At 45.1% G+C, this 144,179-nt stretch overlaps 6 protein-coding genes and 2 long non-coding RNA genes across 14 annotated transcripts in view; 4 read left to right on the forward strand and 4 right to left on the reverse strand.

Moving 5' to 3' along the window:
• TRAPPC14 (trafficking protein particle complex subunit 14) overlaps positions 1-15,704 on the forward strand; it is a 16,332-nt gene extending 628 nt beyond the window's left edge. Inside the window, exons 1-11 of the mRNA XM_085853091.1 lie at positions 1-138; positions 1,748-1,840; positions 1,989-2,118; positions 2,368-2,454; positions 2,702-2,822; positions 2,987-3,152; positions 6,206-6,288; positions 6,378-6,544; positions 14,004-14,149; positions 14,260-14,432; positions 14,585-15,704. The exon at positions 1-138 is cut by the window's left edge and continues 628 nt beyond it. Coding sequence (XP_085709217.1) covers positions 1-138; positions 1,748-1,840; positions 1,989-2,118; positions 2,368-2,454; positions 2,702-2,822; positions 2,987-3,152; positions 6,206-6,288; positions 6,378-6,544; positions 14,004-14,149; positions 14,260-14,432; positions 14,585-14,723 — 1,443 coding nt within the window. The 3' untranslated portion in view covers positions 14,724-15,704. The remainder of the gene's footprint in view (positions 139-1,747; positions 1,841-1,988; positions 2,119-2,367; positions 2,455-2,701; positions 2,823-2,986; positions 3,153-6,205; positions 6,289-6,377; positions 6,545-14,003; positions 14,150-14,259; positions 14,433-14,584) is intronic.
• LAMTOR4 (late endosomal/lysosomal adaptor, MAPK and MTOR activator 4) lies at positions 15,683-22,094 on the reverse strand. 2 transcript variants are annotated; one of them, XM_085853437.1, is made up of 4 exons: positions 21,975-22,094; positions 16,661-16,738; positions 16,402-16,534; positions 15,683-16,278 (listed from the first exon to the last, which is right to left on the reverse strand). In XM_085853437.1, exons 2-4 carry the CDS (start codon positions 16,733-16,735, stop codon positions 16,181-16,183), a joined length of 306 nt encoding a protein of 101 aa, XP_085709563.1. In that variant the 5' UTR covers positions 16,736-16,738; positions 21,975-22,094; the 3' UTR covers positions 15,683-16,180. The 2 variants fall into 2 exon arrangements, with proteins under 2 accessions (XP_085709563.1, XP_085709562.1); XM_085853436.1 differs by having other exon boundaries at positions 21,844-22,080.
• An 8,554-nt stretch (positions 22,095-30,648) lies between these two features.
• Positions 30,649-42,050, forward strand: LOC147031854 (uncharacterized). Its single transcript, XR_015050950.1, has 2 exons — positions 30,649-30,789; positions 38,397-42,050. It is a non-coding gene; the product is annotated as an uncharacterized LOC147031854 (long non-coding RNA).
• PIGX (phosphatidylinositol glycan anchor biosynthesis class X) lies at positions 31,163-52,473 on the reverse strand. Of its 3 annotated transcripts, XM_085853403.1 has the most exons (6): positions 47,851-47,871; positions 47,249-47,291; positions 47,047-47,156; positions 39,643-39,883; positions 38,403-38,503; positions 31,163-31,645 (listed from the first exon to the last, which is right to left on the reverse strand). In XM_085853403.1, the coding sequence occupies exons 1-6, from the start codon at positions 47,854-47,856 to the stop codon at positions 31,514-31,516; spliced, it is 633 nt and encodes a 210-aa protein (XP_085709529.1). In that variant the 5' UTR covers positions 47,857-47,871; the 3' UTR covers positions 31,163-31,513. The 3 variants fall into 3 exon arrangements, with proteins under 3 accessions (XP_085709529.1, XP_085709519.1, XP_085709511.1); XM_085853393.1 differs by lacking the exons at positions 47,047-47,156; positions 47,249-47,291; positions 47,851-47,871 and adding exons at positions 48,383-48,521; positions 52,297-52,473; XM_085853385.1 differs by having other exon boundaries at positions 47,249-47,950.
• A 15,533-nt stretch (positions 52,474-68,006) lies between these two features.
• Positions 68,007-74,943, forward strand: LOC147031856 (uncharacterized). Its single transcript, XR_015050966.1, has 4 exons — positions 68,007-68,033; positions 72,802-72,912; positions 74,379-74,462; positions 74,583-74,943. It is a non-coding gene; the product is annotated as an uncharacterized LOC147031856 (long non-coding RNA).
• Positions 69,439-107,094, reverse strand: LOC147031857 (cilia- and flagella-associated protein 57-like). Of its 4 annotated transcripts, none has more exons than XM_085853069.1 (20): positions 106,918-107,094; positions 100,133-100,310; positions 96,604-96,793; positions 96,102-96,379; positions 95,751-95,895; positions 95,437-95,577; positions 95,026-95,165; positions 94,739-94,904; positions 94,078-94,191; positions 92,585-92,866; positions 88,432-88,668; positions 88,146-88,313; positions 79,045-79,200; positions 78,336-78,429; positions 75,290-75,480; positions 75,114-75,207; positions 74,953-75,032; positions 74,552-74,654; positions 70,174-70,296; positions 69,439-69,464 (listed from the first exon to the last, which is right to left on the reverse strand). In XM_085853069.1, the coding sequence occupies exons 1-19, from the start codon at positions 107,069-107,071 to the stop codon at positions 70,289-70,291; spliced, it is 2,919 nt and encodes a 972-aa protein (XP_085709195.1). In that variant the 5' UTR covers positions 107,072-107,094; the 3' UTR covers positions 69,439-69,464; positions 70,174-70,288. The 4 variants fall into 4 exon arrangements, with proteins under 4 accessions (XP_085709195.1, XP_085709184.1, XP_085709175.1 ...); XM_085853058.1 differs by lacking the exon at positions 69,439-69,464 and adding an exon at positions 72,484-72,600 and having other exon boundaries at positions 74,600-74,654; XM_085853049.1 differs by lacking the exon at positions 69,439-69,464 and adding an exon at positions 72,484-72,600.
• A 27,520-nt stretch (positions 107,095-134,614) lies between these two features.
• On the forward strand, positions 134,615-136,375 carry LOC147031858 (uncharacterized). Its single transcript, XM_085850134.1, has 2 exons — positions 134,615-134,623; positions 134,783-136,375. The coding sequence occupies exons 1-2, from the start codon at positions 134,615-134,617 to the stop codon at positions 136,019-136,021; spliced, it is 1,248 nt and encodes a 415-aa protein (XP_085706260.1). The 3' UTR covers positions 136,022-136,375.
• A 163-nt stretch (positions 136,376-136,538) lies between these two features.
• ARGLU1 (arginine and glutamate rich 1) overlaps positions 136,539-144,179 on the reverse strand; it is a 36,469-nt gene continuing 28,828 nt past the window's right edge. Inside the window, exon 4 of the mRNA XM_085853371.1 lies at positions 136,539-138,144. Coding sequence (XP_085709497.1) covers positions 137,983-138,144 — 162 coding nt within the window. The 3' untranslated portion in view covers positions 136,539-137,982. The remainder of the gene's footprint in view (positions 138,145-144,179) is intronic.

The following is a 144,179-nucleotide window of genomic DNA, read 5'->3' on the forward strand; positions in this document are numbered from 1 at the left end:
TTGCCTTGTGCCGGGTGCGAGTTCGGTGCCGCCGCGGCGACCGAAGACCCCGACGGGCAGGGGCAGCCCCTCCGGCCCGAGTTCCTGGAGTGTGGACCACTGCAGGTTCGATGTGCCTCTCGTGGAGTTAATGGGCAGGTGAGCGAAATGGACCATGGAGTCGTTCACTAATCACTCACCTGCTTGGAACATCACCTGAAAAAGCCACAACAGACACCTGTTAAATGGACGGCTGGTCTTCTCAAACGGCTCACTTGTGGTCGGAGGTCTCGCTGTGCGGAGCAGCCAACACCAGACATCTGGTGGATCTGCTCCTGAAATCATGATCTGTCATCTATTATTATTATTATTATTACTATTATTCTTTATATGATTCTGCATTTTGGTGGTTGTCCTCCTCCATGACATAGAAGGGGCTTGTGTTTGAGAGACTATTATGGGAACAACATGATCTCTCGAACGCAACACCATGTGGTGGCTCGACCTGGAACAGAATCAAAATCTTCTTCGTTGTTCCACTCTGTGGTCAACTGATTAAATAATTATTTCATCCATTGCTTGCTCTTGGTGTGCACCCTCTCCGCCAGGTCGTGCTCGATAATAAACATTGATCATTGCTATCCATGTTCCGAATGCACCTTTGGTTGGGGTTCCGTTACAAATTTCATCTGCTGATGGAGATCGGAGCAGGTGCACCATGAATTGGTTCACTCATGTTTACATATACCATCAAGCGTGGATGGAGGTTATGTTTTCTCTCTTGTCTGTCTGTCTGTCTGTCTGTCTGTCTGTCTGTGAGCAGGATATTTCGAGTTCTGGAGGGATTCGGACGACATTTGGTGGACAGGTTGGGTGCGTGACGAAGGACGAAATGATGACATTTTGGTGAAGATCCGAATCCGGATCCGGGTGATAGAATTTTTAAAAGTCATTTTTTACAATTGAGAGATTGGGCCAAAAACAATACATAGCTTGTCGTCGATGGATTCGGACAAACTTGGTGGATGAGTTGGTTCGGTGACAAGACCAAGCCAATTTAATTTTGGTTCAGGTCCGAATCCATATCCGGCCTATCAGTGGCACACAAAACGTAAACTCTTCAGCCTGGTGGAGAGGTATGTGTTCTATCGAGTGCCGTTCTAGTTTCAGAGGAACAATGAGATGTTTAACATCCACAAGCAAATGTCAGCAAACAGGACAACCATGTTAACGTTCCCGCTGAAGGACAGCCATTGATGCGATGCACGACCTGCAAAGCACCAGGAGGAGAGGAGATTGGGTCCATACTCTGTGCAGAGCGTTGGTGCTGCCCAAGCAGTCTCCTTGGCTATTGGACACAATTCTGGACGGGTCGCCACTCCGACGCAGGATACCAGCATGCTGGCACTCATTTTGCCGACCTCGGAAAGATGACAGGCCGAGTTAACCCCACCTGGTATTAATTCAACAGCCGAGCGGGATTCAAACTCAGGACCCAAGGATCCAAAGCCCGCCACCTTAACCATTAAGCCAACACCAAGTGTAAACCACCAGGAGTCTGTAGTCCTGTTGGGAAGTGAACTCGGACTCCATGGCTAATCTCAACCCAGCAATATCATGAACCATATGGTACTACGTACTTGGATACATCATGTAAAAGTTACATTTTGATTTGATTTATTTTTCCCCTTTTGCCCCATGTACGGTATTTCATGTTCTTCATTTCCCTCCCCCCCACCCAGAAATCCTTTCTTCCTTATCTCTGCAGGAAGATGTCTCCCCGACAATGGTTGGAGATTCTGCAGTGTTCCCTCTTTCGGTCACCCTCGATAGCCTGCCTTACCCAACCACCCGAGTCCAGGTTTGCACAAGGCAACATTTCCCAAGACGACTGCAATTGGCTATCTTCAAAACCTCACGAGTAATAAAAGTGAAAAACGATTGTTTCATGGTCCCAAACCAAAGTTATTGTGTATTAATAACCATTTGTCATGGTGGATGTGTTCAAGGTGACCGTCAATGTGTGGGGAGATAGACACGGAGCAGGAGAACCGCGCGGCGCAGACTACATTAACTTGCTTCAGAGCAAGAAACCCAGCCAGCTCTTTAAAGATGACCCTCCACCTCTCCATACCCAGGGTAATGTGGGAATGGAACCGTAGTTTGGCATTGTCCTATTCGACAACAACTAAAGCTACAATTTTATCCAACAGATAAAATGATAGCTTTTTGGTTGTTATCGACTGCGTCGTTTGGATTCACCATTATCTGCAGAACACTGCTTGGAAACCGTAAATCCTTTGTGTTTACAAAGATGTTAATACACAACTTTAATCATTGTCTTACACTCACAATCATTCTCCTCATCTCCCCCACCATCTCCCATAGCCTCCACCTCCTTAGTGCTACGTCCTCCTCCCACACTCTGGTGTCGCCACGTAAATGTGTCTGGCCGTCATATCGTCGTATTGAAAGGTCAGCTCTTACACGGTGCGGCTGGTTGCTCTGATTTCCCTTTTATTTCCATGGAATAATTTATAATCTGGATGTTTGTTCAGGAATTTTGATCCTTGCTTATTGGATCACCTGAACAGACTTTGGCATAAGACCAGGTGACGACCAAATCGAGTTCCTCGTCTCCAAGACAACATTAAACAGAACTATTGACATTTTCTTGAACTCTCACCGATTTCACGTGCGTGCCTACCTCACCTCTATTTAGTGCAGAACCGTGCGGCTGGCTCGTCGGTATCCTTACTCGATCTCGCAGTACTGCCGAATCTGAACACTGGGTACTTGCCTCTCATGCCCGACGGTTCCATGATGCTGGCAGATACCACATGGTGAGTGGAACTTATTGGGGAAATTGACTAAGGTGGGGCATGACTGGTATTTGATGCTGGTGCTGGAAAAAGTAGATGATAAAATATGCTCACTTGTTCAACATTTTTCTTGTTTTGTTGCACCTAGCCTTGTGAAATAACCAAGGTTGTTGTCAATTTTTCAGTCATGAATGTGGGGAGATAACAATGGCATCTCTGCTACGGCTTGAGAGCCGAGCCGCCTCTCTGCCAACAAGGCTGCGAGGCCTAGAAGAGCACACTGTCATGTTCCAGTTAAGGCTCAGTGATCTGCAACAACAACAACAACAACAACAACAACGTATTCAAGAGGTTACTCACCATCAGCAACCTTCCCTTATAAATCAACCTTTTTATTTACCTTGGTGATCGTCTCTTATGTAGGCGTGGGGAGTTGAGGGCTTGGATTCTCACTGGTATCTTGAGCAGTGGGATGGGGAGGGGAGAGGTTGAGCGGGGATCATGCGTACAAATCCAAATCTTGCATTCTCTTGATAATATTTTCCCAAACTTTCATTTGTTTAATTAAATGTCATCTATGGTATCTGGGAAGCTATCATGAGGGTGGAACAAGCACCCTGCCAACATCCCCCTCCCCTCACCCAAACCCCCCCCCCATTTCCACAATCAACTCGCACGCCCACTTATTTGAACCGCACTCACTCCAACAGCTCTTGAAATTTCCATAACGCACTCTGAGAAAATATTTTTCAAATCTGGATACTTTATCAAATGGTTTAACATATTGTAAATGTCGATGGTGATTACACAAAGTGCACGGATATACACCCAGTAGGAAAGGTATGTAGTTAACCACTAACTGACTAATTAGTGCGTGTTAAATGAGATGTGATGCGTGATTCACACAAAGCAGAGGTTTGTGGGTCATCAAAGGTTCCTCATTTTTACTTACGAAATCTAAAGATTTCGTAAGTATATTGATGACTTCCGTCATCTGTTTGTGTGTTTGTTTGTTTGTTTGTTTGTAGGCACGATAACTTGAGAACGGAAGAAGCTACCAATGTCAAATTACACCACGTGATTCAGGAGGGTGGTGGCTAGCGCTGATTAGATTTTGGTCACAATCAGTCAAAGGTCAAGGTCACAGTGAGGTCAAACATTCGATTTCTGATGGTTTGGTACAGAATCATCGTAGAAACTTCTGGTTTGCGTCGCTACCTTCTCGACGCAAACCAGAAGTTTCTATTTTATTATTTCTATAACCAGAAGACAGCTTTTATTAGACAAGGTCAGAGGTCAAGTTGACGATTTCGTAAGTACCAGTCTATGACTGCTTGTTTTTTGTTCGTCCTGTCGACAGATATATAAACCTTTCACATTGTTGTGGTTGGTACTGTAGCTTGGTGCGAGCATGTTACTCTACATGCCTGGGAGGTTTGTAATTACACCAAATACACTGCTCAGCAGTTTGATTCGATCAATTGCTACTTTTTATTTTATTTTACGAGAGCAAGTCGATAAATAAAGTGAATTTTCTTGTCACAGTAGTGCATGTGTTTAATACAATTTCATGGGCAAGTGGGTTTTATTTGTTGACCAATTGGTACCGGACTTCCTGAAGCGTGGTGCTCGTTACCTCTGCCACTAAAGTATTCACCCCTGTTTGTTTGTCTGTGAGCAGGATATCTCGAAAGGTCATGGACAGGTTGGGTGTGTGACACGGACAGATTGATTCGATTTTGGTGAAGATCCGGATATGGGTATTATTTTTATTTTTTCATTTTTCAAGTGATTTATTTATTTATTTCACCGTTCAGCGATGGGGTCAAAACAAGATGTAGCACAATATCTCAAAAAGTTGTGGATGGATTCGGACGAAACTGAGTGGATGAGTTGGGTAGGTGACGAGAACAAGTCGATAGGATTTTGATTATGGTCCTTTTTCAGATTTGCCTTTCCAGTGGGATACAAAATGTAAACTGTTGAGCCTGGTGGAGGGTTGTGCTCCATCGAGTGCCATTCTAGTTATCGTGCTATAAAGATGGATGCCCCACCACACAAGCGTACCATTACGGAGCGGCGAAGAGTCGTCAGGTTTTTCTTTGTGAAAGTGTCAAACCATGTGACTGCACAACATGGTATGAAGTGTAGGTCGCAGAATGGTGCGACAGTATTGAAAAGGACGGACAAACGTGTACGCTGAATAATGGCCTACGAGACCATATTATCTGCTGCCACAGAGGACGATGCAACCAGGATTGAAGCACTGATTTGCGAAGATACGTGCGTCTCAATGAATGTATCCATCTCGTGGCACAGCACACGTACTGTAGTCTACCCACGAGGTGGGTGCAAATTTTTTTTTTTACTGATGAACACAGACATATTCACAAACATACCAGAGTCTTCTCCAATGATGAGAAGCAGAAGACGATGCATTTTTGTCGCATATCATTCACTACAAATGAAACATTTGTTCAGTATTGTGAACCTGAAAGTAAATGGGAATCCATGCATTGGAAACACCCATCGTCTCCAAAACCAAAAAGTTCAAGTCATGTCGAAGTGTCAGTCATTCTGCTCCTCACTGCCGTCATTCTGCAACATATGACGATTCTCTCGCACACACTGTGAGGGTGATAGTTCAGTGCGTCGGTGAGCTTGGTTTTGAACTGTTACTCCCATCCAGTTCACAGTGAAAATCTCACACCATCAGGTTTTCATGTGTTGGGCCTGAAAATGGAAAGTCTCCAAGTTTGGAACTTTACTGATGATGACGAGGTCCAAGTGGCAGTGCAGGATTGGATAAGAGACCAACAAACGTCATTTTATTATGAGTGTGTCCTTAACCTTGTGAAGTGGTGAAAGAAGTGTGTGAATGTGCAATGGGACTATGTTGAAAAATAAAATGGTCGTTGCACTGTTGAAGCATATTTTATCGATAATTCACTTTACTTCTTGACTTCCCGTCAAATTAAAACTTTACTTTTTTTTGTTTTTTCAAATCAACTTTGGTCATCGTTTCACTCCTTCAATTGGGAGAAATTACTTTCTGTTTTGCGTTGAATTTACCAACTGCAGGGGGATCCTCTCGCAGTGTGGTAGTACACTGATACTAGACTCTAGGAAGAGCTCATACATGACAAGAACATAATGAGACATTGTATTTACATGAATTAGAACGAGAGCAGATGACCACATAAAATGTGATTTGAGCCAAAAACAACCAAACGGGTTCATAATCTAATATAATCATAACATAATCGATGAATTCCAACAGATCTGCAATAAGTAAGAATGACAAACAATTTTCCAGCAAAGTTGTACCTGAAGTCAGCAGTAACGCACCTCCCATTATAATCACTTTGACCAAACTTGTCTAAGTCACGAGTGTCTGTGTTTAGGGACTCGATGTGCCCATGCTGGCTGTGCTTCAATGGACATCGCCAGACTTTCTGCAAAAGCACCATGTGTTCACTCATTACAGGTGTGCGAAATTTCGTGCCATTTCATGTGCAGAGTTAGTTAGGATTCGAGCATTGCTGTTTCAATACCAATCTTTGCCGTCCTATCCAGGTTGCCAAGCATCCGACTAGAAAGGCCTCAGTTTGTCATGCTGGCTGACTGTCCACCCTCAGTTCCCCTCTCCCGAACTTTCCATGCCCGTTTCACCCTTCTCAACCAGTTGCACGACTTCCTTTCCGTCCGTCTTGTTTGGGCACCTGCCACTCACACGCAGCCTGGTAAGCTTCCATTACAGCACTGTTTTCCTATTTCCACACAGCTTTTTGATCTGGCTTCTGTAAGAACAGAGGCCAGCATTCAACTGATGTGATTGTAAGGAATGGTTTCATGGGCAATAACCACGAAGAGTGGACAATTGATAAATAATATCCCATCACTTCAAGAACGCTTTAGGATGGGTGCACAAGCAGCGTACTTACCGTTTGGGCCGTCTGGTCTGGGTTTGATTCTCGGTGCAATTAAGCACTGTCAGATTGGAGTTTGGCAGGTAGACAGATGCACTTTAAACTGGGTGTCTCGTCTGCCAATATCAGTGGCCGTTAAAGATCCCACGGTTTCTTTTGCCAAGAATAGACGAGTTATCTCTGAACAAATTACAAATTCCTGCCCAAGTCACTTATTTTCAGTTGAAAGTCTGGCATCGCCAAAAACTAAAAATATTTAAAAACAACAAAAAAAAACTTTTCAAAATCGAAAACTGCCTAGAATGTGGAAATAAAGCATTCCGTGTTTATTATAATGCACGGTGTCGGCTTAATGGTTCGGGTGGTGGGCTTAGGATCCGAGGATCCTGAGTTCAAATCCCACTCGGCTGTTGAATTAATACCAGGTGGGGTTGACTCTGCCTGTCATCCTTCCGAGGTCGGCAAAATGAGTGCCAGCATGCTGGTATCCTGTGTCGGAGTGGCGACCCATCCAGAATTGTACCCAATAGCCAAGGAGACTGCTGAGGCAGCACCAACGCTCTGCACAGAGTATGGTCCCAGTGGATGGATGTTTATGATTACAAAATATAATTGGGTGAGGCAGTGGCCTTCCTTAACCTTATCTAATTGCATGACGTAGCAAAATTTTGGATTCAACTCTGAAACAAAGACTATAATGATAAGGGAGTGAGATGACATGTCTTCACCCTACACCATATCTCATTTTGAGTGTCGGGTCAACAATCAGATAACATATTTGCTCCTGATTTACTTACTTTATCCTTGTATGTTTGAAGCTTTTTGTTGTAAAACAAGAAAAACAAAACTATATAAATATTGTTACGAATTTCGCCCGCCCGGCGTGCGATCGGCCACGTAACTGAAATCGTGACGCGTCGCCCACCGGAACGGACAATTCAGTCGTGACCCTCTTGGAACTACCGCCAAGGAGCTAGCCACGTGTGGGGGTTTAACCTCACCACAACCCAGTCCGCATTCTACCCGCACGAAATAGGGTGAATCGCCGAATGTCGATATACCTAAGTACCCGCGCAGGTAGCATACCGAGGAGTTTTACCACGCCGCAGGTCGACTCCGGACACGAACTGCTTAAGCAGCTCGTTCCGTGCTGCAGGGATAACCGAGCGGAGTTATAGTCGACCTCGACGGTTCAGATTATTTATTGGGCGTCTACACCCACTATCAATCCCTTACGTGATGCAAGATGGCACTTTCAATGGGGAAAGAGATGACGAACGGGATACATTTCACACAAGCACATTTATTACAAAGCACATATTGCACACACAACACAAGCAAGGACATTTATTATACAACACGTAAGCAGGCAAATAGGAACAAAAGCAGGCAAACAAAAGCAAGGGAAAGCACTACGACCGAATATAATTAATAAATGTACATTCACTTAAGCAGTTTCTACTTTACCAGACACGGCGCCACAAGATCCATACAAAACCCCGAAAAGAAAATGGTGACTTCCCTTTGGGCCGTCGAGTCCTCCTCCCACGACCGTCGGCATGGTCGCGCCTGGCCCCGACTCCTCTCGCGGTCTGCGAGCTCTCTCCGGCACTCCTCACCCAAACGCGCAGGTCCGCCACACCACCGGTGCTGCCGTGTCTCCCGTCCGTGCCTCCGTGGACAGGCCGCCCGCCAAACCGCGAGCACAGGACCAGAACGAGCCAAGACCCAGCTTCCACAACTGCCAGAGCAGACGAGCGCAGAGGCAGAGGAAGAGCCAGCGAGGAAGAAGAAACGCGAAGCCAGGACCAGGACGAGAGAAGAGGGAGTGAGATCCACGAGGAAGGAGAAGAAGAAAAAGAAGCACCCCACGCGCGTCCGCCCTTTATGGAGCGGGGCTCTGCCCTTTGCTCCGCCCCGTTCTCGGCTCCACCTCTCTTCGAGGCGTTTCCAGAAAGCTCTCGAAGGGGGGGGCGTGCCCCCACTCTGACCGCCTCACGCCGTGCATCCACCAATCGGGAGCGAGCTGCCCCACCCCTCCCCTTCACACCAAGCGTGGTGGGGGGGGGGATTCAGGCGGAAACATCAGGCGGGGAAATTAGGCGGGAAAACCCCACAGGCGTTGTTGGTTTTCTTCTCCACGCGCCGTACGCCCGTGTTCTCGGACCCTTTCCAACGTGGAAAGGGTCGTAGCGTGGTCCGTGGAGAACAGCGTTTGGAGTGCGGGAAGTGGCGAAGGTGGTGCTATTGTAGGTTTGATCCAAAATAACGATAGAACAGAAAAAATGGCTAACTCAAAGCGTCGCAGCCGGGATGAATCACACATATTCCCTCTAAACAACGGGTGTGGACTAACTACACATGAACTTATCGATATATCTAACCTGAAGACCTTTCTGGTGTATTGCAAATTTCCACAGCCGTAACTATATGTATATGTATATATATATATATATATATATATATATATATATATATATATATATATATATATATATATATATATATATATATATATATATATATATATATATATATATATAGTTGCAGTTCTCGGAACCGCATGCATACAACAGATAGGTGTCCCAAGACAGGTATTCCATTATTATATGTGTAGATAGTCCCCTTCCTTTTGTTTAGCGGGACAACAAAGGAGTGTGTTGCGATGATCCAATAGCTAGGGTTGCTCAAATCATTTTCTTCATTTCGTCCCCACTCTTTTTCGTCTGATTATTCCTGAGGTAAATCAGCGCGTGCAACACCATGGTGAGAAAACTGCTGCACAGAGATCCTCGTTCCCGGGCGAGCCCTAAACGCGGCAAGTCATGTGCGCTTGGCAGTGCGGTGTTGTCGACTCGAGCTTCCGATGGTCTGGGGAGGATTGCCGGTTGCATTAAAAAGGCATGCGAATGGGTATCTCTTTAGAGGCTGCACAAATGGTGTTTTTCACAACACAGGAAACACAGCCAGCACGACGCCCACGCTGCACGAAACGCGTACGGAGGCCGATAAAGACGACTCTACGCCAATGTTGGGCGGGATACGAGTGTGCGGGGTAGAAGCAGTTTGTTCCTTTTCAACCTCAATATCCGACACATATTGGTGTTCGCCCCGCGCACACGCGAGCGGAGTCGTGTGAACGCGAGCGCTGGCCACGTTCATAATGGCCAAACCGTGCGCACTGTATGGAATATGCTCAAAAGCAGACACGTACGCCGCTCGTGAAACGTGCATGGATTTATCCATGGCGATGTACCTTCGGTCCTCGCTGGCAGCAACGGATTCTCCACGGATGGTGAATGCCTTCTCGTCTCTAAGGCCAGCGAAGCTGCGATCGAGCCGAGGAATGTCTCACGTGGAGCGAGCGCGTTGATCGACGCTGGTCGAACGCCCGAGTGGGCATGCGGGACCCTCGACCCGTCACCCGGGCACGGCCCGGAGGTTTTTGCGGGACGGTTCGCATACCAATTTCAGTGTGGGCGATTCGTGTCATGTCGTGGGGTCGGAGCGGAATATGTTCACTGTCTGGGATGGCCTTGCGGGAAACGAAGTGAGGCGGTTTCCAGCCCAAGTTGGCGGGCCACGTGACGGGTCTGGGCCAATCGGAGCGCCCGATTCAGGTGATGACGTTTCGATTCGGCATGGCCCCTCCCCCAGAGCTGCCAGTGCTATAAAGGTCGGAGCAGTCTCTCTTGCCTTTTCTCTTTCTCCGCCTCTCTCTCCCGCTCTCACCTCGCCCTCGTCGACACCGCCACGACCCGCCTCCTGCTGTCAGGACTCCGCCTCCTCATCTCCGCCCACACGTCGTCGACCCCACTCGCCTACCACTCCACCCTCGCACTCTGGGCTCCGCCCCTTCTCCACTCAAGCTCCTCCTTCACGAACACAGACTACACACGTGCGGCTGAAACCAGAGACAACGCGCCCACTGTCGGGTACCGCACCACGGAGCATCCCCCCTGAAACTTATTGGTGGCGCGTCGTGCTATCGGGCGCAAAGGTACCGAGATCATAGCCTCAACTCCCCTCCCTTCCTGGTTGCAAAACTTTCTCTTCATCGGGTTTTCTGTGTCTGTACGTGAGCGTATGTGTGTGTACTGGTGCCTGTTTGCTTAAGTAAGACTGCAGAAGATCGTTATTGTTATTATTTTCGCGTTAAGTCTGCTCTGTGTCCCCTTTTGTAAGTTGACTGTTAATAAATTATCATTAGGAATGTTCCTTGCTCGTTTTTGTCTTTTCTTCCATTGATCCAGCATGGTCCGAATCCTACTTTAGCCGGGACTTTATTTCCAACGATCCTTTTCTTTTAGCCGGTACGTCCTTGGCAGTCGCTCGGCTGCATCCGATCCGGAAAAGTGATCCGATCCGGTAGAGTGATCCGGTTCGGACAAGGTGGACCGAGGGTGTGTTCCCCGGTAATTAAGTCGCGTGATTAATAAGGTAACCCGATTAACCCAGAGACGGGAGGACCCGAGGTCACGAGGTTGTGTTATTGGCGTCCACGGTCAGTTAAGCGACCCGCCGCGTCACGGAATTATCCGTGTGCGATGGCCTACAATTCTGGGGAATCTGGTGGGAACCGACATAGCTTCCCCCACCTCGTGGTCTTCTCACCCGACCCCCGGCCCACAACAATATATATATGTTTAAATTCTTTATTTAAAGCCTGACGTTTCAAGAACAAACTAGTTCTCTTCCTCAGAGGCGTTGAGAGTGCTGTGGTGGAAACACCGTAGGGGACAGTTCGTATCATGGATTGGTCCAAGTCCGAGCCAATCGCAAGGCTAACTTGCAATTGAATGACTGCTGTTTGCGTTGACCTTGGTAACGATTGTGTTGTGCTTTGTATGTCGGATGCAAGTCGATGTGTCAGTTGATGGGGTTTTCACAAGAGTACCAGGCCTCGAATGTCACGGTTCATCCTTGATGATTCTGTGCCAAGGAGTGTGTGCGTGCGCGCGCACGTTGCAACCAAGGACAACTTGTCTTGTCGCTTGATAACACGTTGGTGTTCGGTTACTCGTGTCGATAAGCATTTGGATGTTTGGCCAACGTATTTGGTTTCACAATATTCACACGGGATGCTATAGATGTCATTTCTGTCGAACTTGTTCACGTGGTCCTTCGGTTTTGACAGCTGTTTACACTTCGGTGTAAACAACCCTACAACCCTACACTTTGGTGCTCGTAAGGATGATTGTGGTTTGTGAGTGATATTGACATTGCACTCATGTAGTATGAGGCTTGTGGTTTCAGAAGCGTGTTGTATGTAAGGAAGTGCCACTGTGTGTGTATGTGTGGTCAGATGGTTGCTGTTGTAGTTGGGTTTCTAGTGACAGGATTTGATGAATGAATTAGGGTAGTGGTTTTCTTGCAGTACTTGGGTGACATGCAGTATCTCCATCTGGCGTTGTTCACGGTCAGCTAAGCTGCGAACACAGCTTCTCTTGTGGCAGGTGGGATGGCCACTTCGGTAGTCCAAAACTTTGTCCATGTGGGTAGGTTTGCGGTACACCCGTGAGTGTAACTTGCCGTCTCTGTCCCTGGAGAGATGTACATCCAGGAATGGTAGAGATCTAACTTGTTCTACCTCACACATGAATTGTATTGCTGGCCATGTTGAATTATTCTGGAAAGGAAATGGTCAACGTCTGTTCTTTCGATCACGAATGTGTCATCAATGTTGTACAGCCACAACCATGGAGAAGGTTCACGGTGTAGTGCAAGTTCTTCAAAGCGTTGCATTACCAGTTCGGCGGTGAGCCCCGAGATGGGTGAGCCCATCGGGGTTCTTTCGTGTTGATGGTATTTGGTGCCGTCAAATACAAAGTACGTTGATTTGAGGCAAAGTTCAATGAGTGAGCTGAGGCGGCTGTTGCTGGCGAGCTCTTGGTCGTCGTTGATTTACAGCTCTAAGGTCTGTGAAGCCAATTTGACGGGTATGGATGTGAATAATGAAACGACGTCGAATGAGATCATAGTGTCGTCACTCTCGAGGCGGACATTTCTGATCCGGTCAATAAAGTCTTTGGCGTTCTTTACATTGTGTATTGAATGGGTTGTTAAGTGTTTAAGTCGGCAGAACAGACACTTAGCGACATTGTAAGTGGGTGCTCCTCGGAGGGCCACGATGGGTTGGAGTGGGACATCAACTTTGTGGATCTTCGGTAACCTGTAGAAGCGTGGTATGACTGAGTCGATTGGTCTCATTCCTGTTTAGTGAGGTTAACATCTCACATTTTCTGTAAAGTGGTGGTTACCTGCTTGTTTATGGTCCTTGTAGGGTCACAAGGCTTTGTATGGTAGGTGTTGTCTAATAAAGCCGAGGCCTTGTGGTTAGAGTGGGTGCGGTTTATCACAACCGTGGAACGGCCTTTGTTGGTGGGAACTATGACTATGGATTTGTCTTGGCAGAGACTTCATAGCACCTTCGACTCGGTTGTTCTGACCAGCTTAGGTTTCTGGTTGCCGAGTATTGTGGTGAGTTGTGCCCATAGTCGTTCTTTGTCTCATTCGGTGGAAAGGTTGTAAATGATGGGCTCGAGAGCAGCAATAAAATCAACAACAGTAGCATCGCTTGTGTTCAAGTTGAGGCCACGTTCGAGTAAATGGACCTCTGTTGCGGTTAGACGTCTGTCAGAAAGGTTGTGCAGCCATCGTTTTGCTGTTGTTGTTGATCTTGTGTATAACCGATTTTGTTTCACCGAGAGTCGTGTTCTTATCTTTTCATGGTGTAGAGACGTCTTTTGAATGGGTTTCTCGATTTGCATGACGAGGTCATTATCAAGGATGGTCTCCGACTCGTAACAGGACCGTCCGGTATGTGCGTCTTGAATCAGAGCGTGAAGCATCTGTCTGCCAAAGCGTGTAGCGACGTCCTTGGCGAAGTCGGAATTGACTTGTGGTTTGTAATGGAGGTTTGCAGGGCATAGGCCACGCTGCCGGCATTTGTGGAAAAAGGTGAGTTGTTGGATGGTGGCTGCAGCAATAAACAGTTGAGAGTTTATGTAAAATAGTTTGTAGCAGGTGTTGGATTAAGTACTTTGAGGTTAGAGAAGGAAGTTGTGCGAAGAGACAACTGCAAAGCTCTGCTGATGCCTCAATGTGCGCTTGTCTCTGCTGCTGAGGTCATTTTCCTTCAATCCATAAAATAAGTATATGCTGTACTCTTCCTGAACATAATGGTCTTTGAGCACAAGGATGGAGTTGTTGCATAAATGGAGGTTCAAAGTATTCATATTTGCTATAATAAAAAAAATCGTGTTCTTTGCAGAAGGAAAGACAGAAGGTCAAACAGGAGGCTCCGCTGTCATGCCCATCATTTGTCATACACCCACCAATCACCTGGGTTGTTTTCGGAAAGGCTCTGCACTCTCTTTCACTGTTGGATTTCAGGCCCTGCGGGCTGGGCTCTTCGAGGTCAGTGCTGTCCTCTCATCCTTTGCTTCCAAAGCTGTCCTGGTTTCCCACCCTCACATTTTCTCTGATTGTTTTTTTCTTTCTCCCTGCAATTATTCAATTCCCTTAAGCTGAGCCAGCAGATGCGCCTGAAGTTGCAGTTCACAGCAGCTCCTGGACCTATGGCCCCTACAGCTCGAAAAGCCAGCCCATCTTCTCCTATGGTGCGAGAGCTACACTCGGGCCTCGGTCGCTCTCAGTCCTTTTCTCACCAGCAGCTCCCTCGAAATGGCCAATTCACCAGGTCTAACCTCAATGCATGCATCAAATACCTATTTATTAACCACTCGCTGTTAGCTCAAACCATAATCAACACATCCACAACCCCGACCAACAATCGATGGTCTAGAAGTGACAAATTGGTTTATTAAGCTGTCATACCAATGGTGTTTTCAGGACCGGTAGTGCCATGGAGCGGAGGGCTATCACCCCACCAGTCTCATCGCCACGACCGATGCCTGCAGCCCCCGAGAGGCATGCACTTTGCCTTGACAAGATTGCCAAACGTTCCTGCAAGGTCCTAGCCATTGACTAGACACACACACAACCACATGCACTCCCACCTACCTGCATACTCATTTCTTCCTACTCCCCCACCCCTTGTCCAATTTTGTCTGCACTATGTGTGATTGCAGTATGATGCAAGTACTACTGACCTAATTTATTTATTACATTTTTTTATTTGCATTTATACTGCAAGCAGGCACAAGCCCAAATGATGTTACTCTTAAGAGCACGGTGATACCTTTTTATTTTAATACCGAGTTGATGAATGTCTTTAAGGGGTACCGCGAGCAACAAACGTTTTAGCTTCAGCACAAAGTGTAGATTTAATAAACGTTTTTATTTGCACAGTTATAATCAGACAGCCTTCGCTTGCTACACACTTCAAGCTCACGTGAACGTCCGTGCACTGGAAGTTCAGATTTTGGACGTGACGGGGATTTGTGCAGTTCTGTCCCTTCTTGCAGATACTGAACCGGACGGGTCGAAACGACAAATATGGTGCTGAGACAATGTAATTATCCGTGTGTGATCAAACAGGAAAACGCCATGTATTGTAGTACCAGAAGAGTTTTAATTTTATGTTGCTCACTTTAACATGCCAAAATGTTCGTGAATTATTATTGTTTTGGAGCCCAAGACTTGACTTAACATTCAAATGCGAGCTTTTTATGGTTGTTGTTTGTTTTTACATTTTACTATGCTTCAGAAGCAGGTACTTTTATTTATTTTACTTATTACGTGACCTTCAAAAGTGAGGGAGTTGCTGAAAGTTCCCTAGTCCAACCGCTTTGGTTCTTTGTAATAAAATTTAATGTCGTACAACAAAAATGAGGCCCTCCAGTCGAGAGACTAGATTAAAAAAAAAACCATCTTGATACCCCCTATGCGATCTTTATTTTGAAATCCCTCTTTTACCCTGTTGCTGGCCGTACAAAAAGGCAAAACTATTTTATGTAATGTCAGTTCTTACACACAAGATTGACTTAGTTAAAGTTTTTTTTTTTTTTTTTTAAAGTAAACAATTGGCAGTATTTTAACATCTACGACATTTTGTAATTTATAATATGGATTGTGCATGTTTTCGGTCGAAGAAAAATAAGCTGTTACAGGAAACTACATATTACAATAACCCCCTCTCCCCCTCTTCCATGACCTATCAACTTATCTAGGTTCGGTGCTTGAACAATCCCGCGTCATTAGTTCTGCACTCATAGTGCCATTTTGCTGATGATGTGTTTTAACGTGTTCAAATAAACTGAGCATTTTTGTTTACAATGATGGATTGAACATTTCATGTCACAGGAATTAAACAGAAGGCTGACAGCGAAGCCTGTTGACAACGTGACTGGTGTGACACTATTTGGGGGTGTTTGTAGAGCGTAAACGTTTCACCCAACATTTAGCGTTATTTGGAATTGTACAATGAAAGAAGAGGAGAGGGTACATGTTTCTGTGTATACGATATGAGCTGCACGCAGCTGGTGATCACATAGTCGGGGACTCTTGCAGCTGGTTATTCTTCTTCACCACAAACACCTTCTGAGCACAGACGGTTAAAATGAAAGTGCTTTCTCCAAACACCACTACGGAGAGGAAAAAGGAAATACATAAACGGTATGTCAACATGGATCATATGTGGTGGGGTGAGGGTAAGAATAGATAACTAAAAAAAAATAATAATAATTTTGAAAAAGCAGAATTCTCACCCGATATGCGATTGAATGGAGATGTCTTGTCAGAAAAGCTGTTCGATGCAGGATGAGGCAGCCTTGCTGCAGTCTGCACAAGTTCCAGGAGAAGCGTTGCTGTCCGCTCATCATTTTCTAACTCCCCAGAAGACTGTGGGTGAACGTGAAAGCCACCGAAAGAAAAATGAGAGCCACAGTTTCATCAGTTAATCAAATAGCTACGGTTTGTAAGCAAAGCACCAACGTTACGATCTCTTGGAATTCAGGATCATCTCACCGCCAATACCCCATCCTCGCTCATCACCAAACAGCCGGTCTGCTCTGGGATGTTCTCAAGTCCATGAACCACCATTGCCTAAAACAGAAAAGGGTAAAAGTTATAAATCACTTTTGGCTTGCAATAAATATTACACTATTTTTATTTTTGCCATGTCCTCTTTTCAACCTATCCCCCCCCAATGGATATCAAAGATAAATAAAGCGTTCATATTATCAAAGAGCCATCTTTAAACATGACAAGCTCATGTAACGTGATAAATCCTCAATAATTCCAAACGATGCTGGAGGGAAGTGCAACTAATGTTTGTCATCATCAGACAGAACCAAAGGACAAATTAAAGTTTACTCGTAAAGAGCACGTCCTTACGGATGGTTTAATTCCCTCAGAATTGGTGCATTTTATGACGACCCCTCCCTCTGGAAGTAGCACTGTGCCATATACATTCACATCAAGAGAAATGCGGTCCCCCCCAACCCCCGCCCCAAACCTCTGAGACTAAATTTTATTTTTAACCACCGGAGACCTCGAGCACCCCAAGAGCGCAACCCATTGGCGAACAATATGGATGCAGGAAGAAACTCGAATGAAAGACCAGAAAGTTGGAAAGATGGGGACTTAGTGGGAGGGATTAATGATTGTAGAAAAGATCATCGTTTTGAATTGGGGGTATGATTTGAGATGGTGATGATCAGCTGTCGTGAAGACCTGGAGGGAAGAATGAGATTGAAGAGAATGTGGAAGTTGGTTTACAGGCAGGAAAGGAGAGGAACAAATGAGTGAAGTTGAGCAGTGATTCTGGATCTTGCACCAGAAGGGGGTTGATGGTGGACCATGTGGGCCCTCTATAAACCTGAGGGGGGGCAGAGGGGGTCAGTGCATAAAGAAAGCAGAGGGTGCAAGGCCAGAAAGGAAGCAGAAGAAGACAGCAAGACCACCAACCTGTCTGTGATGTGAAAGTGATAGGCTCATAGACTCAGCTTCATCACAGGAGATCCGATCTTGAAAGCCTTTCTTTTTATGGCATCAAGCTGTGGATGAAGGCCTTGTAAGTCGACAAAGGTTCAGGAGTGCCAAGAAGTGACTTTGATGGAGAATACCCAAATCGGTGAGGCTTTGGAGGCCAACTTTGAAATGTGGTTTTCCCAAGAAAGATCATAAATGATAGTGAGTCCTAGGAATTTGAGTAACTGAACTTCAAGAGGATTGTTAAATAAGTAAATGGCAGGGGGGCGCGGGGGGGGGGGGGGGATTGCCAAACGGTCCTTTCGGAAAGGCAGAGTGAGAGTGTGATTTGTAAGGATTGAAAGACATATTCCAAGTGTTCAACCAGCTTGTGATTTTTTTTTTCTTTCCCCAAGGTCTGAAGAGAGGCAAAAGGCTGCAGCCTGTCTGTCTGAAGGATGAGGGATGTCACAGCAGAGGGTGAAGTCATCAGCAAATAGATAAAGAGGATTTTCCAGAGTCAGAGAGACAGTTGCTGATTAACAATAGGACTGGGTCCAGAACACTGCCTTGGGGCACTCCAGCCTTGACAGGGAGAAGAGATGAAAGGATTGAGAGCTGAGTGATGCCGTTGAGAGCCACAGGTTGGTTATGAGAGTGGAGGAAGTCATGAACCCAAGAGTGGAGGTGCCTTTGGATGCCATATGCAGAGAGTTTGGAGAGCAAGATGGGACGCCAGACCACATTGAAAGCAGGAGATATGTCCAGAGATACGGCCCTGAACTCATGTTTGAGATCAAGTGCCTCCATTCATTGTTTGGAGAGCAGATGCAGCATGTCCAAGGTAGAGCGACCTCGTCTGCTTCTAAATTGGCGATCTGAGATGAGGTTGTTGGAGAAAAGGAAGGATTTGATGTCAACTGCGATGATGGATTCCATGACCTTGCCGATTTGGAAACAAGCCGATAGGTCTGCAGTTAAGGGTTTGACAGTTCACCCTTGAGATTGGTCAGATGTTGTTTTCTGTCTCCCCCGAGAGTAGACAAACACTTGTTGGGGGCGGGGGGGGGGCTTCCTGGAATGATTTGAGGTTGTCTTTGTTCTAATTTTCCTGGAAGAGAGGGCAAGTTGTTCCAGAGCAACTGCCTCACCACGGGATTCAGTGTACCATGGGTGGGAAGAAGGCGAGCAGAAGTGAAGACGAGATGGGATGAATCTGTGCAGAAGTTGGTCGTTCTTTGGGGGGTTTTTTTCAACTCACTTACCGCAGGCTGAAGTTTATTATTTTCCATCGTAAAAACCTGTTGCGGCAAAATACGGAGGCCTGAACCTCAACCACGGGTCCTTGCCCCGTGGTCGGCGTCACTCGGGTCCTTGCCCCGTGGTCGGCGTCACTCGGGTCCTTGTCCCCTGGTCGGCGTCACTCGGGTCCTTGCCCCGTGGTCGGCGTCACTCGGGTCCTTGTCCCGTGGTCGGCGTCACTCGGGTCCTTGTCCCGTGGTCGGCGTCACTCGGGTCCTTGTCCCGTGGTCGGCGTCTCGGGTCCTTGTCCCGTGGTCGGCGTCTCGGGTCCTTGTCCCGTGGTCGGCGTCTCGGGTCCTTGTCCCGTGGTCGGCGTCACTCGGGTCCTTGTCCCGTGGTCGGCGTCACTCGGGTCCTTGTCCCGTGGTCGGCGTCACTCGGGTCCTTGTCCCGTGGTCGGCGTCACTCGGGTCCTTGCCCCGTGGTCGGCGTCACTCGGGTCCTTGCCCCGTGGTCGGCGTCACTCGGGTCCTTGCCCCGTGGTCGGCGTCACTCGGGTCCTTGCCCCGTGGTCGGCGTCACTCGGGTCCTTGTCCCCTGGTCGGCGTCACTCGGGTCCTTGTCCCGTGGTCGGCGTCACTCGGGTCCTTGTCCCGTGGTCGGCGTCACTCGGGTCCTTGTCCCGTGGTCGGCGTCACTCGGGTCCTTGTCCCGTGGTCGGCGTCACTCGGGTCCTTGTCCCGTGGTCGGCGTCACTCGGGTCCTTGTCCCGTGGTCGGCGTCACTCGGGTCCTTGCCCCGTGGTCGGCGTCACTCGGGTCCTTGCCCCGTGGTCGGCGTCACTCGGGTCCTTGCCCCGTGGTCGGCGTCTCGGGTCCTTGTCCCGTGGTCGGCGTCTCGGGTCCTTGTCGCGTGGTCGGCGTCTCGGGTCCTTGTCCCGTGGTCGGCGTCTCGGGTCCTTGTCCCGTGGTCGGCGTCACTCGGGTCCTTGCCCCGTGGTCGGCGTCACTCGGGTCCTTGCCCCGTGGTCGGCGTCACTCGGGTCCTTGCCCCGTGGTCGGCGTCACTCGGGTCCTTGCCCCGTGGTCGGCGTCACTCGGGTCCTTGCCCCGTGGTCGGCGTCACTCGGGTCCTTGCCCCGTGGTCGGCGTCACTCGGGTCCTTGCCCCGTGGTCGGCGTCACTCGGGTCCTTGCCCCGTGGTCGGCGTCACTCGGGTCCTTGCCCCGTGGTCGGCGTCACTCGGGTCCTTGCCCCGTGGTCGGCGTCACTCGGGTCCTTGCCCCGTGGTCGGCGTCACTCGGGTCCTTGCCCCGTGGTCGGCGTCACTCGGGTCCTTGCCCCGTGGTCGGCGTCACTCGGGTCCTTGCCCCGTGGTCGGCGTCACTCGGGTCCTTGCCCCGTGGTCGGCGTCACTCGGGTCCTTGCCCCGTGGTCGGCGTCACTCGGGTCCTTGCCCCGTGGTCGGCGTCACTCGGGTCCTTGCCCCGTGGTCGGCGTCACTCGGGTCCTTGCCCCGTGGTCGGCGTCACTCGGGTCCTTGCCCCGTGGTCGGCGTCACTCGGGTCCTTGCCCCGTGGTCGGCGTCACTCGGGTCCTTGCCCCGTGGTCGGCGTCACTCGGGTCCTTGCCCCGTGGTCGGCGTCACTCGGGTCCTTGCCCCGTGGTCGGCGTCACTCGGGTCCTTGCCCCGTGGTCGGCGTCACTCGGGTCCTTGCCCCGTGGTCGGCGTCACTCGGGTCCTTGCCCCGTGGTCGGCGTCACTCGGGTCCTTGCCCCGTGGTCGGCGTCACTCGGGTCCTTGCCCCGTGGTCGGCGTCACTCGGGTCCTTGTCCCGTGGTCGGCGTCACTCGGGTCCTTGTCCCGTGGTCGGCGTCACTCGGGTCCTTGTCCCGTGGTCGGCGTCACTCGGGTCCTTGTCCCGTGGTCGGCGTCACTCGGGTCCTTGTCCCGTGGTCGGCGTCACTCGGGTCCTTGTCCCGTGGTCGGCGTCACTCGGGTCCTTGTCCCGTGGTCGGCGTCACTCGGGTCCTTGTCCCGTGGTCGGCGTCACTCGGGTCCTTGCCCCGTGGTCGGCGTCACTCGGGTCCTTGTCCCCTGGTCGGCGTCACTCGGGTCCTTGTCCCCTGGTCCGCGTCACTCGGGTCGGCGTCACTCGGGTCCTTGTCCCGTGGTCGGCGTCACTCGGGTCCTTGCCCCGTGGTCGGCGTCACTCGGGTCCTTGTCCCCTGGTCCGCGTCACTCGGGTCCTTGTCCCCTGGTCCGCGTCACTCGGGTCCGCGTCACTCGGGTCCTTGTCCCGTGGTCGGCGTCACTCGGGTCCTTGTCCCCTGGTCCGCGTCACTCGGGTCCGCGTCACTCGGGTCCTTGTCCCGTGGTCGGCGTCACTCGGGTCCTTGTCCCCTGGTCGGCGTCACTCGGGTCCTTGTCCCGTGGTCGGCGTCACTCGGGTCCTTGTCCCCTGGTCCGCGTCACTCGGGTCCTTGTCCCCTGGTCCGCGTCACTCGGGTCCTTGTCCCGTGGTCGGCATCACTCGGGTCCTTGTCCCCTGGTCGGCGTCACTCGGGTCCTTGTCCCCTGGTCGGCGTCACTCGGGTCCTTGTCCCGTGGTCGGCGTCACTCGGGTCCTTGTCCCGTGGTCGGCGTCACTCGGGTCCTTGTCCCGTGGTCGGCGTCACTCGGGTCCTTGTCCCCTGGTCGGCGTCACTCGGGTCCTTATCCCGTGGTCGGCGTCACTCGGGTCCTTGTCCCCTGGTCGGCGTCACTCGGTTACCTCAAGTAATCGACGTTGTTCCATATGTAACGTGAACTAACACGAGCAGACGAGACATCCACGTTAATGTGTTACCAATTCCGAAAATCGAGAAACCTTCACTCCGAGTGCAAATAAAGGAGTGGATCGACTGCTCGGTCCATTCACATGAACATTTCAATCTGCACGGATAATAAAAACAATAACAATGTGAAATAACTAACAAACCAAACCGCAAACCTACCATCGCCGTTGCGTCTTTTTTTCAAAGCAAACCTCACGATGAACAGTTGTATTTTTACAACAGTAATGGATAAAACTTTCGAAAAGAACCGAAAGTAAAAACGAGAGTTACAACACTGCACAATAACTCACGTCAACAATTAACGGAACAGGAAGAATTTCACTTCCTGCTCAGAAAATCAACTTCCGGCGTCACACAGAAAACGATTCAGCACAAAAAACGTCGGTCTTCCGCATTAACCCCGCCCACAATCCACCAGGCAAGCTCCGCCCACAATCCACCAGGCAATCTCCGCCCACAATTCACCAGGCAATCTCCGCCCACAATTCACCAGGCAATCTCCGCCCACAATTCACCGGCAATCTCCGCCCACAATTCACCAGGCAATCTCCGCCCACAATTCACCGGCAATCTCCGCCCACAATTCACCAGGCAATCTCCGCCCACAATTCACCAGGCAATCTCCGCCCACAATTCACCCGGGAATCTCCGCCCACAATTCACCGGCAATCTCCGCCCACAATTCACCAGGCAATCTCCGCCCACAATTCACCCGGGAATCTCCGCCCACAATTCACCGGCAATCTCCGCCCACAATCCACCAGGCAATCTCCGCCCACAATTCACCAGGCAATCTCCGCCCACAATTCACCAGGCAATCTCCGCCCACAATTCACCGGCAATCTCCGCCCACAATCCACCAGGCAATCTCCGCCCACAATTCACCGGCAATCTCCGCCCACAATTCACCAGGCAATCTCCGCCCACAATTCACCAGGCAATCTCCGCCCACAATTCACCCGGGAATCTCCGCCCACAATTCACCGGCAATCTCCGCCCACAATCCACCAGGCAATCTCCGCCCACAATTCACCAGGCAATCTCCGCCCACAATTCACCAGGCAATCTCCGCCCACAATTCACCCGGGAATCTCCGCCCACAATTCACCGGCAATCTCCGCCCACAATTCACCAGGCAATCTCCGCCCACAATTCACCGGCAATCTCCGCCCACAATCCACCAGGCAATCTCCGCCCACAATTCACCAGGCAATCTCCGCCCACAATTCACCAGGCAATCTCCGCCCACAATTCACCCGGCAATCTCCGCCCACAATTCACCCGGTAATCTCCGCCCACAATCCACCAGGCAATCTCCGCCCACAATTCACCAGGCAATCTCCGCCCACAATCCACCAGGCAATCTCCGCCCACAATTCACTCGGCAATCTCCGCCCACAATCCACCAGGCAATCTCCGCCCACAATTCACCCGGTAATCTCCGCCCACAATTCACTCGGCAATCTCCGCCCACATCATACCCAACAAAAACACGTTGATCCTTGAATAATTATTCAGACCGCGGCCGTAAACGAAGCACGTGAGTATTATTGTGATGACCCTGTCTGTGTTTGTTCCTTGGGAGAAAATGAAGATTCGCAAGTACATTGGTTGGTCTGGTCTGTTATTATCTGTCGTCTGGATGTAAATCTCGACAGGGAGCAACATTCTATTCTGAACTTCACGAAACACCCACCCGACAGGGATAGTATAAAGCTGGAAGCCGATTGTTTTGAGATCAAAAGGTCAAAGGTGACGCTCGCATAAAATCGTCAATTTTTCATCGGATTGACTCGACGGTTAATTGAACTTAATTTGCATATTAGGTCACTGAATTGGTTCACCAATCAAAATCTAGACGTATGTTGTTTTTGAGGTCAAAAGGTCAAAGGTCAGGGCCACATAAAATGGTCAATTTTCATGCGATCGACTTGAAAATCGAACAGAATTTTCATCTTGGGTTCATGAATTGGTTCACCAATCGAAAGCTTGAAGTCTTCTTGATGAGGTCCAAGGGCGAGGTTGCAGCGACCGATTTTTGCAAGTACCAGTCGCTGACCACTTGTTTGTCTGTTTGTTAGCAGGACAACTGGACAACGATGGTAGCCAGAAATCAGAGCTTCAGATTGTGAACGTCTCGGACGAGTTTGACTTTGATCACACAAGGGAAAAATGAAAATTAGTTACACCACGGAAATGACCGGGTATCAAGACATCCCCCCTTTGATCCGACACCAGACCCTGACCCGTGACGTTTATTATTATTGGATTGAATTCAGAATGAGATGAAAATAAATTCAATTCAAATCAAATGAAAAACCAAATAGGAACAGTCCTGCATTGGAGGAATCAGAAGGAACCCAAACAAGCAAAAAACAAAGATGAAGTCAACAGGAAGAACCTGGATAGGATTCGTGTTTCAGCTGCTACTCCTCTACCCTCAAACCCATACAGGAAAATAAAGCCAAGTCAACCTTATTAAAAAAAAACAAAAAAATCCAAAAGAACCCAGATCAAAATAATTTAATAATTCTGGCTGCCAAACCATGTGACCAATCAATTATTCCTTCACAAACTTGTACACCCAAGGCTCGGGGAATATTTGTGTGAAGTTTCCCCTCGATCTGTCCAGCCGTCTGGAGATATTTTTTTTATCAGTTTTAGGGTAAATCCAAAATGGCTGCCAAATCATGTGACCTATGATGTCATATGTGAACCTTTTGTTCCTCATGGGCAGGCGGTCATACGTGTAAAGTTTCGCCTCGATCTGTTCAGCCACTTCAGAGAAGATTTTTGAAGGTTTAAAAAAAACAAAAAACAATATGGCTGCCGAATCACATCAAATTTTTTTTTCTGTGGAACATTTAATCCCTCGATGACCCTCAAAAATTTTCACACTGATCAGATGCAGCGTTCTACATATGTAATTATGACGTCATAATGAAGGCACCTTTGATGTCATTAAAAAAAAATCACACTTATTCCCCATCAGCAGTACTTGATCTGTGCCAAGTTTCAATTTTTTTCCTTGGTGCGGTTTCAGATAGAGGTCCAAATTTTTTTTCCCCATTTTTCCAACATGGCTGCTACACCACGTGACCTATGACATAATTATCATTAAATCATTCTCCACGAGTAGTCGCTCCTATGGTGAAAATTTTGTCTCAATCCGACAAGCGGTTTTGGAGAAAAACACGAAAGTTCTGTGCGGACAAACAGACAAACCCAAATGCAATACCCTCTCCTGCGGCGAGGGTAATAATCAATCAGTGATCAACGAAGCTACGGATAATGGTAATGTATGTATCTGACATAACGTGGTGCGTGGATGACACGGGTATACGGGCCATAATAGCAGTGGGCTGGAGAATTTTTGTTCAGAATGAGAGCGTGAGGCGAGACTTCGTTCTACCGAGTACTGTTCTCGTTTGAAAAGTGGCGAGACCTTTCTTTCGACACAGATATCATAACCGTTAAATCAATGAATCAAAACAGGGCGAGCTGTTGCATTAAGGTTTGCAACTTCATTGGATGAAAAAGGAGTATGCATTGCGTACATAATAGAGGAAAGCTTCTTCTTCTTCTTTCGGCTGCTCCCTTTCGGGGTCGCCACAGCGAATCACCCGCATGATCCGCATAGTGATTTGGCACATGTTTTACGCTGGATGCCCTTCCTGACGCAACCCTGGTCGCCTCTTACAATACAGGGATATGGTACACCTATTTTAACCGGGGTATACACCGGCGCAGTACACTGGTACTCATTTTGCCGACCTCGGAAGGATGACAGGCTGAGTGAACCCCCTGGTGTATTAATTCAGTGGCTCAACGGGGCTTGAACTCAGGACCTTTTGGATCCCAAGCCGCTGTCCTAACTACTACGCCAACACCAGGCTTGCATAATAGAGATAATAGAGAGAAACATAACATAATAGAGAAAAGCCCCCCTCCTTAACCCCATTGGCTACACATACACCTCAGAACTTGGTCTTTACATTGTAATGACAAACATCTCTCCCAAAAGTTAAACCTGAGATCAAATAACAAGTGCATAACGACCCTCATGTCAGCAAGTTCCATCTTCATACCCCTGTCCTTCAGGTGGGGATGTAACTGATCCATCTGCTTTTGTTTGTGGATGTTAAATATTGCACAAAAGAGTAGGCCATGGAGATGCAGTACTCTGTCCAAGTTTCCTGCCTGTGAATGTTAACATTATTAAATCTTAAATTATTGGCAAGAATGGGGTGAATCAGAAGTAGTTTGATGGAGTAACGGGGTTGATACAACAATCATTTTGGGCCAAACGCCTCCGACGTCCAAGTCATAAACCTTTTCCAAGCTGAGAATGTATCCTGAACAGATCACTGCTCCATCACAAATTGTCAAAGCATCCTCAGTCTGGGCAGGAATTTGGTCAGTGGCACACAATGGCCTACTCTTTTTGTAAGATGCCCTGGGATAAAATTGCAAGAGAATGAGAAACACCAGAAAGGCCGCTTATAGTCAAGTCTGGATTTTTTTTTTTTTGTATACCTTGGTCGAGGCTCGTATGAGAGCGAACACACAACTCACAGCAAGGGGGCATGAGACAAGAGGGGGGGGGAGTGGAAGGGACAAAACAGTGGGGAACAGACACATTAGGTGAACTGTGGAAGGGATAGGGATGGGGATGGGACGGGGAACATGGTGAAGAGAAGATGGACATTACAGGGACTTTCAGGAAGGAAAGCAGGGGAATTGAAGGAAGTGAGCTTGGGTGGATTATCGGGAGAAGAAAACATCGAGGATTTGGATGGGGGAAGATAAGAGGTGGTGGTGAACAGCTGTTTTGCAAGCCTGGAGGGAAGAATGGGAAAGAATAGAGTGAGGAAGTTTATTCCAAAGGCGGGAAAAAAGAGGAATGAAAGAGTGAAGGTGAGCAGCGATTCGTGATTTTGGTAGTTTTACCAGAAGGGGGTTGTTGGCAGACCTTTAGCCCTGTGGAAATGTGGTTGGGACAAATCGCAGAGAGAGCAGGGGGGGCAAGGCTGGAGAGGAGTCGGTAGAAGACAGAAAGACCACCGACCAACCTGCGGTGATTGAGTGAGAGGCCCAAAGACTCAGCTTCATTGCGGGAGATGCCGATGATCTTAAATGCCCTGGTTTCGACAGCGAGAAGCCGAGAAAGGTGGGAGGTAGGAGCACCAGCCCAGAGGGGAGAGCAGTACTCCATCAGGCTACGGACAAAAGCTTTGTAAGTGGTCAGGAGCTCAAGAGGGCCGAGGAAGGACTTAGCACGACGGAGGATTCCCAGTCGGCGACTGGCTTTTGAGGCGAGGTTGGAAATGTGACTTTCCCAGGAAATGTCATGGCAGATAGTGAGACCCAGAAGCTTGAAAGAAAAGACTTCTTCCAGAGGATTGTTGAGAAAGTGGATGGGGGGTTTTCTAAATGGTCCTTTCGAAGAGACATAGTGAGAGTGTGAGATTTGTCTGGATTGAAAGACATGTTCCACGTGTTGGACCAGTTTGTGATTTTATCCAGATCTGCAGTGAGCGAAGAAGCTGCTGCTTGCCGGTCTGAGGGATGACAGATGGTACGGCAGAGGGTGGAGTCGTCGGCAAAGAGAAATAGAGGATTTTCCAGAGAGTCCGAGAGATCATTGATGAAAACCAGAAAAAGAACAGGGCCCAGAACGCTACCTTGAGGAACTCCAGCCTGCACAGGAAGAGGGGATGAAAGAACTCCATTTAGGGCCACACGTTGACTGCGACAGGAGAGGAAGTCTGCGAGCCATGAGTGGAGATGGCCTTGAATACCATGGGAAGAGCGTTTGATGAGTAGTGCTGGGTGCCAGACTGTCAAAAGCACGTGATATGTCCAGGGATACGGCTCGGATTTCCTGTCTGGCATTGAGGACCTCCATCCATTGATGGGAGAGCAGAAGCAGCATATCCAGGGTAGAGTGACCTGGTCTGAAACCAAATTGATGATTGGAAATCAAGCCATTGGAGAAGAGGAAGCATTTCATGTCTGAAGCGATGATGGATTCCACAACCTTGCTGATGATTGGCAGAAGGCTGATTGGTCTGTAGTTACAGGGATCTGTTTTTGCACCTTTTTTTATGCAGGGCAGTGATGTTTGCTGATTTCCAAGCAGATGGCAGATGACCTTGGGAAAATGAGAGGGTGAATAGAACAGAGAGAGGGTGAGCAAGAGCAGAAGAGCAGGCTTTGAGGGCACGTGGGCTGATGCCGTCTGGACCGGTTGCAGAATCTGACTCGAGGTTTGAAAGCAAGCTCTCCACCTTGTCAGGAGAAAAGGATACAGAGTCCAGGGACAGTTGGGTGCGACTGGGTAAAGTGGGTAGAGAAAGTGATGGGTTTAGGACACAAGATTTAGCTGCAAACACCGAGTTTAGACATTCAGCTTTTTCACGTGCGTTATCAGCAGTGCGGCCATTTGAGGTAAGGGAGGGGATGGAGGGGGAACATACACCAGAAACAGGTTTGATTAAACGCCACCAGGATTTTGAGGAGGGAGAGAGGTTTGAGAGTTCAGACTTGAGATTAGAAAGATGTTTTCTGGCTCTCATGAGGGTAGCTCTGTGTGTTTTCTGGCTCTGTGTCTGTTTGTGGTGAGGATGTTGAGGTCGTGGAGAGATTCACTTACCTTGGCAGTGATATTCATGTCTCTGCTGGCTGCGAGTCAGAGGTCAATAGATGTCTGGGTCGGGCCTGGGGAGTCATGGATTCACTGGATCATGGGGTGTGGCGCTGCTGGTACCTGTGCGGGAGGACGAAAGTCCGAGTCTTCAGGTCCTTGGTACTTCCAGTCTTGCTCTATGGGTGCGAGACTTGGACTCTGACCAAGGATCTGAGACGGAGACTTAATTCCTTTGGTACCAGGTCTCTTCGGAGAATCCTTGGCTATCGCTGTTCGGATTTTGTGTCCAACGAGCGGTTGCTGAGAGAGACTCGGATGAGATTTGTTACCTGCATAGTCCGTGAGCGTCAGTTGCGGCTGTATGGACATGTGGCTCGTTTTCCTGACTCTGATCCTGCTCACCAGCTTCTCTCAGCGAGGGAGTCTCATGAGTGGAGGAGGCCAGTGGGTCGACTACGTGCCTCATGGTTGCAACAGGTTGACCATCATCTCAAGGAGATGGGGATGGGCCTGGCATCTGCCTGGGGGATGGCCAGACGGAGGCCCCTGGAGTACTGGCGGAAAGTGGACGCAGCGACGTGCTGTTCTGGCACATGCTCCCATACCTGACCTGACCTGATGAGGGTAGATACACACCTGTTCCGAGCTTTGTGGAAGGAACTGAGATTGCCCTCGGTTGGGTTTGCTTTCCATGAGGCAAAGGCAAGTTGTTTCAGGACAACTGCCCTGCCACAAGCTTCAGTAAACCAAGGGCGGGAGGAAGGGTAGGACAACTGAACACGAGAGGGGATAAATCTGTGCATGAAGGAGAGCAAGTTTCTTTGAAAGAATTCCCAGGATGAGTTGATGTTTGAGAAAGTAGTGATAGGAGACCAGTCTGTAAGTTTGATGGCTGCTCGGAGACCCTGCCAGTCGGCTTGAGTGAAATGCCAGACTCGACGGCGGTGAGGTGGTTCTCTGATAACAGCCAGAGAGATGTCCACTTTGACAAGGACGTGGTCAGAAGAACCGATTGGAGCGAAGGAAGAGCAGCAGATATTGTCAGGGAAATGTCAAAATCAGATCTAGAAGTGATGGAGCACCATTGGTTGAGATCCGGGTCGGGAAGTTGACCGATTGAGTCAGTCCTAATGAGTCGCAGAAAGCTTTTGCTGAGGTGCCATGACAGGTGAGAGAGGTACCCACACCTCGCCAACTGGTGTGATGACAATTGAAGTCACCACATAAGAGGAAGAGAGAGTTTGGATGGGAAGATAGAAGATGGTCCATGTTTTCGGATAGTGAGGTGTAGATGGAGTCATCACTGTTCGGTGGATGGTACAGTACACATATAAACATGAGGTGGGAATGGAGGGGAAGCCGAAGCCAGAGTTCTTCCTGGGGGTGTGGGGGAGTGAGGATTTGAAGGCACGTGAGACCCGATCAACTCACACAAAGGTTGCACAACACGAAAACAAGTGGTATACAAAATATGTTTATTAAAAACCCCATTTTGAACAGAAATCAGTCATTGTGATTGCTGTTACACAAATTTAAAATGCAATCACAATTGAAACGATTTCCAACCACTACAGACAATGCAAAATTCCACCTGAGACAAAGTTAATAATTAAAGGAAGGCTAAATAAATAAATAAGAACATTCAACAATAATGGCTTCTTTTCTTTTTTACCTCAGGATGCAGTCAATGCAATGCATCAAATGCAGAGACATTTGGCAAATAAAATATTATGTGGAAAGGTTGGGACGGCCAGTGTGTTTTGTGTAGCGTTGACTTACTCGTGTAAACGGGAAATGTCAGAGCAAGTTGGCTTATTAAACATGATGCTGTGAGGCGGCGTATGTAATTTATGGACAGGATAGTTAGGGATAAGATTGTATGTATTTTTTTTAAAAACCTCCTGTTAGTAGGCAGGACCAGGTAAAGACTTGGGGACAAAAGGCAACAAGGAAGCACTACACACTGGAAAAGGACACCATCATGAACTGCTTGCCCCTTTCCCCATGAACCACAAGCCGTGGTGACGAAGTCGGCTGTAGAGCCCTCGAGATCGACAATAGACCTTCCTTTTTGGGGGGGGGGTCGCCCTGTGATGTAGGACAGCCCGGAAGATGGCACCTCCCACAAGCAGCGAGCAGCCAATCATGGGATCCACCACAGGTGAAGGCGGTCCCAGAGGCCATGAGGGTCGTGTCTGTGCATGCGCGTGGAGTTGGACCTTTGTGGGAATAAAATTGCTCTTCGTTTCTCGCTTTGTCGTTGAAACAGGAAGGATGGCTCGCTGAAGGCGTGAACACCGCTTCATCATCCCTCACCTTCACCGTATTACTCCTGGCGTCCTTCTGCTCCCCGAGCCGCACTTCACCTGCATGCCAGAGACCTGCAGCCACCACCAGCTTCGTGCCAGTTAAAGTCTTCACCTGCTTTCCCTTTGTCAGCAGTGGTGCCACAGTGGGTGAGGATTGTTTATTCCTTTATCTTCGTATACAAGTTTGCATATACCCCTCTCCATATTCGTGTTGTGTTGACCACTCGGTTTGTTCCTTCCTATTTCTTGCGTCTTGTCGATTACCCTTATCCACATATTATTTTTGAAATGAACCATTTAAATTGTAAGAAATGTTTCCCCACCTTTCGCCTCTCGTGCACGTTTTCCACCACCCTGATTTGGCTTAATTGGGAATAATCTTGGGAATTAAAAGGTAAATATGAGCGCAAGGTAATTCGCATTTGAACGCAGTTTACGATTACCACCTTTCAGCTGTTCGCGGGATCAAATATCACGGCAGTGAAGCACATCACATTTGTGAGCCTCTGACTCGACAAGATTTAATCCAAAAATTTCATTTTTATTTAAAACTTGTCCATGTTACTGGATTCAGAAAGGGAAACCAGCCCAAAACAAATGCATACAGTGCACACGATACATCACCACCAGGCTTGGGTTGCTTCTCACCTTCCCGTCCTCCCTCTCTTTTTCCTTCTTGCTCATCTGTCTTATCCCTCTTCACCCCTCACCATTCCCCTCTTGATCCTATCCCTACCCTCCACAAGTTCCCATGAATCGACCCCTTTGTAATGAAGCCTTTAAATGAAATTGGAATTACATGTCGTGGCACAAGCTGTAGTAAAAATGTAGTTGAGACTTGGGCACCTTCACATCGCAATAATAGCTGTGTTTACAGGTGTTTAGCAATTCCCCACAACAGCAGCAAAGTGCAGCCCGTCACTGTAGCAAATGTCATCGTAGCAACCATGTAGAGGTGGCTCTCGGAGCCAACCGGAACAGAGAACAGGAGTGGATGTTGCTCCTAGAAAACAAAACAAAACAAAACAAAAACAGTACATCATTGGAGCCCCACAATACTACATGTTGTTACATGCGTGGGGTACAGGGTTGTTCGTAAAGTGCAAGGCCTTAACAAGGATAACAAGGTGTGTTCACAGAGGATAGATATTTTTTTCCTCAAACAAGGCTTTCACGTTTAGGTTAAGTCGTCCTGTTTTTATGCGCCGTTGAAAGGCGGTGTTAGTTGCTGTAGAGATGAGTGAGAATAAGGGTGTCGCATGATCTGTCCTTCCTATCTGAACTGTTGAGGGCCAGGGAAGGTTAGGTGAAGGGATCTATGAGAAGGCAATTCATGAGGTCACCCCAACACACGGCAATATAAAATACGCTCCATCCTCTCCCCTACCGCCGGTGCCGTCGCTGTTGTCACCTGTGGTGGGGCCTCAGAGAGGACCTTCCCACTGTTGCAACAATGTGGCGTGCTATTGAGCGGACCGCCTGGCTCGGAGAAGCGCCGTAATTGACTGGAGTCACGGCCTGTTTCTTACGGTGGGAAGATCTCATCTGAGTGGGCATGCAGGTTAGGGAGAAGAGTTGGGAGGGGGAAGGAGGTACTATTCAAGCACCTGAAGACTTTCTTTCTCTTTTACCAGGGACATCCGTGGAGCAGGGCGCTCGTCTTTTGTCAGGGACTCTTCACTGTGATACTTGCCATCTCCGCTGATATTGCCCTGCTCTCCATATTGTTCCCTGAGGTTGAATGTTGGCCACATTTATGCATCATTCAAACACATTGTTTGTCAGAGATGCAGCATTACTGTAGGCCATTTGAGCTCTTTAAACAATCCCTGCTTAGTTAATGTGTGTATGTGTGAGATGACCGGGCCCACACAAGTTTAAGTTTTTATTTATTCATTAATAATCATCATTCATCGTCTGTCTTTGTCCGTTGCATCAGCCTGTGAACAGGTATCATGCCAGTGTCCTTTTAGTTAATAAATCCTTATTTCTCGAGATTGTGTGTGCCCGCTCGGCATTCCGTCTCCCACGTGTCACTCATTTCAGCGACATCAGTGAATCCCTGAGGGTGTAAATTTGGGTAAAATCCTGATAACCGGCGTGGAGTTAGCCAACAATGGAATAACATCGCTCACCTCCGCTCAGGCATGCCATCGCTGCTAAATTGGCATTAAGCCAGCTATCCACGAAGCGACCGCTTCAGCGTTTTGCAGCTCCTCACTTGACTCGTTATTCACAGTCACGACAGTGGCGAAAAACACGACAATATTTCACGGAAGCTATGGGATTAGGGGGCTATCAAGAACAGAGAATGTTGGATTGGGGTTTGGACAGGTTCAAGTTAAGCAAGACAGACAGAACGGACACATGTACCAATCACTTACTTGAAAAGGCATGAACAAAGGCACATTATGGCAATTGTAACAATTAATGGCTGTGTGCAGGGTTGAATCCTGGCCGCATTTAAGCATCATTCAGACATATTGTTTGTCAGAGATGCAACATTACTGTATTGCAGTTACATCCACATGCTGCATATCCTTTGGTCCATATGCCAAATAGATGTTGGAAAGTGTCACCATCACATTGTTCAATGTATCCTTAAGGCCCGGTCACACCTTGACGTTTTAGCCAGTGATGGCAACGTGTTAAAATTTATGTAAAACGCTGGCTTACGTTGAACTTTTGATGTTTTTTTTTAAAGATTCGGACGTATTCATAGCAACTTGGTCTTATGTATAACGCATTGGTAACTACACAGAACGTTTCGTTGTGTTATAGATAACTTATACCAACGAATGCTGAACCTGTTGTCGGCCGACACAACCGATGCCCAACGATAGTCTAACTCAGGCATAGCGCGTTGCACGCATCGCCGACGATGTCGTGGCGTAGCCTATTAAAAGGCTGACGCACGATTCGAATCATAACTGCCGTAGAAATGGAAGGGTCAAAATCGCGGTCACACCTTGGCGATCTTGCCAGCGTATGCCGACGTAACAAAAAGTGTGTCTAAAACGTTGGGGCACGTCGAATACGGTATGGGTAAGTTTGGTATGCGCGAGTAGAACGCTAAATACGCTATCATAAGTCGTAGTAAGTAGAGTACGTCAAGAAATTTAGAACATGTTCAAAATTTTATGACGTACTCGGCGTATGACGCACGTTCCGCATGCGATGGGGATAAGTTTTACACACAATATGTGAACGCTTACACACGTCCACAAACGCTACTTATAAGCTACTCATAAGTCGAAACACGTCGCGGTAATGTCTTTTTTACGCGAAACTTATTTCTAACTTATGTTTGACGTGCTTTGAACCAATTCTTTACGTAGTCCCAACACACATCGACGTATGTAGACGTATTCCAATGACGTCTTCCGGTCGACAAAAAAAATAAATGAATGTGTTTCTAGGTTACAACTGCCATATAAAGACGTGTTCCCAGCGGTTTTGGGAATTGGTATATAAAAATGGTGTTCATAAAAGGGGAACCCAACAGTGTTTTCGAGTCCTTTTTGAGTCGATGTCCATGTCAGCAGTAACAGTATCAGTATCAGTATTACTATTAGTATTAGTATTAGTAGTAGTTTGTTCATGTTGGCAGTAGTAGGTGGGTGTGAGGGGGAGGGTGTGGGTTATGATGGATCGTCCTTGCGTCCGCGTGTCCACGGGTAGGTTCATAGGCTGCCACTCAACGATTTAAATGGCTGCATCTCCACTATTGAAAGTAGACGCTTGCGCTCAACAATTGGATTTTTTTTACACTCAACGACTTTTAAACGGTACCACTCAGCTAGTTTCATTGTTTACAATGAACGATTTAAATTGCTGTCACTCGCCTTTGTTTTTGTTTTTTTGTTTTTTTTTGACGCTGGGGTTTGGAAATTTGAAACGTTTCTTCTGAACGTGTTAAAACGCTCAAACTCGACTATTTTAAATAGACGCTGCCGATGGACAATTGGAATCATAGCCAAGCTAGACATCGAAGTGTGAACATCCTCATCATGCCGAAGAAAAGTTTGAAGAATGCTGCAAATAAGTGTCCTGGCCGTGGCCGTGGACGCTGACGCAAGGACGATCCATTATACCGACGTCTTTCAGCCTATAAGTAACTTAAAAGTAACGTCTGTCGACGTGTGGCAACGATCGCGTAACGTGCCAACAACACGTTAATCATAGGTAGGAAATAAGTTTCGGGTACTCTAAACACTACCTCGGCGTGTCTCAACTTATGATTAACTTACAAGTAGCATGTGTTGACGTCTGTCAACGATCGCAGACCGTGCATACAACTTGTGGCCAGCGTAGCGGAACGTGTGAGTCATACGCCGGCATACGTCGTGAAATTTCAAGCATGAAAAAATTTGAGGACAACCGAAAAGTACAATGTTTAAAGCCAACGTACAACGACGTATGGCAACGTACTACGACGTATGCCAGTGTGCTCTCAATGTTATCAAAACTTACCCATAACGTATTCAACGTGTGCCAGCGTTTTAGAAAAAAAATTCAAAAATCGGCATACGTTGGCTAAAACGTCAAGGTGTGACCGGGCCTTTACTCGCTGCACATTCAAAAAGCTATGAAGAATGTAAAATAAGTTCACAGTTCTATTTGCCATAAATGCTCATGCATTAAAGCCATGCAATTTTGTTGTGCTTCTGGGGGGAGGGAGGGAGATAGGGGTGAATATGCAGGAAACCATATACAGTATACCATGAGAGTAGCTCCACTTGCCAATTCTTAAAAAGATCATTTCATTGATACCCATTTGGTGTTTCTAGCATGAACAAACAATTCGGCTACATGAAGTTGACACGGCTAAGGTTTCAAATTTAATTTTCATCGTCAGTCGGGAAGGTTCAAGCGGGACCTGCGGATGTTGTTTTTTTTCTGATGGGACTGCAAGTGAGGTCCATTTGAAGTGCGGAGTATATCAAGATAATGATGTGGCAAAAATTATGGAAGAGAAAAAGGAAAAAAAAAATTAGGAATTCCTTTGATTTGTATATCACATCGGCAACTGCCAGCATGTGGCAGTTTTCCTAAAGTTAAAGATGCAGTTTTGACAATATGGTTGTTCAGTTATCGATTTTAAGGAGCCAAACTCAAAATGCATGTTCCTTGCACATATATATATATATATATATATATATATATATATATATATATATATATATATATATATATATATATATATATATATATATATATTGTTGTGGTTGACCAAATTCGCAAACCACCATTCAGGTCCCTTAGGTGAGATATCTCGGTAAGTATATGTGTAGTTAGGCCCAAACCCGTTGTCTAGAGGGAATAAATGTCATTCATGAGGGCTGCGACTCTTCAGGATAGCCGTTTTTCTTTTACTATCTTTATTTTGGACCAACCGCCATTATTACCACCACCAACCACATCTCAACAGCCATCACAACAACAACCACCAACCACAACGCCGCTTCACCACAACCGCCACGACCTTTACCGTCACAACTCGCCACCATCGCATCACCGTCATCTCGCGCCACTCGTGGGCACCGATGCTGGACTCGTGTAGAGCGCGCACCGAGCAGTGTGTTCAAAAGCATCACGGACTTTCCGCAGAAAAACGGATCAAAAACGACTCATGCCCACTTTTGTTCCGTCCAATCGGTGAGCGAGGGGCGATTTGGCCCCGCCTCCAGGGCGTTGGAGGGCGGTCGCTATATGCAAATTCATGGATCAAAAAGCATTCACGCCCACTTTTCCTCGGGCCAATGGGGAGCCAGCAAGAGAGGTGAAAGGTCGGAGGCAGAGGGTCAAAGATGAAGGAGCGAGGCCACGGGGGATATAAGGGGCCGCGTTCGTCAGTCGAGGCAGTTCAGTTCGCGGAGGAAGAGTTGAGTTGAAGTGGCAGTTCGCAGTTGGGAGTTTGCGGAGTCGGAGTGAAGAGGACGGAGCTGTGGAGAGGCGGCGGCGGCGAAGGCGGTTGAGGGGGTGCTCGCGTCGGATTCGAGGAACTGAGGAGAGAGAGGCCGGCGGCGCGACCGAGGTCGTGGTGGAGACGCTCGTCACGGGACCCGAGATTTTATGAAATCCTCCTTTCCCCGAGCATCAGCAACCCCCTCCTGTTTCCCCCCGCGCTGAGATAGTGCGACAAAGGGGGTCCCCTTCCCACCCCCTACCAGACACTGTCCGCGAGGCCCGCGGAGTTGAGGCACCACCGCCGCTCCGCGTTTCATCATCAGACGGGTAGGCCCGACACGGTCTCGGCCCCAGGCCCGCCTACCCCCTCATCCTGGAGGGTGGTTCTCTTTTCTTTTGCTTTGGGAATATGTGTTGTCGGCGCCGTCTGTGAAGTAAAATTGTATAAGTGTTGCCGAGTGCCCGGTAGTCGGATAGATCTGCATTGTCGCATTTGCTTTTTGTCTTCTTCTTTTCCATGTGCTTTTGGAGGAATTGTATATGTGTGCTTTCCGTTCATCGCGAAATAAATGTGCTTATTATTGAACTGTTTTCCCGCTTCGCTTCGTCATTTCTTTCATTGAATCCCCATCTTGCTTCACGTAAAGGGTTGGTCGTGGGCAAAGACGCCCGATAATTAATCGAACCGTCGAGGCCGACGAATAACACCGCTCGGTTATCCCGATAGTACGGAACGGGTCGCTTAAGTGGCCCGTGTCCGAAGTCGACCTGTGGCGAGGTGCGATCGCCCGGTCTACCCTCCGTGTGGGTACTTAGGTAGGTCGAATTTGGCGAGCAACCCTATCCCACACGGGTGGCGATTGGCTCGATCGCGGTGAGACCGAAAGGTCCACCCGTGACTGGTTCCCGGCGTTAGTCCGAGAGGGTCACGACTGGATTGTCCGTCCGGTGGGCGACGTGCCGCGATTCGAGTTACGTGGCCGTTCGCACGCCGGCGGGCGCGAATCCGCGACAATATATATATATATATATATATATATATGTATATATATATATATATATATATATATATATATACATATATATATATATATACATACATATATATACATACATATATATATATATATATACATACATATATATACATATATATATATATATATATATATACATACATATATATATATATATATATATATATATATATATATATACATACATATATATATATACATACATATATATATATATATATATATATATATATACATACATATATATATATATATACATATATACATACATATATATATACATATATATATATATATATATATACATATATATATATATATATATACATATATATATATATATATATATATACATATATATATATATATATATACATATATATATATATATATATATACATATATATATATATATATATACATATATATATATATATATGTGTATATATATATATATATATATATATATATATATATATATATACATATATATATATATATATATATATATATCAGGCTAATTTGTGTATAATAATGTTGGAGTGTTGTATTCATGGAAGCGATATAAAATTGGTCTCAAAGGCACGTGTGTGTGTGTGTGTGTGTGTGTGTGTGTGTGTGTGTGTGTGTGTGTGTGTGTGTGTGTGTGTGTGTGTGTGTGTGTGTGTGTGTGTGTGTGTGTGTGTGTGTGTGTGTGTGTGTGTGTGTGTGTGTGTGTGTGTGTGTGTGATGTACGAGAGAATGAGAGAGTGAAAGACAGTGAGAGGAAGCAGGATGTTACATTTTCATGCATGTGTGGCTACGCAGACTCACCGAGTGATATGCTTGTCGGCACCAAAGGCAGAGGCTCTCGTTAGCCATTGAACAGGGTGCCTCAACCTGGGCCGTCCTGACACATGTCTGCTGCTTGGCATCTACAATCCAATGTGTAAAAGGGGCGGTAAGGGGTGGGGGAATCATCTTGCTGTTGAAAAGTTTATGCTCAGTGTTGTAGTCAAAATCATTGCAACAGAATGAGCACACCTGTTTTGGGTTGGGTTGGGTTCATGGTAAAACAATGACTTACAAAGGAGAGTTGTATTCTTTTAAATAGGTTGGGTCAGTTGTTGAACTGAAATGCAAGACCAAAAACTTATTTATGCCTGTTTCGGAAAAGAGAAACAATGAATAAACAAACAAATTGCGTGAAAATACAGCTATCCGCATGGACATTACATAAATCGTGTTGTTCTCCACTCTGTCAAAAACCTGAAAATGTTTTTTTTTATACTTTGGACAAGGTTCATGCATTTCCAACTACAATGAGGAGGTGCTTTAACAAGTCATAAAAGATTGTTGTAGCAGGGATTTAACCAAGGACCTCTGTTTATTTTGACATAATCATTTCACATAATGTAAGCACAAGGAGATCAAAATCTGCAAAGTAGTGAGTGAAAATAAATAAATGAAAGAAAGAAAAAAGAAAAAGAAACACACTGCAAATTATCACTATCCATTTAGGATTCTTAACCCTTTGAAACCTAGCGACCGTTTTTCCAGCCACTATTCAAGCCTCCAAATACCTGAGTGGCTGGTTTACTGGTCGCCACTCAAACCTCCGTATATCCGAGCGGCCGGTTTACTGGCCACTATTCAAACCTCCATATACCTAAGTGGCCGGATTTTTTTTCCAGCGAGACCATGGTGGAGGAGCCGAAAGTCCAAGGAGCTCATGGTTCAAAGGGTTAAAATAACTCAAATTTAGTCTTTGGATGGAATCAACATAATATTAATCAAGGTATGCTAACAGCCATGGGAAGCAAGGATAAAGCTGATATTTCGGGTGTTAACCCTAACTTCGTTGGAGAAAAAGAGACGATGGGTTAACACCCGAAATATCAGCTTCCCCTTGCTTCCCACGTCGATTAGCATACCTCAATCAATGTTCTGTTGATTCTGCCCGTTGCTCTACCTGTTCGCAGACACACATCGACACGAGACAGTTCACGAGCAAGACTAGTTCCTCATTCAAATGTATTCACTCTGTCACCCACTCACTTCATTCATTACCAACCAGTGCCACAGCGAAGCAGGAGTTCCGGGTTGGGGAGCACGAACTCAGCATACTGATGCAGACCAGGTGGAGCTGGGTCATGGTAACGTAAAGTGAGTGGCACCCACAGACTGACATGATCACCCTTCTCCGTTTGCTCAGTGCCCTCTTTGTTGTTTGACAAGCTAGCAAAAGCAAGCAACACAATGGGAGATGCCGCTGCAGTGCGAGCCTCAACATCCACTTTGGAAAGAACAAAAATCTGGAAGAGGAAGGGTGAAGATGGTTGTATGAATCTATCTTAGACACCTGTGATCGAGTATCTACAAATATATCCAGTTAATCCCACTAAGTAATCATTAATCGAGCAAAATATTTATTTCACATTCGGATCAATTTTTACAATCTCCTTATTTTTACACTTGTGCTTCCTTTCTTGTGCATACCCCACTCCCCTAACCCCTATTTGGTGAATGAATTGCTATTTTTTTAAAAAATTTCTTCAAAAATACATTTGGTATTGGACTGAACATAATTTTCAGGGGGATAATTCCAAAACAAAATGAACTGGAAGGGCACTCAGTAGAGCGCATACCTTCGCCCTGCAATGCCTGATCCATAAGAACATATCAGGCCCAATACATTTTTGAAATATCATTCTATATATCGTTTTTCTCCCCATATCTCAATGGTGAAGAATCACTTGAAAATTTAAATCATTCTCGTATACAGATCCGGATTCGGATCTTTTCCAACATCGAATCAATTCTTCCTTGTCACACGCCAAACCTGTTCACCAAGTTTCATCCGAATCCATCCATAACTTTTTGAGATATCGTGATATATATTGTTACGAATCTGGAAACCATTCGCATTCACACATACAGCAGTCCCATAGTTCAGTTATCTCGTTAAGTATATGTGGATAGTTAGAATCCCTCCCCTATGTCTAATGGGTTAATTTCATGTGTGCGCTGCGGGTTTCTTTTATCGTCAGGTTTTTTACACCTTTAAATCTACCAACGCCAACAAAACCCTCACACCACTCCTCCTCCTACTCTGCGGGCGAACAAGCGCTTCACCCACCCAACTTTCACTTCACATCACGGCGCCATAACGCACATGTTTCTGACTACGGACGTGGGCAGAGCCCCCTCGCCTCAGAGCTCTGACTCCACCCCATCAAAGAAGAATGTCTCCCCTCTCGACACTGGGGAAGACAAAAGATCCTCTCTCAGGGGAGGAGCACCGAAACACCCCTCCTCCAATCCCGGCTGGCCACCACGACACCCAAAAACGCCCCATCCAATCCGGAGGCGAGTTACCCGAAAGTGGATCCCTCCACCCCGCACGGGGGAGGGATAAGAAGGATCGCGACCTGTATCCGGGGGGTTCCTTGGTTGCTTGGAGGTCGTTCCTTGCTTATGGTCTGCTGGGCTCTCTTGGTCGTCGGTCATCGTTCGTGGCTGGCCGGGTCGTTCGTAGGATCCTGGCTGCGCTCGTTAGATTCTGGTTCGTGGGTTCAAATCCCACCGTGGTGGGCTGTGTTGGAGCGCTTGAGCTGGGGATCCCCGTTCCCTTCCACAGACTCCGAGCTCAACAAGTGCGAGTTCGTAAAACCGCACGAGGCGGCCAGGTACCCGACCAAACTCTAACCCCCAGCCCTCCGCTGCTGGAGGGTCCGAATAAGGTCTAAGTCACATTTGCTCTACGGCGAGGATACGGCGGCCGTACGCCCTCTGAATTGACAGAAACGTGTGGCGGCCGCAGAGTTTCTGCGGTGGCCTCAGGGTGGCCCTACGCCGTTTGGCTTTCTTTTACAGGCCGTAGGGGTCGCCGTGGAATTATAACGCGGAATCATAACTTTTTTCATTTCAACGTTTGCCGTCGCAATTCGACAAGCCGAAAAAAAAAAAACTGGTAAAAAAATAAAAAATAAAAGAATTAACCCATTCGTTACCGTCCGTCTGGCCGCACGTTCGCCCTGCGGTCGCCTTGCGGGCACCTTGAAAATTATATGGCCGCCGCAGGGCCCCCTTAAGGTCACCGTGCGACATCAAATCAAAGACCGTACGGCACCCCCACGTTTTCGGTCTCCACAATTTATAAATACGCCGTGCGTCTACCCGAAAAATAAAAACATATGTGACTGCTACATTGTGTGACCGTGGAAATACTGCGGCCGCCGTATAATTGCTAGTGGCCGTAGATTTTGGAGACCCCACGGCCGCCGTGGCAAATGTGACTTCGACCTAAGGGCCAGTTGGCTCTATTTCTTTTTGGGTGTGTGTGTCCGTCTGTGGCCAGTCTTGTAAGTAAAACTGTTCAGTGATTGCCATTGTACATTTGCCTGCATTTATATTCGTGATCAAGTCTGCTCTGTGTTTCCCTCCCTATTGCCTATTGTAAATAAATAACTGTTAAATGTTCCAGTTCGTTGTCTGCGTTTTCTTTCATTGACCCAGTATGGTTCGGGTTTGAGAATTAGGGAGGCAGATTGTGCCGTAAATTGTTATTTGGGCCGGCGCGGCTTTGGTAATTCCCACTCGGTTACGCTGGATCCGAGTCGGTAACAGTGACTCGGTTCGGACAAAGCTGGCCGAGGGTGTGGCTTCCCCGGTAGTGAGACCGTGCGGCTAATTAGGTAAATTGGAATCAGGCAAAAAGACCCTAACTGCGCGGTCGAAATATTGGCGTCCACGATACATTAAGTGACCCGTCGACTTCGGAGTTATCCAGAGTAACGACCTTCAATTCCGGGTGTTCGGGTGGAGACGGCCCAACTGCTCCATCTAGCGGTCGTTCCTCGCCCCCGAACCCGGCACTCCAACAATATATCGGTTTAGCCCTATCACTCAATGGTGAAAAATCAGTTTAAAAATTATCAGATCCGGATCTTCACCAAAATTTCTTCAATTCTTCTTTGTCACACACCCAATGTGTCCACCAAGTTTCGTCTGAATCTGTCCAAACTTTATGAGATATGCTATACACCCGCACCCCGACATTAGCGGTTCCTTGTCTTCGTGGTTGATAATTTGCGACATGCTCCTACATTTGCGGGAAATCGCCCCGCATATTTGCAGCAATTTATTTTTCCATGAGCCGCAAGCATAACATAGTTCTAAAACATATCTTCCGCGAGCCACACACAAAGCAGCTGGATGTACGTACAGTACAATACTGTACCGACGCAAAAAAACATATCTTCCAAGAGCCGGGAACATGACCCGCTTCCTGGACGTGTATTGGAGCTTAGCAGGATAAACAGTTTCGTGGGACATCTCACCATGTGCACTTTAAACATACGGTACTGTATGTACTGTACTGTAGCTTCATGGGATAAACATAGTTTTGCGGGATGTCTCACCTGTGCAACACGACATTCCTGTTTAACTCCCATGAGTTACTTTCAGAATGAAAACACCAACAGCATCTATTGATGTATCCAGTAATTACCAGGTCGCCACATACAGACATTACACAATGGAAACATTCAGCGCATCTTCGTGTAAATCACAATCTTGCTACAAACAGCACCATCTGAGCTGTTACATTTTAAAAACGCTCAGCATAATCTACCTGAAGATAGGAAAGACATCATGTCCTGTGAATTAAAGAATGGAAATGTTCAGCATATCTTTTAGTGTAATTAGCAGCTAGCAACATACGGACTAATTACACAATGGCATCACTCACCACATCTATTATCAGCTGCCAAATACAACATCACCCACAAAAAATCCCCCACAAACAATGCGCAGACGACTCACAGTGTCCTGGATCGCCATCATTCTGTCCCGTTGCTCTGACCTGTGTATTGCTTCTCACTCCGTTCATTCTTCGAAAATGGCTCCCAAGGATTGAGGATAACACTCAGAAGGTATGCCTCCAAACAGACCACTGATAAAGAAGGTGAAGCTCCTTCACGACCATCTCTCTAGCACGGGTGGTGCAATCATGAGCGCGGCAGGTACAAGTGGCACCTCCAGCCCGTTTACAGCGAGCAGGGGGTGGTTCCACCACTTCAAGGCACGATATAATTTGCGCAGTGTCAAGATCGTAGGGGAGCGTGCCTCCACAGACCACGAAGCGGCCAAGGCATTCCCTGCAGAATTCGCAAGCCTCATCGAGGAGAAGGGGCACCTGCTGGACCAGGTCTTTAACGCTGATGAGGCCAGCTTGTTTTGGAAAAAGATACTGACCAGAACGTTCAACTCTCAGCACGAGAACAAAGCAGCCGGCTTCAAGGCCGCAAAAGGACCGGGTATCCCTTCTCCTCTGCGCAAACACCTCAGGGGACTTCATGGTAAAGCCCAAAATGCTCTACTGTTCCCTGAACCCATGTGCGCTGAAGACCAGAAACAAGCAGGTACTGTCCGTGTAGCGAAGGGTGAAAGGGAAGGCATGGGTGACGCCTGAACTTTTCATGGACTGGTTCCATTACTGTTTCGTTCCTCAGGTCGAGAGGTACCTGGCAGGAAAGAACCTTTCGTTCAAGGTACTCTTGCTGCTTGACAACGCTCCTGGCCACCCCAAGGACCTGAATGGTGCTCACCCGAACGTTGAGGTCATGTTCCTGCCGCCCAACACCACCTCCCTCACCCAGCCGCTCGACCAAGGGGTAATGTCAACTTTCAAGACATTTTACCCGGAGCACCTCAGCTTCGATGTCATCATCGTCGTCATTTCGCAAAGTTACATATGCTGTGTTTGTTTAATAAAAAATTGAAATAGTACATGATGTTGTTTTTTTTGGTTTCATGGTATGGTACTGTATGGTTAAGAGACATTAAAATGCATTCTTCAATAAATTCGAAACGGTACCTGGTGTTATCGTTTTTTGGGGATTTTTTTGTAAGCATCTTAAAAGAAACTGTAATCGTGCATTTGTGGACAAAAACATTTAAAACTTTAAAAACAGGCACGAACCAGGAACCGCCACGAACCGATAACATTATCCCCCTTGTCCCCATTGTACCAATTCCCCGACTTTGGTGGTGTTGCCATTTGTGGCCTTTTTCATGAACCAGGATCCACTGCGAAATGATAATGTTATCTCACTTGTCTCCATTGTAACAATGACAAAACACTTGTGGATTCTTTCCCCACACTCGTGGATTTTAACCCGACACTCGAGGATTTTTCACAGGTTGGGAAATCCCCGGAACCTATCCTCCCATTGAAACATTCATGGGGTTTTCCCCACATTCGTGGGGTTTTCCCGGAATTTATCCCCAACGAATGTCAGGGTCCTGGTGTCGATCATTTTTGGCCACATCTCTCAATGGTGAAGAATGACTTGAAAATTTTTCGAATCCAGATCCGGATCTTCACAAATATTGAATCAATTAGTGCTTTTCACACACCCAACATGTCCACAAAGTTTCTGCTGAATCCATCCACAACTTTTTGAGATATTGTGCTATATATCGTTTTTGGCCCTATTTCTCAATGGTGAAGAATGACTTGAAAAATTCTCAAATCCGGATCCAGACCTTCACCAAAATTGAATTGGTCCTTTTCACACACCCAACCTGTCCACAAAATTTCATCCAAATCCATTCACAACTTTTTGAGATAACATGCAATATCGTTTTTCGGTCCCATCTCTCAACGGTGACGAAGCAGTTAAAAATTAAATAATTCTCATATGAAGATCTGGATTTGGATCTTCACCAAAATTGAATCAATTCTTCCTGGTAGCATTCCCAACCTGTCCACCAAGTTTCGTGTGAATTCATCTATAACCTTTTGAGATATTGTGCTGTATATCATTTTTGGCCCCATCTCTCAATGGTGAAGAATCACTTGGAAAAATTCTCGGATCGGAATCCGGATCTTCAGAAAAATCAAATAAATTAGTCCTTGTCACACACCCAACATGTCCACCAAGTTTCGTGTGAATCCATACACAACTTTTTATGTGTGAGTATAGCCCGCAGTTGGAATTTTTGCAACTTTTTTTTTCTTTTACGTATAACCCACGGGTTATTTGCATGAAAATACGGTATTTCCAGATGTGATTCAAGCAATTAAACAGAAGCATAACTAAAACCACACTTGGTGGAGCGCATACCTCCACCAGGCTGAACAGTTTACGTTTTGTATCCCACTGATTGGTCCGGATGCAGATCCGGCCTTTCGTCCTCGTCACACACCAAAATCGAATCGGCTTGTTCTTGTCACCTGCCCAACTCGTCCACCAAGTTTTGTCATAATCCGTACACAACTTTTTGAAACATCGTGGTATATATCATTTTTTGTCCCCATCTCTTCGTGGGAAAGAATTCTACTGTCTGCCTTCGGGATGACTCCTTCGCCATTCTCCACTGAATTTGAATAGACAAACGGATCATTGGATAAACAGATAATTGAATAGATAACTAAGACAGTTCATAGAACATATTACCCACACTGGGTTCAGAATAACACTGCAGAACACAAAATAATTTCACAAGATTACCTCTGTTTATGCAGTGCGTTATACACCACCTTATTTAACATGTTGTTTACTTATTTAACATGTAATTTAACATATATTTAACAAAATTCTGCGAAGCAGAAGGATTTTGAAAGTGCAAAGAAGACTATTTGTGTTCAAGTAAATAATTCAATTGAGATTTTAAAGGTAGTAGGAAAAGACTTTTTTCGGAAGTTGCCGCTGCTGCTGCTGCAGTCTTTTACACTACCTTATTTAACAATTAACACGTTACATTAGTTATTCATGCCCGTTGTTTGTGTCCTCTATGACGTTCTTAAAAACTAACTTCCCTGTTTGGAATGGTTTTCAATTTTGTTTTCCTACTAAACAGGCAGATACACTAAAAAAACAACTCACTCCTCTCTGTGCATATGCGATCGGGACGAATTCAGAACCAAAGTTCTGTTCAACTGCGAGTTTGTTTTCCGTTTTTCAACTACAAGTTTTCAACTACAAGTTTGTTCAACTACAAGTTTTCAACTACAACTACATTCAATATAAATTAAGTTGTTCCTTGATTCAAAAACTGACATTTGCAGACACACAGACAGGCAGAACTGAACCAATTGCTTAACCTCACTTTTCACTTTGCATGTGTGGGGTAAATAGATAATGGAATAGATAGAGTGCATTCACAAAGCATTCACACCCCTTGGTGTTTGTCACATTTTGTTGTTACATCCTGAATTTAAAATGGATTAAATTTATATTATCACCGATTTACCAAAATATCCCAAAATGACAAAGTGAAAACATGTTTTCATAATTTTTACAAATTAATTAGAAATGAAAAGCTGAAATGTCTTGCGTCAATAAGTATTCAACCCCTTTGCTATGATGATCCAATTTCCTTTGATCATCCTTGAGATGTTTCCACAACTTGGTTGGAGTCCACTTGTGGCCAAGTCAATTGATTGGACATGATTTAGAAAGAAACATACCTTTCTATACAAGGTCCCACAGTTGACAGGACATGTCAGAGTAGAAACTCCACCATGAAGTCCAAGGAACTCTGTAGAACTCTGAGATATAATTCTAAGGAGGCATAGATCTGGGGAAGGGTACAAAATCATTTAAAGTGTTGAAAGTTCCCAAGAGCACAGTGAGCTCCATCATTAGGAAATTGAAAGAATACGGAATTACCCAGACTCTTCCTCAAGCTGGCCGTCCGACCAAACTGAGCAACCTGGAAAGAAGGAGCTTGGTCAGGGAGGTGACCAATAACCCAATAACCCAATAACCACTCGAACAGAACTACAGAATTCATTGGCTGAGATGGGAGAACCTGCTGGAAGGATAACATTCTCTGCAGCACTTCACAAATCTAGGCTTCATGGGATTGGCCAGAGGGAAGCCACTCCTGAGAAAAAAGGCAAATGACAGCATGCCTGGAGCTTGCAAAAAGGCACGTGAAAGTCTCAGAGCATGAGGCAAAAATATTCTGTGGTCTGATAAGACAAAAATTGAGAACTCTTTGGCCTAAATGCAAAGTGCTACATCTGGCGGAAGCCGAGCACAGCTCATCAACCATCTAACACTATCCCTAGCGTGAAGCATGGTAGTGGCCGCATCATGCTATGGGGATTCTTTTCAGCAGTAGGGACTGGGAGACTTATCAGGATAAAAGGGAACAAGGAATGGAGCCAAATAAAGGCAAATCCTTGAGGAGAACCTGCTTCAGTGCAAAAGGACCTTCGAATGTGGTGAAGATTTACATTCCACAAGGATAATGACCCCAAACATACAGCCATAGCAACATTGGAATGGCTTCAGAACAAGAATGTGAAAGTCCTTGAGTTGTCCAGCCAAAGCCCAGACTTGAATCCCATTGAGAATCTGTGGAAAGACTTGAAGATTGCTGTTCACTGACGCTCCCCATCAAACTTGACAGAGCTTGAGCAAATCTGCAAGGAAGAATGGGAGAAAATCCCCAAATCCACATGTGCAAAGCTGATACAGACATACTCAAGAAGACTCGAAGCTGTAATCGCTGCCAAATACACTTCAACAAATGACGTGGGGGTTGAATAATTATTGATGCAAGATATTTAGATTTTCATCTTTAATTAATTTGAAACAAAATTCTAAAAACACATTTTTACTTTGTCATTATGGGGTATTTTGTGCAGATCGGTGACAAAAAAAAACAACAATTTAAATTTAATCCATTTTCAATTCAGGCTGTATCACAACAAATTGTGACAAAAGTCGAAGGGTGTGAATCGTTTATGAAGGCAGAGTATGTGTCAGTATTGACTGTGTTCTCACAATCCCCACCTCAGAGTGGATGTGCTGGGGCTGTGCATACAGTTTATGAGGGTCTGGAAAGGCACCTTGTGGCAACCTCTCTCGAAGAAGCACAAAGCAGGCAGGTGGCTTCAGGGGGACAGCAAACCTCAAGGTCGTTACGAGATCTCTAGAATGAAACAAGTGATGGAACAAAATTAAAAATTAACAAGCAAAGGAATATATATATATATATATATATATATATATATATATATATATATATATATATATATATATATATATATATATATATATATATATATATATATATATATATATATATATATATATATATATATACGAAAGAGATCTTAAATTCAAGAGTACATGACTTTCAAAATGATGTATTGTTATGGATTTTAGAATCCGGTCTGATGAATGCATCCACACATCCAGGTCCTCAGACAGTTATTTCCTTAAATCCATCTTCAGATTAGCCCCATCCCCATGTCTCATGGGATTTTAAATGTGATGCCTTGAGAAGGGTAAAGGATAGATCCCCTCTCTTATGGGAAGCTTTTTTTTTTCTTCTTTACGACAGACACGTTCACACACATTTCTTTCACGAGCTCTGAAGGCCGCCATCATTTTTCCTCAGCAACATTTCTTTCATGAGCTCTGAAGCCCACCCTCATTTTTCCTCAGCAGCATTTTCGCGAGCTCCGACGCCTGCCTTTTTTGATAGCGCACGGGTTGTCATGGTAACCATGCCCCAGTGGGGTGGGGTGAGCTTGGGGCGGACGACACCCCGTAGAGACGCCCCGAAGATATAAAAAGACGTTCCGTGAGGAGAGGAAAAGGCGAAAGAGGGAGGTTTTGAAGTGAAAGAGACGTTCTGTGAGGAGATACGTTTTTGAGAGTGGGGAAAAAGCGAAAGCGATACGTTCTGAAGAGAAAGATATACGTTCTGAGATAATAAAAAAAGCATTAACGAAAGAGGTACGAGAGAGAAGCGAGCAAGAAGCGGGTGTAGGCGCGCAAAAGAGAAGGAAGCGTGCGTGTGGGTGTCTGGCCAGCGCCAACAGCGAGACGGTTCATCCTGCCCAGAGCTTCGGCAAGCGAGCGTGTGGACTGGCGTTCAAGGCTGCCCCGCGAGAGGCTGTACGACAAAGCTGGGTGCTGGTGAGGGACGTGACACGTACGCACACATTTCAGAACGTTTGTTGCTTCATGGACGACTTTCTGGTGAGCGAGATGATTTTCTCCCCCTCCCCTCCCTCTGAATGATCCGTGGGGTACCCTTGTCTGTGTTTAACTGACATAAGTAAGTTAACCCCTGTTAAGCTTCTGCTCTTTGTCTCTTTCGTGGCATTTTGATTGATTTTGTTTGGAAATTCTTGATTTACCTCAGCAAATAAAAAGTTTTTTAGTTATTAATTTAATTATTAATAAATTATTTGTCGATTTCCAACCTGTCCGTGTTTGTCCTTTCCTTCATTGGTCTAGCATTGTTAGAACCGAGATAGACTGGGAGGTAATTACCACAGATTTGACCAAAAAATTGTCGGCATGCACCAGCGGTTAAAATGCTCGGCCACCCTAATTAAAATCTAATCACATAACATTGGTGCTTTGCCGAGGGCGCGTTCCCTGCTCAGGAAACCATGTGACCTCTAGTTAAACGGAATAATTAGACGGTGGACACTGGAACTCGTGGTTAACTGGGTGGCGTTCGTGGTTCTAAAACAACCCACCATACCACAACGTTAATTGTGAGCGGTGGCCCCAGGTCCGGCTCTACCGAGGATTAATCCCCATGAGTGACAAACTGGTATCTCGGTATCCGGCACCACAAGAGTATGAATGCTTAATGAGGCCTTTTGCACATGCACTGCGTGTTTGTTTTTAGTGACTCAGTTCTGCTTGCTGGGCACTTTAAACCTGCCGTTACTCACGCGCAGTGTGCAATTCAAGCAGTCTTTTAAACATAAATTTCAGCATTTAAAAGAAAAGAGTGGCAATTTCAGGGTGGTTAACCATAATGCAAATCGGACTCGCAGAGATTTAGGAAATATGAAAACAATCCGTGGATGAGAGGTGTTGAGTTGAGGTGGTACAAGCTAGCAGTATACACACTTCATTGTTCTGAAGCCATTCCAGTGTTGCTATGGCTGCATGTTTGGGGTCATTATCCTTGTGGAATGTAACACACACACACACACACACACACACACACACACACACACACACACACACACACACACACACACACACACACACACACACACACACACACACACACACACACACACCTTGAACCGAACAAACAACATATTTATAACACTTCTCACTGCTCCCGCCCCACCCTCCCCTCCAACATGATTAATAGTAGATATAATTATTTTAAACTTCCCTGATGCATTTACTAGCCCCAGATATGACATCGCCACTGCTGGTAAGAATCACCCAAACGAGGTACGGTGTCTCCCTCCAACTGTTTTGTTTATGCAGACGCACCCTAGCATTTTTACAGGTAATTTTCCAAGTATTTTCAGCTTCTTTTAGAAGCTGTGTTCACCATTTTAGGTCATAATCCTTATCGCACATGCACGATAGCAGTTCACATGCTCCGAAGATCGCTATTAGTCGGGGTTTCTGCACATGGGCGCTGAGCATTCTGGGTGGATTGTGTCACTTTCAAAGTCCCGTATCTTCTTACTACAATTCACCGTCTGCGGTACCTGGGAACAGACAGACGGACAAAAACGGCTGAACCGATCGCAACCATTTTTTGGGTGTGTAATCCTGGGACCCCTTGGAGTAAAATAGGCATAAATATGATAACATGACCCCCTTGACGGCTCCCGTAGAGAGCGGGTGCTTCTAGTTATTTTAAATTCAAGGCCCATTGAGAAGCTTGTTGTAAAACTTGCAAACACATGCACATAACATGCAGAACAAATCACAAGCACACAAAAACAACAAAGCATGTGTAACCGTTGAAAAAATTTTTTTAAACCAAAATTACTTGTGAATAAATTATTTGTATTTCAAAGGAGAATTTAACACGAAGCAAAGAAAATCATTGATGAAGTGAAGAATACGAAGTTAGTAAGCAAATCCACTGCTCCCCCTCCCCCCCCCACAAAAAACAAACAAATAAATAAATAAACCAATGTCACCCTCAGGGTGACCCGTATCTTGCCAAAAGATGACCACGTGTGACTTCTTTAAGGTCACACTGAGGTGAACAGAGCTGCTATCCACCAGGAGCGACTCCTTGAGGAATATCTACCGACGAGAGATTCCGATGAGAATCGTTCTACAGAGTAACCATGAAAAATATGCGTTTGCCTCATAACGTCACCAAATGACGTCATAATGTCTCACGCTTGACATATCTAGAAAGCACTCATCGAGGTGTTCAATTTGAGGTACTACACGATATGGTTCCTAAAAACTAGTGCGACTAGTGCGAAATGCCATATAGCCTCTATGACGTTATATTGTTCCTGGAATGTTCCGGAGGAACTTTTGCACCGAAGGTCATAATCCTTGACCTTTGACCTTTAAAAAGGCCACAAAGGTCAAATTTTCAAAGTTGTGGGAATCGAACCGGGTTTTCGACATTTTGCAGCCGTTGATTGAAGGTCGCTATAATTAATGATAACTTGGTGAAAAATCATCACATCGTCTCATCCTTGACTTCTGAAACGATCTACATCGTCAAACACCGCTCGTGGACCATCGTCGTCTTCAGACTTGTCCGATTTTATGATCATTCACCGAGGGCGGTGACATATCCACGTTTAAGCGGACAAGACGCGAATAAACAAAGATTTCTTGAAATCGGCCTGAAAATGTATCGGCTTCCCGAGTCCTGACACGTTTGTTGTTGTTGTTGTTGTTGTTGTTGTTGTTTAGAAACAGTGATAGCTGTCGTTAAGGTGACCACAAGTTACCTGTGAAAACCACTTCCGAGGCTCGTCCTGATGAGGGTTATGTTCGGAGTATCCGCGGCGCTCAAGGACCAAACACTGAGGAAATACACACACGAGCATAACGAGCATAACGAGCACCAGGCCATGACGACCGTACGTATCCCTACGTCATTGTGTCCTCATGTCGATTTGTTTAAAATTTGAGTTGAATAAAGCTCCTCGTATCCATTATTATATATATATATATATATATATATATATACACGTAAGAACCACGCACCGAAATCTTTGATATCGACTTTTTTGCATATTCCTATTTTATGAATAATAGACAACGATATAAGGAGGAATCACGGCCAAGCTTGAATGTTTGGTGCAAACACATTGCGATAATCCCGTGAGATGGCCACGCCCACCGTAAACCACGCGCAGGTCTTCAACGTCAAGCAAGCACGTTATTTAATTATCATGTCGTTTTCTCATTGTTTATGGTGAAGGTCTCAGGATCACAATAACTCAAGAATGATATTAGGATAGGATAAGGTGGGTAAACATTTGCACTTCCCCAAAACGATCCAAGCAGACCGGTTATATATGCGAACCAGGACGGGGTGTCGTGGTGCTCGTGGTGCTCGTGGTGCTCGTGGTGCTCGTGGTGCTCGTGGTGCTCTTCCTTTGCAATCCTACTGCTTGTGGTGTTCGTCAACAGGGTTGGCTTGGTGTTGATATACAGATAAATAAATCGACTGCAGCTGTCTTCGCAGGAATTCTCCTGGGTAGTAAATGAAATCTAGTGCATGTGACGTAAGTACTAGTTTGTACACGTCATTTCCATGTGCTGTTTTGTACACATGATTTCTGGAATGAGACCGCACTGCTTTTTCCCTGGTGTTGGCCTAATGGTCCGGGTGGTGGTCTTGGGATCCTAGGATCCTGAGTTCAAACCCCACTCGGCTGTTGAATTAATACCAGGTGGGGTTGACTCTGCCTGTCGTCCTTCCAAGGTCGACAAAATGAGTGCCAGCATTCTGGTATCATGCGTCGGAGTGGTGACCCATCCAGGATTGTGCTCAATAGCCAAGGAGACTCATGCTTCGGCAGCAGCAACGCTCTGCACAGAGTCTGTTCCCAATGGATGGATGGCCCACGGTGCTTGGTCGGTAATCCGCTGGTTGGCTTGAGACGTGCTCCTGTTTCTCCAGCAACAGTTTGAACTTGTGAATAAAATGGTGATACTCAACAGTTGCAGAAATGGTTGATTTATCCAATTTATCCAAGGTTGATGCACGCGTGTGCAGAAACCTCCAGTAACAAAATAAATCATGGCGGCCTTGAGATCTTTCATGCCTAAAAAAAAAATGAGACGACTAAAAAAACTTTTAAAGAAGCCGAAAGTATCTGTAAAACGTATCTGCGAGAAAAGGGTGTTCCTCGATCTGCACAACGAAACAGTTGGAGAACTTCCTGATCAACTCATTCAAAAAAAGTCGATACCTTGCAGTCCGTATTGTAAAGACGAACGATATACACACGTGAAGGGCCGATGGTTCATAGATGTGTTCTAACCAAACCTTTGTGATTCTTAACACTAATGGGAAGGTCATATCTGGGGCTTGTCAACGCACAGGGTAAGTTAAACATTACTAGTGCGTGCCCGTATGTGCATGGCCATATGTGCGTGTCCGTACGTGCGTGGCCATATGTGAAAAACAAAAATTTTAAATCGCATGCCAGAAACAACCACACAGGCCATTCCTTCGCTCTCGCGTGCCCGTGCGTGCGTGCCCGTAGGTGCGGGCCCGTACGTGCAGCTTCGTTCCTTCGCTCTCGTAAACAATGGCGGGATTGGGGAATTGTTTCAATTAGATCGGACCAATCGTATCATAAATGGCCATAACTTGGGAAAAACCTGGGAAACAGCTGAAACGGATGAAGAAGAACGATATCAAACCTTGAAGAGGCACATACTCAGTTCCCCAGTGTCAATTGTGATGTCATATTAAACGAAGAAGAAGAAGAAGAAGAATTGTGATGTCAATCTTGCAAAAAAATAAAAAGAGGATTTGTGACGCCATAGCACCGTGTCCTGTCATTGGTTGGCAAATAAATGGCTGTAACATGGGAACCACTTGTCCGATTAATATCAAACCTTGAAAAGGCACATCCTCAGGTCCCCAGCAACATACCTGGCAAGTTTCAATTAGATTGGACCAGTGGCTGTCGAGAAACAGCAGTCGCAGACAGACACACAGACCCGTACGTGCGTGCCCATTCGTGTGTGGCCGTACATTCAAAAAAATATATATATATATATATATATATATATATATATATATATATATATATATATATATATATATATATTTCAAACAGCTGTTTCCCTTGGGATTAATTAAGAATTTGAATAATTATCTCAAACCTTGGGAAAAAACAGCTTTCAAACCTTGGGAAACAGCTGAAACGGATGAAGAACGATATCAAACCTTGAAAAGGCACATACTCAGGTCCCCAGCGTCAATTGTGACGTCATATCAAACGAAGAAGAAGAACAATTGTGATGTCAATCGCGCAAAAAAAAACAAAAAAAACAGAACAGTTGTGACATCATTCGTGATGTCATAGCACCGTGTCCTGTCATTGGTTGATAAATAAATGGCCGTAACTTGGGAAACACTTGAGAAACAGCTGAACGGATGAAGAAGAACGATATCAAACCTTGAAAAGGCACATACTCAGGTCCCCAGCATCAATTGTGACATCATCTATCTATAATTCCAGCAGTGTGTGTGTGTGTGTGTGTGTGTGTGTGTGTGTGTGTGTGTGTGTGTGTGTGTGTGTGTGTGTGTGTGTGTGTGTGTGTGTGTGTGTGTGTGTGTGTGTGTTTGTGTGTTTGTGTGTGTCTGTCTGCGACCGCCGTTTCTTGACGACCGCCAGTCCGATCTGATTGAAACTTGCCAGGAATATTGCCGGGGATCCGTGGATGTGCCTTTTCAAAGTTTGATATCAATCGGACGAGTGGTTCCCAAGTTACGGCCATTTTATTGCTTTTTTTCAGTGTTGGAAAGGTGTATATATCGCAGCTGAAGTGTCGTTCCACCTTATCATGCTATTTTTTCCCCAAAGATATCTCAGAATAATGATAACAGCATAGTAATAATAATAATAATAGCACAATAATTGGCAGTAATAAAAAGAATAACGTGATACAATAACCAATGTTTGTCAACCAATAACGACCTATATATTGTCTGTCAACCAATAATGACCAATAACGTCTGTCAACCAATGACAGGACACGGTGCTATGACGTCACGAATGACGTCACAATTAATGTTTATATATATATTTTTTGTTTGCACGATTGACATCACAATTCTTCTTCTTCTTCGTTTCGTATGACGTCACAATCGACGCTGGGGACCTGAGTATGTGCCTTTTTAAGGTTTGATATCGTTCTTCATCCATTTCAGCTGTTTCCCAAGTGTTTCCCAAGGGCTTGAAAGCTGTTTTTTTCCAAGGTTTGAATTAATTGTTGTGCTTGGTAGACATTTGTGAATACATTTATAGAGAGAGGGGGGAGAGAGGAGAAGGGCAGGAGGGGGGAGAGGATGCGAGAGAGGGGGGAGAGAGGGGGTGAGAGAGAGAGGGGTGTCACAATTCAAGAGAGGGGGAGAGAGGAGGGGGCGAGAGATGTGGGGGCGAGAGAGAGGATGCGAGAGAGGGGGTGAGAGAGGGCGGGAGAGGGGGTGAGAGAGGGGAGGGAGAGAGGGGGTGAGAGAGGGGAGGGAGAGAGGGGTGAGAGAGACGGGTTGTCACAATTCAAGAGAGGGGGAGAGAGGAGAAGGCGAGAGAGGTTGGGGTGAGAGTGGGGGTGAGAGAGAGAGTGGCGCGAGAGAGGAGGGGGGAGAAAGGAGGGGCAAGACTGGGGGGGAGAGAGGGGGGCGAGAGAGAGGGGTGGCATCACAATTCTTCTTCTTCGTTTGATACGACGTCACAATTGACGCTGGGGACCTGAGTATGTTTCCCAGGTGTTTCCCAAGTTATGGCCATTTATGATACGGTTGGTCCGATCTAATTGAAAAAATGCCCCAATCCAGTCGTCGTTTACGAGAGCGAAGGAATGAAGCTGCACATACTGGCACGCACCTACAGGCACGCACCTACGGGCCCGCACTAGTATCAAAAAAAGAAGAAAGAAATAATTGCGATTGTGACAACACTCGTGACGTCATAGCACCGTATCCCATCATTGGTTTAGTAAATAAATGGCCATAACTTAGGAACCGCTTGTCCGATTACTATCAAACCTTGAAAAGGCACATCCTCAGGTCGCCGGCAATATTCCTGGCAAGTTTCATGAGATCGGACCAGTGGTTGTCGAGAAACAGTGGTCGCAGACACACATACAGACAGACACACAGATTGCTGGAGTTACAGATAGACTAGAGTATGCCCGTAGGTGCGTGTCCGTAGGTGTGTGGCCGTACATGCAAACCAAAAAAAAAAAAAATTCAAACCGTGTGCCAGAAACAACAATGACACAGGCCGTTCCTTCGCTCTCACGTGCTCGTACATGCGTGGCCGTATGCACAAAAAAACTATACATATATATATATATATATATATATATATATATATATATATATATATATATATATATATATATATATATACTTTAAAACCGCTTGCCAGAAACAACCACACAGGCCGTTCCGTCGCTCTCGCATGTCCGTACGTGCGTGGCCGTACATGTGTGACCATACGTGCGTGCCCGTAGGTGTGGGCCCGTACGTGCGTGGCCATATGTGCATGGCCTTATGTGCAAAAACAAAAAAGCATTCGTTGTGACGTCGAAAGTGACGTCATAGCACCGTGTCCTGTCATTGGTTGGCAAAAAAATGGCCGTAACTTGGGAACCGCTTGTACGATTAATATCAAACCTTGAAAAGGCACATCCTCGGGTCCCCAGCGATATTCCTGGCAAGTTATTCCTAGCAAGTGCCCGTACGTGCGTAATCCCGTACACCCATCACAGATTTTGTAGTGCATGCCCATACACCCATCACAGATTTTGCAACCAACAGATTTTGAAGGATCTGATGGATGACGTACCTATGGGCATGCCCGTACGTGCAAAAAAAAAAAGAATAAAAAAAATTTGTGACGTCAATCGTGATGTCATAGCACCATGTCCTGTCATTGGTGTGGTAAATAAATGGCCATAACTTGGGAACCACTTGTCCGATTAATATCAAACCTTGAAAAGGCACATCCACAGCGCCCCAGCAATATACCTGGCAAGTTTCAATCAGATCAGACCAGTGGTTGTAGAGAAACAGCTGTCGCAGATGGACACACAGACACACACACAGACACACAGCGTGCCCGTAGGTGCGTGCCGGTATGTGCAGCTTCGTTCCTTCGCTCTCGTAAACGACGACTGGATTGGGGCATTTTTTTCAATTACATCGGACCAACCGTATCATAAATGGCCACAACTTGGGAAACACCTGGGAAACATACTCAGGTCCCCAGCGTCAATTGTGACGTCATATCAAACGAAGAAGAAGAAGAATTGTGACGCCCCTCTCTCTTGCCCCCCCTCTCTTGCCCTCCTCTCCCCACCTCTCTCGTCCCTCTCTCTCACCCCCTCTCTCCCTCCCCTCCCTCACCCCCCCTCTTCTTCCCCTCTCTCACCCCCCTCTCTCCCTCCCCTCTCTCACCCCCTCTCTTCCTACCCTCTCTCCCTCCCCTCTCTCACCCACCCTCTCTCGCCCCCTCTCTCTCACCCCTCTCTCCCTCCCCTCTCTCGCCCCTCTCTCTCACCCCCTCTCTCTCCCCTCCCTCTCACCCCCCCTCTCTCCCGCTCTCTCCCTCCCCTCTCTCACCTAAACACCTCTGAGAAGGACACTGGTGCGAGCCCTGTTTCTTTGATGAATTTTAAAACTGATCCACAGAATCGAGGGTGCTTGTGACTCAGATGGCAAACTGCATCACGTGGTCACGTGATCCCTATGACACGGACAGAATGTATTGGACGCGATCTGGGCTCATCGTACCGAAGGCAGAAAGAGAAAACATGATCCAAATCCTCGGAAACCTTACACCGGTCACACAAACCCCGTGGGGTGACGCCCTATCCTGCGAAGATAGAACTTGAGATTACAATGCCCAAGTCGAAGCCTAAATTAGGTTCGGGGGAACCGAGGAAACGAGCCAGAGGATTCGACCAAAGGGTGCACCTTGTGTCACCACCCACCCTTGTAGAAGGACTCCCACCGATATTGCCATGTATTGTTGATTTTGTATCTAATTACATCAGAGAGTTGTGCCAGGTCCAGCAGAATTGGGGCTTACCAAATCCAACCTTTAGGGCGCGTTTGGCTGCCTGGTCGCAGCTTCATTACCTCCGATGCCGACTTGGGCAGGAATCCAACATCGGTCGACGACCGTGCCCCTCCAATTAGTTTTGTTAACGAGGTGAAACACCTCGAGAATCAGTTCATGCCTGCAACCGGGCGGACAAGACTCAAACGCCTTCAAAGCTGAGAGGGAGTCAGAAAATATAACAGCACTATGAGGGGGTTAAAGTCTATAATCCATTCAAGAGCCAAGATGATGGCAAAAGGTTCGGCCGAAAATACCGAAAGGTGATTCGAAAGGCCAAAAGACTTCGTGACCTTCACATCTGGAATGCAAAAGGCCGCTGCAGAACAAGGTAGATCCGGATTTTGAAAGCCATCAGTGTAGGCACAGAGAGATTGACACCAAACCTTGTTTATGAATTCAACAGTGGTACCGTGTCACGACTGAATAGTCCTTATCTATCTTACCCCATAAATACAGGTGAATTATTGAGACTTTAAGGGTCCAGTGAGGCCATTTGGACACTTTATTTGAAGAATTACAGGATGGGAGTCCAAACCCATCCCTTTAACCGGCCTTACACACTTAAGCCCAAAAGGGGGAGGATGGGGGGATGTGACAAGAGCCTGGTACTCCCAGCAATCTGAAAACAAAGCATTGCCTGGGTGGTTGTCCCCAAAAGAAACGCACTTGGCCCAGTGCTTTCGATTGGAACATTACTTCCCACCGAAGGGACAAGGGCATCTCACCAGCTTCAACCAGAAGAGCACTCACTGGAGTGCTTTTGAAGGCCCCAAGACATATACGGAAAGCTTTAGATTGGACAATTTCCAGCTTCCTGCGGTTGGTTGCGGACATATCCCAAAAGGCTTGACTTCCTTAATCGAAATGAGGATGGATGAGGGCTCTATACAGGAGAAGGAGGCTATCCTGATGTGCCCCTCAGGATGTGCCGGAGACACTACGTAAAAAAGGTTGATGCCATTAGCGCACTTGGAAGTAAATTTGATAATATGGGAATTGCAGGTTAAGCCCCTGTCGAAAGTGATCCCGAAAAAGGACACGTCAGGAGAGGCTTTTCGGACTGTGCCATTAATTGACAACATGACTTCCTCGAACTTCCTCTTGCGGGTTAAAATTACAAATTTGCTCTTGGAACCAGAAATGACGAAGCCCCATATAGAGGCCCTCAGTTTGATACTGCAAACATCAGCCTAGATATGCTTGGCTGTGTGAGCTAGATTCCTGCCCTGGGCCCAGATAGAAATGTCGTTTGAAAACCAAGGTTTACACCAACTCGCACTTCAAAAGATCTGCCAGACAGGAAGTCTCAGAGCCACCAGTAGATTTGCCCTTGATACCTAATTAGTGAATCTTGGACAGAAAACCTTCCCTCCAAACTGTATCATTGGCCTTATGGATATCGAGGAACACTCCCAACAGTGATTCGTGATTGGTAACAGATTTCCTCATACCATTGGTCAGGGAAGCTATACGGTTTGTAGACAAGTGACTCCTGCTGAATCCACTCTGGTGCCGATACAGCATATTGTTCTTTCCCAAGTTGAAGGTCAGATGTTCATTGACCATCTTCTCCATGAGTTTACTGACGACCGAGATGAGCGCCATAGGATGGTAAGATGATGGATTTGTGGGATCTTTTCCTGGCTTGAGAATGTGGATGATAGTGGAATGTTTCCAGGCACTGGGGAGCATTCCTGAAGACCAAACCTTATTGATGAGCACCAGAAATACATCCAGAACCCTCTCATTCATTGAACATTGAATGAGTTCGGGAATTGGGGCCACAAGGGCTATTCTTGGACATTGAGATGGCTTGCCTTATTTCTCGTAGTGAGAAGTCCAGGTTAAATGGAGAGCCAGCCAGACTAACATTGCAGAGAATGGCTTTATGCTGGAGGGAAAAAAATGACGCTTCTCCTCGTTGGACTCCCAAATAGCACATCTCCTGCTAGATTGGAAAAATGAACTCCTAAGGTAGCAGTCATGTCCTGGTTCAAGTAGCGATTACATGATCTTTATCTGTATCTGTCAAAGTTGGGAATATGGAATCTGAAAAAGCAACCACCCCCACCCTACCCACTCAAAGCTTCATGTCAACCTTTCCACCTCCATCTTCACCTCCCCCTGACCCTCTCAATGCTTCCCCCTCAACCCACCCCCTAAATGCTTCCCCCACACCTCACCCTCTAAAAAAATTCCCCACACCCCTCAGTCAAATTTACCCACACCTCACACACTCAAACCTTCCCACTTACCCCAACCCCCAAGCCTCACCCTGCTCCCACATAGCTTCACCTTGCAATAGGTAAAGCTAACAGGATAGGTAAAGCTAATCCCCCCCCCACTCCCACCCATCCTGCACCATCCCAATGCCTCTTCCCCCCTTTCTTTAACTGTGTGGTCCTCAAACATCAGAGGCTTCCCCTCTAACCTGACAGTTCCCTCAACAGAGGCCACTGCCGATAAACCACACATCAACTTTTTAACAGAATCCTTCCTCCGACAGGATGTCTGACTCCTTAGTGTCTCTCCCTGGTTACTATCTCCTCTGATTTGATGGGCTTGAACCATGCCCTGGTGGTGGAGTTGCACTGCACATCAATAACTCAATTTCTCACTGCCCCTGCACTGACCTTACACCTCACAACCCCCAGGAGTACCTTTGGCTACGACTTCCCCTTCGCTCCCACCCCTTGTTCAGCTGTGTGTTGTCCCACCCCCCTAACAGTGATGACTCTATCCACATCTCTCCCCCTTTTAAAATAGACAAACTTTTAAGCACTCATCTCAACATTCTCTTTCTCATATGTGGTGATTTCAATTGTCACATTGCAACTTGGTTGGGTGTTGGTACCTCTCTCACCAGCCATGGCACTTCAGCAAAGGACTTCTGTGACTCCATGGGACGAAAGTCCATCTGTAAACTTTCCAACTGAGATTTCTCCAAATAGCAAATCCTCCCTCCTGAATTTGATGATGACTAACTTTCATGCAAATGTCTCCTACTCTTTCTCTGCTCCAATTAGTTTGTCTGGTCATATGCTTGTGAAGATCAACATCTTTCTGGCTATTCTCAGAGAGTTGCTTCAATGCTGGCAAGTCTGGGGTTTCCCTCAAGCAGATCAGCAGGGTTTGCAAGCAGCCATATCTCTTCAGGACGAATCTCCCATTTCTACGTCCCTGATATTAACTCGGCCCGGGATTTATTCCAGAGAAACCTCCGCTCTCTCTCATGCACAGATTCATCCTATCTCGTCTTCAATTATCCAACCCTTCTTCCCGCCCATGGTACACTGAATCCTATGGTGTGGCAGTTGCTCTGAAACAACTTGCCTTCTTTTCCTGGAAGGCTAATCTGACTGAAGGCAATCTCTGTGCCATCCAAAAAAGTCCAGAGCAAGTGTGTGTCTACTCTCAGGAGAGCCAGAAAACAACATCTGGACAACCTCAAGGCTGAACTTTCAAACCTGTCACCTTCCTCAAAAATGTGGTGGCACCTTCTTATGTCTTTCTCTGCAGTATGCTCCCCTTCCCTCTCTTCAAATGGCACCACAGCAGACTCCGCTCATGAGAATACCGAATGCCTCAATTCTGTTTTTCCTTCCAAATATTGTGTCCCCAACTACTCCCTCCCTGTACCCTCTCTACCCAGTCACACCCAGCTGTTCAAGGACTCTGTGTCTTTTTCACCTGAGAAGTTTGTGGCAACCATCGACTGATTCTGCAACTGGACCGGAAGGCATCAGCCCACGTCTAAAAACCTGCTCTACTGCTCTTGCATATCCTCTTTCTGATCTCGAAAGCAAATAATTTGCCCCAGATAATCTTCCAACATTACTGCATTACAAAACAGTGGTGCCAAAACCGATTCCCTTAGCTCCTGACCTACCAGCTTACTTCAAATCACCAGCAGGATCAGGGATTCCATAATCACAGTTGACATTCTTCCCTTTCTTTGACGGCCTGATCTCAGACCATTGTTTCGGATTCAGAGCTGGTCACTCTCCCAGACATGCTGATTTTGCCCTCCTGACAATGGATGGATGGAGGCCTTCGATCTCAGACCTGAGATCAGGGCCATCTTTCTGTACATAGCTTGAGCAGTCGATGCAGTCTGGTGCCCCATCTTGCTCTCCAAACTCTGTGCCTATGGCATCCAATTTCACTCCACACATGACTTACTGACTTCCTCCCACTTTTGTAGTCAATGTGTGGCTCTCAACAGGATCCTCTCATCTCCTCTCCCTCTCAAGGCTGGAGTGCCAAATGGTAGTGTCTTGGGCCTCGTCCTATTCCTAATCTTCACAAACTTTCTGATTGGAAAATCCTATTTTGGTCTTTGCTGAATCTACCCTCTGTTATAGCATGCCTCATCCTTCAGATAAGTAGGCAGCAGCCCCGTCCCTCTCTGCAGACCTTGATAGAATTATGAGTTGGCCGAACACTTGGAATATGTCTTTTAATCCTGACAAATCTCACACTATCACTCTGTCTCTCTGAAAAGACAGTCTGTCAAATCCTCCCATCTACTTCTTGAACTAACAATCCTCTTGAAGTCTAGTCACTCAAGGATTTGGGCCTCACCATCAGCCTTGATCTTTCTTGGGCAAACCACGTATCTACGTTTTCCTCCAAAGACAACCGCCTACAGGACATCCTCCATTATGCAACGTCTTGCTTTCGCACGTCTGAACTTTTATCTACTTACAAGGCCTTCATTTACAGTTTCAAGGAATACTGCTCTTCCCTTTCAGCTGGCCTCACACCTCACACCTTGATGACGTGTAAATCAAGGCAGTCAAAATTATTGGTATCTCCTACGATTCAGCTGAGCCTCTGGCCAATCACTTTCACAATGTAGACAAGTCAGCGGTCTCCCTTTCTTCTACCACCTGGTTTCTGGTCTTTCACGCTCTGTCTTTTCCATGCTCTGTGCCCCTCCGCACAGGTTTCTGCAAAGTGCCTGTGGTCTGCCAGTAACCCCCTTCTGGTGAAACTCTCAAAATCCCGACTCACTGTTCACCTCCACTCATCCATTCTTCTATTTTTCCCCACTTGTGAAAGCAACTTTCTCAGTTTGTTCAATCCCATTCTTCCCTCCAGAACTTCAAAACAGCTGTTCATCACCATCTCGGGTCATCCCCCATCTACAACCATGAAATTCTCAAACCCCATTAAGCCTTCCCAAGGCCACCTCTTTCCGGGTTTCTATTTTTTTTCTTCCACTTCTGTGATTGAAACTTTGCCGCCGTATCCATCTTATTCACTCCAATGTCCTCCCTTTGCTCTCGTTCTTCCCCACTTCCCTTATTTCTCGAAGTCTCCCTCGATTTTGTCCCTCTAGCCTGCTGTTGGTGTCCATGCACCCCCCAACTCCCTCCTAGTCTTTTTGTTCTGTTACATACTGGTCCGTTCTGTGTTCTTTAAAAGTGTTTCGTCTTTAAAGCATGCTGCACTCTTTTATAAACGTTTTGCAGTACTTCGGACAAGTTGAATAGTATGTTAAGGTCGATTATATAGAGGCATTAAAATGTGAGAACACTCATTCAGTTGAATGATAAGCCTCCGAATTGCCTTGCTTGGCATTTACATGTGAATCCTGAAACCTGCTCGATTCATGCCTGTCCTGTGAAATAAACCGGAGAATTTGTTTCACAAATCTGATTTATGTCCATGATCTTGGTGTTCGTCTTGCAGAAAGCGGACTGTCCACAGAACAGTAATTAAAACCGTTGACCATACCCATGCAGTACAAAGGGAGTCACACTGCACAAGTGCATGGTCACCTGAAGATTTTGTTTACTCTGAGCTAAAGTCCTGAAAGGGTCTTCGGAAGGCTCAGAGTTCCCAGCACGTGACAGTTGAAGTTCGTGTGTTTGCGCCCCTTGATTAATATGTTGTTGTGTGGAACAGTTCTCAGATTTATGGAATACGAGACGACCCGTGAATCCGTTGGGATCCCGTTGTGACAGCTGTTGATAAAAAAAGTCATTTCAAAAAAAAAAAAGATAGCTCCAGTGAACTGTACCGCTGAGGTTGTTTGCATTGATCAAATTCTCCCAAAGAGTACTTGACTGAATCAGTAATTGATTTTAAAATAATTTTTTCGTTGCCTGATTTGAACGAAATTTGATACTGCACACTGCAGGAGAATGGTAAGTAAGGTGGGCCATACATTTTTGCGCTGTCGTGTACCGTTTGGACTGTATTTCGGGAACATACATACATACATACATACAAGATGAGAGTTTTAGTAATATATAGATGCACATAAGTGTGTTAAATTATTTGGTGATCAACGAAAGGTTTTGTGACTCCCTTTTTCCTCAAATGTTGTTTTATAAATATCAACGTACGGTACCGAGTACTCTTGACTGTTTGTGTAAACGGATACATAACATTAGGCACAAGGATAGACAAGGCGAGAGGATGATAAAGCAGTGTGTTATAAAAGCACAAATAATTAATTTCCAACACGTACTTTGAATGTGGGTGGGGAGAGGACAGGATTTTGATGGGCACACCAGGGGACTATGGGAAGGAGGAAACGATGCATAAGATGAACTTAAATATACTGTATCTGCAAATACCTCTTGCTTACCTCATGCATGAAAGTGTTTGCGAAAGAAATTATATTGCAGGTCGAAGTAATATATTGACAATCAATTCAATATTGAAATGATTCCACGGCATTAATTTAAACCTTCTTTTCTTCTATTTTATTTTTTTACAGTGATCTTAGGTTCTTGAAGTTTGAAGGACAATGACATGCGCATCAACGTGCTTTTACTGAAGTATTAGTAAACAATGGACAAATATAATTTGAACCTGGAATCACAGCATTATGAACCAGATGGGAATGCTAAATGGGCCAAAAGATTTTACAGCAACTGTGGCTGTCAATGGGCAAACTAGATGGAATTCATCGAATACATACCCTGCGCAGTCTTTAGAAGGACCTGGTGTGAGCCAACTCTTTTGTTTGTTCAGGTCATTTTTTCTTTGGTCCAATATGGCTGCCAGACCACATGATCAATGACGTCATCTTTATCAAACCATATTTCACATGGGTAATTGATCAATTAGTTAAATTTTGCATTGATCGGTTAAGCAGTTTCTCCTATGAAGATTTAAAAAGATTTTTCCTTCGATCCAATATGGCTGCCAGACCACGTGACACATGATGGTCATTTTAATGAAAATCCTGTTCAAATTTCAAGTCAATCAGATGAAAATTGACAATTTTAGAAATATGGTCTATGTTGACCTTTTGGCCTATGTTGACCTCAAAAATAATTGGTGGTTGAATTCAGTGAGGTGGTATGAAAATCCAGTTCAAATTTCTTGTCAATCAGATGAAAATTGAGGATTTTAGAAAATTTGCCTCTGTTGACCTCAAAAGAGTGACTGCTATATATCACATGGTCATGTAACATGTGGTAAAGTTTCAATTTTCTCTGTTGAACGGTTTTCGATGTACGCTCTTAACAAAATGCAGACACGACGTACATCATATGACACACATACATACGACGTACGTACATACAAATGCTACTGATCGCTTAACCTTGCCTTTCGCGTCGCGAGCGCAGGGTAATAAATCAGAAGCTGAAGTCCTTTAAATTTGTTGTTTCAAACAGGCATCAAAAAGTCAATTACAAAGTGTTTGCTTTTGAAAACTTACTTTAAATTTAATCACAAACAGGAAAGAATATGAATTAAAATGTGTGAAGCACAAGGAAAAATAGAAGTGGTGTCGAACGGTTGTCATAAATGTTGAACCTCAAAGTCGTGGGATGTAACTTCACTCGTGTCAGGATGATTGCTAAAGGCAGGTCGAAGCTGAGAAACCAAGACTCAACCAACAATATATCTGGTTTCACGGATCTGCAGAGAGGATGGGTACCTTGGCTCATGTCAGAACAAATGGAAAATGGCAAGTCATAGGGGCATGAGTTAAGGAAACACTTTCATAAACAAGGAATTTGATTGATACTACTACTACTACTGACCAGGCCTGTTCAACTGAAGGTGACAGGAATTTGTTCAGAGTGCTGGTGATAACTCACCTATTCTTCATGAAAGACATCATGGGATCTTTAACTTGCAACATCAAATGCTACCAGATGGAGCACACAGATTAATGTCCATTCATGAGATGTCAGACTTTGTGATATCATGTCCTACCTGCGTAGCTGCAATATTACAGTTTATCTTCGGGCAAATAAGCCTTCTCCTATCTTCAACCTCGTAAAAACAAAGCTTGTTTTAGGCCAATTTGAGCATCTTTGTGTTTACAAGTTTTTTCTGTTCCAACTGCAGTTTGTTTAAGATCTCTGTGAGGTTCTTCTTCATCATTCCCGTTGCGCCAATGATCACCGGTACAATTTCGGCGCTCTTCAGATTCTAGGATCTTTTAACTTCATTTTTGAGGTCTTGATATTTGGTCATTTTCTTTATTTCTGTGTTGTTTTGGCCAAAATCAATGGGAACTGACAGATACCTCAATTAGCAATGCAGTATATCCCCCCCCCCATCAGTACTATATCCAGTCACGATACTTTGTTTTTTATGTTCACGCTCAATGGGATCATCAGGTCATATGTGAGCATTACTTCCTTGTTCTCAATTATCACTTTTGGTTCATGTTTCCATAAGTTTTCTGCGACTGGGATATTTAAGTTTTTGCAGATGTGCCAATGGATTACTCCACAAACCCTCTTGTGCCTCTGTGTGTATAGCTGTTCTGACATGAGCTTTTTATATCCCGATAGGAGGCGACTCGTGCTTTCCGTTTCTACCTGGCAGAACCTAAACTTGTCCAATTCACTCAGTCCTGCCATATTTTCTTAAAGCCATTTATGTAGTGTCCCTGGTCTTGGACATTAATAATGAATCACTCTCCATCCCAGTTGAGGTGATCTCTTCTTAGCCATTTCAATGAGCCTTCTTTGTCTCTGCCAAATGTGTCCAACTCTTTTTTTTTTTTAATCTTCCTGCTCTTTTGTCATTCTCCCAGTTGTCAGTGTATATCTGTTGATATTTCGCTTTATATTTTTCTTTCGTCCTTTTTTTCTATCATTGGGGCTATATTAGTTGCTGTTTTGGTTTCATGCGTGACATCTTCCATTTGCACCTATCTTTGGAAAATTTTTGCGAGGGAGGTAAGGGATACCTTCTCTGCCTTACTGTCTTCATGTTGGCATACAAATTGTATTCTGTAGTCTATTGAAATTTTCACGTATTCAACCAGTCCGACAGATGTCATTCTGTGCACTTGGTTGAGTTCAATGAGGCCGCTACCTCCTTCTCATCTTGGCAGGTATATCATCGGGATGCACTGATTTTTGTGGAACATTTTGTGGGTGGTGAGTAGTTTCCTTATTTTTGATATCTATTTTGTCGATTTTCGTTTGTGGCCAGTTTATGATTCTGCAGCTGTATTGGAATATTGGTATTGCTAGTTAGTCGATGGCTTTGATTTTGTTTCTTGGGGTAAGGTATGTTTTCAGGATTAGCCTCGTTCTATGCAAGTATTCTTTGGCAATTGTTTTGCACATTTGTTTGTGACATATTTGGTGGCTCTCTTCTACTCCAAGGTATTTGTGTGATGCTTCGTTGTTTAGATCCTGTATTGTGGTATCCAAGTCGATTTTTATGTTGTCCGTTTTTGTTGATTTACCCTGTACAAATGTGCACTTGGCACACTTATCGAGGCCAAATTCCATTTGAATGTCATCGGAGTACCCTCTTACTATTAATAGTTGTTCTACCATTTCTTCTTTGTTTGGTGCAAAGAGTTTAATATCATCCATGTACAATAGATGTATCACCTTTCCTGTCTTTTTGAAAGTTCTCTTATTGGATGTTAGGGTGTGTGTGTGTGTGTGTGTGTGTGTGTGTGTGTGTGTGTGTGTGTGTGTGTGTGTGTGTGTGTGTGTGTGTGTGTGTGTGTGTGTGTGTGTGTGTTCGCACGTGCACGTGTGTGCATGCGTGACCACCAGTCAATCATGACTGAAAGTTAACCAGCCACTGGTGAGTCTGTCTACAAAAGTCTCCAGGAGTTTTAAGAGGTACGTTATGTTTTTACGAGTCATTATTGCTTAGTGTTGTGGTCATTTGACAGGGAGCAATCATGTGTCAATGTTCCTTGGTCTTATGCAAGCTTATGCAGGAGTGGTGTATATGGCTTTGATCAGGTCGCAGTTTCCTCTGTGAGAGCTGAGCTTGATCCTACCTCCAGCATCCTCCTCCTGGCCCGGTTCAGGGTTGCAGCCAAGATGTTAACATTATCTCATAAGGAAGTATGGCCAATAACCCTAAGACCATATTTGGCAATGGCAGACCTTTCACAGTGGTTACACTCAAAGGCTTTACGATGCTATTTGATGTTTTGCTCGGCCTAAATAAAATTCAAACAAGGAAAACGCTGCAATTTCTCAACCCTCCCATATGTCTACATACCTCGCACACATGGGTCACTTCGGCATGGTCTGTTGTTGTTCAAGCTGTAGCTCCTTCCGCAACTCAGATATCTCGTGGAGTAGTTTCACATTCTCCTTTGAGGTAGAAAGGACATATCATTTTATTGTAAGCACACATGGGTCACTGATATGACTTTTCTGCAGCATACATTCAAGCTGTATGCAAACCTTGAATATACACTTGCTGTCAATGTAGCTGCCTCTTTCATCGGAAGCAGGAGGGTGAAAGCGGGAAACCAAGCTCTGCTCGAGGAACTCCCTCTGTCGCCCATGTTTAGCCTTCTCTTGATCATTTTTCGATTCCATACGGCTGGACTGTTGTTACAAAGACAAAACAAATCGATTCTTAAAGCCATCATACCACCCATACAATCCTTAATGCTAGTTTTAGTAACATCTACTGTTAAAAGTGTGTGTGAGTGTGTGTGTGTGTGTGTGTGTGTGTGTGTGTGTGTGTGTGTGTGTGTGTGTGTGTGTGTGTGTGTTTTGCTTCATTCAAAAAGGTTCCTGCTGTCAGATAATATTAAAAATAGCACCCTCAGAAAGCTAATAATTGATATACTGGGAAGAAAAATGATTGTTTGTTTAATCATGTCGATGCCCGTTTTAAAAGCCGGTCTTTCTTGGATTGAGGAAGAAGAAACAGGACGTTGAGTTTTAATGCAACAGTTCCAACGGTAACATTTATTATTCTTCGACAGCAGGATAGAAGGACATGGGAGAACACTAAATTATATATGGTAATGTTTCTCGAAGAAATTGAAAAATACACTGGTATAAAAGTACATGGAAGGAGCACAAACAACAGCAACAATCGCTTGTTATACAATATCCTTTTACATTGGTTTCACAAAATTTTATATCCTCATTGACACTCACAGATAGATATGCAATATGTTTGTGAAGTACAACATGCTGTCTTATTCTTAAACCTGTCAGCGAAGTGGTTGGTTGGCATGCCCAGTTTAGATGAAACACAATTTTACTAGTGTGAAGGTTATATTGAGACCCTAAACGTGCCCACCTGTGAATATCGGGCATACAGTTTCTTTAAGTAGGCATGCAGAACCTTGGGCTGCTGAAGAGAGCCGATGGAGGTATGTAGGTCATTTCCGAATTTGGTCAGCAGTGAATGCATATTATCCACCTGCACACACACACATCTCATTATTTACAGAACGAAGAAAGTGAAAAATAAATCTGCCTGCCCACGTGTAGACATTTGGTCTTTGAGCAATTCAGATATAACAAACAATGAAATGATGGTCAGAATGAGGTGACTATAATGTTCCTGATCGATCTTTTGACTGTTATCTGAATTTTTTCTCACCTCGTGTGTCATGGTTTTGTCCTGGAAAATACATGGACCCACAAGTCCAAAGTGCAAGGACAAAATGCAAGAGTTGTGATTCAGTGTTGAAAGCTTACAAGTTATCACTACATGTTCACTTTATATTAAATGTGAAAATAGTAGTTAAGGCCACTCATATATTTATTTTTCATCTTGTATCACTGACATGATGGGCCAAATTCCTTATTTTACACTTCAGTTACCTTGTCTCACCAAAGACAATGTGAAATTGCAGCCTGTTTTTATTTGGAGTTCATTTTTGACATACTCCTCCACTTGATGGTACTGTAGTTTCAGTTGGGACGTTACGGTTCAGACATATACATAACAGTGCCGCTGCTTCTCTCTCAGTCAAGGTTGGTACACCTAAATCTCAAACAAGAGGTCAGGACTGCTTCACTCGACATATCTCAGGAATCTGACACAGAATAACATTCTGTTCTGCTTGACAAGCTTGGTGCCTACAGATAAAAGGCTGCCTTTATTTCTGGCTCTCTGACTTCCTCTACTCACACCGTCAATGCATTGCAATTAATGGAACCCTCTCATCTCCCAGTAGAGACTGAAATTATCTAAGATGGCATCTTGGGCCCAGTCTTATTTCTCATCTACTTAACCTTTACAATACTCTGGAAAAACCCATCTACCCTTTTGCAGATGACTCCACAGTCCACATTGTTTCATTCAGTACCCCAATCCTTACGACAGGAAAAGAGCAGCTGATCGTAATCTGAAATGGATTAGATGCTGGTCTGACAAGGACTACGTCTTTCAGTCCAGGCAAATATCGCCGTCTAAACCTGTCACTCCAGAAATATCAAGCAAAAGCACCTATTTCTATGGTCAGCCACTGTTCAGTCTCTCACACTTCTAGGTCTCAATATCAGCGATAACCTCTCCTGGGCTGACCATGGAGCAACATTGGCATCCAAAGCAAACTAGAGACTAGGCATCCTCTGTCACTCCAAGTCAATCCTTGACAAAAAACGACTCACAACCTAAAAGGCCCTTGTGCATAGCTAAATGGAGCCTCCACATCACACCTGTCTCTCCTGAGATCTGTTCAATATAACATTATTGGCATCTCCAGCTATAGGCTAAAGCACAAGGCCTGTTGCTCTCACAATATAGATAGGTCTATGGCCTCTCTCCTTTTACCACCTCACCTCTGGTCTAGCTCCATCTTCTCCATCAGTATGCCGTCTATCACCGGCTCCTCCGTGACACACGCATTGTTCCAGTAACCCACTTCCTGGTTCAACTCCCAAAAATTCAGGTTTACTGCCCATCTCCACTCTTTTGTTCCTCTTTTCTTCCATTTATGGAACTCCTTTCCAGAGGAAGTTCAATTGCACCCTTCCCTCCAGGTATTAAGCAAGCAGTGCACCGTTATCTCAAGTCATCGTTGATCGATACGCATGATCTTTTATATTCCAATCAAACCTACCTGATCCAAACTTCTTATGTAGTGGTTACTGTGTTTACTTCCATCCCCTCTCCCTCCCTTTCTTGTTTGTTTATTTCCCACATGCATCCAATTGTTGCCCCTTTGTCACTGTCGGTGCATTGTCTTTTTAGCTGCTTTCATCACTGCTGGATCCCTCTGCTTTCAAAAACTGTTCAAATAAAACCAAGCTATAAACTCTCATCCTGAGAATGAAAGTAAAGCATTTTTATGTGAAAATTATTATAATAAATGAGAAGAACATTCTGAGAGGGATCCAGAATAAAGAAAAAAATTATCCACGAAGTCTTTAGAAGTTACAAGGACACTTAAATAGGTGCCTGCATTCAGGAGAATGGATTGAAAGTGGTAGCACTCATTCATGTTACATAATTAAACCAGTCAGGGAAAATAATAATAATAATAATAATAATATGTAAATGTGACAATTTCCCTCAAGTTGTGATATTTTAATTTGCAAGTGCAAACCAGATATAAACATTTGATGAACCACAGTCTGTCTAAGATGCATTTCTCACCTTCATTCTCTCAGCAGAAAGCTGTTCCTGAATAACCAGCAGCTTATGCTGTGGCCCTTGTAAATGCGTGTGCAACTCTATTGATTCTTGCTTGGAATACCGTAGCTCTTCTGATAACTGTCCATTAAAAACAAATTGAACAGAAACAATTTGTCCTTTCCAATGTATCGATCACTTTGTACTGGTATAAATGAACATAGTGGTTTTATAAACCTGTTTTCTTTCAACATAAATATTGGATTAAACATACTTTCTGCATGATGGGAGGAATAATCCCTGAAAGTGTCAAATCCGGGATAAAATGTTTTTGTGTTTTAGGTGTTTGAACAAAGCTGAGCTAATGTGCATCATATACTGCAACCAACGTGTCGGGTTCCTGATAGACCATGGTCATGCCAGGCAAGGTTTTGCCACAAGAAAACCCAAGTGGTATGAAAAATGTTATAATATAATATAAGTTCCCTTAAAATTGGAGGAGGCCATTAGGCCCATCATGTCTGCACAATGGTGACCAACTTATGTTGTTGTCTGTGTTCTATCCTTTTTAAATACTGGCTTCACGCAAGAAGGCAGCACATACTGTTTTTGAAGTCTTCAGTTTGACTTGGGGTTTTCAGGATTTAAACCACTGACTTCCCAGACTCAGAGCTGATGCACTGACCATTATTTCACTGAGTCTGGTGAATGGTGTTACCTGTATGAAAATTCCTCATGAAATCTGATGATTCTGATAATTAATTAAAGCGGTCCTGAAAAAATTCCTCATGAAACATCCTGTGTAAATGCATATTTCACCTAAATGTGTTACATTTTAAAGGTGCAGTACTATGTTATGTTAAAAAAAAAATACAAGTCCTTATCTTTCTATACAAGCTGTTTCAGGATTTTTTTTCTCTGAATATTTACATTCAGAATGTAGTCTTACATAGGCAAAGACGTACAGACTGACAAACTTGTAATTTTCCTGCAAGTTCAAACCATGGTTTGAATGTAAGTGTCCAGAAATACAATGACATTCATAAGTCATCTTTATGTGTTTAAGTAGTGAAGCCGCTTCAATAATTAGGTACGTCCTTCCTTCCATACATCTATAAAAAATGAAGAAGAGCCTTTCACCCACCATGTTTAATTTTAAAGGGTTCTAAAATGTAATTTGAAGGGGGTTCTAAAGCATGATTCTCGCAGTTTCTAAAGCGTAATTCCAAAGGGTTCTATTAAAAATAATCACACCCGTGTTGAAGGAAGCAGTTAATTTTGGCATTTTTCATATGAAATAAACAAAGCCTCAAACTGAACAAAACCTCTTAGAATTACCCTTTACAACCCATTAGAATTACTCTTTAGAACCCATTAGAATTACCTTTATAACTCATTAGAATTACGCTTTATAACCCATTAGAATTACGCTTTAGAACCCATTAGAATTACCCTTTGGAACCCAATAGGTTTATTATTTTAATTTTTTTAAAGTCAGATTTCGACTGAATGCATACATATTACCTTTAGCTTATAAACCCTACATCTATACTTAAAGTTGAACGACATCACTCTCAGTATATTCAATATAATAATGGAGAATATATCCTTCCTATTTTCATCCATTAATACGTTATGATCAACAGCTTTTTTTCCACCCCTCTTAACTACTCATCGAACATAAATGCACAACAAATATAATGTGGAGTTGTTTTTTTTGTGTCTCTATCAGTAGTAGATCAAATGTTTGTTAAACATCCATACAATGATTTGGAGCTGTATCTGTATGAATGGTCTTGTGGTGCTTCTCATGTGGAAGATTATAATTATTTTATTTTGAAACTTATTATTATTGATCCTTTTAATCCATATCTCATCCCATACCTCCTCACCTGCTCCATGCGTCTCTGCATGTACAGCAATTGGACTTCACGAGGTTTCACCTGCTTCTCTATCTCACGAAGCTTACATTCAAGGACGTTTTTTAATTCTCTCAGCTCATGGTTAGTTTTGTTTAGATCACAAATGCATCTCTTCTTATCTTGCAAAGTGGCATCATGATCCGCCACATCGTGTTGTAGTGACGTTATACTTTGCTCATGTGTCTCTTTGATGCCCTGGAGATGCTGCAGTTCCATACCCTGCTGCTCAACGTTGAATGCCTGCTCATCTGCATGCTGTTGCATCTGGGCACACTGTGAAGTACACAAGTAAACATGGCGTGTGCATGCACGTCGACGCTGAAATTCTGCAGCTCCTCAACAATGAACTTGTTAGTCGTTTTAATTTTACCAGAATCCCCATGAAATATAAATAAAGCACGATTCATTTATTATTTTCATCTCTTCAGCAAAGCAAAAGAGGCTGCAAAATATGATGACAGTATGATACATGTTTTCCGTTATTGTTGGTACGATGCAATCCCAGTCGAGCAATAAACTGTGACAATGTGTTCTCGTAATGTGCATGGTGTTTGTCCGGTTGCTCCGCCACCTTCATCCTCATGAGGTCCCTCTCACTCTTGAACTGAATGTTGCATTCTTGCTTGTTCTTCAGCTGTAATTCCATGTTCACTGTAAATATGTAAATAGCACAGCTTCTCAGGTATTATCCTGCGAACTTTTTCAGCCTCCTAGCCTTCCAATATAACTTACACTTTATCTCCAAGATCTCCATGTCCACGTCTTCCTCAGCCAGACGGGGTATCTCTTCCTGCTCCTGCAACCGTTGTTGCAATATCTCCTGCTCCTGTGTGCAGAAAGGCAAGTCCAAGCTTCATGTTTTCTCATATTATCGAGCATTGGCTGCAGTAAAATGTTATGTATCCAACCTTTGTGTGTTGAATGATATTCAGCTGCAGCTCCTTCTGAAAGTGCTGTTTGACTGCTTCAAGTTCCTGCTGAGCCTTTTTCTGAGCCTCTGCAAACAAGGATGTGCATAACTCATGCACTGGTGCCAGTTCCTTTCTTGCTCTCTCTGCTTCACCATGAGTCTTCAGAGACCTTTGCTCATGTATAGACTCTGCAGTCAAAAAAGCAAAATAATGAAGAATGATAATACAACGCAAAGTAATGCAATATATAATATTACAAACCATATACTATTACATAACCATTATTCATGTTTTTTGAGAGTGAATGATACAAATGAGTATATTATCATTCTTTGGGGGTTCTCATATGAAGGTAAAATAACTTCAAGCTCAATCTGGATGCTCCTACAGGAAATTCCAGCCTGTTATGTAAACCTGGCAAATAGATTTCAGAGATATGATGTCATCTGGTGGGATAACAGTCAGTGATGTCATGCAGAGGGGTGGTCTTGGGGTGGTTCTTAATAAGGCCAAACCAACAGGCGTTATTGGTGGTGCTCCAGGGAAGCCAATCATTATGACTTCATCGGTGGTGTTCTCTGGTACTGTTGATAATATTATGAATGGACATGCAGGAAGTGTGTTTCTATGAAGTTTAGGTGAGCTCAGATATAAACCAGGGAATCCTGTAGTTGATGTGCTGTTTCGTCTGGTCAGGATCCAAAGTAACTGGTAGCCAATTAGCCTTACAAAGTTCCTGGAAGTCTGGGTGAGAGAATTGAGAACTTCATCGTTAAAAAAAAAAAGAATTACAGTATTATGTTTTTGTACATTTACTGTATGTTTGTTAATAACATTATGTAGGTTATAAATGTATCTCGTGATATGGAGATGGAGGGAGGAGGGGTGTTGAAGTGTCCTACTGCCCCCTATTATTTTTCCTTTCAGGAAAAGAAATACATTTTGATACCTTGCTTTAATAATCACATCTTCCTTAGAAAAATTAGAATGTTTCAACCAAGGGATTATGTCCAGCTGTGCAATTACAATTTGGTTTTGGTAATTTTAAAGACAAGTGATCCACCACCCCTGCCCCCCTTTTTGACATCCCAAATTTACACCATGAAAGCCCAATCAATAGAGAACAAAATGACTATCCTTGGATGGTTTGTAAGTGAATATAATGTTGTACAACTGTAGATGATGTGTTGTGGTCTTTATTCACCTTGTGGTGTGCTTGTCAGCATGTGATATATTTACTTCTCCACTCATCAGCCCGTCCCCTCCGCGGAGCGGGAGATGGGATTTTTGCAACCGTGTGTGTGTGTGTGTGTGTGTGTGTGTGTGTGTGTGTGTGTGTGTGTGTGTGTCTTTGGTTGTTTATCTCCATTTGTGGGTTTCTGAAGTGGAAAGAAGTCCCAACAGGATTCAAAGTATCCACATATGCTTTGGTAAGGGATCACAGTTCATAGACCAAGCTGTTGAATGGCCAATTAAAGGCACACACACACACACACACACACACACACACACACACACACACACACACACACACACACACACACACACACACACACACACACACACACACACCAGTGTCGCACCGTTCGACGTGCATTTGACGGGGCCGAGGCCTGCAGCTTGATGAGCTCTATCGACTCTCTTTGGCCGAGGACAAGGGACTGAGCTTTGGTGGGATCAAAGACCACACCAAATTCAACAGCTTCGATGGGAGTGAAGACAGAGCCAAAAGCAGCAGCTTCGATGAGGCAGAGGGCCACGCACATTGTGCTCAGTATCGTGCTGATCGACATGTGTTTGGGATGCAGCCTGGCCTTGCAGCCTGGATGGTTTTGTTGACTCCATCCCATCAAGGATGGGTGGGACCAAAGTTCGGTGGACCACAGCTCCAGTGAGGCCGAGGACCATGTTTGTGGCATCTGGTATCATGCCGATTGACATGCATTTGGGACGCAGCCTAGCTCTGCAGCTTCATGCACTTTGTCGACTCTCTCCTGCCGAGGAAGACTTTCGAAGATTCCCTCTCACGGTTTGCTGTCGACTCCCTCCCCTTGAGGATGGATGAAACTGAGCTTTGGTGGGACCGTATGTGGATATGGCAACCGGTGGCAGCGGCATGCCATTTCTGGGCAAGCAGGGGAGTCCCTGGGTAGGATCCGGCAAACCCGTGGCAGTTACGTGGAGTGACATTGTCACCACTAAGGAGATGGTGGGGGCAGGGGCACGAATGAGGAGACGGCTTGGTCCATGCATTGTGGTTCCTTGCTGTGGTGAATATGGATGCTTCAATACCGGGGAGAGCTCATTGGGTGCAATGCGGATAAAGAGATAGCTTTACCCATGAGTGGTGGTTCCTTGCTGTGGTGAAGCTGGATGCTTGGGTACCAGGGAGGGCTCTGTTGGGTGCAGCATAGATAAGGAGATGGCTTGGTCCTTCATGGTTCCTTGCTGTGGTGAAACTAGATGCTTCAGTAGTGGGGAGGGCTCCTTTGGGTGTAGCCCAGATAAAGAGACAACTGGGTCTGAGTCGTGGTTCCTTCCTGTGGTAAAGCTGGATGCTTCAGCACTGGGGAAAGAGGAAAGGCATACTCCCTGAATGGAGCATGGATAATGAGGCAGCTTGGTCCATGAGTCATGGTTCCTTGCTGTGGTAAAGCTGGATGCTTCAGCACTGGGGAAAGGGGAAAGGCATACTCCCTGAATGGAGCACGGATTAGGAGACAGCTTGGTCCATGAGTTGTGGTTCTTTGCTGTGGTGAAGATAGATGCTTCAGGGTCGGGGAAGACTGTGTTCAGTCTTAGAAACTCGCGAGTGGAGATGACGACTGGCGGCAGTGGCACTTCATGCGCGCACACACGCACACACATCGTGATTTACACATACACATGCATGCTTCTCCATAATAAACTGACATTTGTAGACAGGGCAGACAGACAGACAGAAGTGAACCAAATGCTTAACCCAGCTTTTTGCTTCATGTGCACAAGGTAAATATAAAGCTTGGCAGGAATGGCAAAAATGTTTAAATAAAATAATTCCCACCTAATTTCTGCACTTCTTTGATGTGCTTATCCACAATGTCTGCCATCTCTTCTTCAAACTTTTGCTGCTGTTGTTCCTTTTCCATTTTCAAAATCTGCCATGACAGGTATAATGCCTTGCTAAAAAGGTTGTTGCAGCTGCCATATAAACCACAATAAGTTGTAGTGAGACAATTTTTACAATGATTTCTTACACTGGTGACCATGACCCCCCCAAATACCAAATGCATTTCATTGTACAGCCATAGTTCTATTCCATACTTTGTTGGCTCAAGTACAACAAGCATTATAACGATAGCAAAATATGTAGCTCAAACAAAGTGTGGCATTGCATGCCAAAGATGCTAAATTCATTTTGGATGATGATAACTCTATTACAGCTGCATATATGGTTTGTAGCCCATATGCAGAGGTTTTCAGATTCTGATGACAGCATTTTTCATGGGCAGGGAGATTCATCAATGTGTGTACAGTCCCTTGGATGGACATTGAATTGAACGTCCCATCTGCCGGCATCAGTTGGTGGATGCTAAATATTCCAGTGTCCTTTATGAAGAGTAGGTGAACTATCCAGCCAAATTCCAATTTCCTGCCCTGGCCTCCTAAGCCGGAGTTGCAACCCGACAATGTAGCCTAGTAACTGCTTCGGCAGCACCAACGCTCTGCATATGATGATGATAATGACAATGGTGGTGGTGGTATGAAAGAACCTGGCATTGTCTGTTGAGGTTCTTTATCTCATGCAGGAAATGTTCAGTAATTTTTCGCTTCTGTTGTCCACACATGGTTTCGCGCATCTGCAACTGTTCAGAATGTTGAGAAAGCACCTCCTCCAGCTGTTTACGTAGGTCCACCACCATTTGTTCCTGGTACAAATACAAAACCAAACAATATTTTAATAGGTGATACAATAAAGTATTGCAGTTGTTTAACTTCCTGGAATCCATTAAAGATATGGCCTCAATTTATCTTCAACAATATGTTAAGTCCCATATTTTCTGAAAGAATGGGACTATTGAAAAAAACACACAAACATGTTGCATCCTCCTTGTATGGAAGCAACACGATCCCAAAATGTTGCATCATATAGCATCCATTACAGAAATTACCTTCTGTAAATATTAACTGAGTACTTTTTTTTTATTCAAGTGAGTGAGGTTTAAGAGACCAGCTAATTATTAATTAGGTATATAAATATACTGGTCTGATTCACCCCCACCCCATCCCCCTCATCGTATACAGTGTGCATTGGAATATTGTCAATACAATTTTATATCGTACTACAAGACTTTCCTCTGAAATTACAATATTAAAGCTTGCACTAAAAGTCAGTATTTGTTCCCAATAACAAAGTAGAGTACGAAGCAGGTTGGGAATTCATTTTTACCTCTGCCACTGAAGGTGAAGGAGGTTATGTCTTCACCCCTTTCTGTCTGTTTGTTTGTTTGTGTGCAGGATACCTCAAAAAGTTTTGCACGGATCCGGATGAAATTTTGTGGATAGGTTCAGTGTTTGACAAGGATGAATTGATTAGATTTTGGTGAAGATCTGGATCTGTCTACTTGAGTTTTTAAGTGATTCTTCACCTTTGAGAGAGAGGGCCAAAACTATATATATAGCACAAAATCTTAAAAAGTTGTGGACAGGTTGGGTGTGTGACCATGACAAATTGATTCGATTTTGGTGAAGATCCGAATCCAGATCTGGACGCGAGAATTATTTGATTTTTAAGTGATTCTTCACCATTGAGAGATTGGGCCAAAAACGATATTTCGCATATTACATAAATGAATTGGGCCCGATATGTTCTCGTGGATCAGGCAGTGCGTGGCGGAGGTATGCGCTCCACAGAATGCCCTTCCAGTTTTTTTCATGTTTACCAAGAAAAATATCAATAATGGAATAAAAGGTCAGGAATTCATGTCAGGTCAGGTTCGATCTGTGACCTGCTACAGGTACCATGTAAACCTATACTAACCTGTTCCATGGTCGGGTTGTCGGCGACTAAACCGTGTCCCCCACCAGGTTTTCTGGTGAGGGGGTGTTTGGATATGGACACCCAGCAGGATTAAAAACAAAACCTGTCGAAGGGCGGAGGTGCTCCTTGTGAGCCAACGGCCATCCATATCTAGTGCCCAACTGTGTCTGCGGACGTCCTCCTGCAGTTGGGTTACTTTTTATCAGGAGGTTGGTGGCAGGATTTGCACTCCGGCCACCGTAAAACCCTTCATTCCGCAAAACACAAAAACGCAAAAAAAATCTGAAAACCCACTCCGTGGGAGTACCTCCTGCACAGCTTCCCTTCGCAGGGCAGCTCACCGGATGACGGGATTGGGGCAAAGCCTTCGGGACCCCCAATCTTTGATGATAGGAGGGAAATCTCGGGGTAACATCCCTGGGTCAGATTGCGGGAGAGTGTGTGGGAGTGGTGCTGAGGTGTCGTCCACCAGACGGCGGTCTCCTTGGGTTAACCTGAGGCGGTCCCTTCGGGTGGGTGCCTGGAATGTCCTATCCCTAAGAGAGGATAATCACCTGTCTCTGTTATCATCTGAGCTCAAGCGTTTGGACATCGGGATTGCAGCTCTCTCTGAGGTTCGGAGACCGGATTGCGGCGAGATAATGGTGGGTGGTTACACCTAGTATTGGTCTGGTCGCTCTGATGGTTACCATACCCAAGGAGTTGCTGTAGCTGTGTCCAATAAGCTGACCCCAATGATAATTGAGGTAACACCGGTCAACGAGCGTATTATGAGATTAAGGATTCGTCACTCCTTAGGTGTGACTTCCCTGGTCTCTGTTTATGCTCCGACTGAGGCGAGTGATCTCACCGTGAAGGATGCATTCTACGCCACGCTCGAGTCTGTGGTTGATCAGTGCCCCAGACGAGATACACTTCTAGTCTTGGGGGATTTCAATGCATCGACTGGAACTGATAGGGATGGTTATGAGGTGTGTGTTGGTCCCCATGGGTCAGGAACTATGAACCAGAATAGCACTAAGTTCCTTGACTTTGCAAGAAGTCATGGACTTAGGGTGGCTGGTTCATGGTTTCAGCGCCCGCAAGCTCATCGCTGGACTTGGTATTCCAACGCTGGCGGTGTGGCAAAGGAGATTGACCATGTCCTCATTGACGGTCGTTGGAGGATGATCCAGAACTGCAGGGTCTACCGGAGTGCTCAGTTCCTCAATACTGACCACAGGCTTGTTGTAGCAACTCTAAAGCTGCACCTTAAATCCTGGAGAATGGTACCATCCCAGCCTAGGCTGGATGTTGCCAAGCTCAGGGATGAGAGAGTAGCTGAGAAGTTTGCGAACAGGCTGAGTGGACACTTGGGGGTTCTTGGTGCTTTGGGGGGTCCTGAAGAGTTGTGGAGCGCCTTCAAGACCACCGTCCTTGATGTTGCCGGTGGATGCCTTGGAGCTCACCGCAGGGTAAAGAAGAATTTTGTCTCTCAAGGGACACTGGATACCATTGACCAGAGTCGCAGGGCCAGGCTGAATGGCAGAGCTGAGCTGTTCAGGGAGCTGAGGCGTAAAACTGTACGTGCACTGAGGGTGGACAAGGAGGCCTATGTGCGAGGAATCTGTGAGGGGGTAGAGCATCACCTGTGGACAGGTGATTCTCGTCCCGCTTACAGGGGAATTCGCGCATTACGTTCATCCAAGCCCATCCCTCGGAGCACTGCAGTTCGAGCAGAGAGTGGTAAGCTCTTGACAGAGGAGTCTGAAGTGAAGGCCCGCTGGGCCGGTTACTTTGAGCGGTTGTACCAGGCTGATCCCCCAGCTGTCGAGTTGGACGTCAAGGGTGTTACAATCCCTGTTGCTGACCCTCGAATCAACTGTGGTCCACCTTCGCTTGTGGAAACACGGCCTGCGGTGAACCAGTTGAAACGGGGCAAAGCTCCAGGGATCTGTGGCATCCATGCTGAACTTCTCAAGACTGGTGGAAATGCTGCACTCGTGTCGTTGCATGCAGTTTTGTGCTCTGCCTGGAACACAGGCATCATCCCAACTGACTGGAAGAGGGGCCTTGTTGTCCCTCTCTGGAAAGGGAAGGGTGATCGCCAAGACTGCAACAACTACCGAGGGGTGACGTTGCTCTCACTTCCGGGCAAGGTCTTTGCTCGGATAATTCTTGATAGGGTTCGCCACCATCTGCTTGAGCACCAGTGTCCAGAGCAGTCAGGCTTTACACCAAAGAGGTCAACGATTGACCGTATCCTTGCACTTCGTGTCCTCATCGAACGCAGACGAGAGTATCGGCAGGGGCTGCTTGCAGCCTATGTTGATCTCTGTAAAGCATTCGATTCAGTGAATCGGGATGTCCTCTGGAGGATTCTTGGTCTTCGTGGGGTGCCACCAAAACTGATCGATCTGATGTCTGAACTCTACTCTGATACTGAGAGTGCTGTGAAGTGTGGTGGTACCATCTCTGACTTATTTCCAGTTGTTACTGGAGTTCGTCAGGGATGTGTACTTGCCCCCACACTTTTCAGCACTTGTATGGACTGGATTTTAGGGAGGATGTCGGAGAGATCAAGTTGCGGTGCATCGTTTGGCAATGTCAAGATCTCGGACCTTGATTTTGCAGATGATGCAGTCATCTTTGCGGAGACTTTAGACATCCTCTTGGGGGCCCTCGAGGTGCTGAATGAGGAGTCGGAGCCGTTGGGATTACGGGTTTCTTGGGTCAAAACTAAGATCCAGGCTTTCGGTGACATCTTGGATGCTGCTGTCCTGTCTGTGTCTGTTTGTGGTGAGGATGTTGAGGTCATGGAGAGATTCACTTACCTTGGCAGTGATATTCATGTCTCTGCTGGCTGCGAGTCAGAGGTCAATAGACGTCTGGGTCGGGCCTGGGGAGTCATGGATTCACTGGATCATGGGGTGTGGCGCTGCTGGTACCTGTGCGGCAGGATGAAAGTTCGAGTCTTCAGGTCCTTGGTACTTCCAGTCTTGCTCTATGGGTGCGAGACTTGGACTCTGACCAAGGATCTGAGACGGAGACTTAATTCCTTTGGTACCAGAGCTCTTCGGAGAATCCTTGGCTATCGCTGGTCGGATTTTGTGTCCAACGAGCGGTTGCTGAGAGAGACTCGGATGAGATTTGTTACCTGCATAGTCCGTGAGCGTTAGTTGCGGCTGTATGGACATGTGGCTCGTTTTCCTGACGCTGATCCTGCTCACCAGATTCTCTCAGCGAGGGAGTCTTATGAGTGGAGGAGCCAGTGGGCCGACCACGTGCCTCATGGTTGCAGCAGGTTGACCATCATCTCAAGGAGATGGGGATGGGCCTGGCATCTGCCTGGGGGATGGCCAGACGGAGGCCCCTGGAGTACCGGCGGAAAGTGGACGCAGCGACGCGCTGTTCTGGCACATGCTCCCATACCTGACCTACCTGAATAAAAGAAAACTTTTGTTGACCAATATTTAATAACCCACTTGCATTTACATAGTATATGTTATATCTGTACTAAATAGCAATGAACATGTTAACTACCGTATGTATTAAATATGTGGTGTCAATGAAATGCATGGACATGTATAACTCATTCTCCACTCTCATGTCCTCCCTCCCCCCCCACCCCCCATTATCACTCATTAAAACATGACATGCTCTGGGGTCCAGAAAATGTAAGGCATTATATAGAGTGATAATTGGCTTCCAGTTCCAGTTCTTGAGTGACAATGGCAGTTCTTTACAGGGTCTCTGCCAACTTTCTCAAAGATAAGTTTTCCGGTCGTTTTTGTCGCGTTTTTACTGTTATTTTGTTATCTCCGTGTTTACTGTACATTTACAAGTCAGTTTTGTGTAAAAAAAAAAAACTTGTGCTAATTGGTGAGTATTCATCAATCTTTTCATATTGGGTTTCCTTGAGGCTGACCCTTCTTCTTCTTCCCGTCTGTGTTCACGATCTTCTTCTTGTATTTTCTCCCTATCACCTTCAGTTTTTATTTTCTCCACTATACCTCTCGTAATCACGTGACTTTCTCTACGGACTCTTCCCACCCCTCCCTTCTCCCTCCTCACTCACGGCCATGCCTGTTCTCATCGTCTTCCATCTCCCTCAAAGCTTCCCTCTCACCCTCCCTCGCAAATCAACCGCCTCCTCCCTCATCTCTCATCTCTCTCTTCCCCCTCACCTTTCTCAAAAGCTCCCCCTACACATTTCTCCCTCAATTCTTACCCCTCACCCTTCTCCCTCAACTCTGCTCCCTCATGTCTCCCTTTCAAATGTCCACCCCTCTCACATCCACAAAGCTGCGTCCTCCTCCCACCCTCTCTCTTCCATCTCATTCCTCCACCTCCTGCAATCTCCCACTTCCCTTTGCCCCCTCTCTTATTACTCCTCACTGCTACTCATATCCCTTCACTACCAAGCCATTTGTCCTCCCCATCCGAACCTCTCCCCGAGCTCTTCTGCAATCTCCTCCACACTGTCAACAACTATCACTGCCTCCACCTCTCCTCCCTCGTCCTACCCTCCCTCTCCCCTCCCCTGCACCCAAAGCCTCCTCTCCTCCCTCTTCCTTAACAGTGTGGACCTCAAACATCCGGGACCTTCGCTCGAACTTAACTGATCTCTCCACACAGGTTGCCACTGATAAACCAGACAAAGTCTGCTTTACAGGAACTTTCCTCCTTCAAGATGTCTCTGACTCTATAGTTTCTCTCCCTGGTTACTCCCTCTTCCAGACTGATAGACCCAAGCCTCGTCCTGGCGGCAGAGTCGCTCTCTTTACCAAAAACACTATTCCTCACTCTCCATGCACGACCTTCACTCCTCAACACCCCCAGGAATACCTCTGGCTACGGCTTCCCCTCCGCTCCCCTCTCATGTTTACATGTGTGTTGTACTGTCCACCAAACAGTGATGACTTCATTTACATCTCACTCGCCAAAAACATGGACCAACTTCTATCCAGTCATCCAAACTCTCTTCCTCATATGTGGTGACTTCAACTGCTATCATGCCAGTTGGCTGGGTGTGGGTACCTCTCTCACCTGCCATGACACTTCAGCAAAGGACTTCTGCGACTCATTGGGACTATCACAATATGTCAACTTCTCAACCCAGTCTCAGCCAATGGTACTCCATCTCTTCTGGATTTTGTTTTGACCAATTTCCCAGAAAATATCTGCTGTTTTTCTTCTGCTCCAATCAGTTCATCTGATCATATGCTTGTTAAAGCGGTCATCTCTGGCTGTTATGAGAGAACCACATCAGCGCTGATGAGTCTGGCATTTCACTCAGAATGACTGGCAGGGACTTCAAGCAGGCATCAAACTTCTAGACTGGTCTTCCATTTCAACTCTTTCCAACATCACTCATCCTGAGAATTTTTTCAAATAAATTTGCTCTCTCTCATGCACACATTTATCCCATCTCATGTTCAGTTGTCCAACCCTTCCTCCTGCCCATGGTACACTAAAGATTGTGGAAAGGCTGTTGTCCTGAAACAACTTGCCTTCTCTTTATGGAAGCCTAATCCCACTGAAGGCAATCTCAGTTCCTTGCACAAAGCTCAGAACAAGTGTGGGTCTACCCTGAGGAGAACCAGGAAACAACATCTTTCTCATCTCAAGTCTGAATTCTCAAACCTGTCTCCCTCCTCCAAACCCTGGTGGCATCTGACTAACTCTGTTTCTGGTGGATGTTCCACCTCCATCCCCTCCCTTACCTCAAATGGCTGCACAGCTGACACTGCATGTGAAAAAGCTGAATACCTAAACTCTGTGTTTGCATCTCAATATTGTGTCCCAAACCCATCGCCTTCTGTACCCACTGTGGAGGAAAATTTATATTAATGTATTCTAAATTGTAACAAATGGGGATTGAGAAATGTAAGTTTTATGCTATAAGTTGAATTGGCTGTCCTTTTTAGCCAAGAGTCTTTTGCCCTAAATGTTGATAAAATGTCTTGGTCTGGAGCGGTGTAACCTGGGCTGATAACAGCAAACCTTTGCCTTGAAATGTACGTCATGTACTTCTCACCGAGAAGACACATATGCAGTTTGAATTGGCAGCCCCCACCACTCTCCCATGAAATTAAAAATGCTTTGAAATGTAAAATTGTTTTAGTGCAAGCACGTGAGGATGTATAGCATCTCAGTGGCTTGTACTCCTTGGGACTGACCAAGTACCAAGTTAGAATAAAACTCTCTGATGTAATGTGAAAGTGAATTGAATCGGGTTGGTTTAATTGTTAACTAAAAGTAAGAATAAATGAAATAGAACCAAATAATATTGCAACAAATGGGGATTCTTAAGTTCATTGTACGAGGGTGAGAAGTGTATGGTGGATAATTAGAAAACAAATTGTTTCACAAAGAAAGGACTCAGTGTCGGTGGGTTTTATGAGGATTTTATAACCAAATCGGACAAACGTTAAACTCTGCCTAAAGTTAAATAGGATTCCACAATCAACCAGGAAGAATCCTTCAACGATCACAATGGGGTGGGTGAAAAAATCCACATCACCACCTTACCCAGTCTGTTCCTGGACTCTGTCGTTTTCTCCTGACAAGGTGGAGAGCTTGCTGTCAAACCTCAATTCAGATTCTGCAACTGGTCCAGACGGCATCAGCCCTCGTGTTCTAAAAACCTGCTCCACTGCTCTTGCTCACCCTTTCTCTGTTCTATTCACCCTCTCATTTGCTCAAGGTCATCTGCCATCTGCTTGGAAATCAGCAAACATTACCACTCTGCATAAAAAAGTGCAAAAACAGATCCCTGCAACTACAGACCAATCATCCTGCTCCCAATCATCTGCAAGGTCATAGAATCCATAATCGCTTCTGATATCAAATCCTTCCTCTTCTCCAATGGCTTGATTTTCGACCATTAATTTGGATTTACACCAGGTCACTCTACCCTGGACTTGCAGCTTGTGCTTTCCCAGCAATGGACAGAGGTCCTAAATGCCAAACATGAGATTAGAGCCATCGCCCTCGACATATCACAAGCTTTTGATACAGTCTGGCATCCTGCACTGCTCACCAAACTCTCTTCTTATGGTATCCAAGGCAATCTCCATCATGGCTCACTGAATTCCTTTCCTGTCACAGTCAACGTGTGGCTCTTAATGGAATTCTCTCATCTCCTCTTCCTATCCAGGCTGGAGTTCCTCAAGGCAGTATTCTTGGCCCTGTGCTTTTTCTCGTTTTCATCAATGATTTCTCACACTCTCTGGAAAATCCTCTTTATCTCTTTGCTGATGACTTCACCCTTCGCCGTACCATATCTCATCCCTCTAATTGGCAGGCAGCAGCCTCTTTACTCTCTGCAGATCTGGATAAAAGCACAAGCTGTTCAAACACTTGGAACATGTCTTTCAATCCTGACAAATCTCACACCCTCACAATATCTCTCCAAAAGGACCGTCTGGAACAAACTCCAACACTCTTCAATCCCACTCCTCCCTCCAGGTCTTCAAAACAGCTGTTCACTACCATGTCATATCTTCCCCCATCCAATACCATGATCGTTACTACCCCCATTAGTTCACCCCAAATCCACCTCCTTAAAATTCCCTGTTTTCCTTCTTCAAAGTCCCTGTAGTACCATCTTGTTTACCCCGTGTACCCCACCCCACCCCTCTCCCTTCCACAGATCTCCTATTGTCTCTGTTCCACTATTTTGTATTTCCCTCTCCCGCCCATCTTGTCCCCTGCCTTGTTATATATTCTATGTGTTCACTCTTCCATCAGTCTCAGCACGGTATAGAAAAAACAAAACAAATTGTGTGTCAGACACATAAATGATCAAGTCGATGCCCAAAACCAGGTGACTACCTCAATCCAACTCACATTCTTCAGCAGACTTGTGCGTGATACCAGGACATCATCTGTAACGTCCTCAGTTTCATCAGGAGACAAGGCCATTGCTGAAATATTCTTTCCCTCCAATTGCCAGAAGAAAAGGCAACCATCTTCAGAAGCCGTGAGCAGATAATGTTGGTCGACAGTCACGCACATCTTTACACAAAAAGGAGTGATCGAGAGCCAAAGAGGAAATTAGATGCAAAGTGAAAGCAAAAAGGACATGAATTCAATGATACTACAACCGAAAAAGCAGGAAGAGAAGTGGACAAACCTTTGTGATGGTAGTTGTATGTGCTGGTACCCTTCGTCCCTCTCTATTTGAAGTAAGTGGCATTGAGAAGACTTGGAGGAACCCTTCCCTGGTGCCAGCAAGTAAGGCTTTCCCCTCTTCTTCAGGTTCTGCACAGATTCTGCTGCTTGATGTTACATTGCAAAATAGCCCAGATTCTTGCCATTGGATTGCCATAGCAGTTATGGGATAACCGGGAAAGAAGATTTCCGATTTCACCTGCAGCACAGTGCTTGCTCTTCACAATAACTTTCCAAATAAAGCATTTTGACATTGCTACGTATCTACAGGCAAATTGTCCTGTTCTTTGGTGTTTACCAGAACATACAACTGGAGAAAAGATGACACTTATTGATATATCTACAGTATTATTATTCAATATAATTATATAGATTATTTATAAGAATTATATATGTACAACGAATTTTTTTCCCATATAGAAGGATGTAAAGGGTGCTGTCTTGCTGTCTTTTATGGAGACAGCGTTTGAGTGCCCATTTCAACTTGCCCTTTGTGAGATTTAAGTCAACCACGTGCTATGGGTTGGGTCACGTTTAGGAAAAAACAGCCAGAGTTAGTAGATTACTTTCTCCTGAAAGGTCATTTGTGAGCCTGTTGAGTTTTTTTTTTTTTAACAAAGAATCCAAAAACAAAACGGTAATTCATACATACTAAGCATGCCTACCCATCACATTGCCAACAGGTTTAATCAAAATATTGCATGTTTTTTGCAAGGCGCCAATTTTTTTTTAATCAAATTAATCACACACATGCCAATTATCTTATGTATTTTCGTTTTCAAGGTACACAAAGAAACTTTAGGTACCGACGGATTTTAATCTTTATAGGGCACCCCTTTATATGAACTTTTCTGGAGCATTACTTGCTTCCTCCTTAGAACACAAGGGTAGTACAGCATGCACATGAGATTTTTTGAATGTCCCTTCTTTTCTATTGTCTGGAATTTTCTACAAGCTATGCAATGTCCCTTCTTTTCTATAGTTTGTCACATGGCACATGCCATATAAAGGGCCTTTTCTATGCCCCTGACAATTTTCCCAAGAATGACCCTTCTTTTCTATAGTTTGCCACATACCATATAAAGCGGTCTTTTCCATGTAACTGGTATTTTTCCCCAAGAATGGAACGGTTTTTCTGTATTACATGCAGTCTTCCATGTTTCAGCCAGTTTTCTTCTAGAATTAGAGTACTTGAAAAACTGATATTTTTTCCAAAGTCCACTTTTACGGTGTCCCTAATTTTTGCTATGTCCCTAATTATGTGGCTGTGGGTAACTTCCAAGTCTCAACAAGTGTCCCTCTATTCATATTCACAATTTCACGAACTTTCATCCAACATTTCATAAGTTATGAGCCCGTGTGTTTGACTATTTTACTACCAGTCAAAATTTTTCTATGTCCAACTTTTTTGGGTTCTAAGCAATATGAACATAAACTATATAGATATGAACGCAAAGTAGTAAAAAAGCAAAAACTATGGCACTTAGGTGGAATTTGTTTTGAAAGCCATGAATGAGACGTATTGGCCGATGTATATTCCAAGTTTCAGCTAATTTCAATGTATAGCCTTTGAGATTTGAGCGCCAACACATTTTGGGCAGATGGACAGACTGACAGACGGACACCAACGTTGATTTTAAAGGTTTTTGTTAACACTCAAGAATGCGGAAACGGACTTTTCTGAAACTTGGAACATATTACCTCAACGTACAAAGGATCGACTTCTGAAACTTGCAGCCGATTCCGTCCAGTAGAAGCCGAGAAACCAATTTTCAGTCCCTGTGTTAAAGTTGCATACAGAGAAACCGTTTAATATAAAAGGAGGGGCGCTTCGCGCTTCTCATGATCACGCTTTCCTTTATTTCTGAACCTTGTGTAGATAATTGAATGAATACGTACTTTGTGGATGGTGTCTGATGAATTGAATGGATACGTACTTTGTGGATGGTGATTAATTGACTGATTAGTTGACTTAGTACCTACTTTGTGGATGATGATGAAAAATAATTGAATAAAGTAGTACCTACTTTGTTGATGATGATTAATAATAATTGATTTAAGTAGTACGTACTTTGTGAATTGTTTCTGACTAGTTGAATGCGTACATAATTTGTGGATGGTTTCTGATGGACTTAGTACGTCCTTTGTGGATGATGATTAATTGATTTTGTACGTACTTTGTCGATGATGATTAATTGAATGAATGAGTATATACAATTGTAGACGACTTATTTGATGCGCAAATAAATTGATCTGCTAATGCATTTCCATAAATGAAAGATAGTGTTGCCCTCTGGTGGAAACCAAGCAGAATTGCATGATGTTTCAGACGGTTATGTGTGGATGACGTGTGGATAGTTGAATATGAGCCAAAACTATGGCACTTAGATGGAATTTGTTTTGAAAGCCATTAATTTAGACGTCTTGTACGATGTATATTTCAAGTTTCAGCTAATTTCAATGTATAGCCTTTGAGGTATGAGAGGAAATACATTTCAGAGGGATGGCCAGACTGACAGACACCAACGTTTATTTCAAGGGTTTTCGTTAAAAACTCACGAATGTGGAAATGGATGTTGCTGAAATTTGGAACATATTACCTTGATGTACAAAGGATTTACTTCTGAAACTTGCAGCCAATTTCATCCATTAGAAGCCAAGAAACTAATTTTCAGTCCCTGGGTTAAAGTTGCATCCAGAGAACCGTTCCATATAAAGGGAGGAGTGCTTTGGGTCTCCTGTAATTTTCTGAGGGCTTTGGTCCAGACATACAGATGGTGATATGTTCATCTGCCTTAGACACCACCTCTAGATGTGAAGAGTGATATGTTTGGTTGGAAGAGGGGTGGCAACAACTGGAATGCTAAAACCCAACGTGTCCACCAAGTTTCATTCAAGTCCATCCACAACTTTTTGAGATATCGTGCTAAATATCGTTTTTCGCCAGATCTCACAATGGTGAAGAATCACTTTAAAATTCCAGTAGTCAGATCCGGATCTTCACAAAAATGTAATCAGTTCGTCCTTGTCATACACTTAAACTGCCCACCAAATTTCATCAGGATCTGTCTACAACTTTATGAGAAATCCTGCACACAAACAGACAAACAAACAGACAGAAGGGTGAAAACATAACCTCCTTCACCTTCGGTGGCAGAGATAATAACATAAAATAAGGTTGCCCCCGTAGGGAGCGGGTGCTTCTATACAGTAAATTCTGAATGCAGTCAATATATTGGGTGATTCGCGGAGGTCAAAACGTCCAGCCCAGAGAGTCTGCGTTAGCTCGACTTCTGACGTAACAATCCCAATCGAATTTGTAGATATGATGCCATCTAAAATATAAGAATCTAATTTGTAGATTTGATGCACTTCAAAACTACTAAATACTATACGTGCATGAGGCCACTTGGCCTCATAAAAAAAAAAAACCAGACACCAGGTTTGTTTTTTTTGACAAATAAATGAGTTGTCAATAATCACAATAGAGACCTATATTTTATTCCTAAAGTCAAACATGGGACTTGAAGTGTTTTCAAGGAAAGTGAAGTGTTCCTTTAGTTTTCTTTGGCACACTGTACCATGAGTTGTGACTCCAAATATGTTGAATATTAATGAAGTCCAAGCATTTCTGATCTGTTTCATCAAAATTCCATCCCTCCAACTTGAACACTTCAGTGTAATAATTCATATCTTATTCCATGACATCATTGATAATATTATGTTTTGGTAAGAGGGAAAAGTTTATTGGACTTGTTCAGTACTGCTGTTGTCAGATGGTGGACAGGGCTAAACAAAAATCTCACATGTATGAATTATCCACAGACTAGCTTGGTTTTAGGGAGCTTACTTAGACTCCTAATCATTACCATTGCTGCTTTTATGCAGAATTTGAACCCAAAATCTTTGGAACCCCATCTCATCATGTTACCCTGGATTAGAATTGGAGTTTGCACATTATTTGTGAATTTTAACACTTTTGTGATTTAGAGTTACTCAGCAAGGAGTTACCAATAAGTACGACTGAATTGAAGTATCACGATGTAAAGCTCAAATGAAGAAGAAAAAAAATTATTATAATAGCATCACACCCAATCACGAGACGATAAACATACCTGTGAATCCACAACTTCAACAATCACCCCACTGGGCTGCAAGGAACGTGCCACTTTGTTCTTAACGTTCACAGCCTCGCTTGCCACCTCACCGACTGCATACTGTGTTCCAACAGGTCCGACGGAAAGGCTGTGAAAGCAGAAACCCTTAAATTCTGCCTCACTCGCTTGTAGGCTGGCTCCATCCTCACTCTTCTGCCACAAATTCCAAAGGAAGATGACTCCATCCAGACTCACAGTGCCCAAGCGCTGGTCATCTTGTCTCCAGTCCAAGCCACTCACCTTTACAGATCACACAGCAGACTTGGGATCACTTAATTTGTACACCTTGCTACTGTCAATGTGGACTTTTAGAAGAGTTATGCTATTTTAGATTAAATTAATGACTCCATTTAAAGTAATAGGGAAAGTTGTCAACCACGGGGCATAAAGTGATAACAATAATACCCGAGATAACTTAAAAAGTTTTTTAAAATATTAATAGTCAGAGTAGTTAATTACCCTGCTATAATAGGTGCTGTTGATTGGTGAAAGCAAAACTAAGTATTGCCTGATGGCTGGGGCTAAAAGAGCAAGGGTTAAATGAATAGTAGAACACATATTCAATGCTGTTTTTTAAAAGTTAACTATTTTGGAGAGCAGAAATTCTTTGCGGGTAACATTTTATTGTCCATCCTGTCATCATGAGGATATTACGAATCAACCACAAAGTGTGAACTGGCAATATATGCAGATCACAATAAGTAGAAAGCCTGGCGTTGGCTTCATGGTTAAGGTGGTGGCTTGGGATCTTGGGGTCCTGGGCTCGAGCCCTGTCGGCTGCTGAATTAACACCAGCGGGTTGACTCAGCCTGTCATCCTTCCGACGCCGATGAAATGAGCACCAGTGTACTGGTAATAGGGGCATTGCATCAGCGGCATAGGCGCGATAACCAATGATGCAACCGGCAGCCAAAAGGCTGTACACGATCGGTACAATAGGTGGTGAGGATAATAACCCCTATTGTATGAAAGGAATTAACCCTTTGAATCCTGGCGGCCGTTTTACCAGCCGCTATTCAAGCTTCCATAAACTTGAGCGGCCGGTTTAATAGCAGCTATTCAAACCTCGATATATCTGAGCGGCCATATTTTTCTCCAGGGAGCACAGGGTGCCCAGGGTGGGGGAGCTAAAAGTCCAGTCCTAGGAGCTCAGGGTTCAAAGGGTTAATGAGCCAGCTAGATTTTACTGACAATTTAATCGTGACATGGTAATTCTTTTGAGGGTAGCTTTGGTTTTGAGAAGCTTAGAATCTAAATCCTTCATCCTGCTGCTTTCAGCCAGATTTGAACCACAATCTATGGAATACCAGTTCTTACCACTAAGCCACTGTCATCCTCAAAAGGTTACTTTCATTTAATAAAAACTCTCAGAAAAACTGAACATGGGTTGATGTGAGATATATCATGCAATTTCAACGAATGCAGGGAAAGAAAAGCTCCAAGTAACTTACCTTGCCAGTATGGCCATGCAGACGAATGAGGCAGTTGAAAGTTACACAACAGAATACGTGCACCACATTTTCACTGGCAGCAGATAGCAGGTGCCCTCCATGGCTAAAAACCACCTGTATAGCAAAATATCAGGTGATCGCATTCAGGAACCAGAAACATTAAAGTATTCTAGTGAATTTCAAAGCAAATGAAGAGCTATTTGCAACAGATTGGCCTGCTCAGCATTCACATGTAAGTATCCAGCTCATGATGGATTGAAATCCCGTACACAAGGTGGGGGGAGAGGAGAGTTGATGAAAAGGTTATCCTTCATTTTCGAGGAGGCAAATCTTGGCTCATATGTTCGTCCTTTTGTGTAGTTACCATCCAATGTCACACATTTATCCCAGTGGGTTGTGAGTTTCCTGATGCCATTGCAACAAAATCAAGTCTTTAGCTCTGAACTATTCTGAAAATGCAAAAAACTTTTTGAATCCACCTTATACTGTACTAATTTGTCTATTGTATATGCAATATGTGTAGATGAGGCTTTGATCATCATAAAAAAAAATAAAGAAATAAAAAAGTAGCAAACTGAAGAAAAAAATAAAGAATATGGGGAAAGATAACAGAAAAGAAAAGAGAAGAATTAACAAGATGTGAGAGAAACTAAAGCAATACCTCATGACAGGCACAGACCGGTAACTGTCTTGAGCAGCGAGGTCCATCCACAAGTATGGAGAAGTATCTCAATTTGTCTGAAAATCCAGCGGCAAAGAAAAGAGCACTTGGGTGCAGAGCTAGGCTCAGGCATTGTTCCGCAAACACAATAGAAGTCTCCAGTAGGCTAGACACAAGAGAGTAAACAGCAGGAAAAAAAACCAAAATAGGGGAATCAAACACGGATGTCAATCCCAAAAAGCCCATAAATTATGCAAATAAGTCATCGAGCACTGGACTGTGCAGACCGGGTCTTGTAGCTCCACACATGCACGGAGCCATCGAGGGAACAGGATGCAACAATTGGACACCTTGCACACACGGCCAATCCAGACACGGGTCCCACATGTCCAGTGACAGCGATTGGCTCCATTCCGATCTCACCACCCTAAAAGGAGTTTTTAAAACGAGTCCAACGTAATGAGAAAATACTGCGAGTCAGACAGCAATAAAACAAGAGGGAAATTAACAAGATAAATGTTGGTTCGAGGGTGAGTAGCAGAGGCAGAGGGAGGGATGCAAGTTAGTGATTTGAGTGAAGGAAAAAGAAGAAGAAGAAACCAGGGATCATAAAGAAAATAATGAAAGATACTGTATTTCATGAACTGGGAGAAGGATCTGATAAAAAAAAAATGAGAAACATTCTTAAAATTCCTTGCCTGGGGTGTCAAGTGTAGAATATAAAGCTGTTTCTGATCAGTTGCAATCACCAAAGAGTCTCCAGACAATGAGACACACATCGACACCACGATCTGGCTCTTGTTCTTTCCATCACTATCCTGCAAAGATCCTGGTGGGACCTGCACAGTACCACGAATCTTTGTTTTACATGAGCCCCCCCGAACAATATCCCAGATTACTTTCGAGACTTCCTGGTCAACATTGCGAAAGCCTCATTTCAGTGTGGGGCAGTTTTTACGGCACTGTTTCAGCGAAGATTTGTTGTACTGTTTGGATAAGGGATAAATATTACCTTAACAAGTCCCATCTGCTTGTAGTCCTTGCTGTCATCATTGGCTTGGAACAGCACCACAGTTTCTGGGCTCATAAAGCAGGCCAAGCCTGGACCGTATGCAACCAGGGGCCTCAAAAACTGTTGTGTCCCTGACAGTGATGGGCTGAGGTAAGAACAAAGAGGGGAGGGTATGTGAAAGTAAATAATGACATCAAGAAAACATTTCTGTCTAATCTCAATTTATATCACCACAGATTATTGAATAAGTCATATATATATATATATATATATATATATATATATATATATATATATATATATATATATATATATATATATATATATATATATATATATATATTTGATTGCCTTGGCAATGAGGTCAGTTCTGGCAGTGTCACTGAAGTCTCCAGTTGAATACGATCAAACTCCACACTCATCATGAAGATTTCTCTCCCTTTGGTGGCGACAGCAATCCGATGATTCTTGAGCCAAGTGTGAGACAAAATTGCAATCCGACGGTGCTTCAGATATGATGGCAGAGACAATTGCTGCAGCCTGCTGCCAATTTCTGGCAGCTTGTAAAGCTGCAGACCACATGGGCCTGTAACGCTCACGTGGCTCATTCCATCCGAGTTTATACTCACCTGAATATTTGTAAAACACACCACAAAAGGATTATCATCACGTTTCAGTTTATGAAGAAATACAGTAGTCTCCCCCCCCCACCCCCTCCTCCTCCCACATTTACTGATACATTTTAACACAATTATTTTTACTACCTTTGTAAACAATGGAAATTGGTGCTTTAGATAGAGTTCCCTCGCCCTTCCCTTTCCCCCTGCTGCCAATGGGAATTCCAGTACAGCACCTGCAAAGGAGGGCCAGGCAGGGTCTCACTAATCTTCTGAAAACTCAACAACTTCTTTCGCTCCCAAGACCAAACATACAGCTGACAATCGGCCCCAGCTACAATAGCAGCAAGGTACTGGCCGTTGGATGACCAGGAGACACTTACAATAGCCTGAAAGTGTTCCGGCAAACGGATGGTACATCGGAGTCTGGGGATCAAGGGATAGGTGAGAGGATAATATTAATTTTCCATTTTTTTGAATATGCATAATCTTAAACAAAAGTATCACCAAATTGATTATATTCTGGCTTCCATATTCACAAGAGAGATAATGTCATTATTATTCAACACGTTTATGTTATATTTTGGTAACCGATTCAAAACATCAAAAAATAAATTTATAGCCAAAGGTAAACTTTCCTCACTCATTTGGAATTCCAAGTGGCAAACTTATACCACATATCAGATGGCTGTATGTGCAGTCGTGTGACGGACACAGAATGTGACCGAGCTGAGTTGAGAAGAGTTGAAGATAACCATTTTATTTGAAACAATTAATTTTGGCAGGATTATGACATGTATAGGGTGTCCCAAAAAAATATACAACTTTTAAAATGCTTCGTTTGATCCTAAAAAAGCAGTAATTTTGTCACTAATGCTTCATTTCTTGTTGCAGAGACCCTGAAGTTTATTTTGATACCAAGCAAGCGCCAGAAAAATGCCAAGACTGACCGTACAACAACGGACGAAAATTGTTGAACTTTGGCACCAGACGAAAAGTGTCATACACGTGCAACGTCTTTACTCGAGACATTTGGGTATCCACTTGCGCCATGCACCAAACTTTCGGACAATAAAGTGAACCATCACAAAGTTTACCAATGTGGGAACCATCTGTGACCTTCACAAGGGTCACAGTGGTCGGAAGAGGACAGGTCGTAGTGAAGAAAATGTGGAAATGGTGAGACAGGCGGTCGTTCAGAGTCCAAAAAAATCGATTCGACGACTTTCTGCCAAGACAAACATTCATAAGAGCACCGTTCAGAGGATCCTTCGCCAAGACATTCATGCCTTTCCATACAAAATTCAAATGGAAATGGTGCTTACTGATCAACAGAAACGCAAACGACGAGACTTTGCAAATTGGTTCTCAGGAAAGTTGGAGGAAGATGCAGACTTCCTCAAAAAACTTCACATGATGGCCGAATGCCATGCTCACTTGTCCGGGGAGGTAAACAAGCAAAACGTTCGGTACTGGGGAACTGAAAATCCTGGTAATGCATCAACTGAACTGGTGCCTCGATCTGTTCTCAAAGTCAGCATGTGGGTGGCGGTTGGTTGGTATGGGATAATTGGTCCATACTTCTTTGAAGATGACCAGGGACGCACTTGCACGGTAAACCAGAGGAACTATCGCGAAATGATTCAGGAATTCTATCTGCCTGAGCTACGTGTTCAGGCCCGTAGGAGAAACAACCTGATCCAGATGAGAACCCAGTGGTTCCAGCAGGATGGAGCACCGCCCCATACAGCCAGGGAAACAAGGCGTTTTCTCAACTAACATTTTGAGGGCCGCTTTATCTCCCTCTACGAAGACGTTGAGTGGCCACCGTATTCCCCTGACCTTACTCCTCCAGACTTCTTCTTGTGGGGGTATCTCAAGGACAGGATCGATGGAAACCCTAGGCCTCAGACTCTTGATCAGCTGAAGGAAAACATCCACCGAGAAATCCAGAACGTTCCTCAGGAAACGTTTCCCAAAGTGATGGAGAACATGACAACATGTTTGCAGGCAGTGATTGGACAACGTGGAGCCTACGTCGAACATGTGGTCTAAAAGAAAACGACGATTCTATACCAAAATTTAAATTTTGGTGGCAATTTTGACATTGGTACAATAAACTTCAACCTTTCAGCTTTCTATCCAGCCATATATCTTTTTTAAAAAATATACGTTATGACCATCCTCTTTGCAGATGAAAAGTTGTATATTTTTTTGGGACACCCTGTAAACTTACTGGTACCATGAAAAGCAGCTCCATTACACTGATCTGTAGCACCCAAGTAAGGAAAATGTTCTCATCCCTGATTATATACTGCAGGATAGAAAAATGCTGTTTTGTGCTGTAGTCTTACAGCTTCTTTCTCTTAATTAATAAAATAATAGCTCGGTGCTCATAACAGCTTGTACTGTACATCATGGGAAGGGGTTAGAGTCGAAGAGGCAGGAGGAGAATGTGGATGGGTGTTCATTGGGATGGATGAACTCATGCATCTGCGTATCTGGAAAGACAGCTTTCAATCTCAGAATACTTAAGTCGGTATGCAGCCACAAACCGCTGTTGGGCTGAAATGCCGAGTTTGAGTTGCTGACAGGAAAGCTACACTAAACTTGCATGGTCAACGATTATGAATCAACTTATCTACCACTCAGGTAGGAAGCAGTGGAAACGGGCATGACCATGGTTGGACAGTTGGAAGGGCTCAGAGGTGGAGGCAGATAAGATGAATAAACAGCAAAGGATTAATAAAAGCTCATGTGACGAGGCAGCGGGTCATATTTCTGTAAGAATAGAAGCGGTAATCATGAAGATGAAAGAAATGAAAGGATGATTGAAAAAAAAATACAACATATAAAATAAAAAAAATCACTCATAGAGTGACACTTGGTGAAACGGAATGGCACTTGGTCGAGCGCATACCTCCGCCAGGCTGAACAGTTGAAATTTTGTATCTCGCTGATAGGTCATATCTGAATCCGGAACTTAACCAAAATCAAATTGGCTTGTTCTTGTTACCTAACCAACTCTTGCACCTCGTTTTGTCACAAGTCGTCCACAACTTTTAGAGACATCATACTATACATAGTTTCTGGCACCATCTCTAATTGGGGAAGAATGACTTTTAAAAAATTCTCAAATTCGTATCCGGCTCCGGATTCGAATATTTACCAAAACTAAATCAATTAGTCCTTTTGACACACCCAACCGGTCCACAAAGTTTCGTGTGAATCCATCCATAACCTTTTGAGATATTGTGCTTTTATATAGTTTTTGGCACCATCTCTCAATCGTGAAGAATCACGCGAAAAATTCTCGAATCCGGATATAGATCTTCACCAAAATTAAGTGTTGCTGTCCTTGGCCAGTCACCGACACACTCAAATATTTCAGAACGTTTACTTGAAAACTGAAGCCGAGCTCGGTGTGAGGCAGGAGCACCACCCCAGAGGGGAGAGCAGTACTCCATTAGGCTGCAGATAAGAGCTTTGTATGTGGATGTTAAGATGTGGAAATTGAGAAGAAAGATTTGTCTGTGGAAGTTGAGATGTTGAGATGCGATTTGTGCATTTGAGATGCGATCAAAGTGCACAAATCTATCAGTTGAAGGGACGCAGGTTTCCCAGTCTGACTTTCATTTAAATAGATTTTAAAACATGAAAATGAAATATTTATGCATCCAGTCGAGAATGACTAATGTCGAGTAGAAACTGAAGTAAACTGTATATGACCAGGCTAAAGAAAAATTCATTTCCAAATGAACAAACCTTTGTGTTAAATCTGTGTTGGTTGGCAATGAAACCTCATGCACTGCAATGCACCTGCAACTGCCCGGTGCTGTTCTGCAATCAGGTTTCTGCAATCGGATATGCCCAGAAGCCACCCTTTTACCAAGAGCCACTAGTCTCTGTCTTGGACACACTGCCACTGCTTGAATATCAAGACCTGCAGTTGATGAGAATAAACATGGAGAAAATAAAAATTAATGAGGTTTTCAAATCAAGCTTAATATATTGTTGCAGGCCGGGGGGTCGGTGGCGAGAATGACCACTAAGTGGGGAAAGCTTGCGTCGTCTCCCACCAAACTCCCCGGAATTGTAGGCCATCGCTCGGATAACTTCGTGAGCCGGCGGGTCGTTTAACCGACCGTGGAACGCCAATATCTTGACTGCGTGGCATAGGGTTATTTTGTCTAGATCCAACGTACTTAAGTAACCACTCGGTCTCGGCTACCGGGGATCCACGCCCTCGGAACGCCTGGCCGAACCGGATTCACTCTACCGGCAGCGGTAAAATTACACCTACCGACTACCACTCTGCCACCCACCTTTCCGGCTCGGATGCAGTCGAGCGGACCTGACAAGGACGTCCCGGCTACAATTGTCCGATTACCGGGGATAAAACCCCGCCTAAACTCAGATCCGAACCATGCTGGACCAATGCAAGAAGGGACGGAAACGGACTGGGAACATTTCTAACATGATTTATTTACAGTAAATGAAGACACAAAGCAAGACTTATCGCGGATATGCAAGAAGTATTTACAATGTTCCAAAAGCACTTATTCCGTTCTACTTGCAAGACGGGCCCACACGCAGACACACACACACACACACACACACACACACACACACACACACACACACACACACACACACACACACACACACACACACACACACACACACACACACGAAAATAAACCCAGAGTTCTTTATTGGACCCTCACAGCCAGGGAGAGAGACGAGCTGGGGGTCAGAGTCCAGCTGGGTATCTGACCGTTGGAGGAAGGGGTTGCTCCACGATGCGGCACCTGACAAAGGTCGTTGGTTTAGTCCCCAGTCGCACATGTGGGACTCGTGGTTCGTGGCGGAGCTCGGGTGGTGAATAGCAGGGTCCACGGAGGGGGGTCAGGGTCGCTCTTTTCGTTCCTTGTAGAGGGCCAGCAGACACGTTTGCCGCCTTCACGACCTTCTGCTCAACCCCCCCGCTTCAAAAGAACTGCACGCTCAACAACAACCCTGTCGAAAACCTCCGAACAACCTTCGTAACAACGCCTTCATGACAGCAAAAACCCACCAAAAAAACCCACACTGCCTCAGAGAGTGCTCGGGAATTTATGGACCTCCCTCAGCAGGGAGGGGCCTTGTGAACACACCTCGCTGTCCACCTTTGATTTGACAGGGTCCCATGGCATACCTCTCCGGGGCAGGGTGTCGGCCTTGTTTGGAGAAAGCCGAACCTCCCCTCCGCGCGTGTTCGAAAAAGCTCGTGGTGGTGAAACTGCCTCGAACATCCTTGGGAATCCGTCTCAGGCAAAGGTGCGCTGTGGCTCCTAAAGTATGTTTGTCATTTGTTGACATTGGTCAAATGTTTTTGGAATACCTTCAAATCCAATTCTATATCGCATGTTCCTATTCATTCTCTTATGGGAGTCTGGGCTAAAAGGGCTAAACATGGATAGCAGGCTGGCTGGCTGGTGAGGACAAATCAGTAATGTGCAGGGAAGCTGGTGGACTCTCTCGTAGTGTTACAGGCCTCGGTGATTTAAACACACAACAACATGACAGACAATCTCCTATGAATTTCAGCTCATTTGATGTTCTTCACAAGGAACTTAATGATTAACCTCTGGTGAATAGCACAGGTGAATAGGATGACAAACCTCATCCTTGTTTGGCCGAGCCTGCTTTGTTTGACCGGCATTGATGTCATGTCCGATTTAAGTTGCTCAGGGCAGACTATCATTACAAAATTTCAGCATCGAACTACATTAGAACACTGCATGATAAACTTGTTTTGCTCCACTTGACCGCACTATTGGTCAATACATGATGCAGATGTAAAATAAACTAATGGAAATAACACCTGGGGTTCGGTCTAGTTCCGCATGATTTCATAAGATGCTTTATACTACAATACATGTAACTTAATATCAATAAACATCAATAATATTTTAATTCTACAACAAAATACAACAATAAAATCAGTAAATAATGGTACAAAATGTGAACAAACATTGGTCAAAACATTCAGTTCTGATCAGAGAACCGGAAGACGCCAGTTAGTTTTGACACACACTGTACCAATTTGGAGGTCAACGTAACGAAAAAAAAAATGAACATTACATTATACACTTTAAATAACATGATTTAACAAAGTTTTAAACATTTTGAAGGAGATTCAGTGACAATTCAAGAATAACCATGAACGGAATAAAAGGGGAAGAAGAAATGAACTTAAGAGTGCTCCTTCAGACTTTGGAGTCATCATCCACACCAAAGCGACTTCTTCAAAGTGACTTCTTTCATTGAACTGAAGTTGTTCAAAGAAAGAAGTCGCTTGGAAGTTATTAGAAAGTTCTTCAGCAATTGAGTGGTCCAAGACTGGATCAGTCTCCCACAACACGTTGTAGAATCTTTATCGATCCAGTCATTCAGAGTTAACTTGGACAGGCATTTGTGGAGGGAAAGATTTGACTTTCACTGAACCCTCACACATGCACACACGTTAAGTTTTGCTGAAGCAGAGACTGGGAACTGCAGGATACAACCTCCTATCCCATACCACGATGACGATGATGATGATGCCAAAGTGGATTGACGAGCCCTCTGCTAATTCCGAGATAAATGTGATGAAAAAAATGAATGTAGCGGTAAAATTGAACAATAAAATTTTCACCTTAACTTATACAGGGTGTGGAACTAATATCTGACATCCATTTCTGTCATAAAACAAACCTGAACTGCTAAAGAATTCCAATACTAATGGTGGCATCTATGTACCTTCCAGTACGAATGCTAAAACACCCTTCAGAGCAGCGATTGATAACATAGATGCCAATGTTGACACACCTGATGGCAAGGATTTCTTCCATGCTTTGTCAGCATCTATTTTCCAGAAAGAATCAAATGATGCTTTGCTAGCAAATGAGCCATTGTCAATGCACAACGTACCACTGACAAAATTGAAAGATGTTCCCAAAACTATTGTGACATTAGAGGATTGTTCCATTGTTGGTCACCCGAAACCCCTTGTGAGCCCACACTATCCAAAGTACGGCACATTCAGCCATGGGCAATCCGTTGCATAAGCCAGTGTTCAGGATCTTGCTCGGTTGATTGCCTGCCATTTCAGCCGCAGTTGTGCACAAGTGGACAGCCTTCAATTCTAAGGTCAGTCCAAACCATAACACCATGCAAGACAAAGTGCATGTCTTGCCCTTGAACAATGCTCCTGCAAAAGACTGGAAGACACTGGTAACATCACTCACTCAATTGACAAAAATCAAGGAACTAACCAGAGAGCCATAAGATGAACAGCCAGTCTGTGTTTGGTTGGATATGGACCGATACAAACATGTGTTGAAGTTGCCATTCCTGGATGACAAGTATGCTAGTAAATGGGAACCATCCCCTGGGGGTGTGCATCCACGGTGGTAAACGTCTGATTCAATTGTTTTTTGGGGTTTTTTCTGCACTTTAAAACTTTTGTTTTATTTCGATTGAATTATACATTTGAACACTCAAGAACAAAAAACGCCTTGTTTGCACTTCCAATAACCTTCAGTTTTTCAGGAGTTGGGCAACATTTCATGCCGTCTCGACCAATCAAATTTGTCGCGTGCTCTGAGGACGGAGTAACAGCGAAATTCAGCCAAAATGGTGGTGCCTAGCGATACAATGACATACAGGGCCAGATTTATGCTCGGGAAACTGGGGAACTTGCCCCGGGACCTCCACCACCCGACAGGTGCTCTACCACCCAAGGGCTCATCCAGGATTATCGATCGTTTTTGTGAATTGTAGCTTATTAACCCGATATTAACCAGTGTAGCATATTTGCGACAAACCTGGGGCATTCAATGGGTATTTGAAAAGTCTAGTTGGAAATTGTTTCGCGAATATAGTCCGCATTCACTTGTTCGAGGGATTTTTACTTTCTCTATTCACAGAATCAGATACCAGGAACATATAGAGCAATGTTTCTCCTTTCGTTACTGATAATTCCATTACTCGAATTAAATCAAACTAGTACAGGCCCGTAGGTGCGTGCCCGAATGTGAGTGTCAGTATGTGCAGCCTCTCTCTCAAACCTCGAAAAGGCACATCCGCGGGTCCCCAGCAATATTCCTGGCAAGTTTCAATCGTACAAAAGAAATAATAAATAAATAAACAAACATTAATTGTGATGTCATTGGTGACGTCATAGCACCGTGTCCTGTCATTGGTCGACAGATAAATGGCTGTAACTTGGGAACCGCTCATCTGATTAATATCAAACCTTGAAAAGCACATCCGCAGGGCCCCGGCAATATTCCTGGCAAGTTTCAATCAGATCGGACCGTTGATCGTGCAAAAAAAAAAAAAAAATACATAAAGAAACATTAATTGTGACGTCATTCGTGACGTCATAGCACCGTGTCTTGTCATTGGTTGACAGATAAATGGCCGTAACTTGGGAACTGCTCGTCCGATCGATATCAAACCTCGAAAAGGCACATCCGCGGGTCCCCGGCAATATTCCTGGCAAGTTTCAATGAGATCGGACCGGCGTTCGTCGAGAAACGGCAGTCGCAGACAGACAGACAGACAGACAGACAGACAGACACACAGAGATTGCTGGAATTATAGATGTAGCTTGGAAGTTGTCACAGTAATACAATATATTTTTGACAAGTTAATTGCATGCTTTGCCAATCTTCAGTTGTGTCTGGAATCCATTGGTGGAAATAAAAGCCAGCGAAACCACTCCTGAAATGATGTATTTTATCCAATAATGTAACTCGTGGAGCTTGCAATGTTCTTAAGGCAACTATGCAAATAGAACATTCAATAGGGGTGCCACAGAATAATATACAAGAGCTTAGGGTGCAATCAGTGAAAAATATTGAAAACCCACTGCTTTACTTCATCGTTGGTGGTATAAAGAGCCCCCACCACCCAAGTGTGCCCCAGGGTCTCCACCACCATAAATCCAGTGTATTGACAGAGCTAACTTTTTTCCAAAAAACATCTGCTTGTTCAGTGCATCATTTATTTTTTTTCAAAGATTGTTCCAAAATCGTAAGTTTCGTTGAGAAGAGTTGGCAGAAGGTTCAGCTCTGGACTGTTCCGTTTGACCCATCGGTTTCATATGGTTGCCATCACGCCTGTTATTCAAACAAAGTTCAGGAACAAAGCTAATATAGATCGTGCTCAGAAATGTAAAGCGAGAGTTGAAAAGGCTCTTTGCATGTCCTTTTTCTCAACACTGCATGGGGTAAAGTGTTCTCTGAACTCTCCAGTCATAACAATGTTTTTTGTATTTAATGTCTCTTATTTACTCTCAAGTGTTTGTTACCTTCACAAACTTTGTTGCGAAGGTTACGTTTTGATCGCTGTGTATTTATTTATTTATTTGTGAATATGTGTGTTTGTTTGTTTGTTTGTTTGTTATTCGCATAATTCCAAAAGTATTGAACTGAATCACAGCAAATTTGGTGGGATGATTGGTTATTATCCGAGGACCATTTGATTAGATTTTGGGAGCGATCGGGTCAAAGGTCAAAGTCATGAAAAGGTCAAAATCGTCTTTTTACCATAGCGCGGTCAATTTGTATCCAATTTGCATGCAACTTATGCCGAAATGTTCAGAATTCAATGCCCCATCTTGTGAGATGTGACATGACACAATGACATAATAACCCTTATTAGCGGTTGGGAGTCAAAAGTCAGGGGGGGGTCATGACATTGCAAAATGTGCGGTTTTAGTCATAACACGGTCAATTCTTATCCGATTTGCATGAAACCAACACCAAAATGTTGACTCTTCTGTTCCCCACACTCTAATACCAATTACAAAAAAAATTAAGAGTACAAAGGTCAAGGTCGAGGTCATGAAAAGGTCAAAATCGTCATTTTGTACAATGAATGTTTGTTTGTTCACAATAAATAACTTATTTAGAAAAACAGAAACTCGTGTGTGCTAAATGCCCCTAAAATGCCAGAAAATAATTTCTTATAATGTGACCAGTTGTCATCAGATTGACTTGACACCGACACCCAAAAAGGTCAGGGAGTTCATACAGAAATTGTACAATGTACGTGAATCAGTGTCAAACAGCAGGAAATTTAATGTTTTTAAGCCATCATAACACATTTGAGATGGCAGATGTGGTATGGGATTAAATACCCTCACAATCAACGGTTTCTGGGGGGGGGGGGAATGCAGTGTTGGCGAAGGTATGCGCTCTACTGAGTGCCTGTTCTAGTTGGAGATATTTTTTTGAAGTGCTCAATTAAAGAAATAGAAGCTTTAATCAAAACAACAGTTATAATAATATTATGTTGTTCCTTGAATAATTTCTCCTCTTGAACTCTGCTGAAGAGAATCTTTTTTTCTAATTACAAACATGCAAAATCAGTAAAACATTTCTGTGAAAACTATACATCACCTTGGAAACATCACCTTGGAAACATATCTTCAAAAACAGCCAAAGTGTCACATGTAAGATGATGTTTCATGACGAGCGATACCTACAGGGGTTGTGAGTTCTGTTCATCAGACATACCTGAGATAAAATGCTGGGTGGAATGCAATGAGCTGTAGAGTATACAATACGAGCCAGAAACCAGGACCAACGTGGCCTCATCAAGCCAAGAAGGTACACCAGGAACATCCACACGTATACCCCATGACCACAAGGGAAACGGCATCATCGCCATGTCATTACTGCAGTTGTGACGGAAACACATATGGGCAAATGATGATTCCAAGCAAAAAAGTAATGCATTAAAACAGTAACAGTATCTATGAGGTTACTGAGTGGGTGGTTATTTAACACAGTTGTATTAACATCCCAGGTCAGTGAGCATTATTAACTTATATAATGAATCCACAAAGATTAAATATACTATGCTTGTTCAGACAAAAAGTCCAAGACTTGAGTGCCTCCAAGGCAGTCTTCGACCCAAACTTATTCCTCATCTCTGTTAGAAACATATACAATGCTCAGTAAAACTCTGCTCCATTTCACAGATGATCTCACATTGTGCCGTACAGTATCCCAATCCACTCATAGGTACTACACAGCAGCTGCAGGACTCTCCGCCGATCAGGAATTAATTACATGCCGATCTGATCCTACTTCCATGATAATAACCTGTTTGGGGAATGACATCCCGGGTTCAATCCAGCGGTATACCACAAACTTCTCACCCCAATCTATATCCCAATCTTTTCTAACCCCAGTAACCCTAACTCAATCCTCTAACTTGCAGGTTACTTGCTCCACCCCCTCTCTCCTCTTTTGAGGATAGGTCATTCTCTTGCATTCTTATATTCAACTGTGGTCCCATTGTCACAACAATTATTTCTTATATTCAACTGTGACCCATTTTTACTCTCCGTTACCATTGAGTCCTTTTTTTTTGTTTTTCCAAAAAGTGCAGAAGTAAGAATGTGCAATCGTTTTAAAATTGTTTATGTATTTGTATATGTAGCGTGTCCTGCCTTTGTCCATCCATCATTTATTTTTCCATCATAACACTTAAGAGAGTATGTCTATTTACATTCCTGGCTCAAAGGATCACAAACCAGAAATGTGTAGGTGAAGGATACATCTGCAGGAACTGAAAAATCATGGGTGAAAGACATGAGCTACATTTGACCGAGAATGATATAGCATGGTGTGGAAGTGATCTGACACACTTGGGAAGTGTGGATGTGGTTAGTGAAGTGGAGCTATCTCATTAGCTGTTGCCAAGCAGGCCCACCCTGTTCCAATCAGATTTGTGATAAAAAAAAAAAGGGGAAACAGGGGCAGAGTGAGGGTTGAGTTGAATGGAGAGTTCAGGGATCCAGAGTGCATGTCCTGGCACTAGTGAGGAGACTTGAGATGTCAATCAGGGACCAGGAGGTGGCGCATGAAGACCAGAGAGTGTTGTTCGCTTATCTTGGGGACCCAAGGGACTCTTCAGCTACTGATGATAGAGCTGTGACTTTGTGCGACCTTATTAGCTCAACCTATGAAAACAACCTTGCAACTGTTAGCAAGTTCAACTGTAGGCCGAAATGTTGCTTCTGCTCAGCACAGAACTGTGAGATTTAACCTTTTTGTTTTGCCCATAATCTCCCTTTGTTCTGTCCCCTGTCAAATCCCATATCCTTCTTCTCAAGACTTCAAGGCAAGGCGTTCCATGAACTCTGTAGTTATTGTGCCTTGCATGCCTTATTCCTGCACAGTTTGTTGAGTCGATCGCTTCTGGCCACTGGATTAGGGAAGCTGGCAAGACTGGACTTAAGAACGGGAGATTGCCGTTTTGGTTGTTCTTGCAACAGGGTTGCAGCAAGCCTAAGACCGGATCGTGTGACGACCCTGAAAGAACATTCTGGGATATTTAGTATTAACTACACACAAGCTACTGGAAGCCCATGGGAGAGGAAGCTTCATGAACACCCTCTCTAAAGGACACTTCGACTCCCTGCAGAACCTCTGTCATATGTACATCGGAAAGAGTTTAACAAATGCTGAGAAAGTTTTAATCCTACTCCACAGCAGTGGAACACGACATTCTAAGGCCCTTTCATCAAGTGTACAAAAAATACCAAATGCCCTTTTTCAAACAATTATCACTTTAAAATATGAGTTTAAATACTGTACAGTATTGTTCTAACTTCCAAGAGCCATAAAAGCCAGATGTCACGGATTTAATCAATTTCAAGACACATTTCACATGACTGACAGAATAATAAGAGGCCAAATATTTAAAGTATGCAAATATAGTGGAATTTTTGACCCGACTCTTCCCCACCATGCCCTTATGCTTCATAAATGCGTCTTTTATTCCAGAGTCTCCTGTCACCTTCATCGAGAGAGAATAATGTCACTTGGAACAATGGGAAGAACGGTGCAATGACGTGGAAAGGACACGCAGCCCTGCAGAGCTCAGTTCTAGTTCCCACAGATTTTGGAGTTTTTCCTAGAGAAGCATCATTTTAACGGAACGTCTCTTACGCGACCTGGTTGTGGATTCCGCTTTATAACCTCAATTTTTCACCATACTGGTGCTCGCCAGAGGCGTTGTTCTTTTATTCAAGGACATTCCCCGTTTTCCCTGAGGAGTTTGTCCCTGAGACCTCGTATCACAGACTTTTCGCGAGTTCAAGCGGTGTGTAGATGCACTACAGGACCACACACTAGAATTTTCCCCAATTTATTTTGTGCCGTTTTTATTATGCAAGATGTGAATCGTCGTCTCCCACCAGACTCCCCGGAATTGTAGGCCATCGCTAGGATAACTCCTCAAACCGGCGGGTCACTTAATCGACTGTGGAATGCCAATATCTTGACCGCGTGACGTAGGGTTATTTTGTCAAGATCCAATGCACCGAAGTAACCATGCGGTCTCGGCTACCGGGAATCCACGCCCTCGGAACGCCTGGCCGAACCTGATTCACTCTACCGGCAGCGGTAAAATTTCACCTACCGACCACCACTCTGCCACCTACCTTTCCGGCTCGGATGCAGTTGAGCGGGCCTGCCCAGGACGTCCCGGCTACAATGGACTGATTACCTGGGATAAAACCCCGCCTAAACTCAGATCCGAACCATGCTGGACCAATGCAAGAAGGGACAGAAACAGACTGGGAACATTTCTAACATGATTTATTTACAGTAAAAATAAAGACACAGGAAAGACTTATCGCGAATATACAAGAAATATTTACAATGATCAAATAAAAACACTTATACAGTTCTACTTAAAGACGGGCCCAACACACTCAGATACACACACACACACACAGATGCTTTATTGAAGACCCCCGCAGCCGGAGAAGAGAGACAAACTGGGGGTCGCAGTTTGGCGGGGTACCTGCAAGCTGGAGGCAGGGGGTGCTCCGCGGTGCGACACCTGTCAATGGTGGTCCGGCTCAGGGGCTCGTGCCCGTGGAGAACCCGCGTGGAGCAGACGGAGTCCCCGGGCAGAGATCAGAGTCGCGAAAGAGACCCACTTCTCCCGGTGGAACGCCAGGGAGACGGCGCACAATCGACTTGTATTCCTGGCGGTGGCGCTAATGTCGGACGGGTGACGAAGTCTCCTCTCACTCTCGTTGGATCCACACAGCTCTCGCACTTCTCCTTTCTCTTCAGACGCGCCCCTCTCTGAAATACCCATGAAAGGGAACAAAAGAGCCTTCGTACGGGGCGGAGCTCCGTGAAGCACACGCCACTGTCTGCCTTGATTGGACAGGGTTCCACGGCATGCCCTTCCTGGGCGGGGTTTGGGTGAAGCACACGTCACCGTCCACCTCGATTGGACAGGGGTCCACGGCATGCCCTTCCTAGGCGGGGTTTGGGTGAAGCACACGTCACCGTCCACCTCGATTGGACAGGGGTCCACGGCATGCCCTTCCTGGGCGGAGTTTCGGGTTGGGCGAGCGAAGCGCTTGCTCATTCGCAGGCTGAATGGTCCGCTGGATGTGGCGTTGGAAGATATGTGGTTTGAAGATATAACCTACCGAAAAAGAAATCGCAATGCACGCCTTTGATTCTCCCACTAGACAAAAGGAAGGGAACTGTCTCACATGTACTTAACGGAATAACTGACTCTTGGGACATCTGTATGTTTGAATGCAAATGGTTTCCAGATCCGTGACAGTATAATCAGCAGAGGCCGACAAGCCTGATGTCTTCGGCCCACCAGAAAACCAAGATGTTAGCCATATTATTTTGTCTGGGTGCCCTGGTGGGTGGAGTCAAGTGACAAATGTGGGTGGGGTCTGGCCGATGTACGACCAATCAGTGCACATTTCAAAAATCGACCCCTTTTTTTGTGCTCACACGTTACCTTGGGTGCACATTTCAAAACACAGCAGCAAATAATCACCTCTCACAATCCGCAAGTGCAATGCTGCCTGAAAGCAATAATGATGTTTGACTCGATGTCAGCTATTTCTCATTTTGATAAATCGTCCGAGGTAATCACGTCACAGGTAATCCGTCTGACCGACCGATCATCCGCCCATGTGCTTTTGTGTTCACGATATTTCAAAAGAAGTTGAACATTTCGCTTTCATATTGCATATATCTATTCCTCAGGACATTATCGCAACCCGATTAGATCACGGCTGTAATTGGCTGAATTGTGTTGTCATGACAACCATCTCGGTGACGTGGCTTGTGTTCACGATATTTCAAAAACCGTTGAACATTTAGCTTTCATATTACCATCAAAATGGTGGGAACCTCGAGTATCAGTGCTCGTTGCTAATTTTCATCCCGTCGCCAAATTTCCTCCATGCCTTCATAATTAATGGATAGGCCCTGCACTGTCGGACCGACACCTTTACCTCCTCAAACAAACCTGACCGTTTATTGGTTCGCGGGTGCCAGCAGTGACCACTATTTTCGTTGTGTCTGGGTGTCTGTCTGTTGGGTTGCCGAAATAGGTGACCCTTATTGTCAGTAATTCTGTCTGTTTGTTTGGAAGTTTGTTCGTTTGTCATCAGCATAATTGGTAGTAAACGTGGGCGGATTTTGACCAAACTCAGGTGGTAGGTACATCTTATGACCTTGTGCTTTGGAAAGTGTGATGGTTGCTGGGGACGCTTTGGTTCCCTAGCAACAACCGAAAACCTTCAAAATCGGTACAGTTCACGCGAAATCAATTCCGAAAGCCATTATCCCACGTAGGGTTATGAAATTTGGCATGAATGATCTACAGGTGATGCTCTATCAAATATATTCCAGTTTTTGTGATATATGGAATACTTTACCCGCAGCGCCCCCTACAATGAGGGTATGCGCGAAAATTGGCGAAAATTGAAGGCCCCCTAGCGACCAGGTGAGTGCATCGATACGAATGAAACTTTGCAGGTTCATGGTACTCAATGAGTACTACAACTTTGCCTCAGGACATATTGACCAATTTCGCTTAGGTCAGGGGTCAAAGGTCAATTAGTGCAAAAATCAATAATATGCGAGAGCTGGAGGTGCCTTCGCGCCGAATGTTACTCCTCCTAGGGTTATGGTCGGATTGTCATGAAAATTCACACTAATCGTCTGGAATACGTTGTGCACAAACGATCGAGCCGGATTTTCGATTTATATCTTTGTTCACCCACAGCACCCCCTCGAACTTTGGGGATTTCCGATTTCAAACTGCATTTTCGGTACTTTTCATTCAAATGGATACCGAGTAGTTATCAGTAGATGGAACTGGATGAGATTTGATCTGCATAATCTTAAGGTGATCTATCTGTTATATGACATCCATTTTGCTCTATATCTTGTAGTTTCCATGCTCGTTGACCCATTGCCGCCTACCGGCTTGTTGGGTGATCGAGTCGAAAAAAAAAAAAAAATTTGATATTTTTTTTTGGATATTTTTTTTCTACCCTTATTGTCGGGTTTTCCGTGTGTGTGTGTATGTGTGTGTGTGTGTGTGTGTGTGTGTGTGTGTGTGTGTGTCTGCAACGTGAGGCTCCACAGCACAAACCAGCAAACCAATTTCGATGAAACTTGGCGATCAGGTGCCATATGGGCTGGGATTGTGCACGTTTGAGTTCCGTTGCTAAGCAACCACCCGTTGCCGAGCAACGGGACTTTGAAATTTTTGAAAAATCATAAAAAAAATATTTTTTCGAAAATCAAAAATTGGCTTCCAGGCTTTTATGCGCTCTATAATCAACCTCTTTGTCAAAAATTTCCAGCCGCATCCTATGAAAACTGTCGGAGAAGATAGACTTTGAATCAACCCTGGTCGAAAACAATAAAAAAATGAAGTTCGTTATATCTCAGAGACGATGAGTCAGATATACATGAAACTGGTATGCTAGGTTCATGGTATGTCCTAGTTATGTGTGAGAAAGAACCATTGCTATGGAGCTCTCGGTTGCCTAGCAACGCCCGAAAAACCTCTAAATGTGGGGGTATTTTAACGAAAAAACAATCTGCAGCGTTAACCCTTGAAGCTCGAATCATGAATTTTCTTGTGCTTAATCCTCAGGTCATTCCTTATCGAACGGGCCCATCGCGTCAGGTTCTATTGGGTAGTGGACTACCCATGTCCGCCTACCGGCTTGTCTGTCTGTTTGTGACTCTCTCCAGAGCATAGTTCCGTGACATTTGATGCGATCTTGATGAAACTTGGACACAAGCTAGATATAATGGTCTAGTTGTGTGTTTTTGTATGAGGGGCGTCCCACGCCCCTTGTGGGCGGAGCCACGCCCACTTTAACTTTATTTATTTTCGATTTTTTTCTCGCAATTTCATTTCCTAGAAGCTGTGCGTAATGTCCATAAGTACAACATATAAAAAAATCAGATTTGATTTGGTCAATTTTGACGGAAGAGATAGGTTTTTACGGTAGGGCTTCCTCAAAAGCTTCCACGAACTCAGTTGTCCCTATCGTCGCATTGTTCAATAATACCCACGAACCATCGTCACCTCGCGGCTAGTCTTCTTTATTTATTGTTAAATCAATTCTGAAAGAATATAAATTTTACATAAATTACATGAAAACAAAACAAAAACACATCCTGCAATGCTTGTGAAGAGTTAAACTTCGTGTGTGTTTCCATGACTACCAAGCTTGCTATCGCTTGCCTAGCCAGCAGTTCCTCAGCAACGGTTTCCTTGGAGTGCTTGCTTGAGTGCTTAAGCCGCTTGGCGAGCGCTTTACAAACTGATTGGTCATGGAACACACCAAAGCTTCTCGTCAGTCAGCATCATAAAACATAAATATATAACGTCAATAATATACGTCGATATATATATATATATATATATTATATATATAATATATACTAATACGTAAATGTATATAATAAGTGTTTTTCCCCTTCTCGACTGTTCCTTTTGTTCTGTTTTTAATGTCCTGATTCGTTCTACGGTCGAGCTCCTCCATGAGCCTCGACTCTGTGTACAAAAAAACAGCTCCGAGGATTTATTGTTGAAGACATTACAAAACGCTGACTAAAAACCTGCTCCAATATCGACAAGATAAACGATTTATCCATTTCCTTGCCGGATGTGAAGCAAACGCGAAGTTCTTTCACATTTCAGTTCGAATGCAGCACCAAGGAAATGACGTCATGGGTTGTGTTGTGAAGGAAATGACGTCATGATTTCTCGCTCTTGGGCGGAGCCCCGTTCGTCTGCTTCCGCTGACGCTCGGTTGTGTGACCAAGGGGGTCCTGAATAACCTCCTCCCTTGACACGGAGCACTTTCTCTGTCTGCAACTTTAACACAGGGACTGAAAATTCATTTCTTGGCTCCTACCGGACGGAATCGGCTGAAAATTTCAGAAGTAAATCCTTTGTACGTCGAGGTAATATGTTCCAAATTTCAGAAACGTCCGTTTCGGCATTCGTGAGTTTGTAACGAAAAACCTCGAAATCAGCGTTGGTGTCCGTCAGTCTGTCCGTCCGCCCAAAATGTGTTGCCACTCATACCTCAAAGGTGTCGCCTCAAAGGCGAAACGTTGAAATGAGCTGAAACTTGGAATATACATCGTTATATGGAATAGGCAAAACCTAGAAGCGAACGTAGAATTCTTCTTACATTCGCTTCTGACTTTACCTATAATTTGTTCACAACTGTATACGCAATTTCCGGTTACTTCGGCCTGGATTCGGGATCAGCGATCAAATAATGTAAATCACGATTAAAAATTATTTTTTGATGATGCGGGAGATATCTTTATTAAAATCAGTGGAGGAAATATACACCATGTCTGATATTATTTGGGTCTTTCATGTCTCCGACGATGCCTTTATCTCCTGGGACGCAAAAAAAATTTCCTCAACATTACCTTCACAACGACAACTACACCGCCTAGAACAGGATCTCATCTAAAAAAAATTAATATTACCTCAACATTACCTTCACAACAACAACTACACCGCCTAGAACAGGATCTCATCTAAAAAAATTAATATTACCTCAACATTACCTTCACAACAATAATTACACCGCCTAGAACAGGATCTCATCTAAAAAAAAAAATTAATATTACCTCAACATTACCTTCACAACGACAACTACACCGCCTAGAACAGGATCTCATCTAAAAAAATTAATATGACCTCAACATTACCTTCACAACGACAACGACACCGCCTAGAACAGGATCTCATCGAAAAAATTAATATTACCTCAACATTACCTTCACAACGACAACTACACCGCCTAGAACAGGATCTCATCTAAAAAATTAATATTACCTCAACATTACCTTCAGAACGACAACGACACCGCCCAGAACAGGATCTCATCTAAAAAAATTAATATTACCTCAACATTACCTTCACAACGACAACTACACCGCCTAGAACAGGATCTCATCTAAAAAATTAATATTACCACAACATTACCTTCACAACGACAACTACACCGCCTAGAACAGGATCTCATCTAAAAAAATTAATATTACCTTCACAACGACAACGACACCGCCTAGAACAGGATCTCATCTAAAAAATTAATATTACCTCAACATTACCTTCACATCGACAACGACACCGCCTGTACTGTACTGTACTGGGAGATACTTAGCAGGCAGACACGAAGCGGAGGAACAGTCGAGCCGGGCTGTGTTGCACGAGTGCGAGCGCGGGCGTACTGTGCCCGCGGCTCTCCTTTATTCCGTACGCGGTACACTCACGAGCCGGCCGACTCCAGCATTACTACGACGCCTCAGACGGCGTGCACACCTCATATCCCTCGCCGAACCCCACGGCCACTCCTCCACCATCACGCCCATCATGCATCATCATCATGCCCCTCCCCGTGGACATGGCTACACCACACTCCTCCCTCCTAAAAGTATGATTATTAAATGATCAGTATTATAAGAAGCATGCAGAACACGAAGGACTTCGTATAATAATCATGGAAATAAAATGAAAATAGCACACCACATCATATAATGTGTCGATGCGAGCGAGTGGAGCAGCAAAGGTCAGGTCTGACCGCGTTACCGATATGAAGCAGCAAAATGAGAAGCACAGCAGCATTATGCAGCAAAAACGCCCCCCCAGGTGGCCCATGCTGACATGACTCTGGCCAAGGTCGTAACGACCTCTCGAGCTAACCTCCTCCGGCCCCATCAAACGCCTCCGGCCCACTCCCCCCAGGCAGACCCGACGTAGATAAACATCCCGAGGCCGGCAGCCCGCTATCTGGAAGCCGTGGCGCCAGCCTTAGACCTTGGCCGGGGGCGCTGAATAGCGCCGCTGGCTGCATGCATTTAATGCGCCAAAACAACTCACGCACCACCATCAGTCGAGACGCCAACGCCCGTCCCAACGGCCTTGAGCGAACACAGCGAGTTGTGCTCGCAATCAGAGGTGGGGGTAACGCAGACCAGGGCACCAGTCTTGGTGCCGAGTCGATCTCCGAGACCCACACGGCCGCTAGACAGGAGCAACTCCACTTAAACCACACTGCAATCATAGGCTCGTTATAAATCATTACGAATAATACTCGAAGCATCGCAAATTCATTTTTCCGTACAGCGCGCTTTTTTGATAAAATCCCAGCACATGACAAAGCAATTACCTGCGGCCCGGGACAGTGGACGGCCAACTCAACCTTTTTATTCGCCACCACCGTCCCTGAAGCCCCTACATCACATTGATCATAATCCAATTCCCATTTAATGATCTCCGTCACATCCACTTTTACACGAGAACTGCTGGCATTTATTTCAACAACGTTAAACTGCATCAATAGAGCAAGGAAAAACACATATGCCATGAACAACAACCCACAACCCGCATCACGAGTCCGCTTCTTGGTTGTCGACTTGATGCTGCGACTCGCGACTCCCTTTAACGCCACGGGCCCACCGCCACCTGTTGAAGCTGCCTGAACCACACCGATGCGCATTGCCTCTCGAACCTTGCCACAGCGCGGGAACTCATCGCGAGCGAAGCGCGGGAACTCATCGCGAGAGCTGATACGGCTCTCGCCGCCCGCCAGAGCCTCGCCCTCGGTACTCGATGTAGGCCCTCGAAGAGAGTACCGGCACATCTGGAGGTACGAACCGGAGACCCAGTCCGAGGTGCGCAAGCCAGTCTCGACCCAACAGGGGGGGCCCCTCCCCTCGTACAACGAACACCGAGAGCCGGGCGCGTCGATCTCGGTAGCGCACTGAGACGTCGGCCCTCGCAAGCGGTGCAATCGCTTCACCGGTGTACGTGTATAACGACAAGGCCGTCTTGACCAGGCGAATACCGCGAAGACCACGAGCCGCCCGCTCACCCATGACCGACACCGCAGCCCCGGTATCCACGCAAAACACAGTAGGTTGGCCATTCACTTCGACTTCAACCGTGAAAGGCGTCGTCATCTCCGAACCAACGGAAAACAGACTCAACCGTGGTTGCATCTCCCGCTCTGGTTCGCCGGCATTGTCAGGCCCCGGTTGCAGGCCGATCTCCAGGTCACTGGGGTCCTCTCGCACCTCGTCACCCAAGACCCCAACGGAGGCTCCCGCCATCCGACACACACGCTTCAAATGTCCCACCTTGTGACAATGCAAACACACGGTGTTCTTATACGGGCACATTTGTCGCAGGTGCGGACCCCCACACCCCCAGCAGCCGCGGAAAGTCCCTTCGCTCCAGGCGCGACCGTGCTGCGGTGCCCCTTCGCTCCCGGTGCGATCGTGCTGCGGTGCCCCTCGTCCCGCACCGCCAGGGCGCGCGTGCGACCTGCGGCACTTGAGCCACCGCTCGGACTCCGGGCTGCGTGACTCGCGGCACTTGTGCGATTACCGCATTGACTTCGGGATTAGCTGCCATACTCCAGCTGGAGCTACTCATTGCGTCCTGGCCAGCAATGGCACGGACATCCGTGAGCGTCTGTTCGACAGACGAAGCAGTCACGACCGCCGAGTCGAATGTGATGTCGGTTAATCGCAGGATAGCCGCTACCATCTTTGCGTCTCGCAGACCAGAAATAAAACGATCTCTGAGCCTTGTCGGACGCTCCTCTGCCGTGAATTTGCAAGGCACAGCCGAATGCTTCACTCGTGCCACGAAGTCCGCAACGCGCTCCTCGCCACCCTTAGCGAGATGATCGAACTGGAACCGCGCGAGATGTAACGACTTCTCCGGCGCCAAGTGGGTCTTCATTTTCGTCACGATGTCCTGAAAGGATAGCATATCATCACTGGGTCTATTTGGAGCCACCAAATCACTCAGCAGGCGGTAGTGCTCCGTTGATAGCGAGGCGAGCAAGATCGCCTTGCGTTTCTCTTCATCCTCTACATCATTTGCCCGAAAGTAGCAACCCAACTGTTCAGAAAACAACTCGAACTCATCTCCCCCGAACACGGGTACACGTCCGTGTGCCGTGCCGCGACCTTCCGCCATGTTCCGTGAGACACTTGGTTCCGTAGCTTGGAACCGCCCTTACACACGCCGATCCGCCGATCCTCATCGCCAACTGTACTGTACTGTACTGGGAGATACTTAGCAGGCAGACACGAAGCGGAGGAACAGTCGAGCCGGGCTGTGTTGCACGAGTGCGAGCGCGGGCGTACTGTGCCCGCGGCTCTCCTTTATTCCGTACGCGGTACACTCACGAGCCGGCCGACTCCAGCATTACTACGACGCCTCAGACGGCGTGCACACCTCATATCCCTCGCCGAACCCCACGGCCACTCCTCCACCATCACGCCCATCATGCATCATCATCATGCCCCTCCCCGTGGGCATGGCTACACCACACCGCCTAGAACAGGATCTCATCTAAAAAAATTAATATTACCTCAACATTACCTTCACAACGACAACGACACCGCCTAGAACAGGATCTCATCTAAAAAAATTAATATTACCTTCACAACGACAACTACACCGCCTAGAACAGGATCTCATCTAAAAAAAATAATATTACCTTCACAACGACAACTACACCACCTCGAACAGGATCTCATCTAAAAAATTAATATTACCTCAACATTACCTTCACAACAACAACTACGCCTAGAACAGGATCTCATCTAAAAAAAATAAATATTACCTAAACATTATAGCGAACGAAGTGAGCTTAATACTTAACGCATGCACGTGAGAGAATAGGAAACAACAACACAATAGCCTGAGCTATTTGGAATCCGTGTCTTTCGCTGTGACTTTTTGCTTCCGGTTGTTAAACACTGTGCGGTGTATAAACACGATTGGGTTTTATTTCTCTCTTGTGAATATTATTGAACACGTGCACATGAGAGAATAGGAAACAACAAAAACAACACAATACCCTGGCAATTGTGAAGCCGTGTCGTTGGCTATGACCATTTTGCTTCCGTTTTTGTTTTGCTTCTGTTTTTTTTTTGTTTCCGGTTTTTTTCATGGGGAATGATGCATGCCGGGAGATCATGACCGGAAGTGTTTATTTATTATTTCAATTTTTTTTTTCATGACAGGAAGTGTTTATTTTGTATTTAACATTACCGGGGGTGATTTTGAAACCCTTTCCGGAACTTTTAATTTATTTTATTCTTGACGAGAAGTGATCGTTTATTTATTTATTTATTTATTCAATTATTTCTTCCCAAAGTAAATTTTAATAAACATATCTCTCGCATCATCAAAAATATTTTTTTTAATCGTGATTTACATTATTTGATCGCTGATCCCGAATCCAGGCCGAAGTAACTGGAAAATGCGTCAAAATCATCAGCTGTGCGGTGCTTACACGTACCACGGTATAGTTGACAAGTATACAGTTGTGAACAAGTTTTATGTAAAGTCAGAAGCGAATGTAAAAAGAATTCTACGTTCGCTTCTAGGCTTTGCCTATTCCATATTATTACCTCAACATTACCTTCACAACATCAACGACACCGCCTAGAACAGGATCTCATCTTAAAAAAATTAATATGACCTCAACATTACCTTCACAACAACTACTACACCGCCTAGAACAGGATCTCATCTAATAAAATAAATATTACCTCAACATTACCTTCATAACGACAACTACACCGCCTAGAACAGGATCTCATCTAATAAAATAAATATTACCTCAACATTACCTTCACAACAACAACTACACCGCCTAGAACAGGATCTCATCTAATAAAATAAATATTACCTCAACATTACCTTCACAACGACAACTACACCGCCTAGAACAGGATCTCATCTAATAAAATAAATATTACCTCAACATTACCTTCACAACAACAACTACACCGCTGAGAACAGGATCTCATCTAAAAAAATAAAATTGTCAATTTTCCTCTGATTGACATGAAATTTGAGCAAGATAAGCATATCAGGTCACTGAATTAAACTGCCCACTGTTTTTAAGGTCAACAAAAGCCAAAAGGTCAACATAGACCGAAATTTCTAAAATTGTCAATTTTCCTCTGATTGACATGAAACTTGAGCAAGACAAGCATATCAGGTCACCAGATTAAACGACCAACTGTTTTTGAGGTCAACAGAGCCGAAATTTCTAAAATTGTCAATTTTCCTCTGATTGACATGAAACTTGAGCAAGATAAGCATATCAGGTCATCAAATTAAACGACCAACTGTTTTTAAGGTCAACATAGACCGAAATTTCTAAAATTGTCAATTTTCCTCTGATTGACATGAAATTTGAGCAGGATAAGCATATCAGGTCACCAAATTAAACGACCAACTGTTTTTAAGGTCAACATAGGCCGAAATATCAAAAATTGTCAATTTTCCTCAGATTGACATGAAATTTGAACAGCATTTTCATATCAGGTCACGAAATTCATCCACCAACTATTTTTGAGGTCAACATCGACCAAAAGGTCAACATAGGCCGAATTTCTAAAAAAATCAATTGTCGTCTGATCGACTTGAAATTTGAACAGGATTATAATGTCAGCTCACTGAATTCAACCACCAATTACTTTAGAGGTCAACATAGGCCAAAAGGTCAACATAGGTCAAATTTCTAAAATTGTAAATTTTCATTCGAATGACTTGAAATTTGAACAGCATTTTCATACGAGGTCACTGAATTCAACCAAAAAATATTGTTGAGGTTAACACAGGCCACATTGCTGAAATCCTCAATTTTCATCTAATTGACTTGAAATTCGAACAGGATAAGCACATCAGGTCACTAAATTCAACCAACAACTATTTTTGAGGTCAACATCGGCCAAAAGGTCAACAGAGGCCAATTTTCTAAAAGTGTCAATTTTCATCCGATTGACGAGAAATTTGAACAGGATTTTCAAGTCACCTCACTGAATTCAACTACCAATAATTTTGAGGTCAGATTGCAAAAGTTCATATAAAGAGGTACCCTACGTATATAGATTGAACGCATCAGTACATAAAGTTTCTTTGTGTACCTTGAAAATGATAACACAAAATATTATGTGCCTGTGTGTGATTAATTTGTCAAAAAAATTGTATGAACCTTTGTATGAACTTTTCTGGAGCATTACTTGGTTCCTGCGAAGAACGCAAGGGTAGTACAGCATGCACACGAGATTTTTTGAATGCGCCTTATTTTATATCATCTGGAATTTTCCACAAGCCATGGAATGTAATTAGGCTTTTCTCCACAAGCCTCCATCACAAGGAGAACAATTTTAACAGCAACTGTTTTCTTTGGGCAGTGTATGCATAAATAAGAGCGATGCGATGAAACTGATAATATTGTTACGGATCTGGAAACCATATGCATTCAACATACAGATGTCCCAAAAGTCAGTTATGTCATTAATTATGTGTGTAATCAGACCCCCTTCCTTTTGTCTAGTGGGAGAATCAAAGGCATGCGTTGCGATTTCTTTTAGTTAGGTTATTACATCTAGCAAGCCATCTCACAACCATCCCCCATCACGATCCACGGCCAACCGGCTGCCTTCTCGCACCCTGACGTGCCAAGGCAAGATCTCGCAGTTCCAGTTTCTCAGCTCCCACAAACGGTGGAACTCCTTTCACGACGACCTTTGCAACATTGATACTGTTGCTCGACAAGTACGAACCCGTATGTAAGAGTGGGTGGGGTTTCCCTGCAGGGGCCAAAACCCCGCCCAGGAAGGGCGAGTCCATGGGAGCCTGCCCAATCAGGGCGGGGAGTGAGGTCTGTTCGAGCGAGTCCCGCCCCGTTGAGGGAGGTCCATAAAATTCCCGAGCACTCTCTGAGGCATAGGTATTTTTGAGGTTGTTATGAAGGTTGTTCGGAGGTTTTCGACGGGGTTGTTGTTGGGCGTGCAGTTCTTTTGAAGCGGAGGATTGAGCAGAAGGTGGTGAAGGCGGCGAACGTGTCTCTGCTGGCCCTCTACAAGGAAAGGAAAGAGCGACCCTGACCCCCCTCTGTGGACCCCGTTATTCACCACCCGAGCTCCGCCACGAACCACCAGTCCCACACATGCGACTAGGGACCAAACCAACGACCTTTGTCAGGTGCAGCATCGCGGAGCACCCCCTTCCTCCGACGGTCAGGTACCCAGCTGGACTCTGACCCCTAGCTCGTCTCTCTCCTCAGCTGTGAGGGTCCAATAAAGAACTCTGGGTTTATTTTCATTTGTGTGTGTGTGTCTGTGTGTGGGCCTGTCTTTTAAGTGGAACCGAATAAGTGTTTTTGGAACATTGTAAATACTTTTTGCATATTCACGTTAAGTCTTGCTTTTGTGTCTTCATTTACTGTAAATAAATCATCACAGAAATGTTCCCAGTCCGTTTCCGTCCCTTCTTGCATTGGTCCAGCATGGTTCGGATCTGGGTTTAGGCGGGGTTTTATCCCCGGTAATCGGACAATTGTAGCCGGGACGTCTTGGGCAGGCCCGCTCGACTGCATCCGAGCCGGAAAAGTGGGTGGCAGAGTGGAAGTCGGTAGGTGTAATTTTACCACTGCCGGTAGAGTGAATCCGGTTCGGCCAGGCGTTCCGAGGGCGTGGATCCCCGGTAGCCGAGACCGCGTGTTTACTTAGGTACATTGGATCTAGACAAAATAACCCTACGCCACGCGGTCGAGATATTGGCGTTCCACGGTCGGATAAACGACCTGCCGGCTCGCGAAGTTATCCAAACAACGGCTTACAATTCCAGGGAGTTTAGTGGGAGACAACGCAAGCCTTCCCCACTTAGTGGTAGTTCTCGCCACCGACCCCCGTCCGCAACAATATACACATTGTGTTAATCCAAAAATAGTTTCCTGTAACGAAGAAAATTTAACCTTCAATTGGTAAAATTAATTAGCGAAAATAATTCCACTTTTTCCATTTGCGAGGCATCAATTTGTGCGCCGTCCCTCGGATGGACGTTGAATTGGGCATCCCATCTGCTCGCATTAGTTAGACTGTTAGAGGACGTTAAAGATACCTACTATCGTATCCTTCGCGAAAAGAGGCAAGCTATCGCCGGAATCCTGGGCAAATTCCAAAATTCTGCCCAACCACTGGAAGGCAACGGCAAACCACCCAGTGAAATCATTGCCCTGAGGCTGCTTTGGCAGCACTAAGTCTCCCTTCGGGAAGAGCACCAGTGTTAGTGTTGATACATTACTCTTACATTTAAACCTGATCCTCCCCGAATTTGACTGCCTCCATCCATATTCTTCTCCCACCATTCGATTATCTCATATCCTCCATTCCATTCCTCATCTTTGATATCCCATCCCGTGGTTATAATAATAACCTTTATTGTGCCGTATCCAGGGAAATTCCTCTTTGGTGACACCGTAAATGTAAACATCATGAAAATTCTTTTGTAACGGATGTCCCATTTTTAGCTTATCTGGAATTGGAATTCCAGATATTGTCATCGTGCTCTATCCGTCCGTCTCCTATTTCGACCTCTCCAGCCAAATCGCTGGGCTGATCCGGCTGAAATTTGACAGCACCGTATAAGATTACGCTCCCAATTTGGAATGGGGATTGCATAGCTCGTTCCGGTCACATGACTTCAGGAAGGTGAAAATGACAGACAGTAAATTCCTTCAAAAATCTTCTTCCCCAGACCCTCCAGTCAGAATGCTACCAAATTTGGGTTATGACATTAGGACAGGGTCCTGATGTTAAATTGCGAAGGCCATGCCGATCACATGACCACAAGTGTGTCGAAATGGTGGTCGCGTAAATTCCTTCAAAAATCTTCTCCAGACCCACTAGTCGGAATGATAGAAATTTGGGTTATGACATTAGCCCAGGGTAGGGAAGCTAAATTGCGAAGGTCATGCCCATCACGTGAACTGAAATGTGTCAAAATGTCCGGCTTACTATATTTTTGGAAAAATCACATAAATTCCTTCAAACATCTTCTCCAGACTCACCAATCAGAATGTGACAAATGTGGATTACAACATTAGGCCAGGGCCCCGATAAGCTACAATTCCAGTGGTCCTATATTTCTTGTATCCCACCAAGTGCATTACAAGTACTGCAATGTGCTCAGGTCAGATTAGATCTGTGACCTGCCACAGCTACCATGTAAACCTGTACTAACCTGTTCCATGGTCGGGTTGTCGGCGACTAAACAATCTCCCCCAGCAGGTTTTCTGGTGAGGAGGGTGTTTGGATATGGACACCCAGCAGGATTAAAAACAAAACCTGTCAAAGGGCGGAGGAGCTCCTTGTGAGCCAACGGCCATCCATAGCTAGTGCCCAACTGTGTCTGCGGACGTCCTCGTGCAGTTGGGTTACTTCTTATTAGGAGGTTGGTGGCAGGATTTTCACTCCGGCCACCGTAAATCCCTTCATTCCGCAAAACACAAAAACGCAAAAAAATCTGAAAACCCACTCCGTGGGAGTACCTCCTGTGCAGCTTCCCTTCGCAGGGCAGCTCACCGGATGACGGGATTTGGGCAAAGCCTTCGGGACCCCCAATCTTTGATGATAGGAGGGAAACCACGGGGTAACATCCCTGGGTCAGATTGCAGGAGAGTGTGTCGGAGTGGTGCTGAGGTGTCGTCCACCAGACGGCGGTCTCCTTGAGTTAACCTGAGGCGGTCCCTTCGGGTGGGTGCCTGGAATGTCCTATCCCAAAGAGAGGATGATCACCTGTCTCTGTTATCATCTGAGCTCAAGCGTTTGGACATCAGTTTTGCAGCTCTCTCTGAGGTTCGGAGACCGGATTGCGGAAAGATCATGGTGGGTGGTTACACCTACTATTGGTCTGGTTGCTCTGATGGTTACCGACTCAAGGACTTGCTGTAGATGTGTCCAATAAGCTGACCCCAAGGATAATTAAGGTAACACTGGTCAACGAGCGTATTATGAGACGAAGGATTCGTCACTCCTTAGGTGTCATTTCCCTGGTCTCTGTTTATGCTCCGACTGAGGCGAGTGATCTCACCGTGAAGGATGCATCCTACGCCACACTCGAGTCTGTGGTTGATCAGTGCCGCAGACGAGATACACTTCTAGTCTTGGGGGATTTCAATGCATCGACTGGAACTGATAGGGATGGTTATGAGGTGTGTGTTGGTCCCCATGGGTCAGGAACTATGAACCAGAATAGCACTAAGTTCCTTGACTTTGCAAGAAGTCATGGACTTAGGGTGGCTGGTTCATGGTTTCAGCGCCCACAAGCTCATCGCTGGACTTGGTATTCCAATGCTGGCGGTGTGGCAAAGGAGATTGACCATGTCCTCGTTGATGTCGCTGGAGGATGATCCAGAACTGCAGGGTCTACCGGAGTGCTCAGTTCCTCAATATTGACCACCGGCTTGTATTGTTGTAGCAACTCTGAAGTTGCACCTTCAATCCAGGAGAATGGTACCATCCCAGCCTAGGCTGGATGTTGGCAAGCTCAAGGATGAGAGGGTAGCTGAGGAGTTTGCGAACAGGCTGAGTGGACACATGGGGGGTCTGGGTGCTTTGGGCAGTCCTGAAGAGTTGTGGATTGCCTTCAAGACCACCGTCCTTGATGTTGCCGGTCGATGTCTTGGAACTCACCGTCGAGCAAAGAAGAATTTTGTCTCTCAAGGGACACTGGATACCATTGACCAGAGTCACAGGGCCAGGCTGAATGGCAGAGCTGAGCTGTTCAGGGAGCTGAGGCGTAAAACTGTATGTGCGCTAAGGGTGTACAAGGAGGCCTATGTGCGAGGAATCTGTGAGGGGGTAGAGCATCACCTGTGGTTAAGGGATTCTCGTCCTGCTTACAGGGGAAATCACGCATCACATTCATCCAAGCCCATCCCTCGGTGTACTGCAGTTAGAGCAGAGAGTGGTAGGCTCTTGACAGAGGAGTCTGAAGTGAAGGCCCGCCGGGCCGGTTACTTTGAGCGGTTGTACCAGGCTGATCCCCCAGCTGTCGAGTTGGACATCAAGGGTGTTACAATCCCTGTTGCTCACCCTCCAATCAACTGTGGACCACCTTCGCTTATGGAAACGCAGGCTGCGGTGAACCGGTTGAAATGGGGTTAAGCTCCAGGGATCTGTGGCATCCATGCTGAACTTCTCAAGGCTGGTGGAAATGCTGCACTTGTGTCGTTGCATGCAGTTTTGTGCTCTGCCTGGAACACAGGCATCATCCCAACTGACTGGAAGAGGGGCCTTGTTGTCCCCCTCTGGAAAGAGAAGGGTGATCGCCAAGACTGCAACAACTACCGAGGGATGACGCTGCCCTCAGTGCCAGGCAAGGTCTTTGCTCGGATAATTCTTGATAGGGTTCGCCACCATCTGCTTGAGCACCAGCGTCCAGAGCAGTCAGGCTTTACACCAAAGAGGTCAACGATTGACCATATCCTTGCTCTTCGGATCCTCACCGAACGGAGATGAGAGTTTCGGCAGGGGCTGCTTGCAGCCTATGTTGATCTCTGTAAAGCGTTTGATTCAGTGAATCTGGATGCCCTCTGGAGGATTCTTGGTCTTTGTGGGGTGCCACCAAAACTGATCGATCTGATGTCTGAACTCTACTCTGGTACTGAGAGTGCTGTGAAGTGTGGTGGTACCATCTCTGACTTATTTCCAGTTGTTACTGGAGTTTGTCAGGGGTATGTAGTGGCCCCCACACTTTTCAGCGCTTGTATGGACTGGATTTTAGGGAGGATGTTGGAGAGATCAAGCTGCGGTGCATCGTTTGGGAATGTCAATATCTCTGACCTTGATTTCGCAGAGGATGCAGTCATCTTTGCGGAGACTTTCGATATCCTTTTGGGGGCCCTCAAGGTGCTGAATGAGGAGTCGGAGCCGCTGGGATTACAGGCTTCCTGGGTCAAAACTAAGATCCAGGTTTTCAATGACATCTTGGATGATGCTGTCCTGTCTGTGCCTGTTTGTGGTGAGGATGTTGAGGTCGTGGAGAGATTCACTTACCTTGGCAGTGATATTTATATCTCTGCTGGCTGTGAGTCAGAGGTCAATGGACGTCTGAGTCGGGCCTGGGGAGTCATGGATTCACTGGATAATGGGGTGTGGCGCTGCTGGTACCTGTGTGGGAGGACGAAAGTCTGAGTTTTCAGGTCCTTGGTGCTTCCACTCTTGCTCTATGGATGCGAGACTTGGACTCTGACCAAGGATCTGAGATGGAGACTTAATTCCTTTGGTACCAGGTCTCTTTGGAGAATCCTTGGCTATCGCTGGTCGGACTTTGTGTCCAACGAGCAGTTGCTGAGAGAGACTCAAATGAGATTTGTTACCTGCATAGTCCGTGAGCATCAGCTGCGGCTGTATGGACACGTGGCTCGTTTTCCTGACGCTGATCCTGCTCACCAAATTCTCTCAGCGGGGGAGGCAAATGGGCTGGCCACATGGTTGCAGCAGGTTGATCAGCATCTCAAGGAGATGGGGATGGGCTCGGCATCTGCCTGGGGGATGGCCAGACGGAGGCCCCTGGAGTACCGGCGGAAAGTGGACGCAGCGACGCGCTGCTCTGGCGCATGCTCCCATACCTGACATGATCTGAACATGCTCATCCGGCTATCAGAAAATACTTGCACAGCCATAGAATGGTGATGAGTACAATAAACTACCAGACAGTCCAGTAACCACCAAATCATTGCTATCTGTTAAGACCTATCAGAGCATACAGGTTTATAACGGCATACAAATATCCTCAACGTAACGTTTATGCACAGTTTTCTTCTTAATCAAAGAATCCTGAAGCTTCGCATTATCCGTCAGGGTAATAAACACTGCACTGTTAAAGCTTTGCCAGAAACAGGTAACTGGTTATATTGTTATGGGCCGGGGGTCGGTGGCGATAAACGACCACTAGGTGGAGCAGTGGAGTCGTCTTCCAACGAACACCCGTAATTTAGGTCGCGACTCTCGGATAAGTCCGAGAGTTCACGGGTCCCAAAGCGGACCGTGGTCGCCAATATTTTGATGGCGTGGGGCAGGGTTAATCGCCTAATTTCAATATACCTAAATACCCATTTAGGTACATTAAATATACCAAAATCCAACTCCCGGGGAAAACCACACCCTCGACGGACTTCGGGCGGAATGGACCGTTTACTGAGCCCGATCCGGGTGTAAACAGAGCGGGGATTACCAAGATCCGTCGGTCCAAATGACAACTTCCCGGCCCAAACGGCCTCACTAATTCTCAAGTCCGAACCATGCTGGGTCAATCAAAGAAAGGACAGAAACGAACTGGAACATTTAAACAATTATTTTATTTACAGGAATAAAAGAAAGGGACGATGTGTCGACTTATTCACGACTATATGCAAGCAAATATTTACAATGATCATAAACACTTAAAGTTTTACTTCGAGGACGGCGCTACATACAGACACACACCCAAAAGAAAAAAAGGACCCAATTGGTCTTTATTCGACCCTCGCAGCCAAGGGGATAGTCGAGCTGGGGGTCAGAGTTCTGTCGGGGTACCTGACCGCGTTTGTGCGGCTTGGCCCACGACTGCACGTGTGGGGCCCGTGGGAGCTTGGGTGGTGAATAGCGGATCCAGGGTCGCTCCTTGTAGAAGGCCAGCGGAGGCTCGAGGCTTGAGAGCTCCAGCAATGACGACAGCGCACCCAAACTGCCTTCCAAGAACTGCTCCCTCCAAAGAACTCTCAAGAACACGCAATAATTCTCTGAACTCTAAACTCTCCGAACTCGAACGAGCACAAGAACTCTCCCCACACACACACACACACACACACACACACACACACACACACACACACACACACACACACACACACACACACACACACACACACACACACACACACACACACTGAGTTCGCGTCGTCCTTTTTCGACTGTTCTGAGTGGGGCGGGGCCTTGGTGGAGCTGATGCGCTGATTCGACAGGGACCTCCATGGATCCGCCCTTTCTCGGCGGGGTTATGGCCAAGCCGGGAAAACCCCCGCCCCCTCGCGTGTCTGTACCCCTCTTGCTGGAGAAACAACAATTTTGCCTCGTGGTGTTGGAATGCAGACCAATTCGAGGAAGTTGAATCAAGCACGCGAGGAGCTTGCCTCATATGCTACGGCCACGAGGCGAGGGCGCAAGCGCTGAAAGACACTGTGGCCGCAAGTGGAGGGGATCTGGAGATTTAAATAACCTAACTATAAAATAACTCAGTGCACACACGAAATTCCCATTAGACATAGGGGATGGATTCTAACTGTATACATACTTATCGAAGTAACTAAACTAAGAAACTGAAGTAACTGAACTAAGTAACTGACACTGGCTGTTTGTGTGCATAAGGTTTCCAAATCCAAAACAATATTTCATTGGAGGCACCCTGAGGTGTTTAATTATTTCCTGAGCCCACTCATACTGATTCAGAGGCTCATGGACTGCCAATTTCATCCTATTAAGAAAGTTAACAGAAAGGAATTGACACTGTCAGTGTCTTGCATATTCATCAATCTGTTATGTTTGAATGTCCCTGTTTCTCTGTGCAGAGATGTCGAGTAAAGCTAAGGACTCTTCATTAACTTACCATATTGGAGTTAAAAGATTTATCTGCACATGCCTGTGTACCCACATGATGTGCTAGTTTATAAAGTTTACATTGACATGTTAAGTTTGGAAGTGATAATGGAGTTACTCAGGAATTGCAAATACTTTGGTGGCTCAATGTAATCAATTTGGGGGAACAATGTGGCTCCATTCTTTCTCCTGTTCATGCAAACAGTATGTTATTTGATCATGGCGAGGTCTTTTCACCCACCAGAGGCTACGGTGAATCATTCCCTGGGAAAGTCAGTCCAACCTGTGAGAGCATGCTGATGCCCCAGCTCACGATAGGGGGGGTCATAACCACAAATCATTTGGAAATGGAGGACAATTTACAAAAGAAAACAAATTGTAAGGTGACCTTACCCAAAAACACATTTTAATATTATTTTCATCAATATCTGAAGAAGTCTTGGAAAACCAAACAATATCATGGAATGACCCAAAAACGACCACAAGCTTCATTCCACAAAAACAATGCCAATTTTTCATTATTTCCTTCTCGCCAGGGATGTCAGGGCATTATAGGGACTGTTTGGGTCAGATTCTTCCAAAAGCACCAAATTTGGCCCATATGTCGCCCATGCCATACTTTTCGATTTTAGATGGGCGCCAAGACTCTCTCTCTCTCAAGTATCTCTCCCTGGCTACTCCCTCCTCCGGTATGACAGACCTGAGCCTCGTCCTGGTGGAGGAGTTGCTCTCTTCATCAAAAACTCTATTCCTCACTCTCCATGCACTGCTCTCACTCCCCCACACCCCCAGGAATACCTCTGGCTACGGCTTCCTCTCCACTCCCACCTCATGTTTATATGTGTACTGTATCGTCCACCGAACAGTGATGACTCCATCTACACCTCACTCTCCGAAAACATGGACCATCTTCTATCTTCTCATCCAAACTCTCTCTTCCTCTTATGTGGTGACTTCAATTGTCATCACACCAGTTGGCTAGGTGTGGGTACCTCTCTCACCTGCCATGGCACCTCAGCAAAAGTATTCTGCGACTCATTGGGACTGACTCAATCGGTCAACTTCCCGACCCGGATCTCAACCAATGGTGCTCCATCTCTTCTGGATCTGATTTTGACAAATTGCCCTGACAATATCTGCTGCTCTTCCTTCGCTCCAATCGGTTCTTCTGACCACATCCTTGTCAAAGTGGACATCTCTCTGGCTGTTATCAGAGAACCACCTCACCGCCGTCGAGTCTGGCATTTCACTCAAGCCGACTGGCAGGGTCTCCGAGCAGCCATCAAACTTACAGACTGGTCTCCTATCACTACTTTCTCAAACATCAACTCATCCTGGGAATTCTTTCAAAGAAACTTACTCTCCCTCATGCACAGATTTATCCCCTCTCGTGTTCAGTTGTCCTACCCTTCCTCCCGCCCTTGGTTTACTGAAGCTTGTGGCGAGGCAGTTGTCCTGAAACAACTTGCCTTTGCCTCATGGAAAGCAAACCCAACTGAGGGAATCTCAGTTCTTTCCACAAAGCTCGGAACAAGTGTGTATCTACCCTCAGGAGAACCAGAAAACAACATCTTTCTCATCTCAAGTCTGAACTCTCAAACCTCTCTCCCTCCTCAAAATCCTGGTGGCAACTAATCAAATCTGTTTCTGGTGTATGTTCCCCCTCCATCCCCTCCCTTACCTCAAATGGCCGCACTGCTGATTCCACACGTGATAAAGCTGAATGTCTAAACTCGGTGTTTGCAGCTAAATCTTGTGTCCTAAACCCATCACTATCTCTACCCACTTTACCCAGTCGCACCCAACTGTCCCTGGACTCTGTATCGTTTTCTCCTGACAAGGTGGAGAGCTTGCTTTCAAACCTCGAGTCAGATTCTGCAACCGGTCCAGACGGCATCAGCCCACATGTCCTCAAAGCCTGCTCTTCTGCTCTTGCTCACCCTCTCTCTGTTCTATTCACCCTCTCATTTGCCCAAGGTCATCTGCCATCTGCTTGGAAATCTGCTAACATCACTGCCCTGCATAAAAAAGGTGCAAAAACAGATCCCTGTAACTACAGACCAATCAGCCTTCTCCCAATCATCAGCAAGGTGATGGAATCCATCATCGCTTCAGATATGAAATCCTTCCTCTTCTCCAATGGCTTGATTTCCAATCATCAATTTGGTTTCAGACCAGGTCACTCTACCCTGGATATGCTGCTTCTGCTCTCCCATCAATGGATGGAGGTCCTCAATGCCAGACAGGAAATCCGAGCCGTATCCCTGGACATATCACGTGCTTTTGACACAGTCTGGCACCCTGCCCTACTCACCAAACTCTCTTCCCATGGTATTCAAGGCCATCTCCACTCATGGCTCGCAGACTCCTCTCCTGTCGCAGTCAACGTGTGGCCCTAAATGGAGTTCTTTCATCCCCTCTTCCTGTGCAGGCTGGAGTTCCTCAAGGTAGCGTTCTGGGCCCTGTTCTTTTTCTGGTTTTCATCAATGATCTCTCAGACTCTCTGGAAAATCCTCTATTTCTCTTTGCCGACGACTCCACCCTCTGCCGTACCATCTGTCATCCCTCAGACCGGCAAGCAGCAGCTTCTTCGCTCACTGCAGATCTGGATGAAATCACAAACTGGTCCAACACGTGGAACATGTCTTTCAATCCAGACAAATCTCACACTCTCACTATGTCTCTTCGAAAGGACCATTTACAAAACCCCCCATCCACTTTCTCAACAATCCTCTGGAAGAAGTCTTTTCTTTCAAGCTTCGGGGTCTCACTATCTGCCATGACCTTTCCTGGGAAAGTCACATTTCCAACCTCGCCTCAAAAGCCAGTCGCCGACTGGGAATCCTCCGTCGTGCTAAGTCCTTCCTCGGCCCTCTTGAGCTCCTGACCACTTACAAAGCTTTTGTCCGTAGCCTGATGGAGTACTGCTCTCCCCTCTGGGCTGGTGCTCCTTCATCCCACCTTTCTCGGCTTCACGCTGTCGAAACCAGGGCATTTAAGATCATCGGCATCTCCCGCAATGAAGCTGAGTCTTTGGGCCTCTCACTCAATCACCGCAGGTTGGTCGGTGGTCTTTCTGTCTTCTACCGACTCCTCTCCAGCCTTGCCCCCCCTGCTCTCTCTGCGATTTGTCCCGACCACATTTCCACAGGGCGCTCAAGGTCCGCCAACAACCCCCTTCTGGTAAAACTACCAAAATCACGAATCACTGCTCACCTTCACTCTTTCATTCCTCTTTTTTCCCGCCTTTGGAATAAACTTCCTCACTCTATTCTTTCCCATTCTTCCCTCCAGGCTTTCAAAACAGCTGTTCACCACCACCTCTTATCTTCCCCCATCCAAATCCTCGATCTTTTCTACCCCCGATAATCCAACCAAGCCCACTTCCTTCATTTCTCCTGCTTTCCTTCCTGAAAGTCCCTGAAATGTCCATCTTCTCTTCGCCATGTTCCCCGTCCCATCCCCATCCCTCTCCCTTCCACAGTTCACCTAATATGTCTGTTCCCCACTGTTTTGTCCCTTCCACTCCCGCCCCTCTTGTCTCATGCCTCCTTGCTGTGAGTTGTGTGTTAGCTCTCATACGAGCCTCGACCAAGGTATACAAAAGACGGGCGCCCCCAGGGGCCGCCATATTGGTGAAATCCAATTATGGCTGCCATCGGGTTAGAGGTCAATCGTAGTTTAAAAAACCAAAAGGGCTAGAATCATGAATAATACCACTTTTTAGGGGTTTTCGGGGTCGGGGAATCTGATTCTGATTTTATTTCAATGACTTGAGATCAAGGTCACCCCTCAAGGTCACCCTATGTCATTTTGGGGTCAAACCCAGTGTTTTGGGGGTGTCATTTCAAAAATGGCCTACCTACGGCTTCTATGGCCTACCTGGGTTATCAATCAAAAGAACCCGTTAATCATTTAGAAAATAAGACTTGAATGTTTTAAATTTTGAATGTTTTAAATTTTGACTCATAATGTCATAAACTTTTTGTTTCATTTTTAAGATAATACCAAGTCTGTGAGCGTCGACATGTCCAGCAGCGGTGGTGGTGCATGATGCCATTCGGAGCTGTGACGTCTACCCTATCTCACGAGACTATCCTATCCCTGTTCTTGCGTGTTCAGGAGTGGATCCGGAACCTGCGACTCAGCCTGCTATCGTGCCGCCGTGATGACGAGACGAAAGTTCATCGCAACGACGAGACTACATAATATGAGTGTCAAACTATGTACTCTACCGAAATTATGAATTGGGGACTCTGTTCTCTTTGTCAATCGGCCAAAACTGGAGAAGCCTTGCAAACTCCTAAGAAGGAGGGACTTGTATCACTTGAGAGAGATCTCAAAGACTTCAATGCTATCAATGCCAATAATCTTCCTTCTGGTATCAATGTCACAATAAGTCAGTTGAATGATGGCTCAGGTATTGCAGCAACTCTTAAATCACATAAGGCGAGGTATCCCAAAACTTACAGGAGTATTTGCAGTAGTTCTCATGTCAAACGGGCGAGAGAGGAGCTAGACAAAGAAGGTGTAACCTTCTGATCGATCGACATGAAAAAAAATCGACGCCGGCTCTCAGAATAGTCCCCAAAAAATCAGGTCATCTGGGGAATTTCAGCCTCCAGCCAATGTCAAGTGTTGTGTAATCTGTGAGGAGGACCAGGCCAACCTCCACAAGGTAGTAACCGATGTCGTAGATGCCAATATAAAGAGTTGGGCGAAGACAAACAAAAACTTTCATTTACTTGGCAGACTGGTTGCCGTAGCATCTGATGCACATGCGGCTGATGCCTATTATCACCATCAGTGTGATGTATGTTTGCGAGACTCCGCTCGCACTGCCAAGCGACTAGAATCGGTGGGTCCCGCACCTCCGCCCTTCGATCCCATAATCTGCGCTCAAATTGTAGCCCTGATCGAACATTCGGACACCACCGTATTTAAGCTCTCAGAGCTACGCGAGATGTATCAAAAGCTTATGAGTAATCAAGGTCGCCTATGCCGAGACAAAAAAAAGCCACACTCAACTCGATACAAGGATCACCTTCTCGACCTCCTACCTGAATGGGCTGAATTTTCCAAGGGGAATGAAGGCAGGAAGGATATTTACATATCTCACAAACTGAAGGTGATTGATGAGCTGGCCAAGACATATAGGTCTCAGATTGGTCAAGAGGACGCACTTACGTTCATGCGGGCTGCGGTGATGATGCACAAGTTTTGTCTACAGAGTCAGGAGCCTTTCGACGGCTCCTTCCCCCTTAACTGCCTCATGGCTCCAGTAAATGAGGAGATGAGGAGTTTCTTCAACGTAGTTCTCCGGGGTCCGTCAGCTCGTCGTGGACATGAGAAGATCGGTGGTGACGCCAATCTGGATGCGCGGGAGAAGATCGCATGCAACATCTCACAACTGCTCATCTGCAATACTAGTAAGGGTATGCACCATGCAGTCAAGATGTCTGCAGTACGGCACAACAAGGAGCGAGAAACCCCCTTCCCCCTGTATCGTGGCCTCAAGCTGCACAGACACGCACGGGACAAAAAACAGATTGGGATTGATCAAGAACAGGGTATCTCGATATCGTACAATTGCGTCATGGAAGTGAAGCGAGATGTTGCGCGTGCGGTGTGTGCTCGCCATGCACAGGATGGGGTGGTGGTACCCACCAACAGCCGTCTCAAGGTCTTCACCACCCACGATGTGGATAATATAGATAGTAAAGCTCAGGGCAACTTCTCACTGGACAAGTTCCACGGATATGTCCTGAGCGTACATAACGGCGTTTTGTCAGCAGATGTTATTCCCGAAGTATTTTAATAAAAATTGTTCCTGATTGAATTGAATAATGTTTAATTTTTTGAATTGAATAATTCAATAATAATAATAATTTGATAATAATAATTTGATAATAATAATTTGAATTGAATAATAAAATTGAATAATTTTTGTTTAATTTTTAGTAGTACCACTTTTGATATTTGACCTTCGAACCCAAAATGGGGAGACCATGACCTGAAATCATCAAAATTAGATCAGAATCAGATTCCCTGACTCCGAAAACCCCTAAAAAGTGGCATTATTCATGATTCTCGCCCTTTTGATTTTTTAACTACGATTGACCTCTAACCCAGATGTCAGCCAAAATTGGATTTCACCAATATGGTGGCCCCGGGGGGCGCTCGTCTAAAATCGAAAAAGTATGGTATGGGCAACATATGGGCCAAGTTTGGTGCTTTTGGAAGAACCTGAACCAAAAAATCCCTAACATCCTTGACTATTCCAGTCTAAAATTTGGAAGCCAACAACCATAATGAAAGAAAAAACAAGTGCAGAAGAAACTATAAGTGTACTTTATTTGTAAAGGATTGTGATGGACGTAAAGAGCAATGGAGTGAGACATTGGGCCATGTGATGCTCCTACATAAAAAACACTTACCTTTCCTTTACAAGGAACGTCACATGGCCACTAGTTCCACAAATTCCAGTTGTACTCTATCTATCCCTTGCCTCTTCATTCTCTCATCAAAAAGTAAATGACCATCTCAAAAACAAACCCTCGGCTCATGTTTACCCTCTCCCCGTCATAAAACATCACTGAAAATAAACAGGGCGTGTCCAAGATAGGGGTGGGTTGGGGGAGGGGGGGAGGGGAGTAAGAAATACCACGGTTACAAAACAAAATTGAGAATGAAAAAAAAAATTCCATCAAAAATGGACAATGGTTTCTTGCAATGTTACAACCTGACGTACAAATATACGATTGCAATGGTTTTAATTCTTGCATGCCACCAAAATTTGTTTATTGGTTTTGCAACACCCCACTACCCCTACCTCCTCCAACCACTCTCCCCAAAACATGGGTCAGCCCATTTGGATAAAATGACTGAAGTGACTGTGGCGAGTAGAAAGAGAGGGCTTTTGAGGTTACCGCTTGAGCAAGAATACAGAATGACCAGTTGACTAAAAAAATGAACAAAAAGATGGTGAAGTGTGCCGGACAGGCAATGGTATTAGGACGCCGTGGATATCTCTAAAAAGCAAATTTTTAAAGTACGAAATTTAATTTGGGTTACGAAAAACAAACTTTTTGTCCAAAACGTCAATGGAGCAGGCTCATGGAGGATATTAATCAAATTTTGTTAAATTTATCACTTAGAACAAAAAAAAAAAAAAAAAACCTAAAAAAATATTATAATAATGATAATAAAAAAAGTGTGGACAGCCCAAATGCCCTAACAGATTAAAATACAGCACAGCCTTTCATGACAGTAATCTATCTCAACAACATGGTTCACCATCAGCAAGGCAGCAAATAACCACCTGTCACGATCCACAAGTGCAATGCTGTATGAAAGCAATAATGATGTTTTGGCTCGATGTCAACTATTTCTCATTTTGATAAATAGTTGACCAATTATGGCACCCAAACATGCTGGTGTTGCCAATTAAATGGGAGGGCAAGGAGAGAATTTCAATCAGGAACGACTTTCGTTGGCTTCGTGGAATATTATTGGAGTTGAACCCCTTGGGCTATAGCGGATGCCAAATCATGCATCTCGTAAAGAGCACGCACCATGACCTTGTGCACTCCCCACCCCATGACCTTGTACACTCCCCCCCTCTCTCAAGAGCCTTTCTCCATTACTTCACCAAATATCATTACACGGATCACCCAAACAGAGGGATAGTGAGGAAGTGTGGAAATAGGGGAGAAGTGAGCTAAGTAGCACATCACAGAGCTCCCCCTCTTCACTGTGCTAGTTGAGGAGTCATTGGCTTCAACTGGATTTCAATGCAAATGAGAGCTTCGGCCTGGTGTTGCCTTTGCCCAGTATCAGCTTTTGTTCCTCCTTTTTCTGCTTCTCCTTTTCCTTTTCAAGTTTCATTCGCTCCTCATGGATCTTTCTTTGTTCCTCCACGATACGCAACTGTTCCTCCGCCTGTGGGAAGGAGATAGTGCAAAGAGATGATAGACAAATTTTGGTTATGTATTAGAACTTCACATAGTTTGCAAAGAATTTGAAGGGGTAAAAGGGGGGGAGGGAGGGACCTATCAATATATTATTTAAAAATAAAGTTGAATTTACACAAGCAAGATAATTAATTATCTGATATCTCAAATCAGCATCCACACACTAATTAGTCTTGTGCTGAAGTAGTTGCAAGACTACTGTAACTCCCCTGTTGTGTGTGTCTGTAAACATCTATATATTTCAATTCTTTTTCTCTGCTACCACTTGTCTGATCGATGCAAAACTATAAAACATAAGTGACTCTCCGTGGAGAAAATTTTATTAATAACCCTGACATCGTAGGTCACATGGAATGGCAGCCATATTGGATTAAAGGAAAAAAATTTGGACATCTTTTTCTCTAAAACCACTCAACGAAAAAAATCGAAACTTGAGTATGCACAGACTTACATTCACCAACTTGACTGCATGATCCCCCTTCAGCGTGTACAAATCAGATGGCCACATTAGAAACCTTGTCCACCATCACCATACCAGGCAACCGAGCTTGGAGAACTCGTATGTGCCGATGAGTTTTCACGTGAAAACTGTGTGGAAAGGCTTTTCTCTAATCCACTAATTCTACATTACTAACCAGTCTCCCTGCCTTTTTCAGGATTGCATGTATTTACATTCTCTGTTAAAGGTCCAGTAGAGGACACAGTCATGGGAATGAAGGAAATGTTGAAGGTAAGTTTGTAAATTATTAATTAAATGATGGGTTTCATCAAATCCAGTAACCCAGTGATTCCCTGTGAAATGGTCAATGTAAAAACATAACTGGCATTATGCGATGTAACACTCAATTTGAAGTAGCAATTATTACATGATTAATCGATATCTCCCCCTTTATTGATGTCAGATTATATAATTGGTTGAACAGCATTTCTATTTCACTTTCGTGTGGGCCCACATTTATTGTATATTGTAGTGGGCCTGTTGGTCCATTGGACCAAATTTTTATTGGTCTTCACGCCCTTGTCACATACCTGCTTGCCGTACTGCTTGAGCATGAGCTTGCCTTTTACCAAGGCACAATAAATGGATCCCCGACCATGCCAGTGTACTTCCATTCATTTTTGTGTTATGTTAAAGAGGATTCCTAAAACTCGTCTGACTTTTCACTGAGTAAATGAAACTCGTTTTTATTTCTATGATTATTCACTTTAATGTTGAACTGATGCACGATTTAATGAATTCATCGATTGTTTGGATTAAACTATGTTGATGTTCGTCAGTCGACGACTACAGTTAACTTTAGCATGGTCATTGTTGAGCAGTAAAGTATGACTAACTAGTTATCATTTGACATTATGTACTCTACTTGACTACTCACATATGAAAGGAAATTCCACTGCATCTCCTCCTTTGGTTTGTACATCCATAACAAGCGCAGTTTTCCAGCATCTTTAAAGTACCCCAGATGCAATTTTGTCCAGAATGATGATGGTAGACAAGCTTTTTAATCTGGCCATGATTTAGTCTACCTCCACCATCCAGTGGTTGAAATGTAACTCCATGGGCATGTGTCATCAACCCCATGGGGTATATTGGGTGACAACGATTACATCATTGGTGAAGTGGTATTCCAGCCAAAATTTTTCAAATCGAAATCCTTAACCGAAAAATCTGAAACTACTTATATCTGATCTACGACCCAATGCAAGTGAATAATTTATGACGTCATCGGTAACGTGGTCTGGTGGCCATGTTGGATTGAAAATAAAAAAACGTAAAAACCAGTTTCTAGAACCGCTTAACAGATCGATGCAAAACTTCATACATATGATCGACTAGCCCTGATGAATGTAGTTTGAATTTTTTTTCTTATTTACCTTCGTTGATGCAATTAAGCCTTAATGTGCACAAAAGTGGTTGTTAAATACAATAATCAATCAAGAAAGCTACAGATAATGGCAATGTATGTGACAAAATAGGGTGCATAGATGATACGGGTATATGGGTCATAATAGCAGTGGGCCTTAATTGTAGCGTGTTTCCTTGATGGTATTTTTGTTCAGAATGAGCTCGACAAGACTGCGCTCGACCGAGTGCCGTTCTAGTTTGCAATGCAAACAAATTATATGCACTTAATACCCCATTTATAGTAATTGCATGATTAACTTTGGAAAACATTTTTGTACACAAAGTCAATGATCGTGCAAGGATGCAACAGAACAAAGACTTGGACAAATAAGGGATGTGGACAAATAAGGGAAATGTTACGCTGATGATATATTGTCTTTGCATCAACAACTCCGATGATGCATGGTTTAAAGCTTTTTAGCACAGCCTCATTGCCTGAACGCATTGAACTGCTTTTACGAAAATGGAAAGGCCAACTCTGCCAATTGTCTTACCATGGTAGAGTATTAGTAACAAATAACTTGGTTACTTCCATTCTATTGCACAAGGTCTTGGCTCTGCAACCACCCACTGTGTTGGTCGATAAAATGCAGAAGTGTGTCACTCATTTCTTCTGGTCTGGAAAACACTGGCTATGACCAGAAAGGTTGAAGTTAATGATATCTCAGGGTGGTCAAGAACCTGTCAACGTGAAGTGCCGAATCGTGGCCTTGCGTCTTCGTACGATCTGACATTTTTTGCATGAGCCTTTTTTGCCTTGGAGAAACCTTGCTAACTGTATTTTGGGCTGAGTTGAGAATTTTGGTCATGCTCAGGAGCTTTTCCTAAAGGACTTAACCAGGTTGATTTGTCTTCACTGCCTTATATCTTATCAAAGCTTGTGTTACGGATTAGTAAATCCGATATAAATGGAAACGTTAAGTTTTGTGTCAAAGGTATTTGCATTTCATGATTCTGATAGTAACTGTGAGAAAGGAAACTCAAGTTACAGTGCCAAATAAACGTGATACGTAGTGGGGGGGAAAAGGGTACGTGTGCAAATAACTGAGTGCGTCATTGGCATCGACATCGAGATGGAGATGGATTATATCAACATAACTTTGAGGATGACTTTTGTTGAGGCTACAGTGTTCGAGTAATGTGTGAGCTTCATTCCTACATTGCGGATAACTGGACTGGCGGCTGTAAAAATTGGCGTCGGAAGTGAGATATCAAACTCTGACCCTCTTAATACCCGTAATAATTGGTATCGGGAGATTGGGATTGGACCCAAGGTGCAAATTCTCGCACTTTGAAGCAAAATTGCAGAGCTAGTGTTCAAAATTTTTTTAATAACCGAACGACGACACTATTAAGCTCGGACAGGCAAGATCAGGAGGGGGCCAAACTGGTTAGATGCCACAGTGACCCAAATGAACATTGAATTGGAAGGACCACTGGAGAGCGTGGTGAAGTCCTCCTCTACCTGCTAGCCCTAATCCCCCAAAAACCCGGAAAATCCCAGAAGCAGCAGGGCAGTGATTCCAGAGCTCGACATAAGCCAGCAATTTGTAGCCATGAGGGCTGTGATGGCTAGAATGGAGACAAGGCAGACAGAAATTAAGGCTGGCATGGCGAGACAGGATAACAGCGGAGCCGAGCTGATGGCCAAAATTGACATGGGCAACTGAGCTGGCGGCTAAGATGGAGACCAATGAAGAGATGGCGGTTGGGCAGGCCAGGGTTATAGAGGGGATTAGAGCCACAAGTACAGTTGCTGGAGGATCAGCAAAAGAGGGAGCATGTAGGAGGGAAGGGGCAAGGGAAACAGCAGCAGTATAGTGGTAAAAGTAAAAATAGAGAAATGAAAATAAAATTGAATGATGAAGAAAGTCTGAGATAGCAGAGAGATCAAAAGAGATCGCGCTGGAACGGGAGACGGGGTAATTAAAGTAAATAGCGGGAGTGTGACGGTGCAGGATTTAATAGCCAGGGCCAGAAGATTAAGAGGAGAGTTATAGCAGGCCCTGAAAGAGGAGGGTTGAAGGATGTGCAGGGCAGAGGCATGCAAGGGGTGTGTGGCTCTACATGTGCAGGAGGCATGAGAATGTGTGCGATAAGAATTTGTGGAGCAGTCAGATTGTGCAGTGGAGTCAGCGGCCGGTGCAGCCGCCAATACCAGGTCTGCAGACACCGTCGGTAATGGTGTGAACGGAGAGATGGAAGCCTAGTTAACGGATATCGAGGTGGGAGCTCTCCAGTGAGGTGTACGTGCCTGGGTGCGTGAAGTGTGCAAGCCCCACGCATGAGCCATTTGAACCTGCACTCAAGGATGCAGTGTAGGCCAGTGCGGCGAACGTTGCATGGCTGGCTTACAAACCGTGTTTTAGTAGATAGCAAACTGCCGCGCCGTAAGGCCGAAGCCACATGGCTCGTGCTGACCGGCATGGGAGTGGAAGAAGGCAAGTAAGCGGATGTCTGGTGAGCGGGGTGAGTGTGGGGCCGGTGCGCTTAGCATGCAGAATGGATGTTGAGGAAGGAGAGAGAATGCTATCGGGAAAGCCGCAATTGGAGACAGACTGTTTAGCACGAGGGTTAGAGTGGCTTCCCCAGGGATTAGAAGTGGGCACGACTCTGGTTTGGGGGAGGCCAGGGTGGGAGAAAGTGTTTTCACACATGGAAGCATGCGTGTATGGGTGTCCCCAGTTAGGAAGTCAGATGCTCCCTTTGAGGTGTGTCGAAAGCCTGGAGGTTTAAAAAGAAATGTCACCACATGGACACATTTCACAGCCCCTGGATGACTTGGGGCAAAGGAGGGGGCCAACAGGCAAATTTGGTGGCAAGACGGATTCCCCAAGAGCCCTCCTCAACGGGAGGAGGAAGGTGTATGATTAATTTTTCACGGTATGCCCCCCCCCCCCACGAACATTGGGAAAAGGGTGAGGGTGCCGGGACTGTGAGGCAGAGGTCACGTCACGTAGGGACAGCAGGCGGAGAGCACGATGGGCCATGCAGCGTGCACCGTCCAAGTGGGCATGGCAGCCTCAGGTGGGTTCTCAGTGGGGAAATCCCCAGAGCACAGTGGGTAAAAGCAGTTTGAAGACAGAAGCAGGCAGGCTGACAGGTACTGTTTAGATTAGAAGTAATTATCACGATATTGTAAATTGAAGACGTTTTAAATTGTAATGAGAAGAGAATTGGGAATTATAAAGCTGATATTGTAGACGGCTGGAATTAGGCTTGGGCGATTCTCCACATTTGAGAATCGATTCTGATTCTCAGCTGTTGTCTCGATTCTGTTAAGATTTCATTCGGGTTCTGTGCCTGTTCTGTTGCATATTGTGTGCATGGTTGGAACTGTACAACTTTTGAAAAAAGGAAAGTAACGAGCAAGACTACTCACTAAGGGAGTCCAGGAGCATGCCCCCCAGAAAAAGTTGAAAAATTGATGTCAAAATATATATTTTGGGGGTGGTGCTGTCCAAATTGTAAAAACAAAAAAACAAAACTATGTAAACAAAACAGTGAAATTTAGGAATGAATTTTATTTATTTCACATGAACAGCCATTGATGGGAAGATTATTTTAACTCAGTACATTTTGTCATCATAAAAGAAGTGAATACTGAATTACACGTACCGCTCCAAGACTTTTAGTGCAAGTGTTTTATAAAGGGGGTGTCATGGCGTCACATATTGGAGCAGTTTACAGGAATCATCCTCGACCTTGGTGCAAAACCAGAGCATTCACTACTCCTTTAAACTCACGAGTCAAGTAATGGAGAGGTTTCCCCAGAATTGCCCTTTCTCCAATGTAAACCAGAGCATTCACTATACCCACTTATGTTTTCAGGGGTCAATAAATGCACACTATGCTACCTGAACACGGAAAGATGAAAGTCATCATAAACAAATGCGTTTTGAAATGTTGATTTTATTTGCGTCTAGAACACTCTCTTCCCTGTGCCTGTCACGCTTTTCTCATCCCCATTCCTCCTCCCAGTGAAACAGAGTCGAGAGCCTGACGGATTTATTTAATGTAGTGGTGCTGCAGTACAGGCATGATGGGCCAAATGGCCTTCTCCTGAATCAAAGTTCCTTGTGAAGAATTATTGGTCT

This window comes from Eptatretus burgeri, chromosome 2 (assembly GCF_056783735.1).
Source record: "Eptatretus burgeri isolate ZD-2024b chromosome 2, Ebu_testis_v1, whole genome shotgun sequence".
Classification (NCBI taxonomy): Eukaryota; Metazoa; Chordata; class Myxini; order Myxiniformes; family Myxinidae; genus Eptatretus; species Eptatretus burgeri.

What these genes read in the sequence shown, in the direction of transcription:
- LOC147031857 (XM_085853040.1), bottom strand. Translation starts at nt 107,071, where the DNA reads ATGGCGATGATGCCGTTTCCCTTGTGGTCATGGGGTATACGTGTGGAT. An exon ending in AACACAGATTTAACACAAAG is followed by an intron (nt 96,794 to 100,132) that starts GTTTGTTCATTT and finishes CTTGATCCCCAG; the next exon opens with ACTCCGATGTACCATCCGTT. An exon ending in TGCATGGCCATACTGGCAAG is followed by an intron (nt 92,867 to 94,077) that starts GTAAGTTACTTG and finishes TGATCTGTAAAG; the next exon opens with GTGAGTGGCTTGGACTGGAG.
- PIGX (XM_085853385.1), bottom strand. Translation starts at nt 47,408, where the DNA reads ATGTTATCCTTCCAGCAGGTTCTCCCATCTCAGCCAATGAATTCTGTA. An exon ending in CAGCTTGAGGAAGAGTCTGG is followed by an intron (nt 47,157 to 47,248) that starts GTAATTCCGTAT and finishes ACCCTTCCCCAG; the next exon opens with ATCTATGCCTCCTTAGAATT. An exon ending in CCTGCTTCGCTGTGGCACTG is followed by an intron (nt 38,504 to 39,642) that starts GTTGGTAATGAA and finishes ATTGGATTGTAG; the next exon opens with ATGCCAAGCAGCAGACATGT.
- LAMTOR4 (XM_085853436.1), bottom strand. An exon ending in GCGAGGATGGGGTATTGGCG is followed by an intron (nt 16,535 to 16,660) that starts GTGAGATGATCC and finishes GTTCACCCACAG; the next exon opens with TCTTCTGGGGAGTTAGAAAA. An exon ending in TCCATTCAATCGCATATCGG is followed by an intron (nt 16,279 to 16,401) that starts GTGAGAATTCTG and finishes TCCTCTCCGTAG; the next exon opens with TGGTGTTTGGAGAAAGCACT.